The sequence below is a fragment of the Giraffa tippelskirchi genome, chromosome 12 (assembly GCF_054371585.1).
Source record: "Giraffa tippelskirchi isolate mGirTip1 chromosome 12, T2T-mGirTip1v1.2.pri, whole genome shotgun sequence".
NCBI lineage: Eukaryota > Metazoa > Chordata > Mammalia > Artiodactyla > Giraffidae > Giraffa > Giraffa tippelskirchi.
Genome location: NC_137286.1, coordinates 46,522,133 through 46,657,949, shown reverse-complemented (window position 1 = coordinate 46,657,949; position 135,817 = coordinate 46,522,133). Strand labels below are relative to the sequence as shown.

The 135,817-nt window shown below is 48.6% G+C and overlaps 2 protein-coding genes across 3 annotated transcripts; one reads left to right on the top strand and one right to left on the bottom strand.

The window, feature by feature from the left end:
* The first annotated feature begins 47,415 nt into the window (after positions 1-47,415).
* On the top strand, positions 47,416-116,064 carry ACAN (aggrecan). Its single transcript, XM_081547209.1, is given in 22 exon segments — positions 47,416-47,767; positions 75,722-75,798; positions 78,080-78,463; positions 79,779-79,953; positions 81,268-81,395; positions 81,679-81,972; positions 84,530-84,934; positions 87,160-87,334; positions 88,139-88,266; positions 89,338-89,631; positions 92,277-92,492; positions 95,255-95,456; positions 95,601-97,767; positions 97,819-99,382; positions 100,189-100,272; positions 100,275-100,301; positions 108,991-109,104; positions 112,238-112,396; positions 112,804-112,886; positions 113,979-114,123; positions 114,943-115,125; positions 115,632-116,064. Coding segments are annotated over 21 exon segments (7,074 nt in total). The 5' UTR covers positions 47,416-47,767; positions 75,722-75,728; the 3' UTR covers positions 115,709-116,064.
* A 2,359-nt stretch (positions 116,065-118,423) lies between these two features.
* HAPLN3 (hyaluronan and proteoglycan link protein 3) lies at positions 118,424-134,010 on the bottom strand. Of its 2 annotated transcripts, XM_081547208.1 has the most exons (7): positions 132,985-134,010; positions 127,932-128,039; positions 127,632-127,846; positions 127,322-127,501; positions 123,642-124,010; positions 120,023-120,325; positions 118,424-119,370 (listed from the first exon to the last, which is right to left on the bottom strand). In XM_081547208.1, exons 4-7 carry the CDS (start codon positions 127,443-127,445, stop codon positions 119,084-119,086), a joined length of 1,083 nt encoding a protein of 360 aa, XP_081403334.1. In that variant the 5' UTR covers positions 127,446-127,501; positions 127,632-127,846; positions 127,932-128,039; positions 132,985-134,010; the 3' UTR covers positions 118,424-119,083. The 2 variants fall into 2 exon arrangements, with proteins under 2 accessions (XP_081403334.1, XP_081403333.1); XM_081547207.1 differs by lacking the exons at positions 127,632-127,846; positions 127,932-128,039 and having other exon boundaries at positions 132,985-133,347.
* Positions 134,011-135,817: the final 1,807 nt, after the last annotated feature.

The window sequence follows — 135,817 nt, the reverse complement described above, 5'->3', positions numbered from 1 at the left end:
AGCATCTCTGTGCACAAGGGTGGCCCTGAAGGACCAGGACAGTTATTCAACCTGAAGGGCCTCGCATACAGAGACAGGAATGAAACAGGAGTGGCTCACTGCCCCAAGCCCAGCCCCCTGGCACCACAACTCAAGGGTGAAGTGACAGGAACCACAGGTTAACTGAGAGTATCTCCACCATGAAGGGTAATCAGGACTCGGAGCAGAGATCAGTCTCAAAAAGGTAAAGTTACTCTTTTTGCACATTACAGTTTGTGGATTGAAATTTGCACATTATCTTGTACACTAGGATTTTTTTTTTTAATTTATCTATTTATTTTGAGTTGTGCTGGGTCTTCGTTGCTACACCCAGGCCTTCTCTAGATGCAATGTGCGGGCCTCATTGTGGTGGCTTCTTTTGCTGTGGAGCATGGGCTCTAGGGCACTCAGACTTCAGTAGTTGCGGCTCCCGGGCTCTAGAGCGCAAGTTCAATAGCTGTGGTGCATGGGCTCAATTGCTTGCAGCATGTGGAATCTTCCCAGACCAGGGTTCAAACACATATCCCCTGCATTGGCAGGCTGATTCTTAACCACTGGACCACCAGGGAAGTCCAAATTTTATACAATATTTTTTTGAAATCACAAAATATGGATCCTGTTTCCAAGTTACTACCAACCCAGGAAGGAGACAACTATGCTATAACAGCCAGAACCCAGGGTGTGGGGTGTGCAAGGTCATACATAAGGCCTGATTTCAAGACTAGTTCCCCCACTTTCCAAAACAATCTAAGCTCCAGGTCCTTCATCTATAAATTTGGCACATGGCACTAGCTCACTAGGTATTGGGTATATTAATAAAAGGCATGTGAAGGAGTTTTTATCATTATAATTACTATTATTACAAAGACACATAAAACTATTAGAGAACTCAAGTTGGGGTATCATTTCATGGTACACAGGGAATGCAAAGGAGGGAGTCCAAGTAGGTGCACAGGGAGTACACAAGGAGTCCAAGGAGGACTAGACTATGTCATCAGTCATGAAGTGAGAATTTAAAATGCCCTCTTCAGTTGTGACCGCACTATAGTCTCACTGTGTAGGAAAGGTTACCACACACTGTTTAAGTCACAATCATTTATCCTGCTCAGCACCCTTGTTCCCACCTGTCCTCACAAACCACCTCCCCACTGCCTGTAGACCTGACCTTGGGTTGAGTTCCCTCAGCAACCACACATTTCCCAAGTTCACCTAGGTCCAGGTGCCCACACCCCCAGGCCCAGCCCGGTGCCAGAAACGGAGGATGAACACTCAACCCTTGAGATTTCCCTGGTGGTCCAGTGGCTAAGACTCCACGCTTCCAATGCAGGGAACCTGGATTTGAACTCTGGTCGGGGAACTAGATCCCACAAGCCCCAATGAAAATCCACAATGAAGATCAAGGATCCCGCAGGCTGCAACTGGGACCAGGCTCAGTCAAATGAATGGATGAATAAATAAATAAAATATATATATATATATATATTTTAATTTTAAGTCCACCCTTATCTTGAGCTAAATAGAGCTCTTGCTTCAAGACTCACTTCCAGCTCCATGTCCTCCACGAGATGGTTCCCAGTTCTCTGATTTGCCTTCCTTGGGGGAATTTGTTGCCATATTTGTGACTTTATTTGAACTCTTGTCACCGGAGCCTTTATCACCTCCCTTACCAGGCAGACTCCTTGTGCCCACCCAGACCTCACACGGCACAGCACAGACCCTCCCATTTATGAGGTGATTGAGAAAGAAACAATGAAGGGATGAGTATAAAACACACATGTCTTTTTAAATATTTTATTTATTTATTTAGGCTGCACAGGTTCTTAGTTGCAGCATGCTTGTGGGATCTTAGTTCCCCAACCAGGAATTGAACCAGGGCCCCTTGCACTGGGAACATGGAGTCTTATCCACTGGATCTCCAGGGAAGACCCTCACATGTGTTTTTTTAAACCATATATTAAGGACGTGTTCATGGCAAATATTCCAACAGTGACAAAGGAGATAGAGGTAGAAGGCAAAATTCTCCTGACTCTTCTCTCTCAGGCCTAAGAGGTGGTCCCTGTTGTCATTTTCTTGTGTATCCTTCCAGAAATGATCTTGTATTTTTGTGTAAGCCCTTGGTACCCAATGAATGATGACAAATTAGCACAGGGGGAGGAGGAGTGCAGGCCAGGAATCTGAATGAAACCTTTGCCTATTATAGCTGACACTATAAATCAGGGGTCCCCAACCTTCGGGATCTATGCCTGATGATCTGAGGTGGAACTGATGTAAAACTAACAGAAATAAAGTGCACAATAAATATAATGCACTTGAATCATCCAGAAACCAATCCCCACCCCCTCACCCTATCCATGGAAAAACTGTCTTCCATGAAACTGGTCCCTGATGCCAAAAATGTTGGTCTTCCTGTGTCCTAAGTCATTTTAGTTGTGTTTGACTCTTTGCAATTCTATGGACCATAGCCAACCAGGCTCCTCCATCCATGGGATTCTCCAGGCAAGAATACTGGAGTGGGTTGCTATTTCCTTCTCCAGGGGATCTTTCTGACCCAGGGATTGGACCCACGTCTCCTGTATCTCCTGCGTGGGCAGGCAGGTTCTTTACCACTAGCACCACCTGGACCTCTGCTATAAATGCTTTAGCTCAGATTGCCTTTATTTGTTCTGTGAGTTCTCTCCAGGTTCTGTGTGCTTTGCTTCCGAAGGCTTGCATCTGTGATCTTCAGAGGGCTGCTCTGGGCTATTGGAGCCATTTCCTCTCCAACACTCACTGCTGCAAAACAGGAAGTGCCCAGGAGGTACTGTCCACCCCCCCTAGCCCCACCACACACACACACACACACAGACTCACATGCACACCCAGGTAGCCAGCAGCTAGTGACTAACTTGTGTAGGAGGAAAACTCTTGAGATGTAATGCACACTCTAGAACTCCCCTGGGGATCAGACTGAGGTTGGAATCTCATTTCAAATCTCATCCTTGCTTGACTTCTTCTTCCCTCTTCTTCCATCCCTCCTATCTCCCCCACTTGTTTCTCCAAGGAGAATTTTCTTAATAAATCACTTGCCCACAAATCCTCACCTCAGGGTCTGCTTCTGGGAAACCAGACTAAAATAGTCGGTGATATAAACCAGAGGTCCCCAACCCTTGGGCCACACACAGGAACTGGTCCTTGGTCTGTTAGGAACTGGGCTGCTTAGCAGGAGATAAGCGGCGAGCAACTGAGTGAAGTTTCATCTGTATTTACAGCCACTCCCAATCACTCTCATTACCGCCTGAGCATCACCTCCTTTCAGATCAACAGCAGCATTAGATTCTCATGGAAGCATGAACCCTAACCCTATAATCAAAATGGAATATCCTGAGAGTGCCACAAAATAGGAATAAAGTGCACAATAAATGTAACGCACTTGAATCATTCCCAAACCATCCTGTCCCACTGTCCATGGAAAAATTCTTCCATGAGATGGGGCCCTGGTACCAAAAAGGTTAGGGACCACTGCTATAGACTGAGTGTTTTCGTCCCCCAACATATAGGATTTATATGTTGAAATTATAACCCCTAAGGGGATGGTTTTAGGAGGCAGGGCCCTTGGGAGGTACTTAGGTCATGAGGGTGGAACCCTCCTGAACGGGTTTAGTGCCCTTATAATGGGACTCCAGAGAGTTCCCTTGCCCCTTCTGTCATGTGAAAACACTACAAAAAGACAGCCATCTATGAACCAGACACAAAATCTGCCAATGCCTTAATCTTGGCAGCCTCCAGGATTGTGAAAAATAAACCTCTGTTGTTTAAGGCACCCAATCTATGGTATTTTGTCATAGCAGCCCAAACAGACTAAGACACTAGAGAGCTTTTATTCTAGTAATGGAGATAGACAATAAGCAAGAGAAAAATGCAAAAAATATGTAGGATGTTAGTGATAAATACAAAGGAGAAAATGAAGAAGGAAAGGGAGCATGTGGTATTTAGAAGAGAACTGAACTTTTGATAGCATGATCTGAGTAGGCGGTATTGTTTTTGGTTTTTTTTTTTATAACATTTATTTAAGTATTTGGCTGTACTGGGTCTTAGTTGTGGCACGTGGGATCTTTGATCTTTGTTGAAGCATGTGAACTCTTAGTTATGGCATGTGGGATTTAGTTCCCTGACCAAGGATCAAACTCAGGGCCCCCGCATTTAGAGTGTGGAATCTCAGTCACTGGACCACCTGAGAAAACCCTGAGTAGATGGTATTTGAATGCAAATCTCCAAATAGAGAGAGTGAGCAAAGGAGACAGAGCTCTGAGCAACAACATATGCGAAGGCCCTGTGGCAAGTGTGTGCCTAGTATGTCCCAGGAACATCATGGAGGAATAGAGTGAGGAAGAGAGTAACGGAGATGAGGACAGAGAAGGAGAAAACAGACAGTGAAGCGGGGAGACGATAAATGATTTTGAGTAGAGAAGTGTCATGATCTGATGTGGGTTTTAATCCTGGCTTCCATGTGAAGACTAAAGGGGAACAAAATAGAGGAGGAGGGACCTATTAGGAGGCAATTCAAAGGAGAGATGATGATGGTATGGCCCATGACGATAACAATGGGAGTGGTGAGAAGTGGTTGGATTCTGCGTATATTTTGAAGACAGTGTCAAAAAGAGTTCCTGTCTCTCACTCTCCCCTTCTGAGATATTTCATCCTATTTCAAGGAAAGAAAATAGTGGTATCAGAACAGAAATGAAGTGTGCTATGCTTAGAATGGTCTACAGAGTCTGCCTTGGTTCCTTTGGAAGCCCTACTTCACCCAAGACCACCAGTATAGGTGGTGGAGTTTTTTTTTTTTAATTGGAGGCTAATTATGATATTATAGTGGTTTTTGCTATACACTGGCATGAATCAGCCATGAGTGTACACGTGTCCCCCATCCTGAACTCCCTTCCCAGCTCCCTCCCCATCCCATCCCTCTGGGTTGTCCCAGGGCACCAGCTTTGAGTGAGCTGTTTCTTGCATCAAACTTGGACTGGTGATCTGTTTCACATATGGTAATATACATGTTTCAATGCTATTCTCTCAAATCATCCCACCCTCGTCTTCTTCCACAGAGTCTAAATGTCTGTTCCTTACATCTGTGTCTCTTTTGCTATCTCACATATAGGGTAAGGTGATGGACTTTTGAAGGTGAGTTTCTTACCAGCCCCATCAATCACTACTTGGAAATGTACATCTCACACATGGACTCAACAATCTAGAATAATAATCAACTGCAGAGCTGTGGCTTACCTGTAAAATCTGTGCCCACATTTGAGGATACAAAGCATCCAATGTGCAGGAGACAGAACCCACCCCACCCTTGAGAAAATGGATCATGTATAGGTATGGCTGAGTCCTTTTGCTGTCTACCTGAAACTATCACAACATTGTTAATCGCCTATACTCCAATACAGAATAAAAAGTTTTTTAAAAATTCAAAGGAAAATAAATAAAGAGCTCTCTTAGCAAAAAAAAAAAAAAAAAAAAAGAACCACCCTCCACCTCGAGAGTTGGGCTTTGACAAGAGGCACAAGGCCAGCCAAAGCTCCCCACCAGCATCAGGCAGAGAGGATGGGAGATGCCTCACAACACAGCTTTATTTGCAAACAGCTCTCACAAGTGGCCAAGATGGAAATTTACTGAGTGTTAAGCATCAACCACCAGGAAAGAGACTTTCTACTGTGTTTTCTCCTGAGGCCCTTTGCCAAGGTTGCTGAGGCCACCCACACTCCCGGGATCATATTGTCACCCAGATGCTGCTGCTGAATGCAGGACTCAGACAGGCCAGCCTGGCCTTTTTGCTCAGAAAGGTTCTCTATCTATCAACAAATATTTACTGGGGATGTATTTGGGCCAAGTACTGATCTAGGCACCAGGCATAAGGCAATGGACAAAACAGAAAAGTATCCTTGCCCTCATGGAGCTTACATTCTATTGTGTGCGGCAGGAGAAGAGACAGACAGTTAACAAAATAAGTAAATGAAATATGTGGCATGTTGAGTGTCAATAAGTGCAATGGAGAAAATAGCAGAAGGAAGAAGAAATACAATGTGGAAATGTGCTGCACTTTCTGAGGAGATACAAATGTTTACCGGTTTGCAGGTGCGATAAACAATTGAAAAGACACACGTGGAACTAAGAACAGAGATTTCAGAGAAACCGAAGTCCAGGGATGCCTTTTTAAAAATACGCTTAAGAAAAACAGCAATTTTAGGTCACAGCAAAATAGAGCAGAAGATACTCAGATTTCCCATATTCTCCTCCTGCCCCCACACAAGCATAGCCTCTCCCACATCAACATTCCCCAGCAGGGTTGTATATTTGTTGCAATTGAACCTGCATTGGTGGCTTAGATGGTAAAGAATCTGCCTACAATGCGGGAGATCTGGGTTCAATGCCTGGGTTGGGAAGATCCCTTGGATGAGGAATGGCAACCCACTCCAGTATCCTTGCCTGGAGAATTCCATGGACAGGGGAGCCTGGTGGGCTACAGTCCATGGGGTCGCAAAGAGTCGGACACAACTGAGCGACTAACACACTCACTCTTTGATGTACATGCCGTGGAAAATCTTCTGATGACAGATATCCACCATTATAGTATCGTGCAATGCAGTTTCACCACTCTAAAACACCCTCTGTGCTCTGCTCCTCATCCCTTTTCTCACCACTGACCCCAGGCAGTTATTGATGTTTCACTATTAATGTGCTGCATCTTTATTCAGGGAAGTCAGGGACACCTTGCTGAAAAGGGACCAAATAAGCAAGGACTCGAGTGGATGAAGAAGGGAGGCTGTGTGTATGTGGTGAAACAGTAATTCAAGATGAAGAACCAGGACGTACAAAGGCCCTGAGGTGGAAGCACAAACTCATGTTCTCAGAGCCTGGTCCCAGACGACCTGCTCTTAAACAAGACTAAAGACAAGAAGTGGTTGTGTTTTTTTTTAATTTATGTATTCATTTTTGGCTGTGCTGGGTCCTCGTTGTTTCACGGACTTTTCTCTACTTACGGTAAGTGGCGGGCTACTCTAGCTGTGGCACACGGGCTTCTCATTGTGGAAGCTTCTCTTGTGGAGCGCAGGCTTCAGCAGTTGCGGTTCCCAGGCTTCAGAGCACAGGCTGAGTAGTTGCAGCACATGGGCTTGGTTGCCCTGCAGTATGTGGGGTCTTCCCAGATCTGGGATCAAACCTGTGTATCCTGCATTGGCAGATGGATTCTTTACCACTGGACCATGAGGGAAGCCCGAGAAGTTGCTTTTAAATTAAAGCACCTCTCCTCTGTACATGGGTGTGTGCGTGCTAACTCTCCTCTGAGGACGGATCAATTATTCTTGAATTGGCTGGGTACATATCCCAGGGAACAATGGGTCTGGCCTGCTCTCACCTCAATCCCCTCCATGTACAGACTCCTCTCCTACTATCTGCACTTACAGAGGTGAGTGGTGGCAACTGCTCTCCTGGGACACTTGACTTTGAATTCACCCCGAGGTCACCGCATTGGGCAGTGGACACTCCCAGGGCATAGGCCCTATCCCGGGTGCCAGCGAGTACCCACAGCAGGAGGATTTCGGTTCCCACAGTCATAAAGCCACTCTACCCCACACGCTCTCCGTTTAATACCAGGCCTCGTAGCCTCAGCAGAAGCCAGCAAGGGAGACTCTGGGGAGGAGCCAGTTCTATGGAGGTGGATCTTGAGTCCCCAGGCTTGCCTTTAACCTCACCTCCCCTTTCTCCTTCCCCTCACCTCATCCTCTTCTTCATCCTTCAGTGTCCTGCTGGCACACCACCCCCTCCTGAAAGCCTCCTCCTGGCTGAAGGAACTTCTCTCTTCCTTGGATTCACACAGTAATTGCTCTCTCTCCTGAGCAGAAGCCACAGCCTACTATATTCCAGTTGGTTGAGCCAGTTTCCCCACTAAACTGAGACTCCTTGAGGCAGGAATTGGACTTGAGGCTCCTTGAGGCAGGCTCCTTGTGTTGCTGTTGTTCAGTAAGTTATGTCTGACTCTTTGCAACCCCACGGACCGCAGCGTGCCAGACTTCCCTGTCCTTCACTATCTCCAGGAGTTTGCTCAAACTCATGTCCATTGAGTCAGTGATGCTATCCAACCATTTCATCCTCTGCTGCCCTCTTCTCCTTTTGTCTTCAGTCTTTCCCAGCATCAGGGTCTTTACCAATGAGTCGGCTCTTTGCATCAGACAGGCCCTTGCAGGGAGTCCTAATTCAATAAAGGTTTCTTGGGTTGACTTGTAACAGGCTGCTTAAACACCTTCCTGAGCTCCAAGGCTCCATTCCTCAAGACCCAATATCCAACCTCTCCCTGGTGGGGAAAGATCCGGGGTACAGTGGCCCCAGTCTCCTTGGGAAACCTTCAGAAGATTAGATGCCCAGAAACCCAGGGTACTATGGGTCAGAAGGTGAGGCCACAGCTTTAAACACAGAATACACTATAATAATAGAAAGATTAAACATGAATGTTTTTTCTCAAAACACAAGACTTTGCCCATCTTTGCATCAGAGCCAATCTGAGCTTTTCTCTGGTGTTGATTGGGCTCAGTTCAGGAGGAACAGAATGTTTTACAACTGTTTATAAGGGGAAAAAAGGGAAGCTCTGAGCAACCAAAGAAAGGCCTACTGTTGGGAGACCAGATGGACCAAGGTGCCCAACTGGGGGAAGTTAGCATTTCTGGTCAGCCCTAGGCCAAGACAGTAAGGTCACAGAGAAGAGCTTGTTCTTCAGGTAAACAATACCAGGCATTTGCAGCTTAAGAGGTACTTCTGTAACCAAAACTATTCAAATGCTAATGCTGTAACCAGGATGTGGATGGAATAGGGGACCCAGGGTGTGGCAGAGAAGGATCGATTGACTTGAATTTCAAATTTCACAAAGTGCTTCAAACTCAAAATTTTAAAATGCTCCCCGATAAGGCTTTTGGTACAGTCACACATATCAGCTGCCAGGATGGACAGAAGAGCATGATCATCACTTGGCTTCAAGGTCCCAGGACAGAACCACCAAGCACTGTGAAATAATGTGGTTTTATAAATCCCATTATTCTCTTGTGAATAGTACAATTCTATTATATCGTATTTTTATAAAACATCAACTTATGTCAATATTTTAAATACACCACAATTTCAAGTATTTTATCAATATTAAGGGCTTCTCTGGTAGCTCAGCTGGTAAAGAATCCACCTGCAATGCAGGAGATCCCAGTTCAATTCCTGGGTCGGGAAGTTCCCCTGGAGAAGGAATAGGCTACCCACTTCAGTATTCTTGCCTGGAGAACCCCGTTGACAGAGGAGCCTGGCAGGCTACAGTCCATGGGGTCGCAAAGAGTGGACATGACTGAGCTACTAAGCACAAGCTCAGCACATCAATATTAAATTATTAATGAAGTTTATAACTGTATTACGGTTATGTACAAGAATATCCCTATTCTTTGCAAATAAATGCTGAAATATGTAGGGGTAAAGGGTCATAATGTATATGGCTTACCCTCAAATGGTTCAGAAAAGAAAATAGATAGGTGATAGATGGATAGACAGATGGATGGCTAGGGTGGTGGACAGATAGAGAGAGAGATGATAATGAGAGAGAAGGAGGGGAAGCAAATGATAAAGCAAATGAGCAAGATGGTAACAGGAGGTGAATCTGGGTAAAGGGTTATAGGTATGTTTGTACAGGTTTTATTTTTGTGTGCTGTCTGTAACTTTGGAATTATTTCCAAATAAAAAGCTTTCAAAATCTGCCAGTGTCTATATTTTGGAATTTATTTATTTATTATTCATTATTTTTTGGCTGCACTTCATTACCGCATGGGCTTTCTCTAGTTGTGGCGAGTGAGGGCTACCCTCTAGCTATGGTGCACAGGTTTCTCATTGCGGTGGTTTCTCTTGTTGCAGAGCACAGGCTCTAGGCGTGTGGGCTTCAGTAGATGCGATGTGCAGGCTCTAGAGCACGGGCTCAGTAGTAGTGGCACACAAGCTTAGTTACCCCATGGCATGTTGAATATTCTCAGACCAGGGATTGAACCCCTGTCCCCTGCATGGGTGAGCAGATTCTTAACCAATGGTCCACCAAGGAAGTCCTGGAATTCATTTATTTTTAATATAGCAGAAGTCTCCAAAAACACAGAAGGGGCCCAGATCTCTCTCAATCTTTTAATTCCAAGAAGCTCTCACTGTATGCCATGTCCTATGTTGCTATACAAAGGGAGGGGCAGAGACCCCTTAGGGAGAGTGGGCCATCTCAAGCATCAGCAGAAAGACAGGCTCAGCTGACTGCATCCAGATTTTGATAAGCTGGAGATACTTGGGATTTTGGTAAGGTTCTTAACCTAGAATTCTTACACATCACCTCTCCATCACCGGCTCCCTGCCTCCTCATTCTATACCCTTTCCCAGGGAAGGTCATCTGCTCCACAGCTCCATTTACAGGGAGCTGATTCCAAGGTTTGTGTATCTGCCCTCAGCCTCTTCTCTGAACTTCAGACCCTCATATCCAACTACCTTTCCTTAACAATGGTGTCTCAGAGGTAACCCAATGTCACCATTTCCAGATGCAAACTCTTCATTTTGTCATCCTAAACTCATCCTTCTCCAGGGTTTCTTCCAACAGAAAAAGCACCACACAGGTGCCAAAGCCACGCCCTGCCTCCAAAACATCTGCCCAAGTCATCCACTTCTCTCCATCTCCACATCAGCACAGCAATAAGCCCCAGCTGCCCACATTCACCCTCATGTCCATCCTCCAGAAACAGCCAGAGGGGGCTTTTTAAAATGAAAATCATCAAGTCCCCTCCCTCTCCAACCCCCCTCCCTGGTTACTCTTGGGATAAAATCCAAAAGCTTCAGCAAGATCTACAAAACCCTGAATGGTTGATTCTAAGAGCTTCATCTCACATTCTCCCATGGCAGTTCTGCACACCCACCCATGGACTGTGTCCAAATGCCTGGCATGCATCTTGTTCCCCAGCACCTTCCCAGGGGCCATTCCCTACATCTGGAAATTTCTCCTCCTCCCTCCGTCCCCATCCCAATCGAGCTAACTAACATCCATTCATCCTTCAACTCCAAGCTGCCTTCTCCTCTTGTGTATTAACTGACATAAAGTACACTGGTCACTATACCTGTGTCTGGGTTGACTGGTTCAGAAAAAGAATTTTGTGGTAAAGGGTGTGGATTTAGAAGTGGGGGAAATATGACAAAGACTATGAGTTGGTCATGGAGTAATGATCTCCCCAAAGCAGAAGGGCTTGGTCAATCTTGTCCTTCCCAAAGCTTCCCAACTAGACTATCACTAATGTGACCTTGACATCCAAGGCTAAGTCATAAAAGGTCTAGAGCTGCTGCCTGGGTCCTTAGAAAACTCGCCTTGGAGCCCTGAGCCACCAGGTAAGAAGTCTGACTCCCCAGAGGCTGCTAAGCCCAAGGCACATGGACAAGACACCAGAGGTGTTCTAGCTCCCAGCCCTGGCTGAGGTCCCAACCACAGCCAGCATCAACTGCCAGGCGCACAAGTGAAGACAGCCTCCACCCATAGTCACCCCCAGTCATCAAGGCGTTTCAGACAAGGCCCCAAACAGCATGATGTAGAAACATGCCATCCTTGCTTGTGTCCTATTCGAGTTTCTGACTCACAGAATCTGGGAGCATAATAAAATGGTTGTTTTAGGCCACTAAGTTTTGACATGGTTTATTATACATCAATAGTAACTGAATACACACGATGTTAATAGACATTATGCAAAATAGCGAGAGGGATCCTTATAATTAAATGTTTTGGAAAGTACTCTGTTACACAAATTCCAAGTGAAACAGGCTTTTATTTTTCTGCAGGCCTCCTCCCTCATAGCTTTTAATTCATAAGGTGTACTGTGAATCTCTAAGAGGGAGATATGGTATTTGGCGTTCCCAAAAGATTTTTTTTTTTAATTTATTTATTGGCTGTGCTGGGTCTTCGTGCTGCGCAGGCTTTTCTCTAGTTGCGGCGAGTGCAAGCTACTGTTCGTTGCAGTGCACCGGCTTCTCATTCGGTGGCTTCTCTAGTCTTGAAGCATGGGCTCTGGGTGCAGGGGCTTCAGTAGTTGTGGCACAAGTGGACTCAGCAGTTGCGGTTCCCAGGCTCCAGAGGACAGGCTCAGTAGTTGTGATGCAGGGGCTTAGTTGTTCCACAGCATGTGGGATCTTCCCCGACCTGGGATCTAACCCATATCTCCTGCATCAGCAAGCGGGCTCCTCCCCACTGAGCTACAGCCCCTGAAAGGTTTTTTGTTTTTTGTTTTTTTTTAACGAGCTGTCATCCTGCAAATGCCTGACAGTCCAGCCCTAATGGCATGAAGAAGCCGTTAGAGGCCCAGAAGGCTCCAGAGATCTGTCCAGTCCTAGGCAGAGGCAGGACCACAAGCCAGGTCACCCGGTGCCTGGCTTAGGGCTGGCTCCCCCGTGCCAGGCTGTTGCCACTGGGCCAGCTCAGTGTCAGGCACGTGGGCTGTGCAGACACGAGTGGAAGCATGCGGGGGCATCTCTTTCCTCACCCCTTCAGCCTCTCCTGGGGCTGGCCCCTTTCACCCCGGCCTCCTTCTCACCTCCTTCCCACCTCCTTCCCAGCTCCCCCCACCTCTTCTTCCTCTGAGCGTGACTATCTCCTCCACAGGCAGCTAGGAGATGAGGGAGGGGAAGGGGAAAGAGAGGCAGGGATGGGGAGTGGTGCACCCCCCACCCCAACACACCACAGGCACACACCACACACCCCACACACTGCCACCTCCACGGTCAACCTCGGCCCCTTGCAGCTGGGCCTGCCTCCGTGAAAGCTGCTTGTCTGTCCTGAACACTGCCTGTTGTCCCGTCCACGCAGCCCGGGGCTCCTCCTCCCGCTCCTAGTCCCGGCTGGAAGAGGAACACAGTCCTGCCTTGTCCCTCCTCTTGATATTTCCAGTAAAAGCACCTCGAACACAATCTCGCTGCCACAGCCCTAATTATGTGTGAAATCATTTTTTTTTTTTTTTTTTTTAGCTCAAAACCAAAGCAAACAAGCGCACACAGAGAAGCCCATTCTCTGTGGCCCAGGAGGAGCAGTCTCGCTCCTGTTGGGTTACCTCAGGCCTGCACAGAGACCCCGCTGTGTTTCGCAAAGCTGCCCGCCTGGCCAAGGTGCCTCCCAGGCCTGACCAGGGAAGCAGTCCACCCCCCACTCAGGGGAAAGAGTGGGTTTCAGTTTGTTCTGCGCTCTCCACACAGGTTTCCAGGAGCCTCACACAGGCCTGCTGTATTGTGAGGCCACAGGAAAGACCTCTCTGAAAAAAAAAAGTGGGTTCTCAGGAGAGATTGTGGGGCAGAGAGCTTTGCCGTAGAAGACAAGCAACTGTTCTCCTAATCCGGTCAAATCAGTTTGCACCTTGGTGAAATTTTTATCATTTTATTTTATATCATATTTTACTATTTTATTTCAGGGTTTTAGGTAGCCAAAGGAAGGTCATACGGCAGCCTTGTCCATACATAGTCACTTTCTCTAGCTTCTATTTCTTTCTCTTCTCCCCACATCCTCACTCCCAATCCTTCTCCATTGACAACTGCATTCAAATTTGTTTAATGCACTTTTTTCACGTGTATGTGCCTTCTAAAAGATAGTACATGGTATTTGTGAGTTTAATCTCTTTAAGTGGTACTGTTTGAAATTCACCCTAACTTTTTCATTATGGTCCTATATTTGGAAGATGTACTGTCTTGCTATTTAGCCCTGTTGTATAGGACCACCACATTAAAGCCAAGCACACACCCCTACTATATCGGTCCATTTGCCTGTTGATGGATACCTGGGTTGTCTCCAGCTCCTAGCCACCACAAATAACATAAAGGTGAACAGCCATGTGTGTGCATGCATGCTAGGTCAATTCAGTCATGTCCAATTCTTTGAGACTCTATGGACCGTAGCCCACCAGCTTCCCCCATCCACAGGATTTTCTAGGCAAGAATACTGGAGTGGGTTGCCATGCACTCCTCTAGGGGATCTTCACAACCCAGGGATAGAAACCACATCTCTTATGTCTCCTATATTGACAGGTGGATTCTTTACCACTAGCACCACCTGGGAAGCCCAAGCCATATATGTGTCCCTTTATCGATCTTTTGCAAGAAATTCTGGGACCTACATGTCCAGGATTTGGATTGCTGACTTGCAAGTTGCATACTCCCTTGGTTTCACTAAATACTGCTGGATAGGTTTCCTGAATGCCCGTAATCAGTTTACACTTTCGCCAACAGAGCAACAGAGTTCCTGTTTCCTCATCATCTTACCAGCACTTGATATTACTCAATTTTCTACTAATTGCCATTATTTGAGTTTAAAATATTGCTTTTAAAATTTATTTTTCTCATGGCTGCTGAGGTAAGGTATCTCTTCAAAAAGTTCTGGTTTCACCTTCCATAAATTTTCACTTACTATCTTTTCTTAATCATTTTTCTAAGTTACATACACACAGACCTCTGCTGGAATTGTGATTGGAATTGCATTGGATAGACATTAACTAAAAGACAATTGGAGAAGGAAATGGCAACCCACTCCAGTATTCTTGCCTGAAGAATCTTATGGACAAAGGATCCTAGTGGGCCAAGTTGATCTTGAATCTGATAAATTTGTTCAACTGTCTTAGTAGTGCTAGAGGTTTGTTGATTCTAATGGATTTTTATGTAATCAATCATCTTATCTATAAATAATGACTGTTTTAATTCTTCCCTCCTAATTGTTCTGCCTATTATTTTATTTTCTTGTCTTATTACTCAGAGCACCTCAACTGCTATGTCAAACAGCAAGCATCCTTGTCTAATTACTAATATTAAAAGGAATGCCTCTAAAATTTCTCTTTAAATATGATATTTTGGGTCGATGACCTTTATCAAGAGAGTTTCTGTCCATCCTTAATTTTCTAAGAATTTTAAGGGTCGTAAGTAGGTGTGCATTTTATCAAAAACAATGTATATATCGATTGAACAGAACAGATCATCTCTTTGTAATTGATGTGTTTTTTTTTCCTTCTCATTAATACGGTGAATTGCATTGACTTTTTTCCTGATGCTGGGCCATTCTTGCTTTCCTGAGATAAACTCTACTTGATTGTGATGCCTTATTATTTTTAAAAAATAATACATATTTAGATTAGTTCAGCTGATACCTTACTTAGGATTTTCACAGTTATGTTTATAAATTAAACACGCTTGTCATTTTCTTTTCTTATGATGTCTTTTATCAGTTTTGAAATCAAAGTTATGCTAACCTCAGGAAATCATTTTATTAATGTCATTCCTGTTTTCTGGAAAACTTGTATAAGATGGAGATTATTGTCCCTTAAAAGGCCCATGTAATTATCTAGTCCTAGGGTTTTTGATAAAGGAAAGTCTTTGGTTACTATTCCAATTTTTGTTAATGTTTATTGGTCTATGCAAGTTTTCTATTGTTTCCTGTGACAGTTTGGTCCTGCTGACTTTCACTTACGTCTCAAGGGATAGAAATGGTCCCAAGGTCACTTCACTTGGAATGGAGACTAAGAGAGTAACAGTTTCATGTTTCAACCTCTACAGAGAAAAGCAATAAGGAAAAGGGGAATAACACTTTATCTGCCACAGTCTCTGGAAGACAATATATTGCTTAGTCATGTTTTGTTCTCATTTTATCATCCAATCAGATCAGTGAGTTTAATTCATTTACATTTATTTTACTTGCTGGTATATTAGGACTTACTTCAGCCATTTCACTTTGTGTTTACTGTATTTATCATCTTATTTTGTATTTATTCTGTTTTCTCTCTCCTATTTTCCACTGCAGGAATCAGATTTTCTTATGCTAGATTGAAAGTTGTATATTCTATTTTCATTCCTCTAGTTGTTTCCCCTATTTAAGTATGATACTTCTGTTTATTTTTCATTACCCATTTCTTTGCCCTTGGCCCTCACTTACCTCTTTCCAGTCTCTGCACCTCCTCAGCATCATCCCCACCCCGCCACGCTGGTATCACCCAGAACTGGTTCTTGATCATTATGCACAATTTTCCTATTGCTACTTAAAATTTTATTTTTAGAGAATGACAAATCTTAGTAAGTTATTTACAAGCCCTCGTTTCCCATGCCTCATTCCTTCCTCATGAGAAATCTAATGTCAATATAATTCTTATATTTGTACATGATCTGCTCTTTCTTTTGTTTTTTCTGAAAGTAAACTCTCAGAATTTTCTCCTGTGTTCGGTGTTCTAAGACTTCTCTGTGATGCCCCTAACTTGACTATTTGTTTGTCTTGAGTCAATCTGCCCCCATTTAATACTCTGTGAACTTTTAAAATCCAAGTTCTTCCTTTCAATTCTATGAACTTCTTAGTCACTGTTTCCTCTTTTCCATACACCTTTTTTTCTACCTTTCTGGGAATCTCATTTAATGATCTCTACTAAATACCAAGCCCTTTTCTAGGTGATGAGGTTACAGTGCTGAACAAAGCAAAGCCCTCATGGAACTTGCATGATGGCAGGAAAAATAGGCAACAAACAAGCTCCAATGTAATATGTCAAAGATGGAAATGCTATGAAAAAAATAAATAAAGCAGGAATAAAGGGGTAGGAGGTCTCAGGTGGGACTAAGGGTAATTGGAAGGCATCTCTGAGCAAATGCCTAGAATAATCAAAGGCGAATTAGTTAGAACTAAGCCATGCAGATATCTAGAAGAGCATTAGGCAAAGACTTTAAGACAAGAGCACGCTTGGCTTGTTTGATGGGCAGAAGGCAAGTAAGGAAGATGGAATGAGTAAGGAAGGGACAAGCATCAGGAGATGTATCTGGGAGCCAGATCAGGTACATCCTGTGGTCATAGTAAGGACTGGGCTTTTATCCTAAGAGAAGGACAGCTACCAGAAAGTTTTGAACGGAAGCGTGACATGACCTGGATTTTTTTTTAAAAGACTTACCCTGAAGGAAAAATAAAAAAGTCTTATCCGGGTTGCCCTGGGGAACAAAGTGAACAGAAAAATTAGGAAACTGTTATAATAATCCAAGTGAGAAATGATGATGGCTTGGACTTGAGTGGGGAGTGTGGAGGTGGTAGAAGAAGGTCAGACGCTGGATGTATTTTAACAGTAGAGCTAACGGTATTTTCTGACATATTAGATGTGGAGTATGAAAGATAGACATGAATCAGCAAAATTCAAAGGCATGAAATGTCTGCAATAGTTTCAGACATTACATTCAATCCCAACAATGTCCAGTGGAAGAAGAGATTATCTCTTGCATTTCTCTCTTAAGGACTAGGAAACCTTCCCAGAAACCACACAGCAGAATTCTCTTCATGTTTCACTTGTGTCACATAACTATGCCTAAACCAATCACTGGCAAGAAGATTAACATTACCTTAGAACAGTTGGTGATGGTTTAGTCGCTCAGTCGTGTCTGACTCTTTGCAATCCCCTAGACTGTAGCCCACCAGGCTCTTCTGTCCATGGGATTTCCCAGGCAAGAATACTAGAGTGGGTTGCCATTTCCTTCTGCAGGGGGTCTTCCTGACCCAGGGATTGAATCCCAGTCTCCTGCTGTGCAGGTAGATTCTTTACCAGCTGAGCCACTAGGCCAGAGGTTCTTCAAATGCAATCCAAGGACCCCTTTAAGTGGGTCTATAAGGTGAAAACTGTTTTCCTAATAATATACGACTTCATATGTCTTGTTCATCTTCATTCTCTCCCAAGTATATAGTCGAGTTTTCCAGAGGCTACATGATATATAATGATATATTATGTCATTGCTCAAACAGTTCATGAAACATATACTTGGGTATTCCTGTGTTTTCTAGAATTTTCTAAGAAAAGTAAGTTTAGGGTATAAGTACACACATTTTCAGAGTTTAACTCAGTTTGTTCTCAGTATTTCTGTGCTTTTATTGGCTATCTTTAGTTACGTTTGTTACAACCTGTGACCTCATTATCATCCAAAAAATCATTATTTCGAAATCTCAAAGCTTCTTTTGCACCTACACAGAAGCATAAGAAGTACAATTTGTTGTTTTGTAATTCTCCAGGCAAGAATAATGGAGTGAGTAGCCATTCCCTTCTCCAGAGGATTTTCCCCAGCCAGGGATCGAATCTAGGTCTCCTGCAATACAGGCAGATTTTTTATTGTCTGAGCCACCATGGAATCCCCATTTTGAAATACTATTCACTAAATGTTCAAAAACTTTTCTTAATTTTTAAATTGGATCTCTAACTCCTACCTTAGAATTTAATAATATTTTATTCTGAAATTTAAAATTTTATTTATAATATGTATTTTCTTATATCGAACAACTGATCAGTAGCTTTAAAAGACATGCTTAGAAGACTCCCTTTCTCAGCCCATCACTAAATCTAAACATCCTGAAAAAGATGAAAGTAATATGTCAAAGAGTTTGCTGACAACTGGTGTGCTGTGCACATGCTAAGTCACTTTAATCGTCTCCAACTCTTTGTGATCCCATGGACTGGCTCCTCTGTTCATGAGATTCTCTGAGCAAGAATACTGGAGTGGGTTGCCATGCCCTCCTCCAGGGGCTCTTCCTGACCCAGGGATCAAACCCTCATCTCTTACGTCTCCTGCCTTGGTAGGTGGGTTCTTTACCGCTAGTGCCACCTGGAATGGGAGATACTGTGAGTAAGAAGCAAATATAGGATGAAAGCAATCTCTCCCTCTGCTTTAGAGAAATTAATTATTTATCTCATTGTGTCTTATGCAACAGAACGTTTCTGAATAGTGTTATGGTGCCCAGGGCCAGTTCTAGGGAGAAGCTAGTGAGGTGCCCAGGTGCAGAATATCAGGAGGCACTTGCTTTCAGACTCCTGCAAGTGCAGGGAGGCAGAGTGGGCACCCCTTTAAATCCTGTGTCCTCGGTACTCACTTGCCTCATCCTTGCTCCAGCCCCAATGGGGCCATTTGAATTGTGGCATCATTTTAAAATCAGAGTTTAAAGATAAAGGAATTAAATATTTCATTTTTTAATTTAATTTTTATTTATTTATTATTTTTGGCTGCACCAGGCCTTTGTTGCTGTCTTTCTCTAGTTGCAGCAAGCGAAGGCTATACCCTAGTTTTGGTGCACAGGTTTCTCATTGCAGTGGCTTCTCTTGTTGACTTCCCAGGTGGCTCAGATGGCAAAGAATCTGCCTTCAATGCAGGAGACCTGGGTTTGATCCTTGGGTCGGGAAGATCCCCTGGAGAAGTGAATGGCTGCCCACTCCAGTATTCTTGCCTGGAGAATCCCATGGACAGAGGAGCCTGTAGGGCTACAGTCCATGGGATCACAAAGAGACTGACACGACTGAGCGACTAACACTTTCAGGCACGTGGGCTCAGTTGTTGTGGTGCATGGGCTTAGTTGCCCCGTGGCATGTGGAATCTTCCCTGGCCAGGAATCAAACCTATTGGCAGGCTGATTCTCCACCGCTGGACCGCCAGGGAAGTTCCCAATTAAATATTTTAAACCTAGACATTATGAACTCTCAAAAAGCCAAAAACGCTTTCTTACAGCTTTTCAAACTAGAAATGAAAAAGCCGCAGCACCGTCTGACAGAATAAGTCATCAAACTGCATCAATGGGAGACTAAGAAAGTCTTGTCCAGTGGACACTGCTGATGTCTGCTGAATGAGAACTCAGTTAAAAAAAAAAAATCACAGCACTCCACTTCTAGGTGATAAAGCAGTTTGTCGAATAAACAGTTTAGCTGTCAACATGAAGACTGAATTGATCTCTTATCGGAAGAAATGTATGTCTGTCTTATAAATGGATGAATACACAAGCGTGGCTAAATCAGCTGCTTTGTTTGTATTTGTTCAGGATCAACACCAACTAATCATCAAAGATCTTCTTTTATGTGGATGCTTGGCAACAGACACCCGTGGTGCTGAAATATTCAGCGTTGAAGAACTTTGTTGAATCTTATGGATTATCTTAAGGGTCATCAACCATGTTGACATTTGCACTGATGAAGCAAAAGCAAGGTGGGTTAAACTGCTGAGGTCATAGCACCCAGGCAGTGGTAAACTGTACTATCATCGGATACTTTGGTATCGTGCTCTCCCAGTTTAAAAAAAAGCCAGTTTCACTTTAGGATGTCCTTGATGAAGCAGTGAGAACTATTAATTTTATTAACTCTCAACACCTAAGCATGACTTTTTAAACATGAAATCCTATGTGATGAAATGAAAATTACGTGTAAAGCATAAAAAAGCATAACTGATGTACGAAAATGCTTATCTAGAGAAAAAGCATTTGTACAACTGAGTTGTAAACTAAACTAGCCACTTTTTGCAGAGAACATAATTTTTATGTGGAACAACAACTGTCAAACTATAGTTATTCAAACTTGTGCATTTGACAGACATTTTCTTGAAGATGAACAAAGCGAGCCTGTCATTTCAAGGAAAACAACTGACAGTGTTTGCAGCCAATGATGACACTCAAGCTTTCAAACAAAAATTCAAATTTTGTAAAACTTGCATTGACGCCATGACTTTGGCAGCTTTCCAATAAAAACTTTTCGGTGGTGATATTAACAAATATGATTTTTGTTTTTTACGCTGTATAACAAAATGTGTCAACATTTGGAATATGTGCATACCAGTATTTTCCAAATGATCACAGATGGGTAGATGATCCACCCAAAGTAAAAGGTACACCAATAGATTTTCTCACAAGAGGGTATGAAAAGTTCATTGACCTCATTTCAGATATCAAATTACAGCTAACTTTTTAAAAACTACTTCTTGTTGAGTTTTGGTGCAGTATCAGAGAAAAATATCCAATTATATGAAAAAGCTATTCAAATACTCCTTTTTTTCCTTCTTTTTTTTCTCCCCCTGCTTTATTGAGGTATGACTGACAAATAAAAGTTGTATACATTTAGGTTATACAGCATAATTTTTTGATACAGATGTTACATTATGAAATGATTACCCCAACAAAGCTAATTAGCACATCCATCAACCCACACAGCAATCTCTCATGTGGGGTGAGATTTACTTCCTCAGCAAATTTCAGCTGTACAACACATGAATACTTCTCTCTTTTACACCTAGATAGTCCCATGAAATATTTTTGTGTTAGAAAATATGCTAATTTGTCATCAGTTCAGTTCAGTTGCTGAGTTGTGTCTGACTCTTTGCGACCCCATGGACTGCAGCACGCCAGGCCTTCGTGTCCATCACCAACTCCCGGAGTTTACTCAAACTCATGCCCATTGAGTCGGAGATGCCATCCAACCATCTCATCCTCTGTTATCCCCTTCTCCTCCTGCCTTCAATCTTTCCCACCATCAGGGTCTTTTCAAATGAGTCAGCTCTTCACATCAGGTGGCCAAAGTATTGGAGTTTCAGCTTCAGCATCACTTTTTCCAATGAATATTCAGGGATGATTTCCTTTAGGGTGGACTGGTTGGATCTCCTTGCAGTCCAAGGGACTCTCAAGAGTCTTCTCCAACACCACAGTTCAAAAGCATCAATTCTTCGGCGCTCAGCTTTCTTTATAGTGCAACTCTCACATCCATACATGACTACTGGAAAAACCATAGCCTTGACTAGACGGACCTTTGTTGACCAAGTAGTGTCTCTGCTTTTCAATATGCTGTCTAGGTTAGTCATAACTTTTCTTCCAAGGAGTAAGCGTCTGTTAATTTCGTGGCTGCAATCACCATCTGCAGTGATTTTGGAGCCCAGAAAAATAAACTGTGCCACTGTTCCCACTGTTTCTCCATCTATTTGCCATGAAGTGATGGGACCGGATGCCATGATCTTAGTTTTCTGAATGTTGAGCTTTAAGCCAACTTTTTCACTCTCCTCTTTCACTTTCATCAAGAGGCTCTTTAGTTCTTCTTCACTTTCTGCCATAAGGGTAGTGTCATCTGCATATCTGAGGTTATTAATATTGCTGTCATAAACATATGTTAACATGAAATGAGTTGTTTGTAAATGAATTAATAAATTTTAAATTCTCACCTTCAGGGGACTTCCCTGATGGTCCAGTGGTTGGTAATCCATCCACCTTGCAATTCAGGGGAAGTGGGTTCAATCTCTGATTGGGGAACTAAGATCCCACATGCCGAGGAGAAACTAAGCCCAAGCGCCACAACTTCTAAGCCCCCAGGCCACAGCTAAAGAGTCCATACACAGCAAGAAAAGATCCCGCATGATGCAACCAAGATCTCAGGTGCCTCAACTAAGACCCAATGCAACCAAATACATAAATATTAAAAATTCTGTTTTAATTTCTAATGTGGTAATATCAATTGATACAACACATAAACAAAAGCTTGTTGCTGTTTAGTTGTTCAGTCACGTCTGACTCTTTGTGACCCCATGGACTGTAGCCCACCAGGCTCTTCTGTCCATGGGATTTCCCAGGCAAGAATTCTGGAGTGGGTTGCCATTTCCTTCTCCAGAGGGTCTTCCTGACCCAGGGATCGAACCCCCATCTCCTGCATTTCGGACAGTCTCCTGCATTGCAGGCGGATTCTTTACCACCATGCCACCTGGGAAGCCCAATTTTTAATAGTCTTGAAACCAAAAGGTTTGAGAACTACTGGCTTAAGCCCAATCAGGATTCACCCTCTGGGATCCGAGGGTTGTCCAGCCTCCCAGGAGGCATGTGGCTCCTTGATTTGAGGGGGGCCTTGAAACCCTCGAGGTTCTGTAAGGAAGCGGGAGTGAGTGTTGGTAAGTGACCACGTGGTCAGCTACAGTGGCTGCAGAGTGAAAGTTCACCCTGGACCAGGGACTCCTGGGACACGTCTGGCCAGCAGGGCTGCGTCAAGCCCAGTATGTGCTGTGGCAGATGTTTGGAGTGAGAGACAGGGGACCTTTCTCCTGAAGAACAAGGAGGCTTTGTGAGGCAAGAGGCCTCTGCTCTGCAGGGCTTCACCTCTGCGAATGGGCAACCCTTGGCACTGAGGCCCTTCGCCATGAAGTGCAACTATGTATTTTGACTTGCCTTACAACACCCTCTCATCCCATCTTTTCAGCATATTTGCAAAGGGAGAAGCCACAGCCAACCATTTCACCCTCCTGCCTAAACATACCATCGTATCACTTACCCGTTCGGAATTCTGAAAAATCCAGTGTGTACCGAATAAAGCCCAGATTTTCAACATGCACTTAAAGATTCCACATTGTGGGCCCCGGACCACCTTTCCAGATTTTCAGAATAAGTTTTAACCTAGTGGTTTAAGAGCATGCACTTGGGAGCCAGGCTGTCAGGGTTCAAGACCCAAGCCTACCAACCACTTACTGACCGAGTGCCCTAAGAGAGCTATGCCGGTGAATGTTTAACAACTGGCTCTCAAGGTGGGCTTGACGCCCTGATTCGCAGCATTTGCCAATTTCCATGGTATTAATACTTCCACTATGGCCAGTTTCAAGCTACCAATATGACATCGCTAAATTAGAGCTAGGAAGCCATGCTTATAATTTGCTCTCTAGAGCCGGATGCAAGCCGGCTTCAACATCCCTCTGGACCTTGGTAAGTTACCTACTTACTCTGAGACAACTTCTCCATCTCTACAGCGTGGACAGTAAGGGCCCAGCTATGGCACTGTTGTAAGCATCAAATTGTACAGTACAATGGTTCTTAATCATTAGCATGCTTCAGAACCATCTAGGGCTTGCTAAAACACAGATGGCTGGGCCCTACTCCCAGAGTTTTTGATTCCATGAATCCGAGTGGGGCTTAAGAGCTTTCATTTCTCCTGCACTGGCAGGCAGGTTCTTTACCGCTAGCGCCACCTGGGAAGCCCAAGAGCTTTCATTTCTAAAAGTTCCCATGGCTTCCCTGATGGTCCAGTGGTTGAGAATCTGCCTGCCAATGCAGAGCACATGAGTTCGATCCCTGGCCTGGGAAGATCCCACAAGCGCGGGCTGCTGAGCCTTTATGCTGCAACTACTGAGGCCTGTGCCCCCTAGAGTCCATGCTCTGCAACGAGAAAAGCCACTGCAATGAGAAGCCCACTTGTCTCAATTGGAGAGAGTCCACACGCAGCAATGAAGACCCAACCCAGTCAAAGATAAATAAACAAACAGCAAGTTCCAAGGCTATAACATTTTTCTGGCTGCATCATGCAGCATAGAGGATCTTAGTTCTTTGACCAGGGATCAAACTCATGCCCCCTGCATTTGGGAGTCCAGAGTCTCAACCCTGGACCACCAGGGAAGTCCGAGGATACCACTGTGAGAACCACTAGTTTGGTGCCTATAACAGACTGAACCCAGTCCCAGCACTGAGATGTTCAAGCACAGAATCAGCTCTGCTTTGTCTGGTGCATCCCCGCATAGCCCACACCGTGGCCACAATGGTCTTTCCCTGAACCTACAGTATACTTCCCAATTTCTGTACCTTTGCTGCCCTTTCTCCCTGCACCTAAATGCCATTCTCTCTGCACCAGCAAATCTTCCTGTTGAACACTTAATTCAGCTTAAGTATCTCCTCCCCAGTTAGAACGGGACATGGAACAACAGACTGGTTCCAAATAGGAAAAGGAGTACATCAAGGCTGTATATTGTCACCCTGCTTATTTAACTTATATGCAGAGTACATCATGAGAAACGCTGGGCTGGAGGAAGCACAAGCTGGAATCAAGATTGCAGGGAGAGATATCAATAACCTCAGATATGCAGATGACACCACCCTTATGGCAGAAAGTGAAGAGAAACTAAAGAGCCTCTTGATGAAAGTGAAAGAGGAGAGTGAAAAAGTTGACTTAAAGCTCAACATTCAGAAACCTAAGATCATAGCATCTGGTCCCATCACTTCATGGCAAATAGATGGAGAAACAGTGGAAACAGTGGCACAGTTTATTTTTCTGGGCTCCAAAATCACTGCACATGGTGATTGCAGCCATGAAATTAAAAGACGCTTACTCTTTGGAAGGAAAGTTATGACCAACCTAGACAGCATATTGAAAAGCAGAGACATTACTCTGCCAACAAAGGTCCGTCTAGTCAAGGCTATGGTTTTGCAGTGGTCATGTACGGATGTGAGAGTTGGACTATAAAGAAAGCTGAGCGCAGAAGAATTGATGCTTTTGAACTGTGGTGTTGGAGAAGACTCTTGAGAGTCCCTTGGACTGCAAGAAAATTCAACCAGTCCATCCTAGAGGAGATCAGTCCTGGGTATTCATTGGTAGGACTGATGTTGAAGCTGAAACTTCAATACTTTGGCCACCTGATGTGAAGAGCTGACTCCTTTGAAAAGACCCTGATGGTGGGAAAGATTGAAGGCAGGAGGAGAAGGGGACGACAGAGGATGAGATGGTTGGATGGCATCACCAACTCAATGGACATGGGGTTGGGTGGACTCCAGGAGTTGGTGATGGACAGGGAGGCCTGGCGTGCTGCAGCTCATGGGGTCGCAAAGAGTCGGACACGACTGAATGACTGAACTGAACTCAACTGATCTCCTCCCCGCTAAAGACTTCTCTGAATCTTCTACTTAGAAATAACTGCTTCTGATCTGTCCTCTCTCAAATTTGCAGTTGCTCTTCTTCTCTCAAGAAGTTTGCTTCAAATCGGAAAGATTGCCTCAATACCATCCTTCTTATTCAAGTGTAAGTACCTGGTGCAAAATACTATCACATCCATCCTTGTTGCCTTAGCCCAGCACCTTATATACAGAAGGAACGCTAATGAATCCACCTGCCAAGGTAGGAGACGCAGGATACGCAGATTCAATCCCTGGGTTGGGAAGATGCCCTGGAGAAGGAAATGGCAACCCACACCAGTATCCTTGCCTGGGAAATCCCATGGATAGAGAAGCCTCGCGGGCTATAGTCCAAGGAGTCTCAAAAGAGTCAAACACAACTGAGGGACTAAGCACATTCCAACATGGACAAATACTTTCAATTACCTGTTGGTGAACAAGCCTCTTCCTAACAAGGGAAGGTGCCCTGTTCTGAGATACATGACCCATCCCTAAGCTACAGGCTTCTTCATGTTCAGCAAAGTTGTGCCAAGGGAGCTCCCAGGCATCCTCTGGGGTTGAATTAATGATACATACATAAAAAACATGGCAAACAAATAATGGTATTCTGATGTCAATGGAAAACAAAAAGTTCTATAAGAAAAGAAACTAAATGATGGGGTTCTACATGGCCCAGCTATAAAGCACATTTCCACTGTCATGTTGTTGTTGTTTAGTCACTAAGGTGTGCCCAACTCTTTTGCAACCTCATGGACCGTGCCCCACCAGCCTCCTCTGTCCATGGAATTTCTCAGGCAAGAATACTAGAGTGGGTTGCCATTTCCTTCCCTGGGGAATCTTCCCAACCCAGGGATCGAACCTGTATCTTCTGCACTGGCAGGTGGATTCTTTACCACTGAGCTACCGGGGAAGCCCTTCCATCATCACAGTAGTGCTATATACTGACTTGTCCAAAGTTATGATTTAACTCTACTGGGAGGATGAAGGGGATAGAGAGTATGCACTTATTGAGAGCTAAATCTTCATTTCCAACACAATGAGAAATCAGTAGATCATGCCTAGAACCTAAAAAACACAGAAGTATCACTATGTTAACATTGCTTAAGTGTATTGAGATGAATTCCAAATGAAAAAGATAAAAGAATTGAAGTGGTTGCTTCCAGGGAGCAAAAAACAAAGAAGGGCATGATTTGAAAGGCAGGGTAATAAACCTTAAAGTATAATAGACTCTTTAAGCTGTATTCACACATAGGTATACACACACACATCTGTGAAAACACAAAAACTAAATATTTTTAAAGTGACATAGAGGAATTTATGACAAAACTATAATAAGCAGAACAGTGTAGCACTGTTACAAAGATAGACATATAAACTAATGGAATAAACTAGTGATCCCAGAAATAAGCCCTTGAATATATATGGTCAAATAACTTTCAACAAGCGTGCCATTCAATGGAGACCATTCAACGGAGAATGGACAGTCTCTTCAACAAATGGTGGTAGGAAGACTGGACACCCACATATAAAAGAATGAAGTTTGAACAGTTGAAACTGGCTTTAAACAGAAAGATAATGGCATGTAGGACCCAGCTTGAGGAATGTCTATAACTAAGTCCCCTATGTATGAACGAGTTCTGTTCTGAGAGCACATTTGTAAGTCCAATTTTTTTGTACGGCCAACAAAGTTAGCCTAGGTACCCAACTAACACAATCGGCTATACGAAAATGAAAGCTTCTCTTTGCGACCCCATGGACTGTAGCCTGCCAGGCTCCTCTGTCCACAGAATTTTGGGGCATGTTGACATTTCCTCCTGCAGGGGATCTTCTTGACCCAGGGATCGAAACTGCATCTCCTGTGTCTCCTGCATTGGCATGCGAGTTCTTTACCACTGAGCCACCTGGGAAGCCCACTTTGATAATCACTGTTTCTGACCAATTTCAGAGCTACAGCACCCAGGCTACCTTCACTTCCAGGGCAACCGCCAGCTGCAGGAGTTTCTGGACCATTCTGTGGAACAGCAAACAGGCTCCCCACTTCTTACACAACTACAGGGCTCTAGCCCAGACCAGAAAGAAAACCATGTAAAGCTGAGCTTGGTTAATGCCTCTGGCACCTGGGTGCCCTGTCTATTGGGATGGGTTTGTACATTTTGAGCCATCAGCTGGATAACGCTCCCAGAAGCACTGATCAGAAGGAGGTGGGCAGGAAGAAAGGCCAAGTGGCTTCAGGTCTGGTGTGAAATTAAGCAAGAGGGACAGTTCACCCTACTAGGAGAAGTGACCCAGACGACAAACAAACAGGGCAGCATGGACCAAGACCAAGTTATGTGGATGGCTCAGCGGTCACAGAATCCACCAGAACCAACAGAGCTGCCTTCTCTCCACACATCCAGAGACCAAAATTTTCCACTAGGGACAGGGCACCTGGAGACAGCATGACGCAGTCGTCTCAAGACAAAGCCAGAAAGTCCACGAGTGGAGGGAATGTGATGTGCAGTCTTCACCACAAGAAGGAATTCACACTCAGGGTCTAACCAGCATGAGAGTGCAGCCAGGCCTCATGGGGATCTTTGCAGGACAAAAAGAGGCACCCTGAATCTCCAGCTGCAGCATTCACAGTGGCACCCAGGTCCACCAGATTCACAAGGTTCTATTTGCTTCATCTACACCCCATTCATGGGGTTGCACTGGCCTGTTTGCTTCTTGATGCCTCTACCAAACCTTGTTCACTGAGGCATGTCACAGCCCAGCAGAAAAGCCAGTCATCATGTGTCTGCATTTGCATGCAAAGGATAGAGTGTACCCGTTGTTCTTAAGCAAAGTATTATTAGCTCTTAGGGAAGTTTTCTTCTGGAAGATTCCTCCAGAGCTGCTAAATCAGTCTCTTTGGAGGTAGGGCCCTGGCACTGTAATTATCATTCACATTCCTGACTAGGAACCACTGCCGTACAAGCCAGCGGTCTCATACATTGGTCATACAAGAATCACCAGAAGTGCTCAGTAATAATGCAGGTTTGGGTGTTCATTGGAAGGACTGATGTTGAAGCTGAAACTCCAATACTTTGGCCACCTGATGCGAAGAGCTGACTCATTTGAAAAGACCCTGATGCTGGGAAAGATTGAGGGCAGGAGGAGAAAGGGACGACAGAGGATGAGATGGTTGGATGGCATCACCAACTCAATGGACATGAGTTTGGGTAAACTCTGGGAGTTGGTGATGGACAGGGAGGCCTGGCGTGGTGTGGTTCATGGGGTTGCAAAGGGTCGGACATGACTGAGCAACCGAACTGAACTGAACTGAGCCACAAACCATTAGGGAAAAGAAATCTAAAAAGTAATATCTTCCGGTTGTCTCAAAAACACATGATCCAGACTTCAGTGGTGGCGCAGTGGATAAGAATCTGCCTACCAATGCAGAGGACATGAGTTCAATCCCTGGTCCGGGAAGATTCCACATGCTGTGGAGCAACTAAGCCCATAAGCCACAACTACTGAGCCTGTGTGCTACAACTACTGAAGCCCAATTGCCTAGAGCCTGTGCTCTGCAACAAGAGAAGCCACTGCAATGAGAAGACCTCACATCACAATGAAGAGTAACCCCCACTTGCCACAACTAGAGAAAGCCTGTGCAAAAGCAATGAAGGCCCAGTGTCGCCATAAATAAATAAATAATTTTAAAATAAATTTTAAAAAAACACGTGATCCATCCATGGATGAGTGGATAAACAACCCACATGCTGATTTTCAACAAAGGAACCAAGGTAGTTCAATGAGGGAAACAGGTCTTTTCAACAAATGGCACTGAAAAAACCTGAACACCTGTAAGAATAAAAGTTAATCTCAGCTCTTACATCACACACACAAAATAACTCAAGATGTAACACAGTCCTAAACATAAAAGTTAAAACTATCAAACTTCTAGAAGAAAACAGGAGAAAATCTTTCTGACCTGGGTAGGCAAAGATTTCTTAGGTAGTGAGCAAAAAACACTAACTATACAGGGGAAAATTGGAAATCTGAACTGTATCAAAAGACTTCCACTCTTTGAAATTCATGTCAAGGAAATGAAACGGAAAGCCACAGACTGGGGGGAAAGATTTGCAGTATTTATATTCAACAAAGGACCTGTATCCAGAATAAACAAGGAACTCTTAAAGTTCAATAAGAAATTAAACAACATCTCCTACATACACCATAGGCAAAAGATTGCACAGCTGTTTCAGAAAGATATACAAATAACCAATAAGCACACCCAAAAGTGCTCAATTAGGGAAATGTAAATTGAAACCACAGGGGAGTACCTCTACACAGTCAAAAATTGGAATATAGAGATAAGTACAGCCCTGTGCAAGGATGACATACAAAATCATGAAGCATTCCATATTTTTTGACAAGACTTAGGTTGGTAGAAATTGTGACACAACATTTGAAGAATCATGTTAATTTTTAATACAAAATTAGAAAATAAAAATGAAAGATTCCAGTAAGTCTAGAACTTTACACTTAACATCTACACTTTACACTAAATATCATTTTGGTTCATATTTAGCTATTTCTATAGATAAAACTACTACAGATTTTCTGATCTTCCAGTACTATTAGAGTATCACCTATGTACATCACTTATCACAGGCTTTTTAAATTATTTTGGCTGTGCTGGGTCTTCGTTGCTGCGAGAGGACTTTCTCTAGTTGTGATGCATGGACTTCTCATTGCCATGACTTCTCCTGTCGCAGAGCATGGGCCCTAGGGCACACGGGCTCAGTAGTTGTGGCACACGGGCTTAGCTGCTCCAAGGCATGTGGGATCTTCCCAGACCAGGGATCGAACCTGTGTCCCCTGCATTAGCAGACAGATTCCTAACCATTGGACCACCAGAGAAGTCCTTAACTTATTTTTTTTGGAAAAAAAGAAGCATTTTTTTAAACAAGTAAGTGTTTTTCAAATAAAGTTGAATATATGTATGTACTATATATATTTAATATAATTATTATATAGTACATACATATTTATTAAATATAACCTATAACTCTAGCATAAATATGTGCATTTATTATAGACTATATATAGATAACAATTTCAATTAAAGTTGAACTGCCTTTTTTTATTATATATGATACATATACATATATAATATGTGAAAGACGGACAAAATCATGTGTTAGTGGGAACCGAAGTAATGGAATTCTCATACATTGTTCATGGGAATTCAAACTAGTATAACCACTTTGGGAAAGTATTTGATAGTTTCATATTAATTTAATCATACACTTGTAGCATAATCCAACAATTTCACTCCTGATTGTTACCCAAGAGAAATAGGATACATGTATACACACACAGAGGAACTTGTTCATAACAGCTCTATTCACAGTCCTCTGAATCTGGAAACAATTCAAATATTCATCAATAGGTAAAATGAATAAACAAATCATGGTATATCCATACAGTGATATATGACTGCAGTAATAAGGAAAATGAACTGTGAACACAAATATCATGGAGGAATATTAAAATCAAGCCAAGCAAAAGAAATTAGACACAGAAAATTATATTCCATGTGCATTAATTTCCTTGAGCTGCTGTGAAAAATTATCACAACCTTGGTGGCTTAAAACAACAGAAATTTATTCTTTCAGAGTTCTGGATACCAGAAAACTGAAATCCAGGTCTCAGTATGGCAGCCCTCCCTTCAGAGGCACTGGGAGAGAATCCGTTCCTTGTCTCTTCCAGACTCTGGTGGCTACCAGCATTCCTTGGCTTAAGGCCACATCACTCAAATTTTTGCCACCGTCTTCACACTGACTTCTCCCTGTGTGTGTGTAGTGTTGAATCTCCCTGTTCGTCTCTCTTATAAAAACATGTTCAATGGCATTCAGGACCCACCCAGATAATCCAGAATTATTTCCTCATCTCAAAATCATTAATTTAATCCCATCTGCAGAGATGGAATCAGTCACTTCAGTGTGTCTGGCTCTTTCCCACCCTATGGACCGTAGCCCACCAGATTCCTCTGTCCATGGGATTTCTTAGGCAAGAATACTGGAGTGGGTTGCTATTTCTTCCTCCAGGGGATCTTCCAGACCCATCGAACCCACATCTCCTGAGTCTCCTGCATTGCAGGAGGATTCTTTACTGCTGAGCTACCCAGGGAGCCCCAACTGCAGGGACAGTTTTTCCAGAGTCTCCTGCATTGCAGGGGGATTCTTTACTGCTGAGCCACCTGGGAAGCCCCAAATGCAGGGACAGTTTTTCGAAATAAGGTAACATTTACAGGTTCCAGCAATTAGGACACATCTTTGGAACTACCATTTAACCTACCACATCACATGTTTCCATTTATATGAAGTCCTGGAACTAATCTCTAGAAACAAAAAGAAGTGGTCATCTGGAGCCGAGGGTAGTTGATGAACTGCAAAGGGGCATGAGAGAACTTTCCAATGTAAAATAAATACTCCATATCATGATTGAGATGACGGTTACATGACTGTAAAATTATCAAAACTCATTAAACTTTACTCTTACAATGGGTACATTTTATTATACTTCATTAACTTTATTTATTTAGTTTTGGCTGTGCTGGGTATTTGTTGCTGCATGGGCTTTTCTCTAGTTGTGGTATGCAGACTTCTCATTGCAGTGACTTCTCTTGTTGTGGAGCATGGGCTCTAGGGTGCGTGGGCTTCAGTAGCCGTGGCTCCTGGACTCTAGGGCACAGACTCAGTAGTTGCGGTGCATGGATTTAGTTGCTCCGTGGCTTGTGGGATCTTCCCAGATTAGGGATCAAACCCATGTCTCCTGCATTGGCAGGTGGATTCTTCAACGCTGAGCCACCAGAGAAGCTCTGTTAATGTTAATTTTAAAAGAAAGCAAACAAGTGAAGATTCGGGGGGTTCACCTTGGAAAGTCAGATCTGGCAAGTCAGGGGTGAATTCTAAACAAACAGCCCAGGTATCTGGGAGGCAGGTGGTCCTGGAACCTCCCTGGGGAAGCAGGATTCTGGAAGGACCTCCCACATCCTGCTGCCTCCCTTTAGCTCCTCATTTACCTGAGAGCCAGGTGCTAACCGGGGGGTGCCCTGCGGTGGGCTTCTGTCCACAGGGAGATCAGGCTGTTGGGAGAGACACTCAAAACTAACTCCAGCACAAGGCACCTGTGACAATAACTGACAGATATAGAATCACAGAGGAATGTATCTGGGGATGTATTCTGACCCTAGATTATGATAGAACTCTCTAGATGGGGTAGCATTTGAGCTGGACCCTGAAAATGGGGCCAGACTTTTCTTTAAGTCTTTTATTTATTTATTTATTTTTGACTGCGCTGGGTCTTCATTGCATGTGTGTCCTCTAGTTGTAGCAAGTGAGGACTACTCTCTATTGCAGTGCTCAAACTTCTCATTTTGCTGGCTACTCTTGTTGCAGAGCCGGGGTTCTAGTCACTCAGATTTCAAGTAGCTGTGGCACTCAGGCTTAGTTGCTCCTCAGCATATGAGATCTTCCTGGACCAGGGATCAAATCCATGTCTCCTGCACTGGCAGGCTTTTTCTTAACCCCTAGATAACCAGGGAAGCCCAGGGCTGGGTTTTTACATGCAGAAATACCAATGCCAGTTTCTTCCTGCTCATAAACTTTGAGTGCGCCCTGGGTCCTCTTGGCCCCTCCCCATCTGACTCAAGCCTACCCATGGTGGTCTCACTAGGCATTCTATTCTGTCTCCTTTCTTTTGCTCATGTTGGGCCATGTGTCAGTCATGCCAATCCCTTCTCTAGATTCTTCACCAATGAAGCCTCAACAACAGAACATGACCTTCAATAAGACATGCTGGGGAGGCCCCTGTTGTAGAGAAGCAGCCTGGCTGTCTCTTTCCATGACTACTCCACGCCAGATTCCAACCCACAGCTCCAGCCAGGCCTTCATGTTCCCAGGACTCTTCTTCTTTGACTTGAATTATTGGTCCCTTCCTGCATCTGCGCTAGCTCTGGTTTCTCATGAAGACTTTACCCGCTTTTCATGTGAGCTCTGCCCTTACCAAGTGCAGGGGTGCCATGGATTGTTAGACCTTCTCCTATGACCTGGTTCCTGAGCCCCACCTCAGTTCCCATCCCTAGGCCACAATACTTCAAATCCTAGACTCTCAGGGATGGACCCAGGCCACAGCCCCAGGGCTTCCTTGAAACAAAAATGAAGCAATTTGAAGCTTCTCAGGCTCTCATTTCAGCACAATCCCCTGGATTTCATTCTGTGTGCTTTGCCTAAGGAGACAGCTTGGAATCTCTTAGCCTATATCCTCCCCTTATCTCCATAAGCCAGGAAGCTTCTCCTCCTTTGCTGAGTGAGAAAAAGCAGCCTTCCTAGAGCCTGGGCCAAGCCACAACTAGGAAAGCTAAGCCCTATGGCTCCAAGTAGGCCTCCCTGCATTCTTGCTCTCACCATACGAGATGCTCCATCATTTTCTTATGATCATCCCTTGCTTGTATCATTTTTAGGTGTCATCAGAGCTCCACACTGACCAGCTGAGCAGGAAAAGCTGCAAGAGGTCCCCAAATGGGAAGTCCATAGCCTGAAAGATCACAACCAACCCCAGTGATGGCTCTACCTTTTGGAGAGTCCAGTGGCCTCCAAGATCTGGTCCCAGAAGACAAGGAATAAAGCCATGAGAAAGGAAGGGGGTCTTCTGAGGAGCTAACAGTCCTATAGCAAAGAGGAGATCTCACCCTGGCAAGCACCCTGAACCCACCACCTTGTGTCAAAGACTGAACATATCCTAAGTGGGGCTTCCAGGTTCTGAAAGCCCAGGAAAGGAATGCAAGGAGGAGGTTGCCCTCCTCTCTTTCCAGAAGAGTGGAGGAAAGAGCATGGGCAAATGGGCACTAAATGGGGTTCCATCAAATGTCCAAGACCCTTGTCGGAGGGTGAAGGCTGTTCTGGCAACAGAGATCCAATAATGGGGCCACCTAGGACCCCCCCAGTTCACCATATCACCCTTATCTACTCTGGGAGACATTCTGACCCCTAAAGAAAGGATCCTAGGGACTGAAATAGCCAGGTGGAATGCAAACCTTACTCCATCACTGAAAGGACTGACTAGAGACAGTAATGATGCCTCTCACAGTTTTCCAGCTTTTCATCCACTTGGCACTTAGCATTACACTTCCTTTCCCATGTTAGCTGGATGGGGGTCACATGACTAATTCTAACCAATAAGTTGTAACCAGAAATTTTTGTTCAGTTGCTAAGTTGTGTAAGGCTCTTTGCGACCCCGTGGACTATAGCATGCCAGGCTTCCCTGTCCTCCAATATCTTCCAGAGTTTGCTCAAACTCATGTCTGTTGAGTCAGTGATGCTATCTAACCATCTCATTCTCTCTTGCCCCCTTCTCCTTCTGCCCTCAATCCTTCCCAGCATCAAGACCTTTCCCAATGAGTCAGCTCTTCCCATCAGGTGGCCAAAGTATTGGAGCTTCAGCTTCAGCATCAGTCCTTCCAGTGAATATTCAAGGTTGATTTCATTTAGGATTGACTGGTTTGATCTCCTTGCTGTCCAAGGAACTCTCAAGAGTCTTCTCCACCACCATGTTTTGAAAAAATCAATTCTTCGGCCATCTTTATGATCCAGCTCTCAAATCAATACATGACTACTGGAAAAACCATAGCTTTGACTATACAGACCTTTGTCAGCAAAGTGATGTCTCTGCTTCGTAATATGCTGTCTAGGTTTGTCATAAATTTTCTTACAAGAAACAAGCATCTTTTAATTTCGTGGCTGTGGTCACTGTCCACAGTGATTTTGGAACCACAAATGACATGTGCCTGTTTTGGGCTGGAGCACTTAATTGCTGATACACAACAGGACCTTCTTTTCCCCTGTGCCATGGAAACCAGAGGGGAATGTCCCAGATGGTGGCTGCTCCATCAGCCTGACCTGGAGGATAATGACCTGGTGCAAAATTCCCAACCATCCATAGTGTATGTGAGCAAGAACTAAATCTTTATTATTTCAAGTCACTAAGATATGGGGGCTGTTGTTATTGCAGCATAACCCAGCCTATCCTGACTGAATGCTTAGTGTGTACTAAGTCACTTCAGTCATGTCCAACTCTTGGTGACCCTGTGGACTGTAGCTCACCAGGCTCCTCTGTGCATGGGATTCTCCAGGCAAGAATACTGGAGTGAGTGGGTTGCTGTGCCCTCCTCCAGGGAATCTTCCTGACCCAAGGATCAAACCCGAGCCTCTTGTTTCTTTTGCATTAGCAGGCGACTCTTTACCACTGAGCCACCTGGGAAGCCCAACTGAAGCATGGGCCAAAGGCTGACTAGCACAACACAAGGTCAATATCATTATTCCCAGTGACCCACACTGCATTGTTTCCCAATCATCCACTCTTAATTGTTAGTCCATGTCAACACCTCAGTCCTAACACAATGAAAGTGTCAGAATGCCACAGAATCCTCCTGCCCAGCATGAAGACTTCAAATTGATTATCTTCTCTAAGTCAAAGATGCCAGCTCTTCAGGATTTGGTAGATTCTAGTTGCATGTTAAGGTCAGGATTAGTCAGCTACAGGTGGCAAAGCTCGGGCTGCAAACCAAATACCAGAAGTTGAACTGTAATATGTGAACTGACATCAGACTCTGGAGCTCAAACACTTCTTGCCAGATTTGACTAAAGACAAACCAACTTCACCTCTTCCGAGGTTTCATCTTGGACAAGAAGAACTCCCACCTGTGGGTCCTGACATGATGGATCACCATCTTCAGCTTCATGTCCTGATGCATCCTAGTGGTACTCTTGTTCTCCTATTAATTTTCTAACTTGTTATCCATGGGATTTGTAACTTCTAGTCTTTCTTTGCTGCCCACCTTGTCAGCTCTAGCCTCAGGCCATGGCCTTGGCCTGCCATCACCCCCCATCTCTTCCTGTTATTTAAACATTTCCTAACCCTATCATCCCCAGGAAGTTCTCTTGGCTGATGGAGCTTGGCTGATTGGTACTGAGGCCTCACCCTACCCACCCTTAGAGGTCCCCATCCATCCACTCCCATTCATCACTATACACTTTACACATCTTTACTGTCTTATAAAGCTCTAACTAGACCCTTTCAATCAAGCATGCAGGCAGAGGCAAAGAATAAATGAATGTTTATGAACCTCTGCAATGAACTAGCTTCTTTCCTTTACTCACCTCTTCATTCAAGCAGGATGGTGAGAGGTTAAAGACACAGATTCTGGCACCTAATTATCTGGGACTGAACCTCTGCCCTGCCATTCACTAGCTATGATTTAGGCAAAGTGTGTGACCTCTCCAGACCTCAGTTTCTTTTTTTTGGAAAACAGGAATAAGTTATGATGGCTAACAAATCATAAGATTACTATGGTTACTAAATGAGTCACTAGACGTCAAATGCTTAGAACAATGCCTAACACAGAGTGTTCAATGGATGTGAGTTATTACGATTCGCCTCTAGAGTCTCTAAACGTGCCAGAAACAGGAGAAACAAAGAAGAAAAAAAGACCTATTCATTCATTCAACAAATATCGATTGAGAGCCTGCATATGACCCACACTGAGCTGGGAGCTGGCGATATGTGTCCCTACCCTCATGAAGCTCAGAGTTCGGTAAGAGAGAGCGGGGGACACTACATGTAAACATCTCAAAATACACACCAGCAAGGCGTGGGCTAGACCAGGAAGGGAAGGAATGAGACGCCGTAATAGAAACTGGGGCAGCAAAGAAGTTGGATGGTCAGGGAAGGCCTCTCTGATATTTAAAGTACAATATGAAGATGAAATGGAGCCAAAACACAGAGGACAAGAGTAAGGTGGCTGGAGGGGACATGAGGTGAGAGAGGCAGGGCCAGGTCATTCAAGCTCTGTTGGCCGCTGTGTCCTAAATGCAACCAAAAGCCACTGGATGGTTGTAAGCAGAGAAGCAACAGGAACTCACTTGCATCTTTCTGTGGGGATATTGTCATTCTTCTTTCATTCATTTATATTTATTTATCTGGCTGTGTCATGTCCTAGTTGCCACATGCGAGATCTTCAATCTTCATTACAGCATGCAGGATCTTTAGTAGGGGCTTGTGGGATGTAGTTCCCAGACAAGGGATGGAACCTGGGCCCCCTGCACTGGGAGTGCAGAATCTTAGCCACTGAACCAGCAGGGAAATCCCTGCAATTCCTCTTTTACTAAAAAGGAAACTGAGGTCCAAGGTCACACTGCCAATAAATGGTGCAGCTGGAACTAGAACAGGTCTCGTAAGCCCTAGCTCAGTGAACCTGCCAATTCACCCCACGCTGCTCACACACCCATGTCCCATAGAGTGGGAACCAAGTGCACGGGGTAAGAGCTTATTACCTCCAAATGCCCTTCACCTGCTCGTGGGGTCATGGCGCCTGCCTTGATTTAAACTCACACCACACCCAGGACTCCACCGTGTGCAACTGGCTGTCCAGTGACAGTTTTCACATCAGTGGTTTCTGCAAATGAACTGCTTCCCCGCACTTCTTCCCACCACTGTTTCCATCCCCCGCAGTCACCAGAGTTGACACCCAAGCCAACAACCACAGGTAAACGTGTCTCTCCCTGGGACATAGAGTTAAACACACAACCACAGAGATGCGTCTTAGGCCCAGAATGGAAGGGGCCAAGGTGCCAGGGATGACAAATCCCCTAAGAATCCAGCTCAAAACTCCCTCCCCTCAAGAGACAACCCTCCTCAAAATAGGCAGAGGGGTCAGGAAGACTCGTGCAAACAGCTGATCCACAAAACCCCACTGTGTCCATGACTTTCCCCACCTTGGCACTTTCTATTTTTATCAGGAGGGTGAGAGGGGGTTGCCAGGTGGGGCTACGCTGCTGTTTATGTCTGAAATTTGAAAAGATGCACAGTGTACTTGGGAGAAGGGTTTGCAGTTAAAGGAATTTCGAAGGAGAATTTCAAGCCCAGCATGGTGAATAGGTGCCTTGTCCTCTGGCTTTTGACTCTGGAAAAGCCACGTTTCCAACCAAGGCATGCAGAGGGGCCAGAGACAGGGGGAAAACGCACGGGTGTGAGATTTGGACAGGTAGTGGGACTCAGCTCACCTGGGCACAGGCAACAGCTGATTTTCAAACTGGGGGTGCTGGGGGAGGATGCCCTTTGACTCTCCAGTGTAATTTCTATTTATTTCTCCATCAGATAATTCATAGACTGTCCTTGTCCTCTTACCCTCCCCAATACACCCCCACTCACTGCTAGCCATTCTCTCCTCTGTGTCTGTCATCTTTCTTCTTTCTATTGGGGAGTTTTATTGAGGATTAATTTTATCAAGTATTAATTTTCTCATGGGCTTTCCTGGTGGCTTAGACAGTAGAGAATCTGCCTGGAATGCAGGAGACCAAGGTTCGATTCCTGGGTTGGGAAGATCCCCTGGAGGAGGAAATGGCAACCCACTTCAGTATTCTTGCCTGGAGAATCCCATGGACAGAGGAGCCTGGCGGGCTACAGTCCATCAGGTCTGATGGACCGCAAACGGTCAGAGATGACTGAGCAACTAAGCACACACACACAAATTTTCTCATATATTCATATTTGCTTCTTATGGCTCTAAGGCACTCTCATCTGTCAATTTTCTGTTTTTGAATTAAATCATAAGTGTTCTCTTGGTAGCTGTATGGTACGCGCATGCACACACACACACATACACACACATACAGCTTAGGACCTGGTCAACCATTTTATTCTGTAAGCATAACAGTGGGACTTGATGGTCATATTCCTTCAATTGTGGAAAATGGGAAGTAAGAAAGAGCAATTAAATGATACCACCCCCTAAGCTGAATGAATTTTACCATGTCCCTTTTCTTCATCCTTCAAAGGTTAAAGTGGCTCGGAAAACACTCTGTGGAGAACTTCTAGCCTGAACTATACATGCCGTTATGAAACCAAGGATCCTCAGGAAGGCTGGCATGCCTTTTGTGGGGCTGGACATCTGACTTGATCCAGGACCTAAGATGGACTTAATGCCATGGTTCCATGGTAAGATCTGGCTAGTGTGTATAAAAAGATCATAGCTGTTAATCTCATTCATTTGGGCTTACGGGCAAATGAAGCACCAGACTCATATCTGTGCCTATAAGCTGCAAAAATGCAATAGTAGTTCAAAAAAGGAATTTAAAGACTTCTCTAGGAGTCCAGTGGTTAAGACTTTGCTCCCAATGCAGGGGGCACGAGTCCTATCCCTGATCGGGGAAGATTACACATGCCTTGTGGCGCACCTTCCCTCAAAAAAGAATGGATTATGTTACTGAACACTGTGGGGATAAACTGAATTTAAAAGTTCATTAGCCACAAAGTCCTAATAGCCACAAGATGCAGCTGTCATGCGGTCAAACCACAGTTGTGTCCATGGCTGATGGAAGTTCATCACTTGACACTTGTCCACATTTCTTTTTCTCTAGAACCCCATTACGTGCATCACTTTTCTTTGGGTGTCAGGGTCTCTGGCATATCCTTGCCTTTCTCTCCAAAGCCTCTTTTCCTCCCTGTTTTCTGCCTTTCTACTTTCTCCCTTCGTTAGCTACAGTATGAAATAAAAGTATATTTTAACATTTGTCAACTACAATTTAATGTTCCCTGTTCTTATATTGGGGCTTCCCTGGTGGCTCAGTGGTAAAGAATCCACCTGCCAATGTAGGAGATTCGGGGTTCGATCCCTGGGTCAGGGAGATTCCCTGGAGGAGGAAATGGCAACCCACTCCAGTAGTCTTGCCTGGGACATCCCCTCGACAGAAGAGCCCTGGCAGGCTACAGTCCATGGGGTTGTAAATAGTCAGACATGACTTAGCAGCAGCAGTTCTTATGCTAAATGCAAACGTGTGGAATTGCAGACCCAGCATTTCCCTGAGCCCCAGTCCCACATTTCTCTCTGCCAGCTGGCCGCCTCCCCCTGGATGTCTCTCCACCTCGGAAAACCAAGCTTGTCTACAATGGGACTCTCTGTCTTGTCTCCCCAAGCCAGCTGCCCTTCCCCACTGCCTGTTTTCTGATGGGACTCCCCATTCCTGGTCATTCAGCTTCAGAAGGTTAAGACCATTCTTGATTCCTGCTTCTCTCTCTCCCTCAAGATCCAGTGTCTTTGATTCTCCCTTTCAAATGTCCTTTCCTGTCCATTCTCACCATCATAGTATTTATCCAACCACCCATAGATGAATTTTGCTGATCCTTCAGTGTTTTGACACATACTATATTTTAAATTTTTAAGTTAATCACCATTGATATCCCATAAAGATCTAGCTATTTGGTTTCTCAAGGAAAACAACAACAACAACTATGGCTACTATTACCACTGCTAGTACATGACCCAGCAACATGGAGCCTGAATGCCTGAATGGCAACATTCAGGTGGAGCTGGCTAGTGGCTGGTGGCTGTCCCTTTGGACGAGCCACACCCTCTCCAGTTCACCTCTGGTTTGAGTAAAAGAAGCCAAACAAAAAGGAGTACTCATGGGAAGATGACATTTCTATCAAGTAAAAAATAGACAAAATTGGTCCATCAGTGAGGTCAGAACAGTGATCTCCAGGGGGGTTGGAGGAGGGGGCAGCTATTGACTAGAAGATGAACAAGGCAATGCTCTACATCCTGATTTGGCTGTGATTACAGTGGTGTTTGTAGATGTGAAAAAATTCACTGATTGTAAATACTGAATATGCACTTCATACTGAAGATGCACTTCATTCTATGTAAATAATACAGCAAAAGAAAGAAAGGGAGAGGGAAAATGGTATAATGCCTAGTACCAGACACATAGTAGGTGCTCAATAAAAGACTGATATTAGCATTTTAAGTATGAGGGTTCTGAAGACAGGAGGCCTGGGTTAGATGCCTGGTTCTATCATTTAGCAACAACATGAACCTGAGCAGCTTCCCTGTCCTCAATTGCTTCATCAGTGAAATAAAGCCAACAAGACCTTACTGAGTCATTGTGAGGTTTAATGAAGCATTTAGCACAGGTCCTGGCACATAGTAAGTGCCCAGTAAATATTACTGTGAAAAACAGAAAGTTCTGACACTGGTTACAACATGGATGAACTTTAAAGACATTATGCTAAGTGAACAAGCCATCAATAAAGGACTAACACTGATTCCACTCATTCGAGCTACCTAGAGTAGCTGGACTCATAGAGACACAAAGTACACTGGTGGTTGCCAGGCACTGGGAGGAGAGAGGGCATGGGGAGTTTACTGTTTAATGGGTATAGACTTTCAATTTGTGAAGACAAAAAAGTTCAGGAAATGGATGGTAGGGATGGTTGTACGACAGTGTGCATTTACTTAATACTATGGAACTGAACTGTATATTTTAAATTGTTAAAATGATAAATTTTATGTGTGTTTTATTAATAATAAATAAATAACAAATAAATAAACACACCAATAAATATTACTATGATGATGACGCTGTGCCAACCCATGAACAAACTGAAATCCCATTTTTTTTAAACTTGGAATTTTGAGACTAGTCAGACAACCCTCCAGCATTTTAATAATGCCTGTTTTTATGCCTATTTTTATGATTCTTTCAAGATTAAAATGCTAACAAGTAAAAGTTCTAAGAATAAAAAATAGTCTATTGAAATACAGCTTTGTCCCCTTATATATCCTGGGTTTTCTCCTCTTGAAGGAATACATAGTAAGAAGCCGAATAGATGAAGAGCAGTAACTAAAATGTCAAGAGGACTACCCCCCAGCACCGTATACCAAATGAGTGCCAGGTTTTGTGGGGAAAAGTCATGCTTGTGTCTTAGCAAGTCATTTTAAAACTATGGAGTTGCTGTCTGTCCCTTTTATGTTTCATTTCTAGCAAGCATTTGTTTATGGGGTGCTGTATTTGTTCACATGATACCAATTTTGTTTCTCTACTATAAGATGTAAAAATCTAGGAAAATTTCTCCAGAATGACACAATATTTATCAATGAAAGGAAATAAAAAGATCGAGCCCAATGTGACAAGGGCTGGGCGGTCAGTTACAAAGACTCTGATGGCTGGAATAAAGGGAAAAACAAAGAAGACCCAGCTCAGGTCCAGGTGTGGGAGATGCCCCATAGGATTCAGGGTGATTAAGAGATAAGATGGGGAGGCTCCGGGAGCTGTGGGGTCTGGAGTTACCTAGAGAAGCATCCTTCTATCCCTCTTCTTACCCCAGACCTGTTGTAATTGGTGATGACAGTGATGCTATGATGATGACTATGATGGTAGAAATCAACCCATTAACACCTCAATCAGCTTCTCTCCCTGCGTATCCTCAATAGTAAAGCACAAGTGAGTCATGAGTGAAATGTTTGCCATGACTTCCTCTTTTATAAATGGCAGGGTTTATTGAAAATAGAATCTGCAATGAATTCAGGGGGAAAAAAAAGTCAAACTGAATCGTCAAGAAATGAGAGTTTCCTTAAATGCACCCTTCAACTTCTATGTCTTAAGTGACACAGCACCTTCCTGTTACTCTACGTCATTGTTCCACACAGTCCTGTGTGGAACTGTGTTTCGTTAACGTACCTCATGCTCTTTATTATTAGAAATTTTCCCTCTGAGTTCATCACTCACACAGTGTTGAAGAAATAAAACACTTTTCAAATGTTCCACTAGTTCTCAGAAGACTCGGCTTCCTGGCCCACAGTTCTGCTATAAGAAGGCTATTTCTATATCATACTTCTGTGGCCCTTTGCTTCCAGAAAGGATCACAATGTTTTCTACACACATTACATATAGTATTACTCATTGCCACACTCTAGGAGGTGAGTATTTTTAACTTCTTTTACAAACCCAGAGACCAGCAGACAGAAGAGAATGCACTTATTCAAGGACATCAAACTGCAGTGAAGGGGACCAGAGAAGAAAACTAACCACCTTGAACCTTGAGCTAGATCATTCACTAGGTGCTGACATCCCAGCTCTTATTCTAATTCTCATAACAATTCCATAAGTTTGCTCCATTTTACAGATGAGAACATCAAGACCCAGTGAGGTTACACAACTTGCTCCAGATGTCTGTGCCAGAACTGGGATTCATGTCCAATAGCTCTTGAACACACAGGGACCCTTCCCGTCCTCAACCCTGTTTTGTTGCTTGAGATAAGCCCTTTCATGGTGGCCAGCATGAGAACAGTCTGATGGTTTCAACCATCCACAAGTTTCAGTATTAACCAAAAGCATGACGTAGCGCTAAGACTCAATAAACTTGTCTATGACCCTACCACCTGACCCAGTCTGTTCTTGGAACCCAAGCAGAGTCGGGCCTGGCTAGTACTTGAATGGGAGACTCAACAATCTCTGTCAGCATCAGTAGGTGCAAAATGCCCAGATGATGAGAGGGGAAGGTTGTCTTGGCTCTGCCCTGGCCGGTCCACAGCTGAACTTGGGCATCCGATGCTGGGAATTACACATTAGAGGGACAGCCACAGACAGGAGTTTCCAGAGAGCGAGGGAGCCAGAAGGAAACTCCTTCAGGAAATAATTGGAGGTCCTGCGGGCATTCCACTATGAGAAAAGACATAGAAACTCCTCTTGGGCTAATGAAGCCTGTCCTGCAGAGATTGGGACAAATCTGTTGTCGCGGAGGGCAAGCTAGAACACTCACTCATAGAGGGTATTGGAAAGATGCTTCAGAGGAATTCTGCAAACACCTTATACTTGAACTGGTGAGACATTTACATGGCATCACCATGACAGAGTCAGTAACAAGCTCTCCATGGTAATATAGTTACACGGACCAGAAGACTGGCCATCCTCTAAGAGTCAGTTTAATGGAGAGTGGAAACCAGCCTCCAAGATGCCTCTCAGCCATCCCCAGACCCGTATTCACACCCGTGTATGTCCCTTCTCACACTAATTCAGGGCTGGCCCTATGTGACCAACACTCTACAGTGAACATGGCCATCTGTGACTTCCAAAGCCAGGGCATAAAAGCATTGTGGCTTCCCCTTGGGCTCTTGCATCACTCACTGTCATGGAAGCCAGGTGTCATGCCATGAGGGAGTCCCACTGGCAGGGCCCATCCAGAGATGACCTGAAGCCATTGGCCAAGAGCCAATACCAACTTGCAAGCCATGTGAGTGAGCCACCTGAGACCTGGATCCTTCAGCCTCGGTCAAGTCTTCAGACGATGGAGCTGCAGCTAATGTCTTGACCACAACCCCATGAGATGGCCCAAGCCAGAACTGCCTGGGCTAGCTTCTTCCAAATTTCTCATCCATAGAAACCATGAGAGATAGTGACTTAAGCCACCAAATCTTGGGGTCAAGTGACACACTACCATAAAAATTGGGATATGGAGCCATGGCATCCTAGAAGGGCTGTCTCAAGTGCCCTGTCCTAAAACTCAGCCCCAGCCTGAGTGAAGACCCAGAAAAAGTTGTCCTCAACATTCTCTAAGAGCTCTTCCTAGCTCAGAGATTCTCTTGTTCTGTAACTTTGTGACTGAATGAGTAAACCTGCTGAAAGATGCTTCTCAAACATAAGCAGATACAGAAGACACCTGGGGGACCTTATTAAAATGCAGATCCTGAGTCTGGGGTGGGCCTGAGGGTCTGCATTTCCAAAAAGCTCCAGCTGGTCCCACTAGTGTGTCAACAAGTCTGAGCAGCAAGAGGTTAGAACTTCCCAATGACAGCAGACCGGGTCAGGGCCTGGAAAAGGCAGGGGGCAAACTACAAAGTGTTCAGCAGAGGAGGGAAAACCAGGATCAGAAATACTACACAAGGAGTTCTCTTGTGTAGACACCTGCATGGAATAGGGGAATGTCCATATGCCACCAAGGGCTTTCAGACACTCAAGTCCTTTGATTTGCTGAACACGGTCTTTAAAGTGTTCAAATGCTTTCCCATCATGCTGGGTTTTCTGTAGCCTGTAAGGGCAGGCAGTGTGGAGTCATGCCAACCTGCACTCATTCACTACCTCTCAGTTTCTTGGTGTGTAAAATGGGAATAAGAGCCACCTGCCAGGCTGTGGTATCAAGTAGTGTCTGGCACACAATAGGTGTCTATTATATGCTTTCTAGCCTCAATACAGTCTTAGATGATCAATAAACATTCATTCCCTTCATTACAAAGATTAACTACCTAGTTAATATTTGTCCTTGAATTGAATTATCCTTCACTAAGCCCACCTGTCCTGAGACATATGTCAGACATGACCCATTTCACAAATGAGGGTATGGTTTGTTCTCACCAGAGAGCATCAGCTGAATGAATACTGACAGGGAAATCCATGACCTTCCTGTTTGAATTTTAAGGATTTGTCTTTTTTTCTAGAAGGGTCATTTCCTCTGGTCTGGACACTGAGGTCAGTAACTAGTAAGATTTCATTCCAAAGACACTGTTTTCCTGCGAGGGGTTCTGAGCACCATCTTGTCAGCAGTGCCCAAAGTGTTCTGCAACTTAGATACCTGACTTAGAAAAATCAACAGACTCAGGTAGAACAGGGGTGAAGTCAGAGCCGGCAACCAACGGAACACCTTATAGCCCCAGCTCCCAGGACCAGCGGGTGGACTGGGCACCACACCCTCCTCAGGCCCAGGGCAGGGAAGGGGTGGGGGGGGTGGGGGTAGCTCCAGAGAATGTGCTGGGCCAGGGCCAGTCCTGCCCCCAAACAGGGGGAAATATCCACACAATTCTAGAGTAGTCACACTGGGGAAGCTGAGGCACTCTGGCCCCCTTGAATCAAGGAAAAACTGGGTCTATTATCTCCATAATGGGCAGCCCACAAAGATCCCACCCCTTGTGCTTCTCCATTCAGTCCCTACCCAGTGATGGGTCTAGCGGCTTCTACCACACTGACCAAGGCTGCTAAACCTTAGTGTCAGTCACCAGCAGCTTCCTCCCTAAGGATGCTGAAGGCCACAAGCCAGCCTGCATCCCCCAAAAGTGCTGATACTGAAACGGCAGCTCGCATAGCAGCAAAGAGAGTGTGACTTTGGGTATGAATTCAGACCTCGCCTTGAGAGGTAATTCCATCACCCTGTGAGCCTCAGTTTTCACTTTTTTTTTTTTTTTTTTGCGGGAGGTAAAGTAGTTGTAATATGTATCTCCTTGGGCTCTTTGGGAAAATTAAATGAGATATTAATATGCATTAAGCAACCAGCTCACAGAAGGTCTTCAAATGCTGTTAGTTCTTTTATTCTTTTGCCTGGAATCAAAATTAAGGAGGGTGGTGTCTGCAGCTACTGGAGAATTCCTGCTCCGTTTGAAATATCCTTGTCCGTCCCTCCTGGATTGTGAAGACCCTCAGCCTTTGGTGCTGAGACTTCCAGCCCCCAGCACGCCTCCCCGCAGTCCCCTAATCTCCTTTGCCCCCTCCGCACTCCCCTGCCTTCTCGGAGCACCCCATCCCCAAAAACTTTCAGCCAGTTCCCCAGGAGGGTCCTTCCCGAGCGCGGCCCGGCCGCAGGGGGCCGCGCCCCTCGCTATCGCATCTTGCGGAGCATCAGCCGCAGACCCCGCGCGCGCGCCGGGGAGCCCGGTCCGGCCGCGGCGGCCACGGAGCCCAGCCCGCCGGGGGCTGCCAGTGCCGGCGCGGCCCTCCGGGGCCCCCTCCGACTGCGGAGCGGCCCGACCGCATTGCAGACGCGGGGCCCTCCAGCTCTTCCCGCGCCGCCGTCCTCCCGCGGGCCCCGGGGGTGCCGGGGCCGCGCCGCCGTGCAGAGCGCTCCTCTCGCGCCCCGCGCGCCCTGCGCGCCGGACCGGAGCCGGGGTCCCGCGCGCTCCAGCAGCCTCTGTCTTCCCCTCCCCCTGTCGGCCGCCCCTCGGGTCCCCCGGGGGTGGGGTTTCCCTTCGCGCTCGCCCCCCCGCCCCTCTCCGGGGCCCTCCCCTCCCCCGCCCGCCCCTATGTATGTGTCACCGCGCGCCGTGCCCGCCCGCCCGCCCGCCCACCTACCTTCCCGCCGCTCCGGAGGGGGCTCGCAGAGCTGAGGACGCGCGCGGTGCTGCTCAAGGTCTCTCTCTCAGCACCCTTGCCGGCCGGCATCTGACACGGGTGCCAGGGGGCTCCGGGCGCCTTTCAGCATCCCTTCCCCAGGCCGGCCGGGACTCCGCTACCCAGACGCCGCCGCTGCGGCCACCGCCCGAGGGGACCAGCGGACAGGACGCCTGCAGGAGGAAGGGTGCGCAGCTCCCGCCCAGAGCGTCTCCCCCGCGGCGCGGCCAGACCCGGGCCTCCCGGCCCCAGGAGTCCCCGCTGTCTCGCCAAGTGTATGGGACTGAAGTTCTTGGAGAAGGAAGCCGAACTCTTGAAGGTAACCGTCTCCTGCCCTCCAGAGGGAGGCTCTCCCAGCGCGCCTGGCGAGCCGGGGGAGGTGCTGTGGCTCCCCCTCTGTGCCGGAGGCTGCGCTGCCTCGGTCTCCCCCTCTCCCGGGAGGCGTGTGCTGCGGGCCCCCGACATCCACCCGCTGCGTCCGCAGTGGACTTGGGCAAACTTTCTGGCTGTTACAGACTCAGCGTGGATGGGGCGAGGGAACACGTGAGGAGGGCTCTTGTCTCCCGGTCCCCAGAATGAAGGAAGGGAGAGCAAAAGAGCCTTCGCTCCAAACTCCCGTCTGTTTTCAAGCCTCAGGGTCTGGGAGGAGCTGTAGTGGACAGAGTAGCTGCTTCAGAGTCAGAGAACTGTGGGTCCCAATCCCGCTGGGCTATTTTTGAGTTGATGAGGTTGGGGAGATGCTTCATCTTCCGGAGCTTTGGCCTGTCCTCTGTCAGAGGGGAAAGAGGAGGCTTCCTGACAGTAGAGTGGTTGGACACTAAATGAAATGACAGGGCAGCATGTCAGGTACCCAGCAGGTGCCTACGCAGAGGCTGAGAGAACTCCCCCGTTTGGTCCCACTTCCTTGGCCACTGGGCACCTGGAGGTGGGGAAAAGGCCAGGTGGAACTGGCAGAACCCGGGACAGGGCGCCTGCCCACAAGAGAGCCAAGAGCAGTGCTCTGAACATGCCACCCAGAAGGAGCATTCCTCAAAGAAGAAGAGGAGAGATGAGAACCCAGGGCCACAGGTAGCCTTTCTATCTCTAGGTTCCCCTACCGGAGAAGCCAGTGATGGCAGAGCAGGATGGGGTAACCCCCATTACCCCTGGGGTTGGGTAGGCAGTTGTCAATGTCAGTGGAACCCATGTCCTAGACTAGACCAGACTGTAGGAGTGGGAGTCATCTTTTATAAAGGGACAGGATCCAACAAACTTTTTCATCATTCCCCTCCTTGTAGTCATAAACGGGGTTCTGATGCGGTTCTTCGAGGGTTTCACCACTAAGGAGCCCAGGGCTGTGCATTTTGATCGATGCGTAGATACTGTGGGAGTGGCTGGCTGCCAGGAGGGAAGAGAGGAATATCCAAAGCTGAATTGGGTTAGTGTGACGTTTCAGGTCTTGGATGCTGCAGTAGGTGGGTGTCTGACAGTCTCGGGGAGCCCTGAGCCTTGGAAACACCCTCATCTCTGAGGGAAAGTGATTCCAGGAATGACTAAGGGGCACGAGCAGGACTAGAATGTAGGTTTTCTGAGGCCACAGTCGATCACTAGTCCTGACTGAAGGGTCCAGACGTCTGGGATCAAATCCTTCTCTTTCTTCCTTGCCTTCTGGGTTGCCAAGGAGACAGGACAGTCAGGTTGCCTGAGCTTCTGGGCAAAGGGGCTTACAAGGCTCAATTGATGTAAGTGTGTTGACTTGTCAATCACTGGGCCAGGAAGAGACTACCCAGGAATGGAAAGGCAACAGGGGAGAAAAGCCAAAGGCTTTTAGGGGTGAGAACGTGGGGTGGGGAGAAATGATGATTCTAACCTGAAAGATAGAAGTACAGAGCAAAAGATCTCTCCAGTTTAAAAAGTTTTGGATGAAGGAATATTCAAAAAGAAGAAAAATCTCTTTCAGAGAAATGCTGGAATTCCTCAGGTGACATAGAGTTGTGTTTAACTTAGTTGTACTTCTGTGCAGTTTCGAGCTCAGTGCCGGGTACATTCATTCATTCTCTGATATCTGCAAGCGCCACCTAGGTAAGGTAGCAGGCTCTGTGCTCAGTGCTGGCCCAGAGCGGGTCCTCTGTAAACGGAAGGCTTGACATGACCCAAGCAAAGCTCTTAGCACGGTGCCTGCCACCGGACAAGTACTCAAAGCTGTTTGATATTATCACTGATTTTAATATTAAGTAGAAGGTTTTCTTTCACTAGAAATTTTCAGTGAATGTCATACTTAAATTGGGATTCTCCCTTTATTATCTGAAAGCCCTCTGTTCAACAGCAAAGAATTCAGAAGGGGAAAGCATATATTATTACTTCTTTGGGTGGAGAGTCTGTGTGTTTGAGGGGTGAGAACCTGCGCTGTCTGGGCCCTTCCTCACACCCATGCACACATTTTGCCTGTGTCACCCTCTCACACACACAGTCCCAATCCCAGGCAGCCTGCACCCCCACCTACAGAGATGGGGCATTTCTCCATCCTCACAGACCCAGAATGGCCTGTCAGAGTCCCCAGTTAGAGTTATAATCCAAGAGAGAGCTCACCTCCTGAGCTGGTAGGGAAGAGCCATGTGGCTGAGAAGCCTGCCGGCCAAGGCAGACCCAGGTTCGAATCCCAGCTCAGCCAACTACTGGCCACATAACCTTATCTTACTTAGCCTCCCTGAGACTCAGTTTCCTTTTCTCTAAAAAGGGGAGGAAAACCTCCAATTGGGGATTTTTGTGAGGATTAAAAGACAATATAATGCCTTGTTCAGCTCTCAGCAGGCACCGCAAACCTGAATTCCTCTCCTCTAGTGGTTGCTAGCCACCCCCTCCACCCCAGGGTCCCAATTCTGTCTCAGTGAAAGACCATGTGTCCAACTTTTGATGTGGATTTTTTTTTAACGATCCTTTCTAGAACCTGGTCCCTCTCAAGGCCCCTCTTGTTAGATGCTAGGAGGACCTCAGCTGAGCCAAGGGAAGCCCATGGGCCCCAGTTAGGAGTGTCATTTTTAGTCTGTTCCCACAAGAACATCTAGCACAAGAGTTGTCCAGCTGCCAGTTTTGAAACCAATTTAGTGGCAGTGTAATGAAATAGGAATAGTATCTCCCATGTTGCAAAGGTAAGTATTGCTTCTAGAAACTTTGCTTTCTGATATATATTTTGCAGTTCTACAGAAGTATATATGTGTTGACAATCTACATGAATATGCACTAATATACACAAATTTGATATTTGTGTAATGTATTTCTTACTGTGGGTTGTGATCAAAAGAATTGGAAAACCCCTAGTCCCGATGACACTTTTGTCTCTGAGAAATTCCTGCCTCGTGGCCCCAGCTGGCAGGCAATGGGGCATCCTTGCTGCCCTTGTAGGAACAAGACCCTTAAGTATCTTGGAAGATGGAACCTGGAGGTGGGAGTGAAGGGCAAATTCAAGGAAGAGGACAGGCCCGCTTACAAGTGGAGCAGGCAAGGGGACAGGGCTAACTGGCTGCCGTGGGAAAGGGAAGGGGGGTCTATGGATGGGAACACATCTTGAAACAGGAGCTGTCCTCTACTGCTATCACCAGGCCACCTCTTGGCTATGTTCCCATCATATTTGATGGGAGCTTTACTGCCCCCCTTAAGAAAGCCCTGTTCCAGGGGGCAAAGGCCAGGCTGTCTGTGTGGCATCTGCTCTGGGGAGCTGGGGTGGGGACTGCGAAGGATCAGCTGCTAGGGGCGGAGCAAAAGTAGGGTTCGGGGGAGGGTGCGGGATTGAGGCAAAGGGAGGACCAGAGAAAGGGGGAATTTGTAGGGAAAGCGGTAAAACGGTTCCTTTTTTCAAAAGTTGAATCCAGGGCAAGAACGGAAACCGTAGGGTTTACTTTTAAAAACTCAGAGCCTTCTTGTGAGCGGCCCGAGTGTGTGTGTGTGTGAGTGTGTGTATGTGTGTGCTGGGAGGGCGGCCCTGCGGGCTGGCCTGGGTGTGTAAGAGGCGACTTTTCTCCCTCTCAATGGCCTTACAGTGTACCCTAAAGAAGCTTTTTGTTAAACTCATGAATAGGTGGATTTGGGGTGTGTGGTGCTGGGCACCACGATCGGGATATTTGGTTACCTTTGAGGTTACATGTTTTTCCTTTTAAGACACACACTCTGAAAAGGAGCCACCTCTACTGCATAGGGTCTTGGGTAGGGGGGGTGTGGCGAGGGGGGAGCACTTGCCTGTCTCTCTGTAATTGATTTGACTTGAGGAGCATGTATAAAGAAGGATAAACTCAAGACTGGGCAGATCTCAGTGTCTAGCCTGTGGGGAGACAGCCTCTCTTCTGTCCAGGGCTGAGACTCTTCTCAGTCCCTGGACTCTGGGCCTCAGAGACAGAACATGGCAGTTCGCAGACCACTGATGTCCAGGACTTCAGGGCCAGGGAGGACCCTCATTTAAGAGATGGCAAAGGGGGACTGAGGCCTAAAAAGGAAAAGGTATTGTGCACCAGGCCGTGCAGGTCGATGAGGATCTGGATGGGAACATCGCCCTTCAGGCCCTCATCCTGAAACATACCATGTTCATGGAAACCTCATTCATTCATTCATTCTTTCAGCAGCACTTGTCACATGCCAGGCACTGCACTAGGTGTGGATAACACAGCAGTACATCAGACAGTTCACTCTTCCTGCCCTCCAACTGCTCATGGTCTAATAGGGAAAGCAGGCTATAATCAACTTGACCCTGACTCCTCATTTCTATAAGACAGTGGTTCTCAACTGGGGAGCTGCTGTGCACCCAAGGGAATATTTGGTCATGTCTATACATACTTAATGTTGTCACCATGAGAGAGGAGTGATACTGCTGACCTTTAGTGGGTAGAGACCAAGGATGCTGCTGAATATGTATGAAGCACAGGACAGTGCCTTCACCTCAACAAGAGAGAATTACGCAGCCCCAAATGTCAGTAGTGCCAAGATTAAGAAACCCTGCTCCAGGTCTTCATTTAGTCATTGGATCAGGCCATGTCCAACTGTGTCTAACAGCAGGAAAGTAAGCCGGGGGTAGGAGGGCAAGAAGAGAGAGTGTGGCAGGTGAGTAAGAGCAGACAACAAATGAAAAAAAGACCCAGGGCCACAGAGGTAAAGTAGAGATAACTCGGACTTTGGTGGCCCAGATCCAAGTTGAAATCCTAGCTACAAGCACTTGGGCAAGTCATCTGCTCTGAGCCTCAGTTTCTGTGCCTATGAAATGGGGCTTGTGAGATAGTTTGAGAGAATTCAAGGTAAAGCAAATAAAGGACCTGACACACAATACCATAAAATAGCAGCTGTTATTATTATCTGAGGTTTTTAAAGGTCACACTCTGGAAAGTTACCGCATCAGCCGGTGTAGACATGTGATTATGAGGTCCAAGAAGGTTGCTGTTTGGAGCATGGTTGCCATAGTAATGCCTTCTGCTTGTAGGGGTAGAGGGTCACTCCTCCTCCTCATACATATAGCTCTCAGCAAGGGGTGAGAAGATGGGGAAAGCTTTGCTTCAGCGAGAAGCCCAGTGTGTGCACTCTCCACTGTGAGGTACCCTGGACTTGGAGTCACATGAACTGAGCTGTGTGATGTGAGGAAATTGCTTCACCTCTCTGAGCCTCAGTTTCCTTATCTGTAAAATAGAGATACTAAGGCCTGCCCTCACAGGTCCAGATTAGTGAGAAGTTACTGTCTAGGAAGCTGCCTTGTGGGGGTGCCTGTGAAGCCCAAGCTGGTTTTGTATCTGGTGTACCTTGTACCTAAGCCAGTACTGGGCACACACAGACAGGCTGAATGAATAAATGAATGAACAAACTAGTGGACCGTTGCTCTATAAATTCCTTTCAATTCTCGACGAGGAAAGTGCCAACAATACCCAGATGGGCATCCTCCACTTTGCTATCTATCCCAAGAAGGCCAGAAACCAGGACCTATGGTTCTCACTGCCTGCTAGGGTCAGGTTACTGCGCCAGGCAACAGCTCCCTCTAGAGGGAACTGCAGATACAACCACTGAGCTGGGACAACCCCAAGAGCTGGATCCCCATGGGGAGAGGGAGGTAGAAATGGGACCTCAGAACTGAAAAGAGAACCAAATCAGGATCAGGCACCCAGAGATTTATCTCAGTGTGGGCATATCATTGAATACCTCCATTTTCCTTTCTTTAAAATGGAACCATTTGTCACTCACATGGAGTTGAAATAAATTAAGGCCTAACTGAAAGCCACTAACCAAATGGGTGGATTTAAGAAATCCAAGTGACTCACTGGTAAAGAATATGCCTTCCAATGCAGGAGACGCGGGTTCTATCTCTGGGTCAGGAAGATCCCCTGGAGATCGAAATGGCAACCCACTCCAGTACTCTTGCCTGGAAAATTCCGTGGACAGAGGAGCCTGACAGGCTACAGTCCATGGGGTTACAGAGTCAGACATGATTGAGGCACTGAGCAGGAACAAACTTCTCTGAACCTTCTCAGAATCATGAAGCCTCAGAGCACAGGGGGACTTAGGGAGAATTTAAATCACCTGCCTGGGATTTCCCTGGTGGTCCAGTGGTTAAGACTGCACTCCCAAAGCAGAGGACACAGGTTCAATCACTGGTCAGGGAACTAAGATCCCACATGCTGCAAGGTATGGCCAGAAAAAAAAATCCCCTGCCTCCATCATCATACAGGGGAGGAGACTGAGTCCCAAAGAGGGGAGGGCACTGCACTTGGAGGGGGCACAGGCTGCTCTTGGCAGAGCCATGGTTTTAACCAGGCTGCTGAGGCTCCTCCCTGCATGTCACATGTCACATTCAAACCAGTAACAGGAGGTGCTAGGACACAGAAACAGTGGGCCATCACATCTACCTGTGGACACATTGTGTCCTGGGACCACCCATCACCCACCATTGGGCCACCTTCTGGCTCTGTCCCTCCAGGGTCCTTGCTGGTCTCAGGGCTGCTTTGGGGAAGGAAACCTGTTAGAAGAGAAAAGTCCAAAGCCAGGGGGAGTGCAGGCCACATTTTCCCCAACAAACCCTGGATCTTGGCCTGACCTTCCCGCCACAACTCCCCCCCCGCCCCCGTCAGGGGTGCCCCCTTCCTCCCCAAACCCCTCTTTTTGACCTTATCCGGATGGCTCAGAGGAACACCTGTATTCTAACATGACTCAGGGATGCAGCAGATGTTTGTCTGTTTTATAAGACACTGGAAAGGGGGCCTAGAGGCTGTCACCAGAGGTAATCTCTGTCCCTAGGATCAGAAACATTGGAGGAGCTTTTGAGAAACAGGGGTTCCCCCAGAGATTGTTGAGGGGAGGCAGGTTAGGCATCTGTGTTTTTCAAAATCTCCCCAGGTGATTCTAACGCAGTCCCATTTCGGAACCCCTTGTTTAAAGCCCAAAACTGTTCCTCTTGTTGCATTTGATTCTGAGTCCCTCCCTCTAGCCCTGCCTTTTGGTATGACTTGTTCTCCCTTTTTTGTCGATAGAACTACAGCCTCTGCCCCTACCTTTGTTCTTCAGGGGAATGGGAAAGTAGAGGCCTGCCTCCCCTCTCCTGTGGGAAAGGCTATCCACTCCAGTATTCTGGCCTGGAGAATTCCATGGACTGTATAGTCCATGGGTCACAAAGAGTCAGACACAATTGAGCAACTTTCACATATCCCCTCTCCTACCTGAGACAGGGACTATTCTTTCATCATAGAGTTGTCCTTGACCTGGGATTAAAGTACATTTAATGTATTTGAATGTAAAAGTACATTCTGCCCTAGAGGCAAAAGAAGCTAGCCTAGGGTTCTCCAAAGTGGAACATTCCTTCCCGAGATGTCAATAGGCATTGCATGTAAAAAAAAAAAAAAGCTCATCCCCAAGGGTTAAACAGAATAAAAAGTGACCCTTTCTTGTAGGACTTCTCAATGTGCTAGTGAGCATTGGAAATCACATGAAGTTCCTCACATTGAATGTGACCAGAGCACTCTTCTTCCCTAGAGCAGAGTGAGGTTCTCAGTCTGGAGATGCTGATCTAGGCAGTCAGCCAGATTGATGGGGCGGCAGAAATGAGGCTGCAGCACCAGGGCCCCGGGGGCCAACCCAGGACAAGGGGGACCCCACCAAGGAGAGCTTAAAGCCCTAAACCTCAAACACAATCACTGCTGTGCTTAGTCGCTCAGTAATGTCCAACTATTTGCGACCCCGTGGACTGTAGCCCACCAGTCTCCTCTGTCCATGGGAATTCTCTAGGCAAGGAACACTGGAGAGGGTTGCCATGCCCTCTTCCAGGGGATATTCCCAACCCAGGGATCAAACCCAGGTCTCCCTCATGGCAGGTGGATTCTTCACTGTCTGAGCAAAGCTGGACTCAACCTCTCCTTTTCTACCTCCTACCTGCCACCTTCCGTTTAAACACTGGTCTTGCTGGGAGTTCGTTTTAGTTCTTTTTTCCCCTAGATTAAAAAAAAAAAAAAAGGAGAGAGAGAGGTAGAGCATTCAGTGTGGTTTACTGGAGGGTGGGGCCCTGGCTCCTCCTCCGGCTTCTGCCTCTGAACAGGGTTCTGTCTCCAGACCAGGCTGGTCTCCCTCCAGCACACACACCCCCACACCCTATCCCCTCCCCTTGGGCTGCAGGCCTGACCCAGAGTGCTCTACCTGCTGTCTGACTCCAGGGGGCGCCAGTCTCCTGTCTCTGTGAATAGCACACCCCTCCTGCGGGGGTGGCGGGTATGGCAGACCCAGAGCTTAGCAGAGAGGTCTCCTGTCTACCTGCCTGTCTCTGTCGCCCTTCCTCACCACTCCATCGATGGGTGTCACCCCAACCCCCAGGTCCACACAGCCCAGTTAGGGGGCTTCTTCACCCCTTTACCTCAGCCTTTAATTTCCCTGGCGCAGCCTCATTCTGGATTTCAGTTGCTCCCTGAGCCCCACCTGCCGTGGCTTCTGCTATAGCTTGTTGACATTTTAAGAGAGAGGGTCCCCGTGATGTGAGAGAACCTGAGTCCTTCCTGCCCGTTCCACAGGGAGAGGGCTACTGTGTCACCTGGTAGGGGAACTGGAGTGACTTTGTTGATCAAGGAGGCTCCTCACCTTCCATTGCTCTCAGGAGCTCCCTCTGCTCTCTCTGCCTCAGGGGCCCCCGCGCCGGGCTTCACCCACAGGGGTCAGCAAGACTCCGACGTACACCAGGTAAGGCTCGGGCAACTGCAGTGGCTGGACACTGGCCACTAGTCTGGACTACTCCTTAGTCACCGTAAGAACCCTGTGTCTACACTTAGATGCAGGCACCAGGCAGTCAGGCCCTCCTCTGCCTTCTGGGGATTGCCGAGGCTCTTAGAAGACCTTAGCGGTGTGGTCCTTTCAGACTTAGAATAAAGCCCAGTCCTCTTTCTTGGCCCAAGGCTCTCAGAAGCTAGTCTCCATGATATACTCTCCCCTCACCCACCACTGGCCTCTTCAGCCACTGGCCTCCCACTTCATTCCCAACTCAGGGCCTTTGCCCTCCTGGGCTCCTCTGCCTGGATGCCCTTCCCACAGGGCTCTGCATGGCTGGCTCTTTCTGGTCATTCGGGTCCAAATATCACCTCCTCCATGAAGCCTTCTTGGCCACCCAGTATAAAGAACATGAACACCCTCGACCCCACACTCCAGCAGTCCTTTATCATATTTTCCTTGCAGCTGATCACTGTCTGAAAGTTTCTGCTTGGTTGTTTTCCTCGGTGGTTGTCTGCCCCCTTCCCAGCCCCTCCAGGAACAAAAGCCCTGTCTATCTTGATTGTCTTCTATCTCCAACACATAGAAAATGCTTGCCACACAGCAGGTGCTCAGTAAAAGTCTGCTGAGTGGGACCTCCCTGGTGGTCCAGTGGTTAGGACCCCGCACTTTTACTGCCGTGGGCCCAGGTTCCATCCGTGGTCGGGGAGCTAAGATTCCACATGCCACGTGGCATGGCCAAAAAAATTAATTAAAAGTCCGCCAAGTAACTTCCATCCAGTGCTTTTCAAGCTATCCTCCAGGGGGTTGACATAGGAGATGTGTGTCTCTGACACCCCACAGGGGCCACAGAAGTGAGTTGAGAGGGGCAGTGATTGTGGGAGTCGGCGTCAGATTCTATGAGAACAACTCTGATTTTATGTCTTCTGAAAGCCATTGTATGGTGCATCTTTCTCTTGTCATAGATGTGAAAGCCGGGACCTAGAAAAATATATGTCCTGCCTGGAGGTGTGACTGTCAGAGCTGGAACGAGGGCCCAATTTCTCTGCTCCCAGTGCTCTGTCTGCTGAACATGGCAGCTGTCTGAGGAGAGTTCCCACCTGCCCCACCCACCCCGGCCAGGGCCCAGGGACTCTGTAGTCACCCCGGTGAGCTGATGTTCTGCCATCAGAGGGGCCCAGATGAGGAGATGAATGGTTGCTCTCTTTCCAAGCTTTCCTTAATGATTCACGCTGACTCAGACATCGTGGGGAGCAGCTACTTTTAGAAATAAACGTTCAATTTTAGATCCTGCCACCTTTGGAGCCTCAGGTTCTATCACTGGCCACCCAGCATGGGTCTTTTATTGCATTTCCGATATCTCTTTCAAGCTGCAGGGTCCCAACACACCCCATGACATGTTAGGCGGCCAGCCAGGCACCAGGGGAGAGGATGGAGAACAAGACAAGATTTCCCCTGGCGTTGCAGCTCAGTGTCTTCATGATTCTGAAGACCTCAGTGGGCAGCTCTTCTCAGCCTTCACCATCCACACTTGAGAGTATTCCCCTGCGGCTCTGTGCTCTCAAGCCCCACGCACGGTGGGCCTCCCTTGAACTCCAACTCCATCTTGTCTCTCTTTTGTGGTGGAGGGTCCAGTGCATTGTCACTTATATTTTATTTCCAGCTTCCTTTTTAATGACATCTAACACCTGGACTCACCGAGAAATCCATCAAGGCCACTGTTTTCCAGGGGTGGAGTCAGGTTGAAAGGCTCTGGGCCCAGTTTGGCCAGTTCAGCCAGAGGTGTGACTTTGCCAGGGTTGACTAGTCTTGTGTGCTTCAGTTTTCTTGTCTGTAAAATGGGTACATTGACTCTCCCTTCATAACATTGTTGGGAAGATAAAGCAAGATAACATAGCTAAACCAAGGTGTGTGGCACAGAGCAAGAGCACACAAAGCAGTAATTGCTGTTCATTGTGAATGTTCCCCGGGTCCATTCCTGGTGTCTCAGAATCTGAATTTTGAGTCAGTGAGTTGGATGATCATGTGACTGCCTCTTCTTCCCCAAGATGAAGTTGATTAGCTGCTTTCCTGCCCACTTATGCTCTTAAGTAGTCATACAAGCTTAGAGCAGGAAGGGACCAGAGAGATGAGGCAAGTACCTTATGTTTCCAGCCACCCTGAAGCTAGTGCAGGCCTCCTGACATACCTGGAAACTGCAGCAAGCCCTATTGAACCATTGTAATGACCTCATCTTAACTAAATTACATCTTCAAAGCTTCTATTTCCAGATAAGCTCACATTCACAGGTACTGGGGGTTAGAGCTTCAGCATGCCTTTTGGGGCAAACGGACAGACAGAATTCAGCCATGGCATCCTTTATTGACTCTTGTTATATTTTAGATCTATGCTTCATTTGTAGGGCTTCCCTGGTGGCTCAGACAGTAAAGAATCCACCTGCAATGCAGGAGACCTGGGTTCAGTCCCTGGCTCCGAAAGATCCCCTGGAGAAGGGAATGGCTACCCACTCCAGTATTCTTGCCTAGAGAATTCCATAAACAGAGGAGCCTAGCGGGCTACAGTCCGTGGGGTCGCAAAGAGTCAGACATGACTGAGTGACTAATGCTTTCACTTTTTGCATTTGTAAGATGTAAAGGAAGCTCTATCAGGAAAGGCAGATTAAATAAATGATAGCACGCCAATAGGTCAGTGCTTGTATGCTAACCAGAGGCTGGGCAAGTGGAGTCCATAGGGTATAAATGCCCTCTCATGACCTGAATCAAGCTACACACACACACACACTCTCTCTCTCTCTCTCTCCTCTCTCTCTCTCCATGCTGAGTCAGCAGAAACTCTATGAAGGAGGTTTAATTATCTCTGTTTTATAGAGGGGCTTCCCAGGTGGCGCTAGTGGTAAAGAATCTGTCCACTAATGCAGGAGATGTAGGAGACGCTGGTTCAATCCCTGGATAGGGAAGATCCCCTGGAGGAAGTCACGGCAACTGACTCCAGTATTCTTGCCTGGAGAATCCCATGGATAGTAGATAGTGAAACTGAGGCACAGTGTTAAGTGGTAGAGCCAGAACTTGAACTCCAGAACTTGAATGCCCTCTCGTGACTTGAATCAAGCTACACACACCACACACACACACACACACACACCACACACACACATACACACATGACTATCTGATTATAAAGTTCATGGTTTCCTGCACTCTGCCCAGGGAGAAGATGAATTTCTCAGACCAGACCCTGACGTATAGCATAAGAAAGAGAAGCCGCAGAGCTTGTCCCTCAGTCTGGGGCTCGTCCTTCAGGGCGTATGTATAAAGCATGTTTATTCCTGCACACCATGCCCTTGATTCATGGGGATTATTTGGCAGATTCAGGTCCACCTCCAGGAGAGGGAGCCATGAGCTAGAAAGACTGTTAGTCCAGAGACTATCGGACACTGGGACAGAAGAATCTGTTTCCCGGCAGATTTCCAAGACTTTCAACATGGAGAGAACTTTCTCTCCGCCTTTCTCCACTGAGACACTCCTCTGCACCCGCCCCAACCCCAGCTGGCTGTCACGTTGGTCACTGGGGAGTCTGTTGGCTTTGACCCACAAACTCCAGTTCTCCTAATGGCCTCCAGGACCAGAGTTTATTCTCTTCTGCGATTGTCTTGAGTGAAGCTTTTTTTAAGGGCATAAAATTTCCTTTTCTTTTTAGAAATATTTTTCCTTTAAAAAATAGTGAACAACATAGAAAGTTTAGGAAATAAAAACTCTCGAAATGAAAAAAGTTAAAATTGACTGCAAACTCTCCACTGGAAGATAACCAGAGTTACATTTCTGTATATCTTTGTGGCCTTTTTTCCATGAATAGATTTACATAAAAATGAAATGGAGTCTCATTCTACATATTATCTTGCAACTGGGTTTTTTTGTGCTCCATCATATAAGGTGAATGTGTTTCTAAGTCAGTAGACAGTTTTTCCATAATTGGAATATTCTACATGCCATTCTCTCTATTGGACACGGTAGGGATACAAAAGGAGAAAGGGAAAGTTTTCCTTGACCTTCAGGAGAGCCCACAGCTTAGATGGGAGAGAGTGCTGTCTGCTTGTCACATGATGCAGAGAGCCCTGGTTCCTTGTCCTCGTACATCTACTGGTTGTGCAGCTGCGGGTGAATTTTTCCAACAAGGGAAATTGGCATCAAGCTCTCCTGAGTTTGAAGCAGCTACAGTGCAGTGACAGTCACTGGGAGAGAGCACGCTTTAGTGAGGAACTCTGCAGCCACTCCACTAATGGCTCTGGGTCCCCAGTGAGGCAGAGACAAGGGGCTCAAATTTTCTGTCCCCAGGGTTGGCCTCTGTCCCCTTGTTCCTCTCAGAGCATGAGGATCTTGAGGTGTCACCCGTGTATATAGTGTTTAATGATATGTATTTCTCATACATCCTGGCCCTCCTAACAAGCCAACAAATTTATCTTCTTCTCAGATAAAGAAACAACAGCCCCACCCAGTAATGGAAGAAAGATGATTGCGTTCAACTCACTGGGAGAGAATGTTGGCAGGGGGGGCTCCACCAGGACACCTTTCTTAAGATATTTTCAAGGGGATTTTTGATCCTAATTGGTTTCCATCTTGTGGGCAGCCTTAGAACCCAACCCCCTGAAGATGCAGATCATTGCTGGGGTATGTGAAAGCATCCCAGGATGCTGGAGGCAATGTGGTACCCCAGAGAGTCCTGAGTACGTGAAGGCGTCCCTGGATATACAAAATATTCCAGAAAAAAATTGGATGGGAAAAATTCCAATTGGAATAGGGCACAAAGATCTCTAAAGATTGTGCCAGAAAGGGGTATAGATATGCCTCCTCAGAAGGAGAGATAGTAGTCCAAGTCCAGTTCATAGAAGCAGAAAGTAGCCTGGTGGTTGCTAGCGGCTGGGGGGAGCAGAAATGGGAGTTCTTGTTTAATGGGTGCAGAGTTTCAGTTTTGCAAGATGAATTCTGAAGATGGATGGTGGTGATGGTTGTGGAACAATGTGAATACACTTGATGCCACTGAATGATAAAATATCTGAACTTGAAAACAGTTAAGCTGGTAAATTTTGTGTTATTTGTATTTTGCGTGCGTGCTAAGTCGCTTCAGTCATGTCCGACTCTTTGCGACCCTGTGGACTGTGGCCTGCCGGGCCCCTCTGTCCAAGGGATTCTCCGGGCAAGAATACTGGAGGGGGTTGCCATGTGGAGTGGGTTGCCGTGCCTTCCTCCAGGGGTTCTTCCTGACCCAGGAATCGAACTTGCGTCTCTTCTGTCTCCTGCACTGGCAGGTGGGTTCTTTACCACTAGCACCACCTGGGAAGCCTTATTTGTATTTTACCACAGCTTAAAAAAAAAAAAAAAGAATCAATTTTTTGAAAAAGGAAAGTTGGCTTTCTTGTGAGGAAGAAACCCTGACTAGGAGGAGCTGGGAGGCAGCACACAGCATGAATCCCTAGAAGGCGTTTTCATGAAGGTCGCTGCTCTGGCATCCCGTCAGGAGGCTAATAGGCACCGTAGTCCTGACAGCCTTGCAGGGCATAGTCACACCACCAGGAGCAGCTGGCAGCGAACTGGGGACACGCGGGAGACAGCTGGAAAGGGAGAAAATGGGAAAGGGGTGCAACATCTTATCATGTCAATGTTTGCAGCTCTTCTCCAACTGTTCTGAAACAAATCAAGAGTCAGAAAGGTCTGTGAGGGGTTCAGAGAGCAAGTTCTCTGCCTATCTCTGGGTTTTGAACTCATTCTACAGCCCCAAGGTGCCTTGGTACTTTGAGTCAAAATGTGAAGTCTCCGCATGTAGGAGGCACACCACAAATGTCCCTTCATTGAATCCTGCTTTAAAGCTGAGACCACAGATTGTCAAAGTCCTTTGGGTGACAAGAACAAACCCATGACAGGTTCCATTCTCAGCACCTGCCCCCATCCTTAGCATGGACATGGGAGGCAGGGATCTAGTTAAGAGCACTGGTTTTGGAGTCGAACCGATCTAGGTTTGAATTCTGGGTCTGGCGTTCCCTGGCTACAGGATTTATGGTAAGTCATTTAACCGCTCTGAGCCTCTGTATCCTGCATTCTAAAAACAGGACCAGTAACGGAGTCCCGCCCAGGACGGTTGTGAACCTTGAATGAGATGATTTGTTTGTTCACACTGCTGCTGGGCACCATGCCCAGCTTGGGCTCAACCTTCACTCTATAGCCATTTTTAGAGGAAGGGTAGGTGCTTGTGGATGAGCGAGACCCAAGGACGGACAAGCTCAGTGCCTACCCCAGTGGGTGCAGTCTCCCTGCAGAAACAGACAAATGCTATAGGCAGCATGCACTCCTGCTGTGAGGGACGGGGGTGCACTTGATGGTACTGGAAACTTCACAGAGCAGAGATAAGCCAACAGAGATACTGGGGGCCCTGGTTTCCTCCTGATACACACCTGAGATCAGGTCATTCCCCCAAACCCTGAGACACGCCCCCACCATCACCTACAAAATAAAGCCAAACTTGTTAGCCCAATCATGGAGGCTCTTCAGAATCTGGCCCAGCTTTGTTTCTAACTTTATGTGATCCTATGCCAGTTAGATCTACTCCTTTCACCATACCTTTATTCATGTGACCCTCCTAGAATGCCCTTCCCCTACCTCCACAGGCCCATTGTCGTCGTTCAGTCGCTCAGTCATGTCCAACTCTTTTCGACCCCGTGGACTGCAGCATGCCAGCCTTCCCTGTCCTTCATCATCTCCCGGAGTTGACTCAAACCCATGTCCATTGAGTCGGTGATGCCATCCAACCATCTCTTCCTCTGTCGTCCCCTTCGTCACATCTTTAAAGGCTCAGTTCAAAAGCCATCTCTCCTTCACAATTCTCCCAGGTCCTCCCAAAACAAGAGTGATTTCTGTATCTTAGCTTGTGGAGCGGTCTCATTGAGAGAGGCTCCCCTCTGGTACTGTAGGATTTATTCACACATCTCATCTTCTATCTCACATAGTGAGCCCCGGGGGTGGATTCACTCTGATCCTTCCTCAACACCTGCTGCAGAGTTTTCCACATGATGGGTGTTTGACAGAGGGAAAGAGGGAAGGAGGAGAGCCAGGAAGTCCTTGGAACTTCTTCCAGACGAAAGGCAATGATTCCGTCCACATGAGGGCTAAAAAAAGAATGCTCAGCTCTTCAGAGCACATGCGCCAAGAAGAGAAAGCAGTGTCACTGAGGGATGGCCGTGGGAAGAAGCGGGCTTGTCTGCTGTCTACTTGGACCACACTGAAGCCCCCTGGGCAGGGCGAACTAACCTGGTGGAACAGAAAGTTTCAGTTTCAGGAGTTCTCCAAGACCTCCTTGTGGTCCAGTCGTTTACTAGAAGGACTCAGAGCTCAGCAAAGCTGTTACACTCACAGTTACTGTTTATCACAGCAGATGGATACAAATCAAAATCAGCATAGGGAAGAGCCACGCAGGACAAGGTCCCAGAGAGGCCAGGCATGAGCGTCCAGTTGCGCTGTCCCAGGGAGTTGTGTGGACAACATTTACTTCTCCCAGCAAGAATGGGTTGCAATGTGTACAGCGTGTTGCCAACCCGGGAAGCTCACCTGAGCCTGGCTGTCCAGGATTTTCACTGTGGGTTGGTCATGTAGACATAGCTGACCTTAGTTTCCAGTCCTTCCAGAGGTCAAATTGATATCACATGACCCAAGACCCCCACCGTAAATCACACTATTAGTACAGACAATCCAGCGTGGCCCAAGGCCCCCAGGTAAATAAAGACTTAGAGACTACCTTCTGGGAGCCAGGTCCATGACTCCCAGTGGCTCTCAAAGAGAAGCCTGACCCAAAAGGAACTAAGTGAATGTTCTCTATGACATCTTCCCAGTCCTAGAATTAGGGCATGCAAACTACAGTCAAGAGAATGAGGCTTGATTCCAGTGGCCCATCCTCTTTCTTACTCTTGACTAGACCCCAAGTCTAGACTAAACTCCAAGAACCTGGGCATCTGCCCCCAGAGTTTAAGGGGTTGGGCTAGTTGCCCCTTGTTTCCTTTCAGCTGCACCCTAGGCACTTGGCCCTCTGCTTTGCTCAGGAATTCATCTGTAACCCCAAACGCCTGTGTCATTGCTGGCCAGGACCTTCAGCTGCCAGAAACCTTTACCGAAGATCGTTTTGGAAACCTGGGCTCAGTTCCCACCCAGGGAGGCCCCTGAGGAGTCCTGCTGGGTCCCCTAGCCCCTTCCCAGACTCCTACAGGAAGGAGCACTCTGTCCTGCCAGGTTGGTGGTCAGCGCCAAGTGGAGGGAACTCAGTTCTTGGCCCCAGATTCCTGCCCCAGGAAAGGTTCTTGTGCCTGATGGAAAGTTTGGGCTGAAGGATACTTACTCTCTTCCAAACTCCCAGGTCTGATATTTACACAACGTCTGAAATTAATGCAGAGAAAACCTCCAAGAGCCCGGGTTGGAATGGAAGGCTGAGAACAGGAAGGGGCAGGTCCCAAGTACCAGGTTTTTTCCACACAGAGAACAGGGCGAAGCTCAGTGTCCCTGGGCAAGTGAATCAGGAGACATTAATGTACCACTCTCCACTTTAAACTGTGCCATGTACCACTCTCCATTTTAAACTGGTTTTACTGGGAATTTGCAGTCAAGGGTATGGAGAGGTGGGAGTAATGGGGAAAGGCTGGTGATATTGAGCTGAATTCTTCCCTCTGGTGCCCACCCTGGTCTGGTCTTATGCTTTGGGGCCAGGTTTGGGTGTAGCCTATCCCATCCTAGGAAGCACCATCATGGCTGGCCTTCCTTCCCAGCTCTAGACTTGGCTCACTCCCAGCCCCTTAAATACACAGCTTTCATCAGGCTGCTAGATGACTCTGAGTTCTGTTCTGTCCCTTGGTGCTATCTCCTGGGTCACCCACCACTCCCTGCTTAGTGGTCCCCAGATCCATGCTGACCAGTCTTGGTCCTCTCCTAGCAGGAGAGGAGGGTGAATGGATGTTTCCAGGGGCCATGATATGCTCCAGGCTACCCCTGACCCGCATTCAGAGTTAACACTTTCTTCTAGGGCTTCTAATGTGTTTCAGGGTTGAGGAGGCAAAAATGCTTTGAAGTTGGTTGATTTGCAACAGTTATTATCTGTCTTATGCTTAGTGCTCCTTCCATTCCCAAACAACCCAGAAGGGACATTGCCCATTCATGAAGCACCATTCATTCATTCATTCAACAAATATGTGTTGAACACCTGCTATGTGCCAGGCACTGTTGCAGACACCTGAAGTATGTATGCGTGTGTGGGTGCTCAGTTGTGTCTGACTTTTTGTGACCCCATGGACTGTGGCCCACCAGGCTCCTCTGTCCATGGAATCCTCCAGGCCAGAATATTGGAGTGGGTAGCCAGTCCCTTCTCCAGGGGATCTTCCCAACCCAGGGATCCAACCTAGGTCTCCCCCATAGCAGGTAGATTCTTTACCATCTGAGCCACCAGGGATAGTAGTGAGCAAAACAGACAAAAGTTCCTGCCTTCATGGAGTGTGTATTCTAGTAGAGGAAACAAACAATAAACAAGCAAATGAAAAAGGGCAGTAAGTTCTAGTAATGATAATGCTATAAATAAACAATAATAGGGTGACGTGATAGAGAGGTACGGGGTAGGGGTGAGGGGACAGGGTGGTCAGGGAAGGGACATTTGAACTGAGGCTAGAATGATGAAAGTGGCCAATGAGGGAAAGATCCAGAAATGTGTACCAGGAAGAAGGAAGAGAAGGAACTAAAGCCGTTAAGAGGAAACACATTTTTATGTTCAAGAAATAGCTAGAATGTGGTGTGATGTGGCGTGAGCAGGAGTGAGGGCATAGAATGTAGGGACTTAATAGAACATGAGAAGGGGCTGGAGTTTACTCCAAGAGCGTTCGTCCTGTTCTGCCATGAAATATAGGCCAAGATTCATTTTGTCTTAATGGTCCTTTCTGATCTGAGCTCTACATCCCTGGCTCACTCAAGATTCCAATGTGATACAAGCTTCCTTCCTCCCAACGCCTATTACCACCCCACCCAACAGGATCAGACTGCTCAGGGAACAAAAGGACTTCTGTTTGATGATTTAGAGTAAGTAAGACATTTAGAGCAATTTGTCATGGGAGTCATCACTTCCTGTTCTCCTCCTAACTGGAAATTAGCAATTTCCAGAGCCCTCATTCATGGATATTCTGGCCAAAGTTATCAAGAAACTTTCTCAAGCTCATCTAAAATGTAGCAAGTGAGGAGTCAAAGGTATGAATTGAGGTTGTAGTTCTAAGGTACACACCTTCTCCCACACCATATGGTCTCCTAGGAAACTGAGACTAGGCTATTTCAGGAAATTGCATGGTTCCTGGGTTCAAAGTGGGCCCCAGAGAGAAGAAGAATAGCATATCTCTCGTCACAGTAGATCCAGGTCAAGCAATTATTACTAGCAAGGACCTTTATCAGTGAGTGAAGGAAATCAAGACAGAAAGGCCAGAGAGAAGAGAAATTGATGTTTTTTAAAAACATCTGTGGCCTTCCCTGGTGGCTCACACGATAAAGAATCTGCTTGCAATGCAGGCGACCCGGGTTCAATCCCTGAGTCAGAAAGATCCCCTGAGAAGGAAGTGGCAACCCACTCCAGTATTCTTACCTGGAAAATCCCATAGACAGAGGAGCCTGGCCGGCAACAGTCCATAGGATCACAAAGAGTCGGACACTACTGAGCAACTAACACTTTCACTGTGCCCTGAACCAGAAGCTACTCCTTTCAGGTTCCCACTGTGCTTATCACCCACCTCCACAGGGAGGGCCTTTACCTACAAACCCTTACACCTTCAGCCAACCAAAGTCAGGGCTGTTATTCATTTATTTATTTTGGCTGTGCTGGCAGCAAGTGAAAGCTACTCTTTGTTGCAGTGCACAGGCTTCTCACTGCGGTAGCTTCTCTTGTTGTGGAGCACAGGCTGTACAGCACATGGGCTTCAGTAGTTGCAGCTCCGGGGCTCCAGAGCACAGGCTCAGTAGTTGTGGTGCACAGGCTTAGTTGCGCCTCGGCATGTGGGCCCTTCCCTGACCAGGGATCGGACCCATGTCCCCTGCCTTGGCAGAAGGATTCCCATCCACTGTGCCACCAGGGAAATCCAATAAAGGCGGTCTTTAGATTGTCTGTGAAACCACTGTATAAGCTGATTTTGGCTGTAAGGTGCTCACTGTTGCCTAAGGGTGAAACAGGGATGGCTGCCCTCATTCAGTGAACATGGGGCAGCTCTGAGAGTGACAAGTCTTGGGTCACTGGAGAGGACACCAGCAGCATCAGGATCTCACTTAAACGATCCAGACTTTTATTTGAACTCTCATCCTACACCCAGGCTTGGAGTGAATATAGCCATGAGCCCTAAGTTAACCAAGTTGTGGGGATCCCACTGTTTGCTGTTATTGCAAATCAAATGACCATCCACACGTGGGACATCATTTCAATTAGATCTAGGCATGAACTGTATTGGGTATAACTTCTATCAAGTCAGTGTATGTTGGTTGAGGGGCTACGATGTGCAGAGTCCAGTGCTTGGTGCCCACAGTAGGTGCTCAGCGCATCCACAATGGATTGAAGATGGTGATGTGTGTACACAATGCAGCTGTTCTCCCTCCTCAGTCAGGGAAGATCCAGTTGGATAAGATTTAGGAACGGAGACAGAATTTACTGAATGCCACACAGTGCATGCATGCTAAGTCGCTTCAGTCTTGTCCAACTCTTTTGTGACCCCGTGGACTCTAGCCCTGGAGAAGGCAATGGCACCCCACTCCAGTACTCTTGCCTGGAAAATCCCATGGACGGAGGAGCCTGGTAGGCTGCAGTCCATGGGGTCGCGAAGAGTCGGACACAAGTGAGCGACTTCACTTTCACTTTTCCCTTTCATGCACTGGAGAAGGAAATGGCAACTCACTCCAGTATTCTTGCCTGGAGAATCCCAGGGACTGGGGAGCCTGGTAGGCTGCCGTCTGTGGGGTCGCACAAAGTGGGACACGACTGAAGTGACTTAGCAGCAGCAGGACTCTAGCCCATCAGGCTCCTCTGTCCAAGCAAGAATATTGGAGTGGGTTGCCATGCCCTTCTCCAGGGAATTACAAAAATCCCATATGATAGTTTCTATTTGATCAGCACTTTAGAAGTAAGGAAATCAGTCCTTCAAGAGGTTAAATAATTGGGCCAAGATTTTATGTTCATGTGTAAGTATCACAGCTGCAATTCAACAGAATCTATGTGACTCCAAGGGCTTCCCAGGTGGCTCAGTGCCACTGCCAATGCAGGAGACACAGAAGACACGGGTTCAATCCCTAGGTCGGGAAGATCCCTTGGAGGAGGAAATAGCAATCCACTCCAGTATTTCTTGCCTGGAAAATCCCATGGACACAGGAGCCTGGCAGACTATAGTCCATGGGGTCACAAAGAGTCGGACATGACTCAGCACACAACGAGCACATGCATGTGACTCCAAAACCATCTTCTTCTCACTACACAGCCCCCTCCCCACCCATACACCCGCCATACGTGCTTAGCCTGGTAGTTTAAAACAATGATGGGAAAAAAATCACAAGCTGGCATGTGTTTGTTAATTAGCTGGTGGTAACCACAAGGAATGACAAAGAACATGGGCAGAAAGGAGATGGTTTCAGGCCAAGGTATCTGGAAGTTCCCAGGAGGTAGTCTTTACCCTGGATTCTGAAAAGGCTATGATCAGGTCAGATGTAGAGCTGTTCTACAGATATAAAGTCTTCTGGAAGAAACAAACTGTGTGAGCAAATGGAAGGAAGAGAAAGAGGAGGGCCAGACCCAAGCCACAGGCACTACTTGAAGGCAAGCCCACATTAGCAGAGAGTGCCTGGTGGGCTACAGTCCGTGGGGTCACAGGGAGTTGAACACAACTGACAGCACACACACACATGCAACAGATGTGACACCTTCTAGACACAGGTCTTTCTTTTTTATTTTTTATTAACTAATTTATTGTTTTATTTAGTTATTTGGCTGCTCTGGCTCATAGTTGTAACATACGGGATCTCTAATCTTCATTGCAGCATGTGGGATCTAGTTCCCTGACCAGGGATCGAACCCAGGTCCCCTGCTTTGGAAATGTGGAGTCTTAGCCCCTGGACCACCAGGGAAGTCCCTGGACCTGTGTCATTTCTTGATTTCTTTTCTTTTTTCTCCTAATTCCTCCACTTGAACCTTCCTCCTCCCTTGAGACCCTGAGGCTCCCCTGAAAGCCTAATTCCTCTGAACTTAGGCATGATACTCATAACCTCACAGCTCCCCTCTTCGCATCCCTCTGCTGCCCCCCACTTCTTCCCCAGCATGTGGGGGGCATCTTTCCAAGTGGTTTTGAACCTTCCCAGGGAAAGCTGATCTGGGTGCAGGATCAGAACAAGAGATGAGCTCATTTCTAACCAGGGGGGAGGCTGTGACAGGTGAGATGTGACCGACTCTTGATCCTGTATCGAATGCCTCTTTTCTGCACTGTGTCGAGCTGGCATTTAGAGTCTCAGAGAACTCCAGGGCCAATTCTCCCACTCTTCCCTGTGTCAAAGCAAAAACTACACTTGGGGTCATACAGCCATTCCAGACGGCAATCAAGGACCTGGCACCCATTCACATGCTTGCTATTTTCTAGGTACAGATATATCTCCATCTAAGCAACTCAGAGGAAAACCCTCCCTCCCCACCTCACTGTGCCCTCTGTCTTAGCACAGGGCTGCTTGAGGCCAATCCTAGACAAAACTATGGGTTTGAAAGGTTGATCTGCGGCACCCCCAACCCTCTGCCCCAGCTTTTTCCAATGGACCCACTTAATTGCCCAGAAGGCAGAAAAACATTTGCAGAATTTAATTTGCAGTGGTAACCAAGCAAGTAATACAATAGACTGTGCTTAGTCACTCAGTCATGTCCAACTCTTTGTGACCCCATGGACTGTACCCACTAGGCTTCTCTGTCCATGGGGATTTTCCAGGCAAGAATATTGGAGTGGATTGCCATGCCCTCCTCCAGGGGATCGTCCCAACCCAGGAATCGAACCCAGGTCTCCTGCATTGCAGACAGATTATTTACCATCTGAGCCACCAAGGAAGCCCAAGTAATACAATAGGAATAAGGAAATCAACTCTATTTTTTAGAAAAAGATACAGATGGAGAGAGAATAAGCAAAAGAGAGAGAAGAGAAAGAGGAGAAAATATAACATGATCATTAGCATCCATGAAAATTATCTTCACGATGTCTTTGGGGTGAAGTTTGGATTCTGATTCCAGTGTGCAGATAAGAAAACTGAGGGCTTGTGTGAGTTCACCTGGAGTCGGTTTCCTGACGCCCCCTTTCCACACCTTCCCACCATGTCTATTTAGAATAGGTGGGAAATTAGCACCTGCAGTTGGAGTCAGTCTGGCCAGATGTGTCCTTGATGTGGGATCCCTGCCACTTTCCCTGTTCTGGGTTTAAAATCTCTCTTTCTGGTATTCTTCCCTGGAGAATTCCATGGACAGAGGAACCTGGGAGGCTACAGTCCACAGGGTCACAAAGAGTCAAAAACAACTGTGTGACTAACACAACTAACACATTAACCATGGCGTGGGTCACCCCTTGAAGAATGAATGAGCACTTCCTGTTCAATTAGAGACTGAAGACCACCTGCCTCAGCCATGTAGACAGGATTCCCAGCAGCGAGGCTGTGATTGTACAGCCCCAAAGTCATCCATAAACAAGTCATTTGATCCACCATGCTATGTGGAAAAAGCAAACGGGATGCAAAAAGATTCCAACTCCACGAAACGCAAGCGGTTGCCTAAGGAAAAAAACCAGAAGAAAAACTATCAAAACAGGAACAATGGTTGGATTAGGATGGAAGATGATGGTGATTTATTTTCTCTAGTTCCTAATTTTCCAAATATGTGGTAGGGTGGTGATGTTGGCAAAGGCAGTTTTATCCTTTATGGAAAGTCATCTCATCCAACCCTCATCCCAGGGCAATAAGCCTCCCTGTAACCACTAGACTCTCTTCCAGTCCCCACATTCTGAGAGGCTCACCCAGGCCTGACACTCGGGAGGAGGGAGCAGAGTGTTGCTGATGGATGCCTGCTGAGTGCCAGACCCCGAGCCGGCCGCCGAGCCAGAGACACAGCCCCCGCCCTCCAGAAGCTGGGTCTGCCTGGCACATTCTCTCACTCAGTCTCCAAAATAGCCATGGAGATGGATCTTGGGTTATTAAAGCAGGAGGTGCCAAGCAGGACTGGGACCCAGGTCTAGGGGTCTCCACTGCATGTTGCTGGAATAAGAATTCAGGGCAAGCAGGTGAACCCCTCCCATTCAGCCCCATAATCTGATGGAATAAAGATCAAGGCCCTGACTGGACTGGCAGCCATGGGATCAGGCAGTGGAGGGCTTCCATAGGTTCAGCTATGGGTCTGTGTGTGTGTGTCTGTCTGTCTGTCCCTCACACATACACACACATGGCCTGAGCTCAGGTTCAAAGCACTAGCGTTTTCTTTCCCCCATCAAACTTCCTAATAATTCTGTCCTGAAAAAGCCAGTTCCTTGGTAACGAGCCCCACCTCACTCACATGGATCCCACAGAAGCTCTGCACAGACCCTCCAGCTTTCACCCGCTCCTCAAGCCCCTCTTCCCCTCCATTTAGACAGCCCCTTCCCCCGTCCTCAGCCCCAGCCTCCCAATCCCTTCGCCACCACCCAGCTCTGCTTCCCCTGTGGAAAGGCCGCCCTGTTGTGGGGACTGGCAGAGTCTATCTCCTCACATAAAGGCTCAGTGAGGCCTGGACACACTGGAATCCAGACAGAATGGAATTTCTCCCTATTTTCTTTACAGCTGAGAAAACACACACAAACACAAGAGCATATTTATTGCGATATTTCTATCCCAAAGTTTGTCTTGAAAAAAAAAAAGAAGAAATAAAATTAATTTCTCTGCCCACAACCCTTCCCCCCCCCCCCCGCCCACCACCACCACCACCAATGCCCACTCCCTGCCCTTTTCATTCCTGGCCGAAGCCAGGGAGAAAAACAGAGCAGACCTAAGCCCCACAGAGAACCACTGCTTTCCAGACAATGTCAGGCTTGTTCAGAGAGCAAGGGAAGAAACACAACTCCAAAAACATACAGAGAACTTCCCAGTGAAGGGTGTTCCGAGAGAAGAAGAACAGGCAGCCTTGTGTCTGGACACGGTTTCCCTGAGGCTCTAGGAAGAGAGGGCCCTGCAAGTCTAGCCTCCTTCTCTAGAGGAGGAGCCACCTGACCCTTTGAACCTCTGGAGGAATAGTTCTTGGCCATGACGGATCACACTGGGCCTGAGGAAAAGGCCCCTCATGAGCCAGAACCTGGAGTCCCAGAGATTTTTTTTTTTTAAAGGCAGCTTCTAAGGAGAAAAAATCCCTCAGAAGAAGCTAGGGGGTGCTTCTTAAGCCTTTGGAATTTTCCAGACTTCCTACTCATCCTATGCCTCACACAGACAGCCCTTTCATCCCTCAGGTGCCCACTGTATGTGGAATGAATGAAGGATAACTGTGGAAAGATCAGTCAAACGACCAACTAAGGGACTTCCCGGGTGGTCCATTGGCTAAGACTCCACACTCCCAATGCAGGGGGCCGGGATTCAATCCCTGGTCAGGGAACTAGATCGCACATGCCACAAATAAAGATCTTGTATGCTGCAACTGAGACCCAGCACAGCCAAATTTAAAATATATATATATACATCTAAAAAAAAAACTTTTTTAAAAGAATGAGAGGCTGGGGTCACCCATGAGGGTCCCCAGAGTCCTGGCCCTACCCACCCCCTTCCCCACATTCTAAGGGTGGGAACCTCAGAGCCTCTCATCCTCCAATCCATCCAGCCACAGCTGATGGTGACTGAGTCAGTAGAGACTCCTACTGGGTCATCAGACGCTGACAGAGTCCAGGGCAGGGACACTGGCTGCAGCCTCAGTTGGGCGTTGCACTCAGCCTGCGAAAGCTCCCTTTCTGTCTTTAGGGTGTGTGTCATGGGGTGCAGGTCACAAGTGTCCGCAGCGTGACTGCATATCCTCTAGCCAGCAGCGCCCTAGCTGCATGTTAGAACCTTCTAGGGAGCTTTTAAAATGTCTGAGGACCAGGCTGAAGCCCAGGTGATTTCAGTGTGTAGCCCAAGTTGAGAACCATCCCTCTGGTTGATCTCTTGTAAATTCAGATGGGTCTTCTTGAGGCCTGAGTACTCTGGCCCACTCAGAGTCAGGGTTCCAGTTACGCGGGGGGTTCCCTTTACGTTTTGTCATCGCAGATTACTATACTTTGCGGGACAGTTTTCCAACAGACGACAGTAAGGAAAGTTTGTTTCTCTAACTGATATGAAGTCACTGTTTGGGCCAACAGGGGTTGTTTCAGGGGTCCTAGGCTGTCATTTCTCTCATGGTGCTAGTGATAAAGAACTCACCTGCTAATGCAGGAGATGTAAGAGAGGCAGGTTCAAGCCTTTGAATAAGAAGACCCCCTGGGGGAGAGAATGGCAACACACAATATTCTTGCCTGGAGAATCCCATGGACAGAGGAGCCTGGCGGGCTACAGTCCGTAGGGTCACAGAGTCAGACATGACTGAATCGACTTAGCACATATCCCACAGAGCAATCTGGGTGAGCATCCTTCCCCTGACTTGAATGAGACCCCTGAATTGTGCCCTAAATCTTGGTACATTCTCCGTCCTAAAACACCCAGATTCCTGAATTTAAAGTTGATGGCAGGTTCAGATTTCATCAAGGAGATGGGGTAACTCGTGTCACTTTTCTGGGCCTGGGGAACTGTGTTAGTCAGGGTTCTCCAGAGAAACAGAACTATTTGGTTGTGCATATACATATAGAAAGAGATTTATTCTAAGGAATTGGCTCACATGATTATGGAGGTTTTTGGCAAGCTAACAAATTGGCTCAGATGGTAAAGAATCTGCCTGCAGTGTAGGAAACCCAGGTTCAATCCCTGGGTCAGGAAGATCCCCTGGAGCAGGAAATGGCAACCCATTCCAGTATCCTCACCTGGAGAATTCCATGGACAGAGGAGCCTGGTGGGCTACAGAGCATAAGGTTGCAAAGAGTTGGACACAACTCAGTGACTAACACTTTCACTTGGCAAGCTAGAGAGCCAGGAGAGCCAGGGTGTGAAGCCTTGAATCCAAGAAGAACCAGTGTTTCAGTTTAAGTCTGAAGGTAGTTTGGTGAGCATCAGGCAAGAGACACTATCTCTTATTTAGGGGAGATGCAGCCATTTTGGTCAATGCAGGCCTTCAGCTGATTAGGTGAGGCCCGCCCACAATGGCAGGGCAATCTGCTCTAGTCAGTCTGCCAATTTACATGTTCATCTCCTCCCAAGTCACCCTCACAGACACACCCAGAATAATATTTGACCAAATATTTGAGCGCCTCATGGACCAATCAAGTTGACGCATAAAATCAACCATCATAGGGATCCTTTAGGATGAAACTTTACTGGTTAGAAGATGAGAGGTTCCCTAGAAAAAGCAGGAGGAGATAAATTTAATTACAGCCTCACACCAGTAATTAAACTAAGGAATCCATGAAGGTTTTGTGAGGACAGGATTCTTGGAGAAGATATCTCCCAGATCACAATGCAGCCTCCTTATTGTTGTTTTTTTTTTAATAAAATCTCTTTATTTTTCTTTACAGTCACATAGGTGAGATAAACAGTTGATCAGTTGAGGATATTTTATAATCCTTAATGTGTGTGTGTGTGTATGCACTAAGTCGCTCATTCATGTCCAACTCTTTACAGCCTTTTAGATAAATATCTGTTGTTTTATTTAATCACAAAAGCTATACATGCTTATCATAGACACTTTATAAAACGTGAAAAAAAATCCAAAGTGCAAAATAAAGTTATCCGTAAAGCCATTGTTCAAGTATAATCATTATCACTTTTTTAAAATTAGCCTCCTTATCTTGATGTGATTTCAGATCCATGGATGAGGAGTTTATCACTTGTCATGTGACACATGACCCTCAACCTCACTGCTTCTGAACCTCTGAATAACGTCTCCGTTCCCTCTCTTCCAGGTGAACTATGACCACTTTACTCTTGGTGTTTGTGACTCTGAGAGTCATCGCAGCAGCTGTCTCAGTGGAAGTTTCAGGTAAGGACATTCCCACACTTGTCTCACTTACCCAGCAGGCACTGAGGACTGGACTCGGGGGGATGGAGACCGAGCCTGGCACTGATAGTCCTGGTGCTTGATCTGGGCCATCACTTTAGAGGCCCCCCTCTCTGACTCTCCTACAGCCCCAACATTCCCTAAAAATGAAGAATTGTAGGGGCAGTGATATGTGTCCACCCCGCTCTATGCTCCCTCTGGGTACCCAGGATGCCTAGAATTCCCTGTCCAGCTGGACCCAAGTCATTTTCAGGGCTGCATGGTTTGCTCCTCTGGGTCCATCCTTCCATGAAAGGACCACCCACCACCACCAGTCTGAGCCACCAGAAGGCCAGAGGGAGAGGTGAAGGGGTGGCTGTTCGGGTGTGGACAGAGCTGGGTTGTGAGGGCCTGGATAAATACAGAGCCTTCACAGTACAGAGCCGTGGTGGGAAGAAAAGGGGTCCTGATTCCCTCTCCTCCAGTGTGGTCACCACATCCCAATGCAAAACTCTAAGGGATCCAAGAATTCTAAATTTGAATGTGGTTTTTCATTTTGAAAGGTATCATTGTCAAATAAGAAGATAGAACATTTTTTTAAAACAATTTATTGGTCTATTGGCTTGATTTATAGCTTTTAAATATTTAGACATATGATCCATGAGTCTCCACTTGTACTCTTGCCCTGAGACCCTTGAATACACAGCTGGCTATACCCTGGGGTGATTTGCCCACACAGGCCGACCATTTCATGAGGGTTGGTTGAGAGCTTTAAAAACTGCAGAGCTGGGTGCTGCTCTCACTTCCAGTTGTCCCTGGAGAACCATGCATGCGTGATCAGTCACTGTAGTATTGTCTGACTCTTTGTGACCCCATGGACTGTAGCCCACCAGGTTCCTCTGTTCATAGGATTCTCTAGGCAAGAATACTGGAGTGGATTGCCAAACCGGCCTTCAGAGGATCTTCCTGACCCAGGGATTGAACCTGAGTCTCTTATGTCTCCTACATCGGCAGGTGGGTTCTTTACCACTAGTGCCATCTGGGAAGAACCTGCCCTGGAGAGCTACCACCACTAAAACCATGCTGTGTCCTGTGCTAGGACAGAGCCTCAGAGGGATATTTCTGTGAAGGGCCTGCTAGTGACCCCCCATGATATCAAAAGGTTAGGGCTGGACCCCAGACTTTCCTGGCTCCCTCTTTCCTGCCTTGCTATGTATCTGCCACCCACAAATATCTGAAACATTTTTATGGTCAACTAGCAGGCTCTCCTGGAAAAAAAAAGTTTGGTAAGTATATGACTGTTCATAAAAGTGCTGTTTTTTCAAAGGCTCTTTCTTTCTAATACCAGGAAGATTCTTGGCTTCTAACAGAATTTGCAAACTCTCTGCATCTTCCCTATCAATACTATCTAGGTTTGTTGTTGTTTTTTTTTTTTTAATGGAGTCTAATCATATCCCAACCCCACCCCAGGCTGACTCTTTGCAGACTTAAATGTCTTATCTCCTCTGATGCCTCTCCACCTAGGCCTCTGATCCCCCAACAACAGAAAAGAATGACTAGTCCTTCTGCAAGGTCAGGATGGAGTCCAAAGCAGACCTCCTTAAGTGTTTGATATTTTTATATCTTAGCTTTACAAGTTGTATAAATTTTTTCTTCCCCATAGTAATTTTTTCTTGATGTTGTTCAGTCACTAAGTCATGTCCGACTCTTTGCGACCCCATGGACTGCAGCATGCCAGGCTTCTCTGTTCTTCATCATCTCCTGGAGTTTGCTCAGACTCATGTCCATTGAGTCAGTGATGCCATCCAACCATCTCAACCTCTGTTATTTTACCTTCTCCTCTTGCCTTCAGTCTTTCCCAGCATCAGGGTCTTTTCCAATGAGTCAGCTCTTCACATCAGGTGGCCAAAGTATTGGAGCTTCTCCCCCAAAGTAACTTTTTACCAATTTTTGAGTCAAGCTGTCACTCCAGAAAGATGGGTTCTGTTTATCTCATGGCTTGGCATCACCTAGGGTACCTCAGTTTGAGAAACAAAGAGGTACACCTCTGAATTTCCCGATGGCCCCCTCTGCAATCCTTTCTGGCTCCATAGTTCCCATCTTGAGACACAGAGACCAGGGGGTCTTGAGGAAGCTGCTCTGGAAAGGGAATTCCGTATGACACAGGAGCCTTCCCCAGCACCAGCACAGACATTGTCATTTCCAGAAGGACTGACAGAGAGGCTAGATGGTCCTTTCTGGGCACTAACGGGTCTGTCTCCCGCCCCTATGTCTCCCCGCACAGAACCTGACAACTCGCTGAGTGTCAGCATCCCTGAACCATCCCCAATGCGGGTCCTCCTGGGGAGCTCCCTCACCATCCCCTGCTACTTCATCGACCCCATGCACCCCGTGACCACCGCCCCCTCCACTGCCCCCCTTGCCCCGAGAATCAAGTGGAGCCGCATTTCCAAGGAGAAGGAGGTGGTGCTACTTGTGGCCACTGAAGGGCGGGTGCGGGTCAACAGCGCCTACCAAGACAAGGTCACGCTGCCCAACTACCCCGCCATCCCCAGCGATGCCACCCTGGAAATCCAGAACCTGCGCTCCAATGACTCCGGGATCTATCGCTGCGAGGTGATGCATGGCATCGAGGACAGCCAGGCCACCCTGGAGGTCGTGGTGAAAGGTGAGAGCTTGCCTGGGGGGACCCTGCTTCACCCACAGAAAGAACCAGAATGCCATCCTTACTAGTGGGTACCCAGCCTGGCTGTCTTGCAAACCCCAGCTCTTCCTCCTGCCAGTTTGCACCTCGGCTGAGTTACTTAACTTCAGTTGCTTCCTCTGTAACACGAAGCTAGTAACATCACTCTCACTGGACTTTGAGTGAATTAAATACTCCGTGGCCACAGTCACATGTAAATGACAATCTGTGCTTCCCAACAATCCTGTGATTCAATTGCTTTGTGATCATTCCCATTTTACAGACAAGCAAACTGAGGTTAAGTGACTTGCCTGAAGTTTCCCAGGAAGGGAGCCGGAGCATCTCCTGACTCTCCGCCCAGGTGTCTTTTCCCTCCCCCACCTCCAGTTCCAGAAGCCAAAGAAAGGGATGAGGACTTTATGGCCCCCTGCCCTCTATGGACTAAGGAATATGGTTGTGTTCTTGGTAGGCTTCAGGACTTTAGTCAGCATCAAGTTTTTCCTGTTGGGTTGTTGTTGTTCATTTGCTCAGTTCTTCCCAACTCTTCCCAACCACGTAGACTGCAGCATGCCAGGCTTCCCTGTCCTTCACTATGTCCCAGAGTTTGCTCAAACTCATGTCCATTGAGTTGATGGTGCCATCCAGCCATCTCATCCTCTGTTTCCCCCTTCTCCTCCTGCCTTCAATCTTTCCCAGCATCAGTGTCTTTTCCAGTGAGTTGACTCGTCACATCATGTGGCCAAAGTATTTGAGCTTCAGCTTCAGCATCAGTCCTTCCAATGAATATTCAGGGTTGATTTCCTTTAGGATTGACTGGTTTGATCTCCTTGCTGTCCAAGGGATTCTCAAGAGTCTTCTCCAGCACGACATTTTCAAAAGCATCAATTTGTTGGTGCTCAGCACTCTCCGAAAGGTGGTCTGCTCCTACCTGTGCTTAAACAAGACTCTCACTGGGATGGCCCTGGGCTAAGGGGGCATCTTTCTGCAAAGCAAATCTGGGGTCCTAGAATGACAAGAAAAAGTATGAGGAAGGCAGATTTTGGTCCAAGTCAAATAACCTGATTATTGGAATTATCACAGGTTTCCAAAAAGGTGCCTTGTAAGGTAATGAGCTCCCTGTTAATAGAAATGTTCTAGCAAAGGCAGAAGGACCCCATGCAGATATGGAGCTGGCATCCACCCATTAGCTGGAGACCCAGCCCAGATGTCTCTATACCCCCTTGACTCTCTCTGATTCTGTGAGGGCCTGGATGAGGGGAGGCTGTGCTAACTTGCCCTCTCGCTCTCCTGTGTCTTGCAGGCATCGTGTTCCATTACAGAGCCATCTCCACACGCTACACCCTGGACTTCGACAGGGCACAGCGGGCCTGCCTGCAGAACAGCGCCATCATCGCCACGCCCGAGCAGCTACAGGCCGCCTATGAGGACGGCTTCCACCAGTGCGATGCCGGCTGGCTGGCCGATCAGACTGTCAGGTAAGCCCCGGGGCCACCATCAGAGTGGAGTGGGAGATGCACTGGGACGTTGACCAGCACTGAGCTGGTGCCAGCCTGACACCAAGGCCAGCCTGGGCAGGTGCTAGACAGATGCCTTGGCCAGTTCAAGGTCAGGTCCCAAATCCTTGGTCCTCTGTCCTGTGGTGGATGAGTGATCACTAGCAGCGTAGCTCTACATGAGCATTTTCTCCATGCAAATTATACATCATTATTCTTCCTACTCATTTTTCCCTTTACATCTTTTTAAAATTTTGGTGTTTATATATTTTTGTGAACCATTTTCTATTCTGTTTTTAATAGGGCAAGACACATGTAAATTAAGCTTTTTGGCTCATTTTCCCCTGAGCACAGCTGCTAAGGGGTGGGTTGCCCAGCAAGACAGACAGAGCCTTACCTTCAAAGGAGGGCAATCATGTAAACAAGCCTGTAAAAGCAAGATGAGACAATTCATTCGAGGTGGATCAGAGCTCCAAATGCAAAAGCCAGAACCACAAAGCCACAAGAAGAAAACAAAGGGAAATAGCTCTGTAATCTTGGGATAGGCAAAAAAGATCTTAGGATAAAAAAAAAGCCATAACCATTAAAAAAAAAAAAAGCAAGATGATTCAACAGCCTAGCATAGTGCAAGAGCCCACATCTCAGATACAGGAGGTATCTGTATACCTCAAACTCCAGTTTTGATACTCAGAGGCTGTGTGAGCTTGAACAAGTTGCTTAATATCTCTGGGCCCCACTTTATTATGGTTTAGAGTGATTATAGCACCTTCCTTCTTAGGTTGATGTGAGACTCCAATGATACAGAGCAGGGTTCAGCAAACTATGGCTCATGGGTCAAGTCCAACACACTCCTTGGTTCTGTAAACAAAGAACACATGCCACGCTTTTATGGGAACACAGCCACGCTTGTTCTTTTGTCTGTGGTTGCTTCGCTTGCACTAGGATGGCAAGGTTGAGTGGTTGGCCACAGTGGAGACCCTCTGGCCTGAAAGACCTGAAATATTTACTATCCATCCTTTCACAGAAAAGGTTTGCAAGCCCCTGATATAACATGTTTGGTACCAATAAATATTCAGTAAAAGGAGCCACCTTCTGTCACCAAGAGTGATGAAAATATCTATCTCAATAAAGCTGGGCAAAAACTGTGGAAACAAGCAGCCCACAAATCTCAGCAGATCCCAGCAAACACATCAGTAAGTCACCACTTCCTCCCACAAGGGAGGAGGGTACAAGGGCACAGGTCACTGGCCCTCTCCAGCCCCCAAATGTCACATCCCTGCTTTGGGTTCCTGGCAGGTACCCCATCCACACTCCGAGGGAAGGTTGCTATGGAGACAAGGATGAGTTTCCCGGTGTGAGAACCTACGGCATCCGTGACACCAATGAAACCTATGATGTGTACTGCTTCGCGGAGGAGATGGAGGGTGAGGATGCCCCCTCCCCTCCCAAGAGCCCCCCGCCCATCCCCTTCTTCCTGCTGACTCTCGGGGTCATGTGGGCCTCCTCCTGGGCAGGGCGCTAATTCAGGATACCATACCCTACCTTGACACCCCTCCCAACCCCCCATCCTATCCCTGAAATACAGACATGTGGGACCAGGGTTTTGCCCAGTTAAAGACCAAACCCAGAGGAACCTGGGGATCTCCCTGGGCACTCAGGGCAGACGTGGGAAGGAGCTCCTTACCCTGCCGGCTGTGTCTTTTGCAGGCGAGGTCTTCTATGCAACATCCCCAGAGAAGTTCACCTTCCAGGAGGCGGCCAACGAGTGCCGGCGGCTGGGCGCCCGGCTGGCCACCACGGGCCAACTCTACCTGGCCTGGCAGGGCGGCATGGACATGTGCAGCGCCGGCTGGCTGGCTGACCGCAGCGTGCGATACCCCATCTCCAAGGCCCGGCCGAACTGCGGGGGCAACCTCCTGGGTGTGAGGACCGTCTACCTGCACGCCAACCAGACGGGCTACCCTGACCCTTCATCCCGCTACGACGCCATCTGCTACACAGGTATGAACGGGCTGGAGGCATTTCGGTGGGGGAGGTGCCACCGAAATGGGGACTCAGAGGATGAGATCTTAATATGGGGAGTTAGGTTTTACCTCCTTCAAGTGTCTACTGGGTACCCGAACCCCATGTCTTCAGTTCAGTTCAGTCGCTCAGTCGTGTCCGACTCTTTGCGACCCCATGAATTGCAGCACGCCAGGCCTCTCTGTTCATCACCAACTCCCGGAGTCCACCCAAACCCATGTCCATCGAGTTGGTGATGCCATCCAACCATTTCATCCTCTGTCGCCCCCTTCTCCTCCCGCCCCCAATCCTACCCAGCATCAGGGTCTTTTCCAATGAGTCAACCCTTCGCATGAGGTGGCCAAAGTATTGGAGTTTCAGCTTCAATATCAGACCTTCCAATGAACACCCAGGATTGATCTCCTTCAGGATGGATTGATTGGATCTCCTTGCAGTCCAAGGGACTCTCAAGAGTCTTCTCCAACACCACAGTTCAAAAGCATCAATTCTGCGGCGCTCAGCTTTCTTCATCGTCCAACTCTCACATCCATACATGACTACTGGAAAAACCATAGCCTTGACTAGATGGACTTTTGTTAGCAAAATAATGTCTCTGCTTTTAAATATGCCATCTAGGTTGGCCATAACCTTCCTTCCAAGGAGTAAGCGTCTTTTAATTTCATGGCTGCAGTCACCATCAGCAGTGATTCTGGAGCCCAAAAAAATAAAGTCTGACACTGTTTCCGCTGTTTCCCCATCTATTTCCCATGAAGTGATGGGACCAGATGCCATGATCTTAGTTTTCTGAACGTTGAGCTTTAAGCCAACTTTTTCACTCTCCTCTTTCACCTTCATCAAGAGGCTCTTTAGTTCTTCTTCACTTTCTGCCATAAGGGTGGTGTCATCCGCATATCTGAGGTTATTGATATTTCTCCCAGCAATCTTGATTCCAGCTTGTGCTTCTTCCAGCCCAGCGTTTCTCATGATGTACTCTGCATATAAGTTAAATAAGCAGGGTGACAATATACAGCCTTGATGTACTCCTTTTCCTATTTGGAACCAGTCTGTTGTTCCATGTCCAGTTCGAACTGTTGCTTCCTGACCTGCATACAGGTTTCTCAAGAGACAGGTCAGATGGTCTGGTATTCCCATCTCTTTCAGAATTTTCCACAGTTTATTGTGATCCACACAGTCAAAGGCTTTGGCATAGTCAATAAAGCAGACATAGATGTTTTTCTGGAACTCTCTTGCTTTTTCGATGATCCAGCAGATACTGGCAACTTGATCTCTGGTTCCTCTGCCTTTTCTAAAACCAGCTTGAACATCTGGAAGTTCACGGTTCACGTATTGCTGAAGCCTGGCTTGGAGAATTTTGAGCATTACTTTACTAGCATGTGAGATGAGTTAGCACCCCTTATTTTCATGGGTTTCTTGGGAAGCTAGAATCACTGCAGCCTGCAGTACCCAGTCCTATCTCATCAGCTCAGAACTAGAGGAAAACATGAGATTCAGAGGCTGTTTTCTCAAGTCTGAATCACATCCTTGCCACTCACTCCTGGGCAACTGTGGCAAAGTCAAGGCCCTGAGCCTTGACTCATCTTGACTCATCAACTTTCCTCATCTGTCTAATGGGAAGATGTGGGGCCTGACTTGAGACCATGCGCCACAGGAGGGCGCTGTGATATGCCCTTTTTTAAATTTTAAATGTATTTATTTTTTAATTGAAGGATAATTGCTCTACAGAATTGCGTTGCTTTCTGTCAAACAATCAGCCATAGGTATACATATATCCCCTCCCTCTTGAGCCTCCCTCCCACCTTCCTCCTCACAGTTGCTCTTTTTAATTGAATTCACTTCAAAAGGAGAGCCACAGTGTTACTTAAGAGTGGAAAAAAGGTTTTGACAAGGACTTTATTTTGAAAATTTAGACTAAAACTTTTAAAAATGTTTTTATCCTTTATTTTACACTGTCTAGGCTTATTTCTGCAAAAATAATTAGAATTACCCTAAAAGCTTCTCTTCACTTTTCAATATTCCCACCACCTTTTGCAGTTGCAGCATCCTCATGGATGCTCTCTTTATTAATTACTAAGTGACTCCTTTGTTCATGACTGAGGCAGGCAGTTCTCTCATGGCACTTTCATCAATTTCATGAGCTCTTACATTTTGGGGAAGATTTTTTTGTTTCTCTTTCTAATTGATTTACATTGTCCCATTGGTAGTTCTAACATCAGAGGGTCAGCAGGTGCTCACAAGATAGGTAAGGAAGCAACTGGCTGGCATTACTCAGGAAGGGATGTTGGAACAAGATGGTTTTAATAAACAGTGAGCTGATTGGTCAGGGTCTTGTGCTATGGTGACTGCATACTCTTGCAATCTAGGGCACCCTTATAATAAATACTCAAGCTGTTGAGGACTCCAGCAATGGGCCCGGCCAAGTGCCTGGCACACAGTAGGTACTTTCTTTTCTTAGCAGAGGAGAGGGGCATCTGATATTCATCTCCCCCAAGCCAGCCCCAGGCCAAGCGCTAATGCCTGTCTCTGCCCCCTGCCCCAGGTGAAGACTTTGTGGACATCCCAGAAGACTTTTTCGGGGTGGGCGGCGAGGAGGACATCACCATCCAGACGGTGACCTGGCCTGACGTGGAGCTGCCCCTGCCCCGAAACATCACCGAGGGTGAAGCCAGAGGCAGTGTGATCCTCACGGCGAAGCCCGAATTTGAAGTCTCCCCCACCACCCCGGAACCCGAGGAGCCTTTCACGTTTGTCCCTGAAGTGAGGGCCACTGCATTCCCCACGGAGGAGAACCGGACTGGAGAGGCCACCCGGCCCTGGGCCTTTCCCGGAGAGTCCACGCCCGGCCTGGGAGCCCCCACAGCCTTCACCAGCGAGGACCTCGTCGTGCAGGTGACCTTAGCCCCAGGTGCAACCGAGGTCCCTGGGCAGCCACGACTGCCAGGGGGTAAGTGTCCACCCCTCAAGGGGCTGCATCCAGGGCTAGGGGAAAGGGTTTGGTCTGGGGTCTTCTATGTGCAGTGCAGGAAGTGCTCAGTCACTCAGTCATGTCTGACTTTTTGTGACCCCATGGACTGTGCCTGCCAGGCTCCTCTATCTGTGGAATTCTTCAGGCAAGGATCCTGGAGTGGGTTGCCATTTCCTTTCTCCGGGGGATCTACCCGACCCAGGGAATCGAACCTGCATCTCCTGCACTGGCAGGCAGATTCTTTACCACTGAGCCACCGAGGTGGACATTCTTCTGTACTTTCAACTTCACCTGGGATGTGAGACAAGCCTCCCTCCTCTCAGACTCAGCTCTCCTCACTTCTGAAATAAGGAACAAAGGGGATGGGCCACACCAGTGATGCTCACACTCTTTTATGTACGTGTGGCTCTTTGTCACAAAGCATTTCCTTCAAGTGAAATCAGAGGTAAAAACCAGTGAATATATCAGCAGGTAGAAGTACAGGGCAAAGGAAAACCAGGGCTCTTCTGCCCACGGGCCCTCCTCTCCCCAACAGGCACTTCCGCAGAATAGAGCCGCTGAGCTTGGCTGCACTGGGTACCCTCAGGGCTTCTCATAGCACCGGCCCTCCAGAACAAGGGTCTGCAAACTGTGGTCCATGGACCAAACCTAGGCTTAGCCCATGTTCCATTTTTCTGTGGCCCATGAACTAAGAATTAAGAAGCTTTTTAAGTAGTTGAGGGGACATGTCCAAAGAAGAATACCATTTCGTGACATATTGTGAAAATTATATAAAACTCAAATTTTAATGTCCACAAATAAAGTTTGACTGGAATAAAGTCACACCCATTTGGTAACATGTTGTCTGTGGCCATTTAGGGCCGTTTAGGGCTATCAGGGTAGGATCAAGTAGATGTACAAAACCCATTTAGCTTACAAAGTCTGAAATGTGCTCTGTCAGGCTTTTTCCAGAAAACGTTTGCCACCTCGGTTCTGGGATGATGGTGTTTCAGGTGCTTAATACATGTCTTGATGGGGACTTCCCTGGTAGTCCAGTGGTTAAGACTCCGCACTTCCAATGAATGGGGCATGGGTTCAATCCCTGGTCAGGAAACTAAGATCCCACGTGCTGGGTGACCAAAACATAAATAAATACTTGGATAATTGGGATGTCACATCACATAGAACTTGGCTGGTTCCAAAACTCAAGTTCATGAATAGGAAAGACGTACTGGGGTGGCCTCCATCAGGACCTTGGTAGTATCTCCACCTGGGGGCAGAGCAGATGGACACCACCATCCACCGTCACTCCTGTGATGCCACCAAATAAGATGTCAGCCTGAATCACCCAGATAAATACAGTATGTTGAGAAGGAAGAATTGCTTAGAAGTTTGGGAGTAAGGCCAACAACAGCTGTGTCCCAGGGTTGGCTCAGGGCTGGAGAGACCCTCACTCCCTCCACATGGCCGCCACCCATAAAGGTGCCAATGGCTAGATGAGCATCTAACACAGGAAAGGACCAGAATGTGGGGGAGACTCTGATTGGGGATCCATCCGCAACTGGACATTAACTGGCCAGGCACCCAGGGAAGTGTCAAAAACCAATGTGTGTCCAGTTAAATGCAACGGAAGACGCAGAGTGAGTGGGGGTTCATGGACAGGCTGTGTCCTGTGCTCATCCCCAGACGTATACCCAGTGCACCCGCACAAACGCTTGCAGCCATTTTCAGGAGGACCACTTACCCCCTGAACCCGGGACTTCAGGCCAAGTGGAAGAAAGGCAGTGGTTTGATTGATCTGTTTGATTTCTTCTTTGTCCTTCTCTGAATTTTCCGAATGCTGTCCAGTGATCACTTATTCTTTTTATACTAAGAGCAAGTGCATTTGTTTTAAAGCGTCAGGGGACAAATGAGCAGCCTCGGAGTGAGGAACCCAGAATGAAGGGTTGGGGACACCCATGGTAGAAGGGTCCTAGAAGGCTTTCTCAGGAATGTGGATTTCAGGAACAGTTTGAACAAGCAGAGATTACCAGCTTGACAAGAAATCAGATGGGGAGTAGGAAAGGAAGGAGGAGATGAAAGGAGATCATTCCTCAAGGAGACAGGGCTCCTTCCACACCTGCAAGGCCTTGAGAACCAAGTACCATGGGCACTGGCATTGTGGCCCTTGGTCTATGCCCTGATCCTGACCTGTCTCACCTTCTCTCCCTCTCCTTCCCACCCAGGAGTCGTGTTCCACTACCGCCCGGGCTCCTCCCGCTACTCGCTGACCTTTGAGGAGGCCAAACAGGCCTGCTTGCGCACTGGGGCCGTCATCGCCTCGCCCGAGCAGCTCCAGGCCGCCTATGAAGCAGGCTACGAGCAGTGTGACGCCGGCTGGCTGCAGGACCAGACAGTCAGGTGACGGACGAGCTGGGCTCCCCTCCCCATCCAAACCCAACCGTGAGAGGTCAGGCTTGGAGAGCCTGAGCCTGAGGTACCCACCACCGAGTGGGCACCCACCACACTGTGTGCTTCGTTAATTAGTGGTTTCTGGCTGACCCCTTAATTTCTCCCCCAGAACCAAGACATATTCTGAGAGGGTGGGAATGGGCCCCAGGAGACATTATCTCCTTGCTCATTTCTCCTCAAGAAACATTGAGAGCTCCTTGTCAAGCCCCCCAGTCCGCCTCAGCCTGACCCTTCCATGCCGTGGGCTTTCTTCTGAAGCCAGGAATCCTTCAATGGCCCCTAGGCTGCCCCCTGCCCCAGCTGCACAGGGAACATGTTGCATGAGAGATTCCTTCCTGTTTTATTTTATTTTATTTTTAGCTGCACTGGGTCTTCGCTGCTGCTTGCGGACTTTCTCTAGTTGTGGCAAGTGGGGGCTATTCTCTAGTTACTGGTGCAGTCTTCTCATTGTGGTGGCTTCTCTCGTTGCATAGCATGGTCTCTAGGGTGCCCGGGCTTCAGTAGTTGCAGTGCATGGGCTCAGTAGTTGTGGCACATGGGCTTAGTTGCCCCACAGCAGGTGGGATCTTCCCAGACCAGGGATTGAACCCGTGTCCCCTGCACTGGCAGGCAGATTCTTAACCACTGGCGCACCAGGGAAGTCCTCCTTCCTGGTTTGAATCCTTCAGGAGACCTACCGGCCTCACCCTGGGGCCTCGCATCCCCAGTTTTCCAAAACAAGCTCTCATCTGCCCCTCCCACCCTCCCCTGCAGATACCCCATTGTGAGCCCGCGGACCCCCTGTGTGGGTGACAAGGACAGCAGCCCAGGGGTCCGGACCTACGGCGTGCGGCCACCATCAGAAACCTACGATGTCTACTGCTACGTGGACAGACTCGAGGGTACAGGCCCTGTCCTCACATTTCGGGCTGTGGATGGGCAAGGGGACTGATGTGGCGATACAGAGGAGGGGGAGTCACCATCCACCAGTCCCATTCTCACCTGGGCAGGCAGCCAGGAAAGGATCCTATTTAAGAAAGAAGGCCTTCCCAGTCCTTCTCTCAGGCCAGGCCCCTTGTCTGTCTCCCAAATGGTTCATGTGGATTCCTCAGCATTGCAGGGAAGCACTGGTTTCTTGAAAAAGCAATAAGTTCTATGGACAAATGAATTAATTTACTTATACCAGAAAATGTTATATGCACCTTCTGCCTCATCGAGAATCTCAATGCCCATGAGCAAATCAAAGGCTCTGAGAAGTCCTGCATTTAAAAAAAAAAAACAAACCTCTTCAACTCTGCTTAACCAAGCATCACCCAAGCTTAGTGAAATACAGACACTTGTTTGGTCTTATTTCTTATCATTTCAATTAAAATCAACAAATCACTGTCCCACTGAACCCAATCTTGGAAATGCTGATATTCTGAAGAGATTTCAACACTGCCACTCACTTGTTTGGGGACCTGGGCAAGTTACTTAACCGCTCTAGGCCTCAGTTTCCTCATCTATAAAATGGAGCTGATTAATGCTTATATCAGGGACTTCACTAGTATTAAATGAGATGTGCATGAAAAGTGCCTGGTGTAAGCAGGTGTTCAGTAAATATGAACTTCCTCTCCCCAGATCAGACACAGACCCCAGTATTGTTCTGGGTGTTGGAACTCCAACCCCTAAGAGTGGCCACAGGCCCCACTCCTTGAGTTCACAGGATACGGGTGCAGCCACAGGTCCATAGCATTCAGTGCTCCATGATTAAGTGCTGAGGTTTAAGGGAGCACGGGGTGCCCAGGAGTGCCTCTCTTAGACAGAAGAGGGGTGCCTAAGTGTGACTGGAGAATCCAGAGAGAAGGAAGAGAGGTTGTTCGCATGGAGAGTGACTAACTCGTCTCAGTGCAGCTGCCCTGCCCCTGGGGGAGCAGCGGCTGCTCTGGCCTTGGACACCGAGGCTCACACCTGCCACCTGCCTCTACCCCCAGGGGAGGTGTTCTTCGCTACACGCCTGGAGCAGTTCACCTTCCAGGAAGCCCAGGAGTTCTGTGAATCCCAAAACGCCACGCTGGCCACAACGGGCCAGCTCTACGCTGCCTGGAGCCGTGGTCTAGACAAGTGCTACGCGGGATGGCTGTCCGACGGCAGCCTCCGCTACCCCATCGTCACGCCAAGGCCCGCCTGCGGTGGCGACAAACCAGGCGTGAGAACCGTCTACCTCTACCCTAACCAGACGGGCCTCCTGGATCCACTGTCCCGGCACCACGCCTTCTGCTTCCGAGGTTTGTGTCCTCATCTCTCCTCCAGCCCCCCTCTGTCTCGGGGGTGACTCCCCCGGGCTCGTCCCTCCTGATCTCTGCCCATCCATCACAGCAAAGAAGAAAAAGTCAGTCCCTCTGGGCAGGGTGACCTTAGGCTTTGACTCCATGGCAAGTACATCCTTCTAATGTGCCCCCAGAGACACATAATAAGTAAGAACTTGGGCTCTAAAATCAGGCAGATCTGAATTTTAATTATGACTCTGCTGCTCTGTAGCTGTGTGACCTTGGGCAAGTCACTTAGTCTCTCTGTTTCTCTTTCTCTATAAAATAATGATATAATATTTCCTACCTCGAATTGTTGCTGAAAGGATTAACTGGGGTAGTGCATACAGAACACTCAGCATAGTATCTGGGAAATGGTAAATGCTCAGTAAATGTTAGCTTTGCAAATAAATAACACACGTATATGTTGTGTGTATGTGTGTATATAAGTATATATACAGTTTTGATTTGTACAGCCTGGTCAAACTTTCATCTGCTTCTAAATATTTCTGTGATGAGTTTAGTCAAATTATTCTTCACTAGAAGCACCAAAAATTCACATTTCTAACTGACCCATGCTGAGGACTCTATGCCATGTTATCAGAGTTCTGAGAGGGATGTCATCAACTCAGTGGGCATGGCCAAGGCCTGGCTGGGCTCTGATTGGATGAGTTCTTACAGGGTCCATCGGTCCAGATGCACTGCCCAGAATGTAGATTGTAGTACTGGCTTGTGCCATATTTTACATATTATACATCAAAACTCAGTATATTTATAACTTCCTGTGAATATGTAATTATTTCAAAATAAAGTTAATTTTTTAAAAAAATCCTCAAGGGACTTCCTTGGCAGTCCAGTAGATAAGACTTAGCCTTCCAATGCAGGGAGCATGGGTTCAATCCCTGGTCTGGGAGCTAGGATTCCACATGTCTTGTGGCCAAAAAAACAAAACAGAACAGAAACAATATTGTAACAAATTCAATAGAGACTTTTTAAATGGTCTAAATTAAAAAAAAAAAAAAAGGATCTTTAAAAAAACAAACAAACCTTGAACTTCCCAAAGTTCCCAAGACTTTCAGTGCTAAGTCGCTTTAGTCGTGTCCAACTCTTTTAGACCCTATGGACCATAGCCCACCAAGATCTTGTCTGTGGGATTCTCCAGGCAAGAATACTGGAGTGGGTTGCCATGCCCTCCTCCAGGGGATCTTCCTGACCCAGGAATCAAACCCATGTCTCTTATGTCTCCTGCATTAGCAGACGGGGTTCTTTACCATTAGCCCCACCTGGGAAGCCCCAGGGTCACCTTTTAAAACCTAATTCAAAGAAAGTTCAGTCTCACTCTGCCAGTCAAGAAAGCCAATCCCTTCCCAGAGGATTTGATGAGTCCCTTGCCCCAGCACCCCCTCCTTGCTCTGGACATCAGAAGCCAAGCCAATTAGCCTCCCAATAAATTCTCAGCCAAGCATCTCTACCATCCATCGCCGACCCTCTGTAGACTCAGCCTTTTATACATCTGCTGAGAAACCTGGCTTCCTTCCCGATCAAGCCCACTAAACCAGAACAGTTACTCCCAGTCAGTGAATCCTGCCTTCACCAGCCAGTGCTAAGATGGCTTCATGCATGTTAAATTGCACTCTCCTGATTTTGATCCAGACACACTTGGAACATAATTTCTGTCCCCAAGAAAGGCAGCATCATTGCAGTACTTAAGAGCTGTGCTGTGTGCTCAGTCGCTCAGTCATGTCCAACTCTTTTGCAACCCCATGGGCTGTAGCCTGTCAGGCTCCTCTGTCTATGGAATTCTGCAGGCAAGAATACTGGAGCAGGTTGCCATTTCCTCTTCCAGGGGATCTTCCTGACCCAAGGATCAAGCCCACATCTCTTGCATCTCCTGCATTAGCAGGTGGATTCTTTACCACTACACAACCTGGGAAGCCCCCGGCACCAGATACTTGGGCCCATAGACTAGATCTGTCACTTAGAAGCCACTGACCCTGGAAAAGTCACTTAACCTTAGTTTCCCTGTCTGTAAGTGAGATAATGTATCTCTCTCACATGGCTGTTGTGGGATAAAATGATTTTATCTAATTTTTAAATATTTGTTTATTTATTTGGCTGTGCTGGGTCTTAGTTACGGCATGCAGGATCTTTAGTTGTGACAGGAGGGATCTTTAGTTGCTCCATGCAAACTCTTAGTTGTAGGGTATGGGATCTGGTTTCCTAACCTGGAATTGAACCCAGGCTCCTGTATTGGGAGCACAGAGTCTCAGCCACTGGATCACCAGGGAAGTCCCCTAAGATGAGTTTATGCATTTATGCATCACACCTTTAAATAATGCCTGGCATGTATAATAGATTCTGCAAAAGAGGTGCCCCAGACCACCCTGAAATAAAGTGCTGATGGTGTGTGCATATTGATATAGTTGAAGCAAACAGCTCTTATTAATTAAAGACAAACATCATCTCACTGGACTGGGTGGGGATTGGAAGGCCAAGGACCAGCAAGATTTGTGCACTAGCCTGGCCCACCTCAAGGTCCCCTGGGTCCCCTGAAGAAGGGTCAGCCTGGGGTGGGTCACTGGTAAGAGGGAGCCCCCAGCCCTCACCACCCATATCCCCTTTAGGTGTTTCAGCGACACCCTCTCCAGGAGAAGAGGAGGGTAGCACACCCACACCCGGCCCTGAAGTGGAGGAATGGATCGTGACCCAAGTGGGGCCTGGCGTGGCTGCTGTGCCCGTCGGGGAGGAGACGACTGCAATCCCAGGCTTCACTGTTGAGCCAGAAAACAAGACGGAATGGGAACTTGCCTACACCCCAGCGGGCACCTTCCCACTACCAGGTCCGTCCGGGCTCTCCTGCACTTCCTGCTGCCTCCCTGGGCTAGGGTGTGGCCTGGATGGGGGGAGGAGAGGGTGTTCTCTCCCTGGGACCCATGCTCTGCTTCCCCAGCCCTGACCCCCAGCCCTGATGCTATCTAAGTGTGCTGCCGTGGGCAACTTCAGCCACCTCAGCAGGCATCTAGGACCAACTCCTCAGGGAGAAAAAAGGCAGCTTTGTTCATAAAACACACCTCTTCTCTCTCTCTCTCTCTCTCTCTCTCTTTCACTATTTCTCTCTCTGCACTCAATTATCTTCCAGCTACATGCCCCAAATGCCCAGCACTGTATCAACTGAAGGACTCTCACTTACTCTGTGCTCCTACATTCATACCCCTACTCCCTAACCTCTTAAAACTCTTGTGGGGGGAACTCCAACAGAGGGGAAAGGGCCTGGGAGGGGGTGGCTGTTGGCAGTCCCACTGTAATCTGTCTCCTTGTCTTGTTCCTCCTTCTGAGTCCTTTTTTTGGGCCAGGTGTCCCCAGTCAGAACTTCCTGAGCAACAGCTGTCATGATTAAATCACATGGGACTTGCTGGGATGAAATCCACAGACTCCAAACCCTATTGGAAAAAGTGTTTAGTAGGCATCAGGTTGGAGAAGGCAATGGTAACCCACTCCAGTGTTCTTGCCTGGAGAATCCCAGGGATGGGGGAGCCTGGTGGGTTGCTGTCTATGGGGTTGCACAGAGTCGGACACGACTGAAGCGACTTAGCAGCAGCAGCAGCAGCAGGCATCAGGTTTAGGAAATCCTGGCTTACAGAAACATTAATAGCACCCACCCCACAACCCCCGCCATTGCAGACCTTCTCAGAGCCTTGGATGAGCTAATATGCTCTGTAAAGCAGAGAAGGCAGTGTATTCAATGAGTCCCAAATGAATCTGACTACAGGGTCGGTTTTTTTTTTTGTGGAACATTTTTAACATGGCCCACTTTGGGTAAGGCTGAGTTATAGTGATGCATAGTAACCTGTGTGTACGTGGCAGAGTCAGTCTGCCCAGGGTCACATGCATTTGAAGATAGGAATATATCAAAGCTTCCCACTAATTCATCCGTCACTCAGTCAGTGCACAGTGCCCAGGCAATCTGGCTGCACCAAGTGCTCCTCTGGGTGCTGGAAATGCAAACCCAGGAGGTAAAGTTGCATCAGTGGAGTAAGTAGAATTTTCACTCAGAGACCTCACCCAGTAGTCATACCTGCTCCAGGCCCTTTCCTCACCCTTCACCAGGACAGGAAGAACTGAGTTCTTTTAGGCATGAGTGTGTGGGTTGGCACAGGACTCAGGCAGCCAGTAACAGAAGTTATTTATGGGAGGGGACACCAGTGGCCCCACAGAAATATTTCCCAATATTTCATCAGTTCCCTACCACCTCACTGATTTGAGCCATATGGAGAACCATCTCTACTGCTGTTAACTCTGGACCTTTTTCTTTAAATTGACTTGTTTTTGACAAAAAACCAAAAATGTAATGTCTGTAAGTGGCTATTTTCTGATTGGTGGTGTGTGCATATATTTATGTGTATGTGTATGCGTGTGGGGGACTTCCCTGGTGGTTCAGTGGTAAAGAAATTGTCTGCAATGCGGGAGACCTGGGTGTGAGTCCTGGGTCGGGAAGATCCCCTGGAGGAGGGCATGGCAACCCACTCCAGTATTCATGCCTGGAGAATCCCATGGACCGGGGAGTCTGGTGGGTTACAGTCTATGGGATTGCAAAGTGTCAGACACGACTGAAGTGACTGAATGTGCACGCACACATGTGTATGTGTGTTTAGATAGATAAATATCCACCTAAAATCCTCTTGCATGCATGCCACCACTGCTCCTGAGCTCCCCACCCTTATCCAGGATTCTCCTTTAAGTGAGAGTAGGCTGCGAGCCTGACCACTGGGACCCAGCACCCTCTGTGCTCAAGGTCTCTGCCTGGGAAATTAGCCCAAAAATACATGCAAGGTACAATCCCAGCTAGTTATTTTTCAATGCCAAAGGAAACAGGATAGAAAGGAAATAATGTAACCATAATTATTTAGAGTTATGGAATTTCTTTCTTTTCTCTCTCTCTTTTCCAAATCCTCTCTATTAGCCCTATTATGGCTCTCAGAACGGAAAAAGTTGATGTATTTTTGCAAACATCCCTCTTGGCCTCAGAGGGATGAGTTCTGGTGCACAATTCTCACTTACAAGGATTATCAGCATGGTCAGGATATTAAAATCATTATGCCATGTCTTGCCCCAAACATGAGGGCATAAATATTAAAACACATTGTGCCGTGTCCTGCCCCAGAATTCCTAAGTCATTGGAGCTAGGGAGGGACCTGAGAATCTGCTTTTCTGTCCATCTCCCAGCTGATGCAGTGCTGATGGTCCAAAGACCACACTTTAAAAATCATAGTTCTAGATAAATGAGGTGATAATGTAGAAGCACTTGAAAGAAGGTGACCTTGATTGCCTTCAGCGGCAGCCAGGCTCTCACATACTGTGTCTTGTGTGGGTGGCACCCCCTAGAGTCTCACAAAGCAGAGCCTGAGGGTGGTGGGGAGTTTCCTGGTCCCCATTCTCCCAAGTGTCTGTGCAAGGTTCCATTAGAAAATGTCTAGACACATCTCTGAGCTCTTGAGGAGAAAGTGTTACTGTGGAAGGAATGGAGTTCAGCTTCTCTGCATGAGCTTAAAATGGGGCAGAGTTACTAAATTCACACCTCGTCTTTCTTGTTCCTTTCCTCCAGGGATCCCTCCTACATGGCCTCCCACTGGCGCAGCAACAGAGGAGTACACAGAAGGCCCTTCTGCAACGGAAGTGCCGTCAGCCTCAGAAAAGCCATTCCCCTCAGAGGAACCATTCCCCCCAGAGGAACTGTTCCCCTCAGAGAAGCCGTTCCCCTCGGAGAAGCCATTCCCCTCAGAGGAACCATTCCCCTCAGAAAAACCATTCCCCCCAGAGGAACTGTTCCCCTCAGAGAAGCCAATCCCCTCGGAGGAGCCATTCCCCTCAGAGAAGCCATTCCCACCAGAGGAACCATTCCCCTCAGAGAAGCCGATCCCCTCAGAGGAGCCTTTCCCCTCAGAGGAGCTATTCCCCTCAGAGGAGCCATTCCCCTCAGAGAAGCCATTCCCCTCAGAGGAGCCATCCACACTTTCAGCCCCAGTGCCCAGCAGGACTGAGCTGCCAAGCTCTGGGGAGATATCTGGGGTGCCCGAAGTCAGTGGTGACTTCACAGGCAGTGGAGAAATTTCAGGACACCTAGACTTCAGTGGGCAGCCCTCAGGGGAAAGTGCAAGTGGACTGCCCTCTGGAGACCTTGATTCCAGTGGGGTCACCTCTGCAGTGGGCTCAGGCTTGCCTGTGGAAAGTGGACTGCCTTCAGGCGAAGAAGAGAGAATTACATGGACCAGCACTCCTGAAGTTGACAGGTTTCCCTCTGGGGGTGAGGGCCCAGAAGTTTCTGCTTCTGGAGTAGAGGACATCAGTGGACTTCCTTCTGGAGAAGAGGTTCATCTAGAGATCTCTGCCTCTGGAGTAGAGGACATCAGTGGACTTCCTTCTGGAGAAGAGGTTCATCTAGAGATCTCTGCCTCTGGAGTAGAGGACATCAGTGGACTTCCTTCTGGAGGAGAGGTTCATCTAGAGATCTCTGCCTCTGGAGTAGAGGACATCAGTGGACTTCCTTCTGGAGAAGAGGTTCATCTAGAGATCTCTGCCTCTGGAGTAGAGGACATCAGTGGACTTCCTTCTGGAGGAGAGGTTCATCTAGAGACCTCTGCCTCTGGAGTAGAGGACATCAGTGGACTTCCTTCTGGAGGAGAGGTTCATCTAGAGATCTCTGCCTCTGGAGTAGAGGACATCAGTGGACTTCCTTCTGGAGAAGAGGTTCATCTAGAGATCTCTGCCTCTGGAGTAGAGGACATCAGTGGACTTCCTTCTGGAGGAGAGGTTCATCTAGAGACCTCTGCCTCTGGAGTAGAGGACATCAGTGGACTTCCTTCTGGAGAAGGTCCAGAAATCTCTGCCTCTGGAGTAGAGGACATCAGTAGACTTCCTTCTGGAGAAGGTCCAGAAGTCTCTGCCTCTGGAGTAGAGGACCTCAGTGGACTTCCTTCTGGAGGAGATGGTCATCTAGAGGTCTCTGCTTCTGGAGTAGAGGATCTCAGCAGACTTCCTTCTGGAGAAGGTCCAGAAATCTCTGCCTCTGGAGTAGAGGACCTCAGTAGACTTCCTTCTGGAGAAGGTCCAGAAATCTCTGCCTCTGGAGTAGAGGACATCAGTAGACTTCCTTCTGGAGAAGGTCCAGAAATCTCTGCCTCTGGAGTAGAGGACCTCAGTAGACTTCCTTCTGGAGAAGGTCCAGAAGTCTCTGCCTCTGGAGTAGAGGACCTCGGTATTCTTCCTTCTGGAGAAGGTCATCTAGAGATCTCTGCATCTGGAGTAGAGGACCTCAGTAGACTTCCTTCTGGAGAAGGTCATCTAGAGACCTCTGCCTCTGGAGTAGAGGACCTCAGTAGACCTCCTTCTGGAGAAGGTCCAGAAGTCTCTGCCTCTGGAGTAGAGGACCTCGGTGTTCTTCCTTCTGGAGAAGGTCATCTAGAGATCTCTGCCTCTGGAGTAGAGGACCTCAGTAGACTTCCTTCTGGAGGAGAGGATCATCTAGAGACTTCTGCTTCTGGAGTAGGGGACCTTAGTGGACTTCCTTCTGGAAGGGAAGATCTGGAGATCTCTGCTTCTGGAGCTGGGGACCTTAGTGGGTTGACTTCTGGAAAAGAAGACTTGATTGGGTCAGCTTCTGGAGCCTTGGACCTTGGCAGAATACCTTCTGTAACTCTAGGAAGTGGGCAAGCTCCAGAAGCAAGTGGTCTTCCTTCTGGATTTAGTGGTGAGTATTCTGGGGTGGACCTTGGAAGTGGCCCATCCTCTGGCCTTCCTGACTTCAGTGGACTTCCATCTGGGTTCCCAACTGTCTCCCTAGTGGATACTACATTAGTGGAAGTCGTCACAGCCACCACAGCAGGTGAACTAGAAGGAAGGGGAACCATTGACATCAGCGGTGCTGGAGAAACATCTGGGCTGCCCTTCAGTGAGTTGGACATTAGTGGAGGAGCAAGCGGACTCTCTTCAGGAGCTGAGCTCAGTGGCCAAGCATCCGGGTCTCCTGACATCAGTGGGGAAACCTCTGGACTCTTTGGTGTCAGTGGACAGCCCTCAGGGTTTCCTGACATTAGTGGGGAAACTTCTGGGCTTCTTGAGGTCAGTGGGCAGCCATCAGGGTTTTCTGGAGAAATATCTGGCATGACTGAGCTTAGCGGACTGCCCTCTGGACAACCGGAAATCAGTGGAGAAGTTTCTGGAATTCTTTCTGGCCTTGGTCCACCATTCGGCATAACCGACCTGAGTGGAGAAGCACCCGGGATCCCTGATCTCAGTGGGCAACCATCGGGTTTGCCAGAGTTCAGTGGGACAACACCCAGGATCCCTGACCTGGTTTCCAGTGCCGTGAGTGGCAGTGGTGAATCTTCTGGCATTACATTCGTGGACACAAGTTTGGTTGAAGTGACCCCAACGACATTTAAAGAAGAAGAAGGCTTAGGATCTGTGGAGCTCAGTGGCCTCCCTTCAGGAGAGGCGGATCTCTCAGGAACATCTGGGCTAGTGGATGTCAGTGGACTGTCTTCTGGAGCAATTGACTCCAGTGGGTTTACGTCCCAGCCTCCAGAATTCAGTGGCCTGCCAAGTGGAGTAACTGAGGTCAGTGGAGAAGCCTCCGGAGCTGAGAGTGGGAGCAGCCTACCCTCCGGAGCGTATGACAGCAGTGGACTTCCGTCTGGTTTCCCCACTGTCTCTTTTGTAGACAGGACTTTGGTGGAATCTGTAACCCAGGCTCCAACTGCCCAAGAAGCAGGAGAAGGGCCTTCAGGCATTCTGGAACTTAGTGGTGCCCCTTCTGGAGCACCAGACGTGTCTGGAGACCATTTGGGATCTTTGGACCGAAGTGGGCTTCAGTCTGGGCTGGTGGAGCCCAGTAGGGGGCCTGCAAGTACTCCATATTTTAGTGGGGACTTTTCTGGCACCACTGATGTAAGTGGGGAATCCTCTGCAGCCCCGAGCACCAGTGGGGAGGCCTCTGGACTTCCAGAAGTTACGTTAATCACGTCTGAGCTGGTGGAGGGTGTTACTGAACCAACCGTTTCCCAGGAACTGGGTCAGAGACCCCCTGTAACATACACCCCCCAGATTTTTGAATCCAGTGGTGAAGCCTCTGCATCTGGGGATGTGCCAAAGTTCCCTGGATCTGGAGTAGAAGCGTCATCAGTCCCAGAATCCAGTGGTGAGACGTCAGCCCATCTCGAGGCCGAGGTGGGAGCATCTGCTGCCCCCGAGGCAAGCGGAGGAGCTTCTGGATCCCCTGACCTGAGTGAAACCACCTCCACCTTCCATGAAGCTGGTCTGGAGGGAGCCTCAGGCCTGGGAGCTAGCATCAGCCCCTCAGCCTTTCCAGAAGGCCCTACGGAGGGCTCGGCCACCTCAGAAGTGAGTGGAGAGTCAACCACCACCTTTGACGTGAGCGTAGAGGCATCAGGCTCAACTTCCGCCACTCCCCTGGCTTCTGGAGACAGGACTGACATCAGCGGAGACCTGTCTGGCCACACCTCGGGGCTGGATATTGTCATCAGCACCACCATCCCAGAACCCGAGTGGACTCAGCAGACCCAGCGCCCTGCAGAGGCGCGTTTAGAAATCGAATCCTCAAGCCCTGTGCACTCAGGAGAAGAGAGCCAAACAGCCGACACAGCCACCTCCCCAACTGATGCTTCTCTCCCAATCTCTGCAGGAGGGACAGATGATTCAGAGGCAACCACAACAGGTACAGTTGGGATTATTTTTCTTTAAGTGGGTCAGAGTGATTCAGACTGTAGCATGGTAGGAAGCAGTGTAGACTCAAGGTTCTGAGCTGTGCAGGCTTAGGCAAGTTTCTTAACCTCTCTGAGCCTCATCTGTAAAATAGCAATAGTACCAGGGAAGAGTAAATGAGATATAATTATGTCGAGAACGAGGCTATATCTTTTGCACACAATACACACTTGTAGGTTCACAACTGTTACGGTCACAGTAGAGTTACATCACACAAACATTTATATGTGAACTCAACTATCTGTACTCGGCACGACAAGTACTATTTAGATAGTGCTGGAAATTCTTCCCCTGCCCCTGGCCCATGGAATGAGTGTGAGAGGAGAGAATGAATCTGCTGATGACATTTCTGTGCCAATATTTACTTTGTGCAGGGTTAAAACCTGCACAGTTCAAGAAACTATGATGCATCACTTCAGGTGTGTCCTGCCTTTGGACCCTGGATCCTCACCCTGACCCTGTGCAACTGAACCCTCCTCTGTACTGTAGTAATGGTCTCGCCTTGACACAAACCCAGCCACTGCTGATTTTCCTTTATCTTCTGGGCCCCCTTGCATCCCCTTGTGTACTGAGAGTCCAATCAGAGAACCCACCAGAAGCAGGGGCTCAGGAGGGAGAGAGTCCCCAGAAATCATGTTGACCCCAAACCAGCCTTGTGGGTTTCTGTGGCCTGGGGCCCCACCCTGGAGGTCCTAGAGGCTGTGCTATACCCCCAGGCAGCTACATTCTTGATGCCCAGCCTCTCCCTGGGGGTTGCAGCCCCCACCAGTTCCTGTGCCAAGAAGTTCTGTGGTGCTAGGAACTGCCAGGAGACGGAGGGACATGTCATATGCCTGTGCCCTCCAGCCACACTGGCAAGCACTGCTACATAGGTAAGACCCTCGGCGGCCTTGAGGGGTGCAGACAGAAGGGTCAGGAGGAGGCGTCCGAGGTCACCTGCAAGTTTCTTGTCACACTGGGATAGGAGCGAACATAGTGACGTGTTGGGGTAGCAACCACAGGATAAACATGGCATGTCTTTCTAGAGGGTCTGTTCTACATGATGGTTTAGGAGAGAAAAAGCCATTAAACTGAGAAGTATTTCTTTTTTTTTTTTTTGTGAAGCCAATGATTGTTTTATGAGCAAAATCCAAAAGGTGCTTGAAGTTTAAAGATAAAGTTGGAGACTTCAAAGAAATGTTGAGCTAGGGAGTGTATTGAAGAGAGCCGGTCAGGCACCGAAGTACCTGGGATGGAGAGTGCGAGGATAGGCTGTCTTGCATCATGCAGAGTGGACCCCTCTGGGAAAGCCCCTATGGTCCCCTCTGGGGACCTGGGTGGGGTTTGAGTACCCTTCTCGCCTTAAAGGAGATGACACAGACAGAACTCATCACTCCCAGCTCCAGGATTCACGGCTGCAGGTCAGCTATGACCCAGCAGAGGAGCCTCATCCTTGAGCACCCACCATGCTGGGGCCTCTTTGTCCAAGCAGCTTGTGAGATAAGTGAGAAGCCTGGGGGATCCTCTGATTGGAGGTGGCTCCCAAAATGAGATGATAGAATCTGTGTATCACTCCCTGAGCACCTGGAGGCCTGTGGCTGTGAGGACATTTCAGCTCATCAACATCACCACCCTCGAGGGAAGAAACGCCCAGTTCCCTCCAAGCTCAGATTCTTGGGATTAGCTCTCTGCACTGCCTCCACGTCCTTACTCCTGCTTGTGTCTGGAGTTAGAAATCCAAGACCCCAGGCCTTCCATTAAAGGGCTTCATTCCTAAGACATATGCAAAGTGCCTTTACATCATACACAAAGGTACGTTAATATTGATATCAATATATATGCAAAATAATACAGCAAGTCCCCTCCATGTAAATGAGTTCTGTACAGAGACCACATTCATAAGTTTGTTCTAAGTCCAACAAAATTAGCCTAGGGACCCAAGCAACACAATTGGCTATAGAGTACTGTACTGTAATAGGTTTACAATACTTTTCACACAAATCATACATACAAAACAAACACAAAAACAAAGAAAACATTTTTAATCATACAGGACAGTACCTTAAGAAGTACAGGAGAACAGTACCTTGAGAAGTACAGGAGTACAGTACAACAGCTGGCATACAGGGGCTGGCATCGAGTGAACAGGCAAGAAGAGTTGCTGATGGAGGAGGGATTGGAGGTGGGAGATGGTAGAGCTGAAGGGTCATCAGCAACAGGAGACAGAGGGCAAGCTACCATGTCACTCATGCCTGATGCTGATGGCACGGGTTCCGGTTCCTTGCTGGAACCACATGCACGTTCGCATCTTTGAAAGTTTGCAACTTGAAGGCTCACATGTAGGGAAATTACTGTGAATGAGTTATACACTCTTAATATATATACACTCCTAATATAAACCTGCTATATGCTTGGCACTTACACAGGAAATTTATATAAATATATATATGCAAACAGGCTCTAGGGTGTATACTATTCACTCTCTTCCCCTTTGGGGTCAGCCTCTGCCCACATGTGGGGGCCGTGACTGAGACCACTATAGGCCTCTGTGGCCAGAGAAGGTTGGTTCTCTTAGAAAGGTCCTGGCCTTTCTGCCAAGGGGACGGTGCTTCCACTGAGCCATAGTGACCCCAGGGGCTGTAGACACACCCCTCTGTCTTCCACCCTCAAGGGGAAGGCAGAGGACTACCTCTGTCCTGGGAGAGACCACCGCTGATGAAAATTTGGGGAGACCTGGTGTGCTTTGCAGCACACAGAGCCCTCAGTCGGCAGTAGAAGTGACTGTGTCTGCCTGGTGGACGTCTTGCCAGCTGTGCAGATGCGTCCCCCCTTGTCTGGGTGTCCAGGTGGAGAGCAGCAAGGCGCCAGCCTTGGGTGAAGTGCTGTGGAGCTCAGCTCTGTCAGCCAGCCCAGCCTGGGTCAGTGAGGAACAGACTCAGGGCCCAGCAGGGCTTCTGGGATGGGGGCAGCCACCAGGATCAGAGCCCCCTTGCCCTCTTTTAGCATCTTCTGACACTTCTCTCTGTTCTTAGCAACTCCTTCTCCAACCTGATACTTGAAACAAAAATGGAACACTTGTATCAGAAGTCACGCAGCAAGGCTCGCGTCCTGGCACCTCTGAAATTAGAAGTAGGTGACAATGGACCTTAGCTAATCTGCCCTAAAGACAGCTTTTCTTTAATCGTGCATATTTCCAACGGGCGTTCCTTCCCGCAGTTCCTCCCCAGGCAGCTCTGAGAGCCTGGTAATCCTGTCCATTTGAAAGTGCAGCCCCTAAAGGTTAAGCAATTTGCCTAACTCCACTGAGTGAGTCCAATCAAGAACTGAGGTCTTCAAAACTGTTGTTATGTGCATGTGGTGAGGGTGGTGGATAAGAGTGCAAAATACTCTGTAATTAATGCATATCCCAACCAATTGGCTCAGACGGTAAAGAGTCTGCCTGCAGTGCGGGAGATCTGGGTTCAATCCCTGGGTTGGGAAGATTCCCTGGAGAAGGAAATGGCAACCCACTCCAGTATCCTTGCCTGGAAAGTTCTATGGACTGAGAAGCCTGGCAGGCTACATACAGTCCATGGCGTCGCAAAGAGTCAGACACACTGAGCGACTTAACTAACCAACTGGGTTAAAAGATGATTACAATGACCAGTTCAGGAAACACTTTTATTATTTCAGTTAACAATTGAATTAGATCTATTCAGTAATTACCTAATCAATTGGCCATTTAGTTTGAGTTATATTGATAGGCATTATTTTAATAGCATATTAAGAGGAATTTTTGGACAGAGGAGCCTGGTGGGCTAGCTTCCATGGGGTCACAAAGAGTTGGACACAACTGAGCAACTAACAATTTCTAACACTTTTCATATCAAAAACATATGTGTGCTAATATCCAAGAAATGAATTTGTAATTTAAAAAAAAAAGAATTCAGGTCTTCACTGCTTAACACATCCAGCTGAATAAGAAACCTTCTCTTGAACGTAACAACCAGTTGTTGGTCTTAAAAAGCTAGAAGCTAAATTTCAGGGGAACCAGAATGAAGAGTGGCTGGAGTATTGCACTGGTTCAACTAGACACAGACGAGCCCTCGCTACCTCATTTGTAAACAGTGTCAAAGATGGTAGTTCTCTGCTTTAAGACCTGGTGCCTAGGTCCCACCCCTATAGACTCTGATTAGAATAGTCCTGTGGCCTTGGCACTGGGGTTTTTTTAACTCCCAGGTGACTCCAGTGTGCAGGCAGAGCTGAGAAACACTGCTGTGAGGATTAAGATCATCCATGTACATCTTACAGGTTCCCTTTTCTGTCTCTCATGCCACTGATTACGAAAAGCTTTGTCATCTCTAAAGAGCAAGTAGTAAGAGTCATCCACGTGCAAAATCTGGCATCTCAATGCCCACCACAATACCCGTGGGGTCCCAAGTCACTCCTGTTCAATTTAACTCAAGACTTGGTGCTTCCAAAAGGACTGCAGATGGTGTCCAGCATCCATAGATCACCCACCTGTCATCTGGCTCTAGAACCAGGAACCACAGGTTGTTAGAAGGCCTTATAGATCTGTGTCATCTTGTTTAGTCAGTGTTCCGTAAACAAGTTCTTGATAAATTATTAATCTGTACTCTTTACAGCAAAATAAATGTTTAATGAATACTCAGATTCTTTAGCAAGTCTTCCCAGGTGACACAGTGGTAAAGAATCTGCCTGCTAACGCAGGAGACGCAAGAGACAAAGGTTCAATCCCTGGGTTGGGAAGATCCCCTGGAGTAGGAGATGGCAACCAGTATTGCCATACTGGAGATGGCACCCGCTCCAGTATTCTTATCTGGTAAATCCCATGGACAGAGGAGCCGGGAGGGCTACAGTCCATGAGGTCGAGAAGAGTCAGACACGACTAGCGGCAGAGCACTACTGCTACTACAGATTCTCTGGCAGTTAGGAGCTGGACTGGAGAGCTCCCCGGCAGTCCAGTGGATAAGACTCTTCGCTTCCACTGCAGGAGGTCCTGGTTTGATCCTTGGTTGGGGAACTAAGGTCCCACAGGCCACAAGATGTGGCCAAAAAAAAAAAGCAAGACTATCCTATTCCTATCAACTTAAAAAGCAGAAGCACTGTCCTCACTTCCAATTGTTAACACAGTCTTTCCTGTAGGAATTAGATTTCTGATCCTGAGGTTTCAATCCTGGCAGCTCCTTAGAATCACCTGGGATGCTTTATTATTTTTATTTATTTTTTTTTATTTTTCACTGCCCTGGGTCTTTGTTGTTGCGCATGGACTTTCTCAAGTTGTGGCAAGTGAGGGCTGCTCTCGAGTGCTCGGGCTTCTCATTGCAGTGGCTTCTCTTGTTGTAGAGCACGGGCTTTAGGCGCACGGGCCTCAGTAGTTACAGTACATGGGTTTAGTAGTTGTGGCACACCAGTTTACTTGCCCTGTGCAAATGGAATCTTCCCAGACCAGGGATCGAACCCACATCCCCTGCACTGGCAGGTGGATTCTTATCTACTGTACCACCAGGGGAATGCTGGGATGCTTTTAAAAAACACCATACCTGGGCCCCACCCTGAGCTATTCTGATTCATTTGGTCTGGAGAGGGACTCTGGTGCTATTGGTAATTTTTTTTAAATCTAAAAATTAACTATCACAATGATTCTAATGGGCAGCTAAGTTTAAGAAATCAGATCTCACATTAAATTTCCCAGCAATCACTGGCATTGCCTGGATTTCTCTAAACTCCATGGTTAGAAGGGCATGAACTTAAATTTTAATCAGACTCTTTTCTGTTTTATTGACATTTTTCATTTTGTGGATTTGAGATTCTGATCTATGATCTGACACTGTCTCTTCCCCCAGGGGGGTGATGTTTGAATTCCAGTGAAACCTTATCCCTGGGGGTTGGGGGAAATGCTTTCAAAGCAAGTAAAAATACATGGTTACAAGTGAAAATACAGATTACATCTTGACTTGACATAACCAAGAAGTCCACAGGCAGATTTTAGCAGGCAACTAATTGAATTTAAGAAGTAGAATATTAAGGTTGCATCCAAGATCAACTTTTACAAGACTTGACAGTATAAATAACTGTGACTTTAATCATGTTTGTTTTTAAAGCTAATTGTAACTGATAAATATGCTGTTATAGTCCTTCTCCTGGAGTAGGAAATGGCAACCTGCTCCAGTATTCTTTCCTGGAGCATTCCCTGGACAGAGGAGCCTAGCAGGCTACAATCCATGGGGTGGCAAACAGTCAGACACGACTGAGCACACACACATAGTCCTACTATCAATTGTGATATACCAGAAAGCAAGTATATATGTTCAATTATGTTCATCCTGATTGATCCTAAGTCTTTGCAGGGTGCAGAGCATCTGTTGAGCTACGAAATAGCCTCTGTGCTTCTTGAGGGGGTTTTCCCCCCATCCTTGTTCAGTAAAGTCATGTCCAGGGTCATCACATACAGCCACACAGCTTGTGCACTGAACAACTTGAGGGGTAGCACTCATACCATGGTATTTATGAGTGGCAACCCCTTTGGTTGGATATCACTTGAGTAAAAGCACCTGCTGTCACTTCACTCAACTTTTTCTGTAAACAAAATAAACTCTAAGTTGGATGTCTTGAGCTCTGACCCAGGCAACAGCTGGACAAGATCTATTCAGGGTAGAGGCCTGAGTTCTCCAATTCAGATGCCAAGGTGATTATTTGCAAGTATCTTTATTACCATCACCTTTACCAGGGGTTCTTAGCTAGCAACATCACTAGAAGGCCTTGTTCAGGAACAAAAATTCCCTTTTGGTTAGAGTAGTGGAAAGCAGACTCAGAGTCCCTACTCAGTGGTGACCTGTGAGCCCTTGGCTGGGAAGGCACAAAGGGTAATGAGATGCTGAGATCCAGGACTCCAGTGTCTCTCTCTCCCCACATATAACAGAGGCCTGACTTTCACCCTCATGGTCTAATTCTCTCCTCCATCTCCTCCAATCTATCTTCCCTTCTTACCAGCCTGGGTAGGTCACTTCATTTGTTTTCTCATCTATAATATGACACAATGACATCCATGCTATAGGGACACCTGGAGGATAAGTGGTTGTGAGATATGGTGTCTGGCTCATGGAAGATTCTTGGGAGATAATGGCTCCCTCTCTTTCCTCTCTTTCTTCACATAGTCTGCCCAAAGCCCTTCCCATTCTCCATCTGCTATCACCTTGTCTTGGGTCCCCAAAGTACAGCAGGGCCCAGCCCAACTGTTCTCATGGTTCCAGAAGACAAGCGATATTCTAACTGCCTTCACTGAAAGAGGTGGGTGAATCAGGACCAGAATGGCTCTTCTAATCAGAGGAAGAGGAGAGGAGGCACCACAGGCCTTAGTGGCTAAAGAGAAGGCCCCACCCAGGATGTCCTGCCCTCTCCATGCTGCTGAAGGCCCAAGTTGCCCCAGTGCCACTCATAGGCTCTCAGGTCTTCAGGATTATGGCCCTTCCTTCCCTCCTCATCTGTGAATCTTGGGCACTGTATGAAACAGCTTCTGAGCCCAGGAAACTAGTTCCTTGAGGTCTAGTCCCTGCAGCCTTCTCAGATTCCACAACCTGGCCAAACACAACAAAGGAAAACACACTGTCCTAGGGCTCAGGCCACCTAGGGAGGGCAAGTGATGTAAAATAAGCCTCTGGGACCACTGGAGGCCACCGGGCCTGACCTCCCTTGGGCCTCTGCCCTCCCACTCTCTCCCCCGTGGGTTGGCCAGAGGCCCCAGGGTTGATGTCTAGCTCTTCTTCCCAAGGGCCACTCCCGCCCCTGCTCTGTACAACTGCTTTAGCGCCTACATTTGCTTAATACCCCCTTGCCCAGTGCTTCCCATCTCCCATAATGACGCTAATGGACCAAAAGACAACAGTAGAAGCGAAAGAGCCTCCCCCAGCTTCTGCCCAGCCCACCGGCCTGACCTATTGCTGCTACTGCTGCTGCTGAGAATCCTGGTGCATGCTGGGAATCCAAGTGCATGCTGGGATTTCAGCCCGTTCCTCCATGCATTTTGGTTTTGCTTGGAACAGTTTCAAACTTGGAACTGTTGGTTTCTAGCCTATGGTGTACAACTCCCTGAAATAAAGTCAAGAACTTCGTGGGAAGAGAGACCTCCCTGAGGACTTGAGATTCTCAGGGCCTCTCATGGCACAAACCCAACTCAGCTCTAGATAACATCAGTGACGCACTAGTGAAAAGGATCCAGAAGAAAGTGCTTTTATCTTCTTCTCAGAGGATTGACTTTAACGGTCTAGTCTGTTCTTAAGAAGTAAGAACTAAGTCCTGGAACGTATTTAGGAAGGTGCCTATGTGGAGACCGCCGATGGACACGTCAGGTCCTGAAGTTTGTATGAACATAGCTGTACACATCATGCTGACCTATAAGACAGTGGAATCTATTCATTCCAGAATTGTATGAATCCCCTGGGAAGAGGAGCTTCCAATACCTTTTGTCATGTTCTCAGAGGAAGGAACCCAACAGGTGCCTTTGAAGAACGAATACGAAAAGAGTAGAAGGATCTTCTAGGTCTCTGGCTTCTCTGAAAGATACAGAAAGACTAGATTAGGAGTTTCAGTTCTCATCTTGGCTAATGGATGAAAATTTGAGGCAAAGGTCAATGACTTACCAGTATAAGGCCCACAAAGATGGAGCACAAAGAACATCTTGGACTAGAAGAACAGAAGGAGAGAAGAGTCTTCTGGGGAACAAGGCTGATGGAGACCTGCCAGTATCCCAGGCTGGTGCTGGTGGGTGGCCACTTACTAAGTGCCTTGCCAGCTTCCAACACTGGTCTCCCACTGGCCAGGACGCAGCCCTTCTAGAAATCATGATTCACTGGAGATGTCCCTCTTTTGAGGCCTTAGGCTGGAAGAGAAGATTACATGGGGAGATATTAGACTGGGTTTCTGTTCCATCCCCCCAAGATAACAAAATTGGCTTCATCTTTATAAGATACTCTAGACCTTTATTTACTGAAGACAAAGAAGGTTCTGCAACCAAAAAAAGAAAATCTCATGTGAATATTCCACGCTGCCATTTTCTCATGAACCTGTACTCTGCGAACCACTTCTAGCTTGTTTGTTCTAGTACTGCATGGCCTTGTCCTCTTTCCTTGGTTCAAAATGACAGAAGAAGTTAGGAAAAGAAAGAGCTCTAACTAAGCTTCCAGCACTTGAATTGCAGCATCCTTGCTGACTGCCATGTTGAGAACCAATTCAGACCCCAAGGCCGCTTGAAATATTCACAAGAGAAGACACCTGAGGGAACTCCAGGCTCACTCTCACAATAGGCCTTTGCCTTCAGAAGCACCAGATCTCTTCACCTACTGGGAAACCTGGCTCCAGTGCCCCAAGCTTGCCAGTCAAGAATCACACACATGCGAGAAAACCCTTGTTGGATCTTTGGCTCAGTGCTCCAAGATGGCGGCGGCAGCAGCAGCAGCAACAGTTCTTAGGAAATCCAGGGCTGTGGAGAACCACAGGGCTGGCCACCCATAAAGAAGCTGCAATGCAATTGAGAAGCGGGAGTTGCCAGCAGGAGTCCTAATGGTGGCCCTTGGTTTCTTGCAGACATTGACGAGTGCCTCTCAAGCCCTTGTCTGAATGGAGCCACCTGCGTGGACGCCATCGACTCTTTCACATGCTTATGCCTTCCCAGCTACCAAGGGGACGTGTGTGAGATTGGTACGGCCGTCTCGGCTTCAGCTAATGTTACTAACTGCTGCACCCACTCTTCCTCCCTCACCCTTCCCTGCTAACCACAGGTTCTAGGCCCTGGCTTGGCCCCACCCACCCACCCAAGATCCATCCAGGCAGCCACTTCCTGGGCCACAACTGAAAAGTCAGCCTCTCTCACTCTCACTCCTTGTCTTGCTGTTCCCTGCGGAAACCTTCCTCCAGTGCACTGGCTGACCTGACCATGAAGAGCCAGGCAGGCCAGGCCAGTCTGCGTTTTGGAAGGTGGGGCTCTGGGAGAAACTTCAAATGCTAACCTTCTCCAGGGCTGCCAGATGCCACCAGCAAAGTTGGTGCCTGCATCAGACTAAGAAGACAGAGCCGATTCCATGCATTTGTCTTGAAGGAAGCTATGGGTGGGAGTCATTGGTCCTTGATCTGGATGATGGCCATGGATCTTCCCAGCATGCCCATGGGCTTGTGTCTGCCTGCCATATTGCCCACGGGACCTTAGTGGCCCCTCCATGGCCCGGGGAGCCACTGCACCACACTGGCCAAGCTGACTTCTTCTTCTCTGGCAAGAGCTATGGTCGGTCTGTCTGAGAGCTCCTGTGTCACCAGCATACTCAGGTCACACATGCACAGGGACTGCTACGTGTCACCTTGTCATCATTGCCACCATGACAGCTGCCATGACAACACCACTCCAGTCTGTGCTTCCTTTCTCCCTTCCTTGTGCAAGGCAAAAGGCTGGCCAGAGAGAACAGAGCCTCGTTGCATGGGACAGGAGCTGAGCTTCCTGTTCCTTCTTAAACATTTTTTTGTTTTTGGCCACACCACGCGGCATGTGGAATCTTAGTTCCCAACCAGGGATCAAACCCGCGCCCCCTACACTGGATGAGCTTCCTCTTGCCAACCCCTGTGCTTCTGCATCTGGGTCAGGACCTGCCAAGGGGAGCTGTGGGCCAGGAACTTCCTGAGGCCAGACTATGCCTGAAGCTCTCCTACTTTTGGTGTTTCCTAGTCTCCTCATCCTCCTGAGTCTCAGGGCCATCCCATCTCAGAAAAGCTTGCTGTTGCTAGTAGCAATGATCCATGCAGAACTGGAAGTGTTTAGGGGCGCAAAGCCATTTACAATGAACCCTCAAGTTGTACATCCCAGAAGCTTCCAGACAGCAGCTGAAACTCCTAATCAGCGTGGGAAGATAGTTTTGGAATGTTTCAGGCTGGTGGAGGTAATTCTGGACAAAAAGGCTTGGCCTGGACCCTCCTTCTCTGCAGCCTCCCATACTCCACCTTCACCCCAAGGCTCTAAGAAATTGGTGCAACGGGTCTTGCCTGGAGAGTTACAAGGATTTTCTCCCCAAGGTGCCAGAATATTTGTCACAGGGAGAAGAGTCTGGAATGTCCATGCAGACCATAGCTCTTGGGTACCAGGCTGGGCGAGGAGGTACCTGCACAGGGCTCTGCCTTCTGATGCAGCAAAGAGAGGGTGCTGCCAGAGCCCCAGGACTGGGCCCTGGGCCTGGGCACCCAGCTGAGCAGGGCTGCCTCTCTTCTCCCATCCAATCCTGAGCACTCACCACCCCCAGCAGGTGCTTCCAGCCTTGGCTGTGGCCCTGCGCCTTCTTGTAGCCTTGCTGGAAGTCTGTGGCTTATTTCCCCAGAGCCTCCATTCTGCAGGACCCTGGCTCCTCCAGGGTCAGCTATTCCCTCCAGCTTTGCCAGCTCAGCTCAGCCCTCAGGCCCTGAGGGGGTCCAAGAATTGACCCCACAAGTCAGCCCTGGGATGATGTCTGTGGCTTCCTCAGGTGCTCAGTTATCTCTGAAGCCTCTCCGCCTTTCTTTCCAAACCCTTTGGGGAAGGTGTTGGTGGCAGGGGAACCAGCAACCTCCTCCTAAGCTCTTCCTGCTGCTCTGCCTCCTTCTTCAAAGACTGCCGGCCACGAACTCCTCTCTGTGTCTGTCTTCCAACCCTGCCAAGCAGTACTGATCCTTTCTTCCTAGAACCGCCCGACCAGAAGGCTGCCACACAGCCTGAGAGGTTCATGGCCCCACACTCAGCCCCAGGGCCCTAGGGACAGTACTTCACCTGTGAGACACCAGGGGAAGAAAGAAGAGAAGGTCTTGGAATTCCCTCTGTCCAGTGCTGTGCTGGTAGATGTTTAACAACTGGCTCTCAAAGAGGATGTATAGCACCTGCCAGTTTCTAAGATACGACACTCCCACGAGGGCCAGGGAAGCTACCAATGCATACCACTAAAGGCCGAGTTGAGGGACTTCCTTAACAGTCCAGTGGTTAAGACTCCCTGCTTCTACTGCAGTGGGGCATGAGTTTGATCCCTGGTTGGGGAACTAAGATCCCGCATTCCTCACGGAGCAGCAATAAATAAGCAAATAAAATTAAAGGCCAAGTTGGGAAGACACACGCCAGTTCTAGCACGCCCCTGCCTCTGTCTGTCCCTCTAGACTCTTCCAAGACTCTTCCACCTCAGTGCTTTCTCCTGAACTTAGGACCCATTATCAATATAGATTCAGGGGGAGAGAAGTCCCTCTTCTCATCCACCAGCAAGAAATAACATGAAAAACCATGGGTCATGGACCCCAAGCCAATAGTGTATGCTCTGCTAGAGCCAGCTCTGATCAAAAAACGTAGAGGTCCATGTCTTCTCTGGACCAAAGCGGACTTGGTTCTCCTCCTCTGTCCCCACCCAAGCTTCCATTCCACGCCCCCAGCACTGCCTGCTCCTGCCGCCTGCACACACTCCCCCACCACCGCCTCTCTCCCTGGAGCTCCTCAGAGTCCCCTTAAATTGTCCTTAAGCCTCAACACCTCCTGCCTTCCCACCTCTTTTTACCTGGCCTGCTGAGCTCTGCCAGTCCTACCGAGTAGGCATCAACAGGAGAAAAGCTTCGGGGGTGGGAGGCGATGTCAGGAAAAGAGAGGGTCCCCGACATTTCCCAGAGGCCTCTGGAGGAGGAGGGGCAGGACCAGGCCTCCTGGCTTCCCACTTGAGCCTCCATCCAGAGGGGCCTCTCCCTGCCTTTTAGGGTATGACACAGAAGGCAGGATGAACACAGGAATCCACCACCCCTAGTTGGCACCCCGGCCCTCTCCTCAAGCCCCTGCCCTGTATTGCAGACCAGAAGCTGTGCGAGGAGGGCTGGACCAAGTTCCAGGGCCACTGTTACCGCCATTTCCCCGACCGGGCAACCTGGGTGGACGCCGAGAGCCAGTGCCGGAAGCAGCAGTCACACCTGAGCAGCATCGTCACCCCCGAGGAGCAGGAGTTTGTCAACAGTGAGCGCGGTGGGGCCTCGGGGCCCTAGAGGGGAATGGCCACGCAAGCCAAGGGCCTCCCTGGCCAGCAGTCAGTGGACTTGGGCTCAGTGGGGGCAAGGAGGGAGGGAAAGGGGGCATTTCCACGGGCTGAGGGGCCAGTGGCTCTGACTGTACCCAGGACAGCCCACAGTCTGTCAGAGTCAGCCTCAGACTAACCCTGTCGTCAGTCTATGTCAGCTCAGGGAGGTGGGCCCAAGTGCACCGCAAACATGCATGTGTCAAGACCCTTGTCAGGACCCCGGAGGCAGGTGGCACACTCCTAAGCACCCACTCAGCTCCTGCCACCCCTCCGTCCCCTCTGTCTCAATGAACTCAAGTTTCTCCCAGATACCTTCAGGTGCCCAATACCCACATCCTTTCTCCAGACAATGCCCAGGACTACCAGTGGATTGGCCTGAATGACAAGACCATCGAAGGGGACTTCCGCTGGTCAGATGGACACTCCTTGGTGAGTTCCGCTGGGGGCACCCAGGATAGTTGGTGGCCCTGAGACGATGAAGGAAGACCCCCAGAGACAGACACGTTCAAATCACATGCATACATTCACTGAGCAGGTGCTAGACCCAGAGCCCTGAAGTCGGGATTGTGTCTTGTTCGTCTCACCTTTAGAGACTAGCCCAAGGCTGGACACCTGAATAATAACATGAAGGGAAGGGTGGGGATGAGGAAGGCAATGAATGAACGAGGGTAAATCACCAAGAGGGTCTGTATGCATGCATGCATGCTCAGTCGCTTCAATTATCTCTGACTCCTTGTGGCCCTCTGGACTGTAGCCTGCCAGACTCCTCTGTCCATGGGATTCTCTAGGCAAGAATGCTGGAATGGATTGCCATGCCCTCCTCCAGGAGGTCTTCCCAACCCAGGAATCAACCCGTGTCTCCAGCATTGGCAGGCAGATTCTTTACCCACTGAGCCACCTGGGAAGCCCCCAAGAGGAAGGTTTAGAGAGATTCCTTGCCCACAGAGCACTAGAGTCCACAGAAGGAGGTAGACAGACAGATAGAAAGCAACATAGATGCCAGCTGAACAGTATACATAGTAAATAATGAAGATCAGCAAAGGACCTCAGGGAAGACTTCCTAGAAGAGGCAAATGTGAACAGGGTCATGGCTCTGGTTATGGTCATGGGGAAGAGGAGCAGCTACATCAGAGGAAAGGGGCCTCGTTTGTCTGCAGTCAGGCTAGAGGGAGAAGTCTGGAAAGGCAGAGTCTGGACATGGGAACAGTAGCTCTACCACCCAGTCCTGCCCAAGCCTGGCAGCCTGGTGACCAGCCCCGCTGGCCCATATGGAAGAGGAGATTCGCGTCAGCTCATTAACAGGGACTGTGAATCCGGGGTCTTCTGAGTTCCTGACAATGACTACAGTCCGGCAGTGTGACCAAGTTCTTTGGAGGGCCTGTGAGTCCCATGGCACCACCAGACTCCCGGCAGTCTTTGCACCACGGCCAGGAAGGGGCTGGACAGGGAGGGAAAGCAGGGGTTAGGCCAGGCTGTCCCACTCCTGCCCTCTGCTCACCCCTTCCCCAATCCCACCCACAGCAATTTGAGAACTGGCGCCCCAACCAGCCTGACAACTTCTTTGCCACCGGAGAGGACTGTGTGGTGATGATCTGGCATGAGAAGGGCGAGTGGAATGATGTCCCATGCAATTACCAGCTGCCCTTCACCTGTAAAAAGGGCACAGGTAAGTGGCAGCATGGGAGGGGTCCCACGAGGACAGACTCAAGACCCCAGGTTCCTGCTGTGTGACCTGGGCCACGTCACCTGGACTCCTGGCTGCTGGCATCACTCACCTGCCCAACTAGCAGATTGGAGCTGACCTGGGGGGCAGGGGCTACGCCCCATGCCAGCATCCCAGAACCAAGGGAAAGGCTCAGCCCACTAGGGACAGGGAGAGGGTGAAGATCACAGGCTAGAGGACAGAGCCCCCTGCACACACAGTGCCCTGAGTATCAGCACAGAAAGTCACCCAGTTGCACATGAGTTGGGAGCCTCCCTCTCTAGGGTCCCAAGTCCATCAGTCGCATGAGTTGGAGTTGTCAGGCCTCGATCCTTGGCTTTGAGTCTGCAGACTTCGAGGTGTGGCTCAGACACTCGCCAGCTGTTTCTGCTCTTGGCCTGGTGCCCCTCCCCCCGCCCCCCCAGCCTTCTTTGGTTCCTCCTTCCCCTGCACCGCCGTTTTCATAGCCCGTTATCATAGCGAAGTCACAGCCAGTCTCCCTAGCCCTCACCCTCTTTCCCAACCGTTCATCCTCTTATTCCCTTCCTGCTGCTCTAAATCATTGAGGAGCCAAGATGTCAAAACCAGTGGCTTCCAGATTCTCAGTGCAGAGTGAAAGCGCCCCTCCCCCGCAGGCAGGGCTCATGGCCGGGTGTCCAGGCTCCCCGCCCCTTCCCTGGACTCTGAGCTGGCTCCCCACAGCCAGGGGGACCACACCAGCTCATCACAGGGCATCAGGGGAGACCCTCCGAGAGCCCTTTCTGAAGGATGTTTACCCCTCAGTGGCCTGCGGAGAGCCCCCTGTGGTGGAGCACGCCAGAATCTTCGGACAGAAGAAGGACCGATACGAGATCAATGCCCTGGTGCGGTACCAGTGCACTAAGGGCTTCATCCAGCGCCACGTGCCCACCATCCGGTGCCAACCCAGCGGCCACTGGGAGGAGCCTCGGATCACCTGCACAGACCGTGAGCATCACCCCGCACGGCGTTAGATCCGGCCAACGCATCCTCCTCCCTATCCCCCGCTGCCAACACCATCGAGGGCTCGATCACAGATGTCCCCTGCTCCCCGGGAGGGTTCACTTTCACTGAGAGGGGAAGGTGAAGGCGAGTGCCCTACTGTCCTTTTCAACACCCACCCGAAGCTCCCTGTTATCAGTCGCTCAGTTGTGTCTGACTCTTTGCGACCCCATGGACTGTAGCCTGCCAGGCTCCTCTGTCCATAGGATTTTCCAGGCAAGAATACTGGAGTAGGTTGCCATTTCCTACTCCAGTATTCTAGCCTGAAGCCCCTTAGCCCAAGGTGGTTCCAAGAAAAATCAAAACCAAGAAGCAAGGAAAACCTCAGGCTGCCTTCTTGAGCCCATGGTTTCTGCAGGGAGGGGATTGGCAGAGAAGGATTGAGGGAGGCTGGGCTGGCTCACTTTCTTCCCAGGATTCACCCAGATTTTTCCATTTCCCTTGCACCCCAGCCGCCACCTACAAGCGCAAACTACAGAAGCGGAGCTCACGGCCCCTGAGGAGGAGCCGCCCCAGCACGGCCCACTGAGAGGAGCTTCCCGGATGTGCCCAGGACGCTGAGCCCAGAAGCCTGGCCAGGCTGACACCCCATCCGGATGGTGTCCTCTCCTTGTCGCTTTCTGTCATATAAGGAATTCCATTAAAGAAGGAAAAAATAAACCCCACATTGTGTATGCACCCGCCCACCCCCCAAATCGCCAAATCTGCATCTAATTTTCCCCCCAAATGCCAAAGCAAAGCAAACGTATGGTAACCCGTGGACTGGAGTTTAGAGATGTTCCTTCAATCTCCCGTTGTGCCTTTCCAGGGACCAGCACAGGGACAGGGGGAGAAGGGAAGGGGTTAAGTTAAATAAAGAAGATTATTTTTTGTTTCCTGACTTTATCCAAGAGCAGTGCAATCGTTGGTTCTTTCACCTCCAGGGAGAGCTAGGGAGGAGGGAGGAGGGGCAGAGAGACCCGAGGGCTGAAGAACTCTGGAACCGCAGCTGAATGTATTGGATAAGAAGGAGTTCATCTGTGTCGGGGAGAAGCCCAGGGGAGAGGGGGCGACTTCCAGCCCACTGAGAGAGTGAGCCATCACGGGATCTTCGAAGCATGGGGGTCAGGTTCCCTCCGAGGGTCCCGCCTCCAGAGTCCTCTCACCTGGGTCTGCCACCTGAGCAGGTGTCCGTCTCGGCAGGGCTGGGTCGGGGGGCACTTCCTTCCCAGTGGGAGTGTCACCCACCCCTCCCCCCACCTTCCCCCACCCCCCGGGACCGTGCAGGCACCAGGGTTCCGTGCACCTATTTATATTTTTGAAAAGTAAAGATTATGATAATTATAATAATAAAGACATTGGAAGAGATCTATTTCTTTTCTTTTCCCTCCTTTTTTCTTAATTTAAAGAGAAGGCAACCATGGCCCAGGGTCTACTGAGAAGTTTCTTAGGAATGGGGGCTGTAGGGACACACTTTGATCAAATGACTCTAAATTTGTGCGAATCCTGTTTGATCAGAAGGCCTGGGACAGTCACACCTGTGGTGCTCTATTCTTACATGAGTTCCTCTGTGTGTGTGTGTGCGCGTGTGTGACAGCCAAGAGGTGCTGTGTATGGATCTGCAAGTTGGCACGCTGTCAGAGAGTAACTCAAGTCAGACTTCTGGCCACTTTCCATAGTTTGGTCCTTTGATTTACACTATTTGCTCACACAAGAGGAGTCGATTTATAGAGTGAGTCCAAGAACAGAGACAAAATTAGGATTTATAAGAGGGAAGAAAAAAAACTGCAGACAGCCTGGGAATGAATCTTGTTTATACATTTTTAGGGTCAAATGGGTTAGCTAGCCACTAGCACAAAGTTCTGGGCATCCTGCCCATAAGTAGGCTGTAGGTTATCAATGAAAACACTTTCAGTTGTTTATGGATTTCCCCCAACAGACCTTGAGTGAAGCTGGGGTGTGTGTGCCAGACAGTTACCATCCGCCAGCCTCCTCCCTGGAAGGTCAGGTTAGTGCCACTCCCTCATCACACTAGCTCAATGGGCAGTGATTCTGTGTGTGTGAAAGTGTCTGACTCCTGCAATGCGGGAGACCCGGGTTTAATGCCTGGGTTGGAAAGATCCCCTGGAGAAGGGAATGACAACCCACTCCAGTATTCTTGCCTGGAGAATTCCATGGACAGAGGAGCCTGGCGGGCTATGGTCCCTGGGGTCACAAAGAGTCAGACACAACTGAGGGACTAACACTGGTGTTGGTTAACATGTGCCAGTGTGAGTCTGCTGATGTCTCTTCGGGTGTATACTTGTGTGGTTGAGTGTTTGCTGGTGAGTATTTTTCTACAGCTCTGGAAAGGATCCATGGAAAAAAGTAGAAGATGCAGCAATGGTCACAGAGTAGGAACTCAAAAATTATGCGATTAATTGATTAAGCAACTGATCCATTGGGAACACAGCTATGTCATTGGTTTTCAACCTTGAGTCTGCATCAGGAGGGCTTGTGAGAGACCCCACACCAGGGTTTTCGACTCAGGGGGTCTGGGGTCAAGTGCAGAAATTTACATCTCAAACACATTCCCAGGTGAAGCTGGTGGTGCCGACCACACTTGGAGAAGCACCTTGCTACATAAAGGATAGACTGTGGGTGGCAGAGGTGTGCCTGCGCAGAGGCAAGAGATGTGGTTTCTTGAGGCTGACATGGGGGTGGGGACCAGGGTGAGGAACACAGAGGGCTGGTCCCCAGTATCTGCAGGGCACAGCCTCCTCCAGCCTCCCACTCTTCTGCTGGGTCCGCACAGACACACAGCCCGGAGTGAGATGGTGGGAGAACACGCTGGGGCCTCCAGCCACTAGGTCAGTCCCCAAGGCAGGGTACACACAGGGTAGGCCAGGCCAGGCCAGACCAAGGCAGCCTGAAGATGCAGCCCATGGCGTTCCCTGCCCACCCCCGTGGACAGACCCAGGCGACCTCTTAAGTCTAGGACAGAACCATGCAGGGAGCTGGACCCTAAGACTGAATGAGATAAAGACTGAGACACAGGTACTTCCTGGTGGTTCAGTGGCTAAGACTCTGCACTCCCAATGCAGGGAGCCTGGGTTCCATCCCTGGTCAGGGAACTAGATCCCACATGCCGCAACTAAAGGTTTGCCTGCTGCAATGCAGATAGAAAATCCTGCATGTCACAACAAAGACCTGGTACAGCCAAATAAGTAAAGAAGCAAATATTAAAAAAAAAAAAAAAGAGTGAGACACAGAGGAGGGCTCAGGATGGAGGGAGGGGTCACAGCACCGTTTATTGTCCAAAATAGTGCACAGACCTGAGGGCCACTCACCAAACAGGGGAAAATGAGAACAAAACACAGACTCTTTGGAGCCAAGAAAGAAGGAAAACATGGGGCAGGAAATCTCTCCCTTCCCTGGGACGTCACGTGGAAGCCCAGGGACCCGCTTCCCGCCCAGGCTCCTCCGCCATGCTGACATGGGCCAGCTGCTCCCCAATGAGGGGCAGGAAACCACCAGGCCTGAACCCCAGCTCCAGAGCCACCTGGCTGCCCTCTTGTCCCCAGGCGGAGGCGGACGACGGGTCGCAGCCTCGGCTCCTCTGGGAGCAGCCTCCCCGGGGCCAGGAGAGGGGATGGACTCAGCGATGGCAGAGAGCTCTCATGAGCCCAAGGACCTCAAACTTCCCAGAGAAGAGAGGCAGGAAGGTTCGGGGAGGGTGAGAGCCTTGGGGTGTCCACCCAAGTAAAGGGACGATTTGGGATCTATGGGATTTACTCAAAAAATAGTATTTAAAAAAAAATTTAAGTTGGAAAGTATAAAAAACATGATGAAAACTGCCCCAATCTGCAAGGGAAAATGAACTACTCAATAAATACAGCCCGCAAGGGGAGGGGGCAGGGATGGGTACAGAGCTGGGACCGCTGCACTAGCGTGGCCGGTAGCAATAGACACCGTACTTGCGGCTGTGTGGGTCTGGGAAGCCAAAGCTTCGGACCCCAGGCTCTAGGGTCCCACAGTTGGAACGTGGGTGAGCCACAGGGTAGCGGGCACTGCCGTCTGCCAGCCAGCCAGCATCGCAGCGGTCCAGGCCTCGGAACTTCCAGGAGGCAAAAAGCTGGCCCACCTTTGCGATCTGGGCGCCGTCTTCCCGGCAGGCCTCCCTTGCCTCTGTCAGCGTCAGCTTCTCAGGGTGCTCCAGGTAGTACACCTGCCCTGTGGGATGCGAGGCGTGAGGATGGAGAAGCAGAGGGGGCAGCCAGAGAGGGCCTGGGGCAAGGCTAGCCCATGCAGACCCCACCACCCAGCCCCCAAAAGACCTGTTAACTCTGCGCTTAGGGAGCTGCCACGCTATGGAGCACCTGCAGTGGAGACTGTCGGGGGCACCTTCCCAAATCTCAGCCCCTCCCCAAAAGCATCATCCCACCTGCCATGGGGCTGGGTTTCCCACAGTCAGATCCGTACTCTGCCCCAGCCTTTCCTAATTTTACTCTAGGTGGGCGCCCCACCTCTGCTGGACCAAGCAAGAGTCTCTCATCTGCTCAGCCATTTACTGAGCACCTATTAAGTGCCAAACTGGGATATGGCACTGAATCGATTTGTTTTTATTCATGCATCTTCCCATGAAATGAGCTCCTTTGTGAGGGCAGACTATGTTTTATCGTCTATGATGACCCAGCACCTAGTAGGCACTCAGGGAATGTTGGATGAATGACTAAACTGATGATCGGTGTGAAGCAGCAGCATCAAGGCACACAGCTGGACATGGCTTCAGCTGGAAGCACCAGCAGGGTGGGCAGAGAGGACTGAAGGCCCCCCCAGATGCTGCCCTCCCACCCGCAGGCCCATGCTTGGCCAGTCCACTCACCCCTGAGGGCAACAGAGAAGCAGAACACGTCGTAGCGGTGCAGGCGGCGGTGGCGTGGGCCATAGCTGCGCACGCCGGGGGCCAGGCCCAGGCCTCCGCAGGGGTGCCGGGCCTGTGTGATGGGGTACTGCACCGAGGCGTCCTGCAGCCAGCCCGCGTTGCACCAGTCCAGGCCCTCCTCCCAGGCCCGAAACAGCTGCTCGAAGGAGGCCACCACCGCGTCCTGCTCCTCGCAGGCCTGCTGGGCTTCGTGGAAGTTGAATTTGTAGCGCCCTTGGGGGTGCTGGTAAGGAAAGACCACACCTGGGGAGGACAGAAAAGGGGGCTTGAATGGGTGGGCAGGGCCCGGTGATGGGAGACCCACCTCCACTGGGACAGAGGCTTCCCTCAACACACACACACACACACACACACACACACATATACAGTCCCTCAGAAAAGCTCTAGAAACCTGTCATCTCCTGTCCACTGTCCAAGTCCAAGGCAGAACCAATATCTGCTTTACATCTCCCTCCCAGAGCTAGACAGGCACACGGCAGCACTCAGAAAACTGCTAACTTGTTAAAGGAATGAATGTATCAGCCAAATAATATCCCCAATTACAGAACAGGATTAATACCTAATCCACAAGGCTGTTGTAAGAACCCCAGTGATATGGTCTCAGTATGCCTGCCTAGTCACTCAGTTTACTCTTTGTGACCCCACAGCTGGAGCCCACAGGGCTCCTCTGTCTATTTTTCCAGGCAAGAATCCTGGAGTGAGTTGCCATTTCCATCTCCAGGGCATCTTCCCGACCCAAGGATTGAACCTTCGTCCCCTATGTCTCCTACATTGCAGGAGGATTCTTTATCACTGAGCCACCGAGGAAGCCCAATGTCTCAATTCAGACGTTTAAATGCTAACGCCTAGGAATTCCCCTGGCTGGTCCAGTGGTTAGGAAATGGTGCTTTCACTTCCAGGGCCCAGGATCGATCCCTGGCCAGGGGACTAAGATCCCGTAAGTCGCGCGGTGCAGCTAAATAAATAAATTCTAATGCCCAATATGATAGTATTAGGAGATGGAGCCTTTGGGAGGTGATTAGGTCATGAGGGTGGAGTCCTCATGAATGGGGTTGCTGCTGCTGCTGCTAAGTCGCTTCAGTCGTGTCTGACTCTGTGCAACCCCATAGACGGCAGCCTACCAGGCTCCTCCGTCCATGGGATTTTCCAGGCAAGAGTACTGGAGTGGGGTGCCATTGCCTTCTCCCATGAATGGGGTTAGTACCCTTAAAAAAGACACCCCAGAGAGTTCCCCCCAAGCCTGTTCCACTGTTGTGAGGACACAGAAGTCTGCAACCTGACACCCTGGTCTGGGACTTCCAGCCTCTAGAACTGTGTGAAATGGATCTCTGTTGTTCAGAGGTCACCAAGGCTGTATTTGTTACTGCAGCCTGAACTAAGACACCAGTGAGGAGGTGCTGCCACCTACAGGAGACAGGCATTGTTGGGCTCTGACTCAGTAGCTGAGACCTCATCGTCTCTGTTAACATTAATATGGAAGCTACAGAGGAGGGTGCAAGAAACGTCCCACATGTGACAGACGACTTTCAACGGAAGAGGAAAGAAGAAAGTGAAAGTGTTAGTGGCTCAGTCATGTCTGACTGTGACTCTATGGACTGTAGCCCGCCAGGTTCCCCTGTCCATGGGATTCTCTAGGCAAGAATACTGGAGTGGGTTGCCATTTCCTTCTCCAGGGGATCTTCCCCACCCAGGAATCAAACCTGGGTCTCCCGCATTGCAGGCAAATCCTTTACCATCCGAGCCACCAGGGAAGCCCCAGAGGAAGAGAAGGGATGGTGAAAGGTCTTACTAAAGGAGGCTGAAGGCCAGGGAGGTCCTGAGCAGGGGGCTTCCCTTTCTGGTGCCAGGGTCTGGTAGGTGCCACAAGCTCCCTTAATATTCCATGTTTGAAATTTTACTGTAATAAAAAATTTTAAACCCCCTGGACTCAGTCTCTACCAAGTCAGATGAAACCTTAAGGTGAAGGGGTGTCCCTAGGGCCTGGGACTGGCGCTGTTCAAAGGCAGGGCCTGGAGTGATGGTTCCCTGGATTGGGACTGACAGACACACTGTGATATATACACTACTATGCATAAAACAAAAAACTCATGAGAACCTTCTGTACAGCATGGGGAACTCTACTCAGTGCTCTGTGGAGACCTAAAGGGGAGGGAAATCCAAAACAGAGGGGATACGTGAATACGTATAGCTGATTCCCTCTTCTGTGCAGCAAAAAACAGCACAACATTGTAAAGACACTATACTCCAATTAAAATTAATAAAAAATAAATTAAAAGTGTACCCCCAAAAAGATGAGGACTCCCTGCTTCTCTAGGCTGCCCCTGTGGTCCCCAGACAACTGGCTCTGACAGGTTTGCACACATCCCACACCATCCCCAACATCAGGGACAAGGAATATGGCCCCTCTGGGCCACCATCTAAGCCCCATGGACTGGGCAGGTGGCTACTGGTGGCAAGGTCCGCCTGATTGACAAGCCCTTGAGCCACATTCTATCCTCATCTCCTCGAATGAGGTAAAGGAGGAACTACCCTTATTCTTCATTTCACACGTGACAGGACTGGAGCTCTGGGGGGAGGCACTGACCTGGAGTGCCACAGCAAGGGCGGGGCAGACATGGAGTCAGATCAGCCTTCCCTTTATACCCTCCCAGCGGCCTCTCTAACAGGTAGGAGAGGTCTGAGGACACACAGCCCCAGCCTAGGGTCAGAGAAGGCAGAAGTCATGTGGAGATCACAGCTGGCAGCTTTGGACAGCACCTGGTTTGGTTTTGCTTTTTAATTAGGCGATTTCTACATAAAAATCCAGGGGTTTCATATCCAAATACAAGCTTCTCTTGTCAAATCAGAAAATCTGACTGCAGGGACTTCCCTGGTGGTCCAGGGGTAAAGAATTTGCCTTCCAATGCAGGAGATGCGGGTTCGATCCCTGGTTGGGGAACTAAGATCCCACGTGCCTTGGTGCAACTAAGCCCACTTGCTCTAGAGCCCGTACACCACAACAAAGACCCCTTGCATTGCAACTAAGACCCAACGCAGCCAAATAAGTAAATATTTGAAAGAAAGAAAGAAAATCAGGCCGCACTGGGCTTGCTTCTGGTGTAGCATCATCAGGTGGGCCTGAGAAGGAAGGCTCAGGAGCGGCCCCAGTCTCCACCACTCCCGATCACCCACCCTGGGCTACCTCATTTGTTTGTGTCTCCTGCCAACCGTGAGTGAATCTCAGCTCTGACTCAATGAGCTGTGTCACCAGCTCCTGTCTCCCTCTCTCTAAATAGGACGTGAGCAAGACGGAGTAGAGAGCAGTGGATTCTGTAGTCTGACTGCCTGGGGTCAAACCCCTACTCGGCCATGTATGAGCTGTGTGACCTTAGGTAAGTGACTTGACCTCTCTGTGCCTCAGTTTTCTCATCCACACGCTGCCGGTGAGAATAACAGCAGCTTCCTCATGGGGTTGTTCTGAGGATTAGACGTTTTATCTGCCAGAAGCACAGAGGTCTGGATGCTTTCTCAGGGCTTTCTCCCCATAGCGCCCAGGACCCAGCCATCGTCAGGGTCTCACCCCGAAGCTCCAACTCCACCAGGCCGCTCTCATCCTCCAGCCCATCGATGACCTCGCAGCGGTAGCGCCCGTAGTCCTCCAGCCGCAGGTCCTGGATCTCCAGCGACACTTCCCGCGCTCTGTCCTGCCGCAGGTGCACCCGGCCTCGGTAATCCCCAAAGGTGCGCTGCCTCAGCCCAATGGCCACCAGCACGTCCTTCTCCGGGACCCCGTTCTCCGACAGCTTCCACCATTTGATGCGCACGGGCCGCGGAGAGGCCAGGGCCGGCTCGTAGTGGTAGCGGCAGGGCAGGGTCACGTTGGCCCCTCGGTGGGAGAACAGGGTCTCCTCCGGCGTCTCTACCACCAGCTTCACTCCATTGAAGATGCCTGAGGGGAGAGGCGGGGTGCAGATGGGGACCTCGGGCGGCATGTCGGTAGTCCTGCAGGGGCCACCCCCTCCCTCACCCTCACCCCCAGCTCCCTCCAGGCTCAGGAGTTCTAGATTGCACTGCCCCTGTACCCACACACTCTGCAATGTGACTTCACAACTGCTTCCTACAGGAGGTGACTCTATGAACCACACCCGGTCCCTGAAATCCTCGCTGGCCCTGCCACTTGCTTTGACCAAATGAATGTGGGGGAAGTGAGTGTTCTGAGGTGCTTGCTAGGAGCCAAGGCTCCAGGGGGCCCTGCTGAGGCCTCTCTTTCTCTCAGAACCTTGCTAACCACCACCACAAGGCCTGGTCTCCCGTGTGGGGTGAGAACACGCAGAGAGCAGAGACAAGCCCTCCCAGCTGAGGCCATTCTAGACCCACCGGCCCCCTGCTGACCTGCCTGCCCACCGCAGGCACAATCAATTAAGTGAGTGCAACCAAGACGAAAGAGACAGAGCCCAGTCCAAAATGCTGGCCCATGAAACCATGTGCAAAGTACATGGCTGTTGTCTTAAACCACTAGGTTTGTTAGGCAGAAGATGTGAACAGGCAGACTTCCCTGATGCTCCATGGATGGCAGATGAGAAGATGCAGCACAGGGATGCTACCTCTGCTGCTCGGTGATGACCTGGAGGGATGGGATGTGGAGAGGGGAGGGAGGCTAGAGAGAGAGGGGATGTATGTATAATTATGGCTGATTTGTGTTGTATAGCAGAAACCAATACAACACTGTAAAAACTTTTTGTTGTTATTGAGTCGCTTAGTCATGTCCAACTCTTCATGACCCCATGAACAGCAGCACACCAGACTTCCCTGTCCTTCATTTTTTAAATATATTTCAATTTTTTAAATGCGGGAAAAAAAGAATCCACACTTTCACTGCAGTGGCAGTGAGGGGAGACAGGTTAGATCCCTGGTCGGGGAACTAAGATGCCACGTGGTTCAGCTAAAAAAAAAAAAAAGGAAAGGAAAGGGCAAATTGGTGTAGCTGGCAGCAAGAGCACCTCAGATAGGAGGGTGGGGGGACTCAGATCATCTGAGTCTCCTTCTCTAACACACTGGTCACAAGAGAGCACAGTCTGCCCCTCCACTCTGGCCAGCTGTCCACCACGACTCTTCCCAAACCCCTAGAGACACACGTGAGGTGAGGCCAGGACTTATAGAGGAGACTGCAGTCAGGCTCAGGGGGACAAATAAACACCAAGCCTAACATGCGCCACAAGAACCAGATTTATGGGCTAAGGCTGGCCCATTTCTCACTTGAGTCTTCCTATAGGGGCCTCATGGTCTCATGGCCTTAGGTCTGGACTTGAGACCTTAGAGGTACACAGGGTGAGGGCAGGGGGTAACCTCAGGAGTAAGCAAGAGATAGACAGGGAGGCTCCCTGCAGAGAATCTCATGCTGAAAAATAGCCATCCTAACGACTTCTTGCCTGTGTCTGAGTTTCTATGAGGCTCATATGACCTAACAAATGATGCATAGTAGGTACATAAAGCTGCTGATAAAATGTCACCTGGCTTTTCCAGTAACTGGCCTGAAGTGACCTCTAAAAATGGTTTGATATTCACTTGACCCAGAAAACTGCCAAATCAAGAGGTTCAAATTTTCAGGTTCACTTTAAAAACACGCTTCCCTGGTGGCTCAGCTGGTAAAGAATCTGCCTGCAATGCAGGAGACCCCAGTTCAATTCCTGGGTCGGGAAGATCCCCTGGAAAAGGGATAGGCTACCCACTCCAGTATTCTTGGGCTTCCCTTGTGGCTCAGCTGGTAAAGAATCCACCTGCAATGCAGGAGACCTGGGTTCAATCCTTGGGTTGGGAAGATCCCCTGGAGAAGGGAAAGGCTACCCACTCCACTATTCTGGCCTGGAGAATTCCATGGACTGTATAGTCCATGGGGTCACAAAAGTCAGTTGGACACGACTAAGCGACTTTCACTTTCTTTTAAGAACACTCATGAAACACCCAGGCCATGAAGGGGGTGCATATCCGGAAAGCCACCGAGTATCTGAAAGATGTTACTTTAAAGATACAGTGTGTGCCATTCCGTCATTACAATGGTGTTGATGGGTGTTCCCAGGCCAAACAGTGGGGCTGGATGCGGGGTCAGTGGCCCAAGGAGAGTGATGAATTTTTATTGCACATGCTCAGAAATGCAGAGAGTGATTCCAGACTTCAGAGCTTAGATGTAGATTCTCTGGTCATCGAGCAAGTCCAGGTAAACAAAGCCCCTAAAGATGCAGGACAGGACTTACAGAGCTCAGGGTTGGATCAACCCATACCTAAGCTCCCCTGCCACATGTAGATGATCCTTACTGAAAAAGGTCAGATTATTCCTAAACCAGAAGAGAAGGCTGCACAGAAGAAAAAGATATCCCCAAAGAAACAATAATTTATGGCCCTGGGACTTCCCTGGTGGTCCAATGGCTAAGACTTCACACTTCCAATGCAGGGGGCCTGGGTTCGATCCCTGGTCAGGGAACTAGATCCCACATGCCTTAACTAAAGATCCCAAAGTGTCACAACTAAGACCCAGCACAGCCAAATAAATACATAAATATTAAAAAAGAAACATACGGCCCGTGAAGAAATGCCGCAAAAAAATAAATGCAAATAAAAGTTTAAAAAAAAAGTCACCTGCCCAAAGACACATAGCTAGTAAGTGGCAAAATGGAGAGTCAAACACATCTCCCTAACTCCAAACCCCTTTTCCACTGGGAAGACCTGGGGAAGTCACGTTTGAGCGGAATTTTGAAAAAGTGGCAGGACTTTGGGAAAAGTATAAAAAGCAAAATTGACCATGCTACAGTGCATTCGGCTCCACACCCATGGGTTGTTGCTGGTTTAGTCGCTCAGTCGTGTCTGACTCTTGCAACCCCCTGGGCTGTAGCCTACCAGGCTCCTCTTTCCATGGGATTCTCCAGGCAAGAATGCTGGAGTGGGTTGCCGTTTCCTCCTCCAGGGGATCTTCCCAACCCAGGGATCAAACCTGGGTCTCCTGCATTGCGGGTGGATTCTTTACCGACTGAGCCACCAGGGAAGCCCTCCATATCTGAGGGGCCAGTAGACATGGAGTAACAGAACCACCCTTCTGCTCATCTTAGCGACAAGGCTGGACCACTGCACGGGCCCAGATGGGAGCGCGGCTGCTGGCTTCATGCCCTGAGCCCCCACCCAACTCGGAACCTGCAGGGGCCAGGAGAGGTCTTCATCATCTAGCTGAACCAAGAGCAGAGCCAAGAGCAGAGCCAAGAGGCCACCCACCTTCGCTGTAGCTGTTGCCCAGGTTCCGGCCATCGGGACGGTTGGAGTAGTAGAAGCCGTTGTAGAAAGGCAGGCCGGAGACATAGCACAGCGGGAGCAGCAGGATCGGGAGCCGCAGGCCCATGGCGTCACACACTGGGCAGTGCCAGGGTGTCCAGGCAAGGCTGGGCCCAGAGCAAACTGGGAGGAGGAGAAAAACAAGCCAATGAGAGAAGTCTGCAGCAGGGCCCGGGGACCCACTCACTCATTCGTTCAATTGACAGGAATTTAGTAGCTTCCCTGGTGACTCAGTGGTAAAGAATCTGCCTACCAAGCAGGAGACGAGGGTTCTTTCCCTGGGTCAGGAAGATCCCCTGGAGAAGGAAATGGCAACCCACTCCAGTATTCTTGCCTGGAGAATCCCATGCACAGAAGAGCCTGGTGGGCTACTGTCCCCAGGGTCCCAAAGTCAAACACGACAGAAGCGACTTAGTGCGCACACACACACACACTGTGTGTGTTTGGCTCAGATGCTGAAGAATCTGCCTGCAATGCAGGAGACCAGGGTTCAGTTCCTGGGTTGGGAAGATCCCCTGGGGAAGGGAACAGCTACCCATTCCAGTATTCTTGCCTGGAGAATTCCATGGACAGAGGAGCCTGGCAGGCTGCAGTCCATGGGGTCACAGAGTTGGTCACAACTGAACGACTTTCGCTTTCCAACCTTTTTGGCATCAGGGACCTGTTTCAAGGAAGACAGTTTTTCCACAGACTGGGGCAGGGTAGAGGTAGGGGTGGTGATGGTTTCAGAATGATTCAAGCACATTACACTTATTGTGCACTTTATTTCTATTATTATTACATCAGCTCCATCTCGGATGACCAGGCATTAGATCCTGGAGGTTAGGGACCTCTGTGATAGAACAGCTTCGGCATGCCAGGCACCATTCTCGCAGCCGGACAACAGCGGTAATGAGCAAGATGAGGTCCCTGCTCTCAGAGGACTGCACCCTGCAGGCAAGCTGAGCAACAGGCAAGCCAACAAATCCTAAGCAGGAATTTATTGTTGTCGTTTTTTAGTCCCAAAGTCGTGTTAGACTCTTTTGTGACTCCATGTACTGTAGGCTCCTTTCTCCAGGCAAGAATACTGGAGTTGGTTGCCATGCCCTCCTCCAGGGAATCTTCCTGGATGAGGGATCAAACCTGTGTCTTCTGCATTGGCAGGCAGATTCTTTACCACTGAGCCACCAGGGAGGCCCAAGCAGGAATTAGGAGGCAGCGAAAAGACTGCAGAAAAAATTAAGCAGGACCATATGACAGTATCACTATTTTTTTAACTGCAGGGTTGAATTGGAAAAGTTGTGAGCAGCATTTTAAAATGACGTTGAAGAAACCAGATTAGACTAGAAAATACCAGGTGCATTCATGGTTAGTGAGGATGAGTCCTGCACTGCAAAGCTTTTGTTTCAGTCCAGAAATGTCTGTGGAGGTAGAGGTTAAAAAAAATTTTTTTTTATGCCATGCTAGAATACTTCTGGGGGGCTATTACAGTTTAAGTGGACATTCAAATAAAATAGGCAGCTGGCCCAAGGGCTATAGATTGTTGATTCAATTTTTTTATATTGTATCAAAATATTATGTCTTGATTACTGAGATTTTTGGCACACACACTCCCCTCACTTAAATTTTCACATGAGGGGACTTCCCTGGCGGTCCAGTGGTTAAGACTTTATCTTCCAATGTAGGGGGTGTGGGTTTGATCCCTGGTCAGGAAGCTGGGATCCCACATGTCTGGTGGTCAAGAAAACCGAGACATAAAATAGAAGCAATGTTGTAACAAGTTCAGTAGAGACTTTAAAAATGGTCCACATTGAAAAAAAAAAAATTTCGCACACAAGCCTAGTGCCCCACATACCTCCCCCTCATTCCTGCCCTGCTCGTCCATTTACTGAAAGTGCTGTGTGTGTACTCAGTTACTTCAGTTGGGTCCAAACCTTTGCAACCCCATGGACTGTAGTCTGCCAGGTTCCTCTATCCATGGGATTCTCCAGGCAAGAATATTGGAGTCAGTTGCCATTTCCTTCTCCAGGGGATCTTCCCAACCCAGGGATCAAGCCAACCATCTCCCGTGGCTCCTGCATTGGCAGGTAGTTTCTTTACCACTGAGCCATCATTAGAGTGTCTTTACTGGAAACATCCAGGGTGAATTCTGCTTCCTGCCAAGGCTCTGGCTGAAACATGGGAGAGGAGGACAGAAGGACCAGTGTCTAGATGCCCTTGGGTGTCAGACTCAGCAGCCTGTCCTTTGCCCCCAAGGCCCTGGGGTGCTAGCAGTGGCTTTAGGCAGAGGAGCCACAGGATCAGACCTACATGTTAAAAACACCCCTCCAGCAGCTGAGTGGAAATCTGACTCTGGGGCAGCAAGACCAGAGTTGACAGCAGGCATTTGGAAGTATGAGTATGATCATCAGGCAGCAACGTGGAAAGTGCACAGGGTATAATTTAGCATAGACAAAGCAGAACACAGACTTGCCACTCTGCTGTGATTGTAAGTGTGTGACCCTAAGAATGCCTGTGTACAGGAACTAGAAGGGGAGGGATACAGCAAAAGGAGAGAAAGGGAGAGGAAGGGAGGCGACAAAAGAAAAGCATTGACCTGTAAGGGTGGTGGAATTGTGGAGGAAACAGTCTTGTTTTCAGAAGAGTTAAGAGCTCTTCCTGGAGAAGAAGCAATGATGTGAAGGAAGTTGAGGTGTAGAATCCACTGTGCCCTTAGACCTCTTTGCAGGGAGCCCAAGGCCCAGACTTGTCCTCTGTGCTGTACATGACAGGAGGACACTGTGAGCCTCGCTTTTGTCCAAGAGGAATCCCCAGGTGACATCCACAAGGCCTCTTGGTGACTTGGATCTAAGCAGCCTAAGCACAAACAGGAGCTTCCCAGGTAGCTCAGTGGTAAAGAATTCACCTGCCAATGCAGGAGATGCCAGAGACACAGGTGCGATCCCTGGGTCTAGAGGGTCTAGAAGATCACCTAAAAGAGGGCATGGCAACCCACTCCAGTATTCTTGCCTGGGAAATCCCGTGGACAGAGAAGCCTGGTGGGCTACAGTCCATAGGGTCGCAAAAGAGTCAGAAATGACTGAACAACTCAGTAGCTCAAAACACATGCAACTTTGTAACCAGAGCACTAACAGAAACAAGAGCAATATTGGAAGAAAAAAAAAAAAACCAACATGTCAATCGCTTTGCAGCTTTCACCCACCACTGGGGCAAACACTTCCTCCTTCAGAATGTGGGTTATTAGGGGCACTGGATTCCAACAGATACTGCTGCTAAGTCGCTTCAGTCGTGTCCGACCCTGTGCAACCCCATAGACGGCAGCCCACCAGGCTCCGCAGATACTAGGTTTACCAAAATTAAAAGTCTGACCCAGAGTAAAGTCATCTTCTTAAACGTTTTGTTTTCTTTTGTTCTTTAACACAGAGAAAATGTCTTTGCAACTTCTTCGGCTGTTTCCCACTTTGTTTTGGCTGCGCCGGGTCTCATTCCATTGGGCAGGCTTTTCTCTAGTTGTGGCACACAGGAGCTTCACTAGTTGCAGTGCACAGGCTTCTCTAGTTGTGGGCTTCTCTAGTGGCTACTCCCAGGCTTAGTTGCCCTGAGGTAGTGTTAGTCGCTCGGTCATGTCTGATTCTTTGTGACCCTATGGACTGTAGCCTACCAGGCTAATCTGTCATGGGATTTCCCAGGCAAGAATACTGGAGTGGGTTGCCATTTCCTTTTCCAGGGACCCAGGGATCAACCCGGGTCACCTGCATTGCAGGCGGATTCTTTACTATCTGAGCAGTATTCTGGCCAGGAAAATTCCATGGCCCTGAGGTATATGGGATGTAATTCCCCGACCAGGGATCGAACCTGCGTCCTCTGCATTGGAAGGTAGATTCTTAACCACTGGATCACCAGAGAAGTTCCTGGTTTCTACTTTGATCAGAAAACTTTATACTAAGTTCTGTTCAGCAGCTAAACCAGCAGTACAGTGCTCCTCCCTCAGCAAATCTCTCTCATCCTTCAGGTGGGATGGCAAGAGTTTGGATACTGAGGGTTTGGGGAATCTGGACAGGGAAGGATGCTGTGTTATTCAAATCTATTTGGTTCTTGAGTGCTGGCCAGTGAATAGCAAGCGTTCGAATAGTGAGGGACATCAGTAAGAAAGGCACTTTCTGCAGGACTGACAGCATTTATCTTAAGGAATTCACACATTGCTGAGGTTTTAATGGGGAAGAACTCTTTGTTTTTGTCACTTTAATACATTAGTGAGCTGGGGGAAAAAAAAAATCACCACCAAACCAAAGTGATTCCATGTTATACCGACGTTGCTCCCCCAGGGTTCTTACCAGTCATGCATGAGGTAATTCATGGTTCAGAAACTAAGAGCTGAGCCAAAATAGCTCTTAGTTTCTGCTCTGGGGGTGATTCTTTTTTTTTTCACCAGCTCATTAATGTATTGGAGTGACCAGAACAAGATGTGTGGATTCCCTGATTCCTGACGACCCATCCTTTGCTTTTCCCAGCCACCACTTGCCTTAGGACGCTCTGCACATCAGAATAAGCTGAACCCTGACTTGTTAGGAAGATGAGCTACCGCCGAGTACCCCACTGCACCACCGGGCAGCACACGTCTCCTTGACACCAGCAGAGGGCAGCGTTGCCCTCCAGGTCTCCATCAGCCCGCTCCGGAGAGGAATTTGACTTCGATGCCCCAAGCCCTTTGAAACCTGCGGTTCCCGGAAAGTAGAAGTTGGGAGGTGTTTCCTACCAGCATTCCCAGCCCGCTGGCCCGGGCAGGGCTGTGGGAGAAGGGCCAGGGCGCCTCTTGGTCACCTGCTCCTGTGGCAGAGGGCAAAAGTCCCTCCGGAGGCCAGTGCTGGGCATCAAGGTCCAGACCGGGTCACAGGCTGCTGAAGGCCCCCCAGCGAGTTGGTGACAGAGCTGGGTCCAAGTGTCCGGCGCTGTTTTTTGTTTTTTTTTGTGTGTGTTTTTTTTCCTGGCTGCTCAGGAACCCTAAATTCCTCTCTAAAGAATCCCATCTCCCACACAGGACTCTACTCTCCGCGAGCTCCGGCTGTTCCCCAAGATAGAAACCCCACTGAACCCAGGCCTGAAACCCACGAGCATCCATTGCGTTTGCCCTGGGAGGGCCAGAGCAGGCCGGCAGAGGACGAGAGGCAGAGGACCTCGCAGTGTTCCCGACCCCCGCCCCCGCTCCCGCCCCCAACAGATGAGCATCCAACAGATGCCCCGGGGCAGAGACCGGTGTCTGGGGCGCTATGCTGGAGACTGCGGGATAAGATGCGAAGAGATCCGGTGGGGGACAGGAGACCCGGGAGGCAGTCTCAGAGGCCACTGGTTTCCCTCTGAATTGGCCTCCTCGTCGACCAGGGTCTATGCACAAGGGTCCCACGCAAGCCAGCCCGCGCCGTGCGCTGCTCTGAACCCGCAGGTGCCCAGGGCGCCCCTGACCGGCGGCGGCGATCACAACCCAACTCTGCCTCAGCCCCGCGGGTCCTGGCTCACTCCTCCTGCCCACTTCCCCAAGCCTGCCCGGGAGGCGTGGGGCTGAGGAAGCGGGAAGAGAGGAACTGGTCCATAGGGGGCCCCAGGAGCCCGGCCACCCCTGAGCTACGTACCGTCCCCAGGCGGCTCCTCGACGGCTCGAGCGCTCCCGGCTGCGGGGCTGATCCGGTCAGAGGAAGCAGGCGGACTCGGGGATCTTGAATGGCCAGAAGGGAAGCGGCTGCGGACAAACCCCCGCGCTCCCGCCGGGCCAGCCCCTTAAAGGAACACACGCCCCTTTCCCTCCCTTGGGCTGGGCCCAAACGGAGGAGGTGCGACAGATTTGGGCGGCCTCCAGATTCGCCTGGAGACCACCCCAAACCGGCTGGAGACCACCCCAACCTGCGGAGCATCTGGCAGGCCGCGCGGTGAAGGGAGTGCCCAGGAGTGAGGCTGTCATATGTGGGGGCGTGGAAGAGGATCGTTCGTAGAGGGAGGGTCTCATTAGAACGTTCCGGTTTACCAAAAGCAAGGGGACTAAGCAGGGAGAAGCCCCCTCCCCACCTCCACACTGCGGGTGGGCTATGGCCGACTCCCACCTTCAGGTGAGGGAAGGTGAGCGTTTTCACCCGCCCTTGGCCCAGAGAAGGCAAAGGGGCGCTGATATCCCTCCTACCCTAGAGTTTGACAGTCAAGAAATCGACAGTCGGTTACTCAGCATCAGGCACAGGGAGGCTGCCCCTAGTAGGTGGGGCTTGAGTGAATCGTCTTTGGGAGCACACGACGGGCGATGGTGCTCCCAGCAGCCTGCAGGGGCAGTCAGGCTTCTGCCTGGTCCTCCAACAGGGGTGATCCTGCTTTAGAATCTGTCGGCACAGCCATCAGGCAGCTATTTCCCAGGATGCCTGTTTGGACAGGGTGTTTAATTTTCCCTCCCGGCCAACAGGAGGCCTGGCCTGGAAGCCCCACTGGATCCTCAGCAGCAAGCCTAAGGAGGTCTTTCAGCCTTGGCCAAGTGGTCACTGAACCCTGAACCTCTTCCTAAATACACCTTGACAGTATGTGTGTGTGTGTGTGATTTGCCAGGAGCAACTCAGCACAAAGAGCTGCAGTAGGTATGTGTGTGTGTGCTCCGTCATGCTCCTGTGACCCCATGGACTGTAGCCTGCCTGGCTCCTCTGTCCGTGGGATTCTCCAGGCAAGAATACTGGAGTGGACAGCCATTCCCTTCTTCACAGTGGAATAAACTGCACCCAAAGTGAATGCCAGCCTGATGGGCAAAAGGGAACCAGTGCAGTTTCCTTCCCAAGGGAGAGCTGTCAGAAGACTGGGTGCAGGATGGATGGGAAGGGGAAATGAGTAGGATGCCAAGTTCCAATTGGGAAACCCTTGCAAGGTTTGCTGACAATGGTCCAAGTTTCTGAGGCCCCTGATGAGCCAGGCTTTGCATCAGTGCTTCTGTACATTCTCTCCATCCAACACAAGGCCATGGAGTTGGTCCTCTTACTTCCGCTTTACAAGTGGGGAATAAGGCCCAGAGGGATTTAAGTAAATTGCCAAGATCACTCAGAGCCAGGATTTGAATCCAGATTCTCCAGAGGCTTCCCTGGTAGCTCAGATGGTAAAGAATCCGCCCGCAATGCGGGTGACCCAGGTTTGATCCCTGATTCCGGAAGATCCCCCAGAGAAGGAAATGGCAACCCACTCTAGTATTCTTGCCTGGGAAATCCCAAAGATGGAGGAGCCTGGTAGGCTACAGTCCATGGGGTCACAAAGAATCGGACACGACTGAGACTAATGCTTTCTCTTTTCTCCAACTTAAGGCCTTGTGCTCCTAATCACTCCACTATATTTAAACCAGGAATGAAAAGGTGTCTAGACTCCTGGGAGAGGCAGGTCAATAGGTCCCAGTGCTGACAGCCACACATGTAGGGAGAGGGATGGATGGACAGCAGGGAAGATCAGTTTTGTTACAGCAAAGCAAGTTTAACATCCTGGCCAGTGGCAGGGCTGGCCAGCAGGTAAAATCTCAAGAGGTGACTCTCAGGTCTGCGGTCAGGAATAAAAAACAAATTGGTGGAGGTGATGGTGAAAGTTTTGGACGTGGAGGGGGCTGCCCAGGGAGAGGAGTCAAGGACAGAAGGGATCAGGAGGCAAGGGACCCTCATCTAGGGTCCCAGGAGGGGGACTTTCAGAAGGCTATGGGCCAACACACCCAAGTGCAAAGATGAGTGAAAGAAGGGACTGAGAGGTGGCTTAGGCAATTCCAGAGTCACCTTGGGTCTGGAGGAGGGTTCGTGACTACTGCCCACCAGTCTACCTGGCCGGCCAGCCAGTGAAACTGGCCAGCAGGAAATATCCAATGCCACAAAGAGGGACAAGTTGACAGACTGGAATGAAGCTCAGTTTCCCCTTCTGCAAGTGGGACTCCTGGGACTTACTGCAAGTGGGACTTACTGGGGAGGAGGAACCATCCCAGAGCAGAGATGCAGGGGGAAAAAGTTGCTCAGTCCCCAGAAGAGGCCTGAACAGGTTTGGCGGTAGGATATGCTCCTAGGAGGGAGTCCTAAAGTCAGTAACCACCCAGAAAGACTGACTCCAGACTCAGACCATGCAGCTCCCCAGCCCCCAGGGATGGGGAACCCCACCCTCCCAGTTCATTCAGAGACCACAGTCTGCACCTTTTACTCTGTCCCTGCCCAGCCAAGAAGCTCTAGGGGAGGAGCCACTTCCAGACTAATTTCCCTGTTGAAGTTCCAACATAACCACACCCTCCCTTTGGCAGCCACATGGCCAGATCTGCAGCCCAGATGCTGCCTATATGTGTCAAGGCACACTCCCAAAGTCTGTTCAGGAAAATCCATCTTGTGTCCCAAGACTAAGGGGTGGTCTCATATGCCCCTCTCCCGGGTAGTCAGTCCCTTCTTTATCTGCCAGCCCCCCTTTCAGATCACTGGGTTGCAGTGT

What these genes read in the sequence shown, in the direction of transcription:
- HAPLN3 (XM_081547208.1), bottom strand. Translation starts at nt 127,445, where the DNA reads ATGGGCCTGCGGCTCCCGATCCTGCTGCTCCCGCTGTGCTATGTCTCC. An exon ending in GGGCAACAGCTACAGCGAAG is followed by an intron (nt 124,011 to 127,321) that starts GTGGGTGGCCTC and finishes CTCTCCCCTCAG; the next exon opens with GCATCTTCAATGGAGTGAAG. An exon ending in CTTCTCTGTTGCCCTCAGGG is followed by an intron (nt 119,371 to 120,022) that starts GTGAGTGGACTG and finishes CGCATCCCACAG; the next exon opens with GGCAGGTGTACTACCTGGAG.